Source organism: Trachurus japonicus, chromosome 1 (genome assembly GCF_045865225.1).
Source record: "Trachurus japonicus isolate A0001 chromosome 1, Traja_1.0".
NCBI lineage: Eukaryota > Metazoa > Chordata > Actinopteri > Carangiformes > Carangidae > Trachurus > Trachurus japonicus.
In genome coordinates this window covers 17,788,079-17,904,425 of record NC_140907.1, presented here as the reverse complement: position 1 = coordinate 17,904,425, position 116,347 = coordinate 17,788,079, and the positions used below count along the sequence as shown (strand labels likewise).

The 116,347-nt window shown below is 41.7% G+C and overlaps 9 protein-coding genes across 14 annotated transcripts; 5 read left to right on the top strand and 4 right to left on the bottom strand.

Moving 5' to 3' along the window:
* Positions 1–645: 645 nt before the first annotated feature.
* On the bottom strand, positions 646–5,200 carry ube2kb (ubiquitin-conjugating enzyme E2Kb (UBC1 homolog, yeast)). The gene is made up of 7 exons (XM_085777766.1): positions 5,089–5,200; positions 4,116–4,209; positions 3,961–4,019; positions 3,465–3,547; positions 3,277–3,376; positions 2,936–3,064; positions 646–2,408 (listed from the first exon to the last, which is right to left on the bottom strand). Exons 1-7 carry the CDS (start codon positions 5,149–5,151, stop codon positions 2,334–2,336), a joined length of 603 nt encoding a protein of 200 aa, XP_085633892.1. The 5' UTR covers positions 5,152–5,200; the 3' UTR covers positions 646–2,333.
* On the top strand, positions 4,894–12,061 carry smim14 (small integral membrane protein 14). 4 transcript variants are annotated; one of them, XM_085777806.1, is made up of 5 exons: positions 4,894–4,970; positions 9,416–9,514; positions 10,927–10,975; positions 11,113–11,267; positions 11,685–11,970. In XM_085777806.1, the coding sequence occupies exons 2-5, from the start codon at positions 9,440–9,442 to the stop codon at positions 11,721–11,723; spliced, it is 318 nt and encodes a 105-aa protein (XP_085633932.1). In that variant the 5' UTR covers positions 4,894–4,970; positions 9,416–9,439; the 3' UTR covers positions 11,724–11,970. The 4 variants fall into 4 exon arrangements, with proteins under 4 accessions (XP_085633932.1, XP_085633914.1, XP_085633922.1 ...); XM_085777788.1 differs by lacking the exon at positions 4,894–4,970 and adding an exon at positions 7,087–7,276 and having other exon boundaries at positions 11,685–12,061; XM_085777796.1 differs by lacking the exon at positions 4,894–4,970 and adding an exon at positions 7,088–7,272.
* A 3,331-nt stretch (positions 12,062–15,392) lies between these two features.
* On the top strand, positions 15,393–21,532 carry map9 (microtubule-associated protein 9). The gene is made up of 13 exons (XM_085777665.1): positions 15,393–15,744; positions 15,871–15,961; positions 17,312–17,827; positions 17,926–18,119; positions 18,216–18,324; positions 18,414–18,481; positions 18,589–18,662; positions 18,764–18,926; positions 19,632–19,718; positions 19,839–20,000; positions 20,099–20,244; positions 20,595–20,730; positions 20,953–21,532. The coding sequence occupies exons 1-13, from the start codon at positions 15,670–15,672 to the stop codon at positions 21,076–21,078; spliced, it is 1,947 nt and encodes a 648-aa protein (XP_085633791.1). The 5' UTR covers positions 15,393–15,669; the 3' UTR covers positions 21,079–21,532.
* Positions 21,533–23,116: 1,584 nt separating this feature from the next.
* Positions 23,117–30,621, top strand: ugdh (UDP-glucose 6-dehydrogenase). Its single transcript, XM_085777614.1, has 12 exons — positions 23,117–23,327; positions 24,453–24,614; positions 26,571–26,672; positions 26,789–26,989; positions 27,067–27,264; positions 27,634–27,781; positions 27,885–27,979; positions 28,077–28,207; positions 28,511–28,650; positions 29,805–29,896; positions 29,998–30,108; positions 30,208–30,621. Exons 2-12 carry the CDS (start codon positions 24,453–24,455, stop codon positions 30,316–30,318), a joined length of 1,491 nt encoding a protein of 496 aa, XP_085633740.1. The 5' UTR covers positions 23,117–23,327; the 3' UTR covers positions 30,319–30,621.
* Positions 30,622–30,699: 78 nt separating this feature from the next.
* lias (lipoic acid synthetase) lies at positions 30,700–36,671 on the bottom strand. Its single transcript, XM_085777630.1, has 11 exons — positions 36,548–36,671; positions 36,085–36,281; positions 34,960–35,053; positions 34,701–34,781; positions 34,174–34,330; positions 33,886–33,943; positions 33,652–33,780; positions 32,745–32,890; positions 32,572–32,642; positions 32,366–32,477; positions 30,700–31,645 (listed from the first exon to the last, which is right to left on the bottom strand). The coding sequence occupies exons 1-11, from the start codon at positions 36,629–36,631 to the stop codon at positions 31,584–31,586; spliced, it is 1,191 nt and encodes a 396-aa protein (XP_085633756.1). The 5' UTR covers positions 36,632–36,671; the 3' UTR covers positions 30,700–31,583.
* A 1,459-nt stretch (positions 36,672–38,130) lies between these two features.
* On the top strand, positions 38,131–41,935 carry rpl9 (ribosomal protein L9). 2 transcript variants are annotated; one of them, XM_085777653.1, is made up of 7 exons: positions 38,131–38,179; positions 38,310–38,425; positions 38,833–38,928; positions 39,164–39,296; positions 39,854–39,934; positions 41,052–41,181; positions 41,777–41,935. In XM_085777653.1, the coding sequence occupies exons 1-6, from the start codon at positions 38,134–38,136 to the stop codon at positions 41,156–41,158; spliced, it is 579 nt and encodes a 192-aa protein (XP_085633779.1). In that variant the 5' UTR covers positions 38,131–38,133; the 3' UTR covers positions 41,159–41,181; positions 41,777–41,935. The 2 variants fall into 2 exon arrangements, with proteins under 2 accessions (XP_085633779.1, XP_085633770.1); XM_085777644.1 differs by lacking the exon at positions 41,052–41,181.
* A 1,420-nt stretch (positions 41,936–43,355) lies between these two features.
* Positions 43,356–55,081, top strand: rfc1 (replication factor C (activator 1) 1). Its single transcript, XM_085777602.1, has 23 exons — positions 43,356–43,460; positions 43,801–43,941; positions 44,523–44,598; positions 44,928–45,041; positions 45,456–45,742; positions 45,865–45,939; positions 46,475–46,552; positions 46,995–47,357; positions 47,497–47,610; positions 47,740–47,919; positions 48,242–48,346; positions 48,958–49,366; positions 49,521–49,633; positions 49,878–49,992; positions 50,516–50,604; positions 50,757–50,894; positions 50,990–51,085; positions 51,178–51,431; positions 51,535–51,652; positions 52,145–52,290; positions 52,379–52,592; positions 53,013–53,198; positions 54,479–55,081. Exons 1-23 carry the CDS (start codon positions 43,458–43,460, stop codon positions 54,584–54,586), a joined length of 3,522 nt encoding a protein of 1,173 aa, XP_085633728.1. The 5' UTR covers positions 43,356–43,457; the 3' UTR covers positions 54,587–55,081.
* A 773-nt stretch (positions 55,082–55,854) lies between these two features.
* Positions 55,855–69,414, bottom strand: wdr19 (WD repeat domain 19). Of its 2 annotated transcripts, none has more exons than XM_085777578.1 (36): positions 69,309–69,414; positions 68,211–68,302; positions 68,038–68,103; positions 67,778–67,903; positions 67,468–67,583; positions 67,259–67,374; positions 67,035–67,115; positions 66,505–66,617; positions 66,230–66,403; positions 66,072–66,142; positions 65,810–65,982; positions 65,289–65,409; positions 65,089–65,195; positions 64,869–64,985; positions 64,501–64,656; positions 64,242–64,389; positions 63,727–63,937; positions 61,995–62,154; positions 61,746–61,856; positions 61,370–61,479; positions 61,236–61,293; positions 60,750–60,896; positions 60,582–60,664; positions 60,407–60,490; positions 60,168–60,314; positions 59,224–59,348; positions 58,936–59,045; positions 58,760–58,828; positions 58,569–58,646; positions 57,632–57,728; positions 57,406–57,530; positions 57,172–57,253; positions 56,906–57,056; positions 56,692–56,815; positions 56,488–56,564; positions 55,855–56,257 (listed from the first exon to the last, which is right to left on the bottom strand). In XM_085777578.1, exons 1-36 carry the CDS (start codon positions 69,315–69,317, stop codon positions 56,143–56,145), a joined length of 4,050 nt encoding a protein of 1,349 aa, XP_085633704.1. In that variant the 5' UTR covers positions 69,318–69,414; the 3' UTR covers positions 55,855–56,142. The 2 variants fall into 2 exon arrangements, with proteins under 2 accessions (XP_085633704.1, XP_085633714.1); XM_085777588.1 differs by having other exon boundaries at positions 60,750–60,890.
* A 5,379-nt stretch (positions 69,415–74,793) lies between these two features.
* klhl5 (kelch-like family member 5) lies at positions 74,794–101,086 on the bottom strand. The gene is made up of 13 exons (XM_085777521.1): positions 100,344–101,086; positions 95,860–96,048; positions 89,843–89,979; positions 89,149–89,345; positions 87,335–87,547; positions 83,879–84,065; positions 83,310–83,534; positions 82,565–82,640; positions 82,100–82,186; positions 79,611–79,685; positions 79,118–79,255; positions 78,776–78,947; positions 74,794–76,433 (listed from the first exon to the last, which is right to left on the bottom strand). Exons 1-13 carry the CDS (start codon positions 100,946–100,948, stop codon positions 76,377–76,379), a joined length of 2,358 nt encoding a protein of 785 aa, XP_085633647.1. The 5' UTR covers positions 100,949–101,086; the 3' UTR covers positions 74,794–76,376.
* Between the last annotated feature and the right edge of the window lie 15,261 nt (positions 101,087–116,347).

Here is a 116,347-nt window from a genome sequence, read left to right as displayed (position 1 = left end):
ACAATAAATAACCATGCTTTTTATACTGCTGATGCTTCCAAGGAAACAAAAAGAGGAAAATAAGTCTCAATCCAAATGGAGAAACTGAGATGCAACAGCCCCGTTTTTTTTTTTCTTCGTCATCGTGCAATATTGTACATAGTGAGAACACCAGGAGGAGGGGGGGGGGCTCTTCCTTTTTTTGTCCTTTATTTTTCTTACAAAATATAGATCCAGCCATCAATGGTGCACTCTGTGATAACGAGACATCTCATTACCAAGGACCCAACTATTTACAAGTAAAGGAGATAGTGTGTGTGCATCCTATCCCCTGACTATGAACTTTTCTTTTTGGCTCTGGCTGGAAACTGGTTCAACGTCAGCAGAGATGGGTGCGTGATAACTCCATGTAGTACTGTAAATATGTCACTGTGTTGGTAGGGACTGAGCTCAAGGGCAAGCAAAAGGAAGATTTTCTTTTTTTTTAAAAGAAAACAAAAGGCCATGTGTGAGGATGCACCAACACCCCACTTCTCTATATACTAAGCATTTCTTTACAGTCCATGTACCTCAAATCAAAATGTGTGAAAACACTGTACAGGCCTGCAGTCTGCTTCATAGAGCAACAGAGGAGTTCCAGCCTCTTTAACGACTCAGAAGACATCATTCAAGCACAACCTCAATGAGCACTTTATTTGGCTGTATAGTAAAGCATGTCTGGGAATATAGGTCACCACCTATATAACCTGTAAATATGGCCAACGTTTTTGATTGAGTACTGCTGCACTACTTCAGTGAGTGATAAATGATACACCCCCGTCCCCCAGGACTGAGAGGGTGAGTAAATCCTTGATCTGTGCCTATTGTTAAAAATGATTGCTCTGAAATGAGTACAAAAAAATAAATAAAACCACTGCATTGCAAAACTCAAAACCCTTAATAACTTTCAGAAACACTCATTTCTTCTTGAGGTGTGCCAGACAAATCTGTTCAGAGCAGAGGAGATCCCCCCCCCTCCCCCCCAGCGATAACACTCGTAAAATCAACAGAAAAGGCTTTGGTTCCCTACTGATTTCACGCCAAACTGGGTGTGCTTGAGTGGTTTGCCGAGCAATAGTTCCAGGTGTCTCTTTCTACGGATTAGAAAGAGTCTCACAAGCTCCACAAATCTGAAGGGAGGTTGAATCAAACAGACACCCCCCCCCTCCCTATCACCACATCATTTAGCCAAACAAAATATAAAAGGCAGCGTAGAACATGCAAGGACAATAAGAAGACACATGAAAAGGTTGGATTGTGGTGTAGCAGAAAAAGGTGGCATGTAATGACCTTCAAGAGGCCAGAGCTGGCTGTCACCTCCTGTGCCGTTAAGGCCGGGACGTTGGCTGTGCCACCTCTAAACAACAATCTTCAAGAGAAAACACAACAGCACATTCAGAGGGAGTTTCTCATGGGTCACAGACGCATAAAAAGATATCTCGTCCATATTGTTGTAAACTAGGCATAGTTTATATTTAAAAGAATTTGTTTTACAATGCCATGTAAGAAAAAAAGTATATCCCCATTGTATTTTCAAATTTACACGCATCTATTTACAGATAATCTTTTTCTTCTGTGCATGTGTGCAGACGTCTGACGATGTCTGCGTGGTCTTCTCTACTTCTACAGACAGAAAAGAAAAACGTTTGTACATCCAAACATCTGCTGATGATTGAAGCATCTCTGACTAAACAGTTCAGGATAAATCCGCCACACTGCCCGTACAGAACGTCATCCAGTCAAGTAAACGTAAATCCAGCCGGACCTTTACGGTATTAAATGTCCATACGACAGGGGGTAATCTAACACGAGGGTCCAACTTGCTGCTGAAAGAGTAAATGGTGATGTGCTGTGAGAGCAGTGTGCAGGATTTCCTTTCAAATTTGACCCTGGAAAAATCCACCTGGCCTTGGCAGTTACATTTGATTCTTTGCAATAATAATTAAGGAACAGGAATTTGTGAGGAACGTTTCAGGGCCAATATGATTAAAGGGCATGGAAGACAAGATGCATGACTGAAGTTTTCTGGGCCTGTTACAAGGATACACTTTTTTTTGATTTTGTGAGACTTGGCATAATGGACAGATGAGATCAATCAGGCAACCGTGTTGTGTGCATATTGGCGGTGGTGGTGCTACCAGTGTTGAGTTGAGTAGCAAATTAACATTGTTATGATAAAAAAAAAGATTATTCGGACAGCTGTGGTGAGTGGGGTGTTGTCTGTGTAACGAAAAGGCAAAAAGGCAGAATGTGCCGGGGAGGAGCTGATGCTGTGATGAAGGGAGTCGGTTTGGATCCTCACACCTGGCTGGCTCTCAGTTACTGAGGAGCAGCTCTGTCGCCGTTTCCACATCCCAGGATTTTGAAGACAGTGCCGCTATTACTGCATTCTGTATGTGAGGAAAGAGGAAATTGAAAAATCTTTGTAATCTTTGTGTCATGTGCAAATGTCAAGCTCATAAAGACGGAAATAAGTTGCATGCTTTCAATGACCAACAACCGTGTGAATCTGTGATACAAGTGAAGGAAATGATTTCCGTGGTGACTAGATTCGAGTAAATTGAGCATCATTTTGAGTAAATCCTTTGATATTTACTGCAGTGAGCCTATACAAAGCCTTGTTTTCTCTGATTAGATGACAAGTATTGTGGCAACCAACTCTTCATTTTAGCAGTTTAGTCAATAAAATCCAAAGTGACCCCCTCAAAACCCTAAAATATTCAAGTTAACCATCACAAAAGGTAACACATACCGATATATTCTTCAAATGCTTCAAAATTATGATTCAGATATTGAATCATTTAATCTCTAATGCCAAACTATCATCAAATCTCTCCTCTATTCTACATCATGGTCAATATGTCAATGTTACAGTCCAACAATAAAAAATAAGATCGCGAGAGAAAGTACTTCTGACCTTATCGAAGCCCATGGCACAGAGTTTGTCTATTTTACGTGTGTAGTCAGGACTGGAGACCGGAGCGCCAGCATAGACGTGAGACCACAGCCTCGCGGTCTGTTTGAACATTTCTGGGTTCTGCTTATACTGAGGATACAGAGAGAGAAGTGAAGGTTCAGAGACAGATTTTTAGACGCCTTCTACTGTCCACAGAACACTAGTAAAAAAAAATGACAGCACCAGACATCAATACAGAAATATGAACCCTTTAAAAAACTCCCTGAGGTGTAACTGGGGTGTCTTGTGCTTGGCAGTAATTCAATATTAACAATAACAACATCACCAAATGTCTCGCTCACCTGGTTGGCTACTACTGCATCCTGTGGATCATCTGGTTCTGCTGCAGCAAGGAGGGCCTGTAGTGACAATAGCACTGTCCGCAGTGTCATAGCAGCTGCCCTGGGTGGCACAGATCACAAGCTGCGTAAATGCTGAAAATCACTGAGCGCTACATGCAGGTCAGAAGGTTCAAACACATCAGACTCACCACTGGTCTTTTAAAATGTCCAGACATATTGCTCCTGTCACAGAACTGATATTAGGGTGCCAGATCTTAGTGATGAAACGCACCTAAGAAAAACAAGATGTGACAGGTTATCTAGATAATAGGGGAGGGGATGGTTAGTGTTACTTGCATTGGGTACATATACATGCACTGCAGTACAGAACATTACTTGTTCTGTGTGAGCTCTACAGCGTGGAATGAATCAGCCTCATTGCTGAGACTCTGGTTGATTTGGTTTCTCCATTTGATCACCAGTAATTCCCAAGGAATGGCATGTTATTCCCAATAACATATTCACAGGCCAGAGTATCATACTTCCTATGAGAATTTCTACTAGTGTATCTACGTTTTCTCAAAAGCCGATTAAGAAACCAAGCACAACATGATGTTTTGTCCCAGACCACAATGCTGCATGGAAAGGCAGGAGTAACAGAGCAAATACTTGATATTACCACATTGAAAATATTGAAGCATATACCTTTGGTGGGTTAAATGGATAGGTTTCTGGGATTTTGATTTCAAGCTGATACCTGCCACCTGAATAAAGAAAGGTAAACAGTAGAACATGTTGTAACTTTATAATTAATTGATTACAGAAAAGCAAATTATGTGTCATGGGGCATGTGACAATACCTTCGTATGGTGTGTCTGGAGGACCTGCTATCTCCCCCCTCAGCTCTGTGAAGTTCTCATCCACCAAATCTACTTTAATCTGGTTTTTACTCGTCTGAAAGTTGGGACAGACAGGAGGGACACAATGAAAACACCCTGACATCTCTGGTCTCAGACCTGACATGTCTCTGTCATGTATGAAATCACACAGACATGTAGAGCTACATGTGACATGTTGGCCGCTCAGGATACAGTAGTTGCCATTTTCTGTATCAACGAACAAAAACAAAGTTGAGTTTCACAGCAAAGCGTTAAGACGCTTATGTTAGCAACACAGGTAGCCTGCTACTAGAGCCAAGCTAGCAAAAGTTAACTACAAACCCACAATAACGACACACAAAGCACACAATATACACACGAAACCCCATGTACATTAAAAGTAACAGCTGATAAACGTTTAATAAGTTTGTAAAGTTGGTCAACAACATCAACAGCACAACACCACAAGCTAATGCTAACTCTGGAGGAGGTGTCAAAATAACGTTAGCAGGCTAAAGGCTGCTGCTCCTCCACGCTGACAGTGACTATATTGGCATTAATACACAGCTACCGTGTCGTGGGTGAGCTGTGTGCTGTGTCCCGTACCAGCCAGGTTTATTTTTGTCAGATACTTAGCCAAAGGTGTGCGGTATTGTTTGTTAGGAACAGACGAGGCCTGTCAGGCTGGCTGGATCCCCGGTGTTTCCTGAACGCACCCACCTGATACGAGCAGAGGGCAGCGGCCAGACTCTGGTAATGAAGCTAAAGCTAAGTTGTCCTGCTGCTGAGGCCTGACCTGCCGCTACAACACAGGACCGGGACCCGACATTAGCAAAGGTAATTCAGGTCTGCCGACACTTTACATTGGCATGGAGTTGAAACACTGACAAAGAAGGAGCAGTAGTGGTGAAAAAAGGAAACAAAACAAAACAAAAAGCTAGTAACGTTGCCGCACCTCTTCGCTTTTGAGAACTTCTTTGAACTCCCGCTTGATCCTTTGAACCGCGATGTTAGCCATGACTGTGTCCGCTGAGCTGCTGCTGCTGCCGCCGCTGCTGCCTCGAAGCGATAGACCCGGGGCCTCTCTCCCTGTGTTGTCTGTCTGTGTGCGGGGACTGCGTGTCGGGTGCTTTCCGCAGTTATGGAGCACTCCTTTCACTTTCACCGTGCACCGCTTGTTTTCACTTCAGAGGCGGCTCACCGTTAAAGTCGGACTACCTGCCTGCCTGGCTGCCTGCGGACGGCCTCAGTCAGTCAGTCAGTCAGTCCAGAACATGCACACACAGTGCGGCTAAATACAGTACAAGCTGGAACTTTCATTAGTGAGCTCCGGGGGTCGAGTAACATGGGTTTATATGGTCTTTTCAAACTTGCCTTCAGGACATTTCTCATCATCATGTGCTGAACACATGTGATTTCTAGCATTGGTATCAGGCAGCAGTTTAAATCGAGTGAGATTTTGTGTGGGGAATTTTATTTATGATATCATGAATTAGATTTTTTTTGTTTTGTTGAGAAAATAAAGATGAACAAACCACTAACTCATAATATTAACATAACATATAAATCAAACAAATTGCTACGTTTGTAACAGTCAGACATAGAAAATAAGAATGAACAAAAAGCAATAATAAATGATAAATGATTGATCTCTCATCAAAACATATTTGCATACCATAGCCTACTTATTTGAATATGTCACAATGATGGGGGCAGTAGGTAATTTACCTAAATAAAAAGAATAATAATAAACAAGAACAGATAGGCTACTACAGTTAACATTAACATAATATTACCACTTAAATTCAGTGATCTCCCTGCTCAGCTCCCATCATGATGTCATTCTTGAATATGATGCCGAAAGACACCATCTGTGAGGTTATTATAAGGATGAAGTCAACAACAATAACAAACCCCTCTCTTGATTCAGGCCTTTTCTCCCCACTGGTTCTAAAATAACAATGGTCAAACCAATCCTCAAGAAAATCTAATCTGAACTACTCTGATGGGTGCAGACCTATTTCTAATCTTTATTTTTTATAGCAAGACATAACACAACAACAGACACACAGCACAGACAATTTCTTGATTTTTGAGGAAGTTATGTTTGTCATCTTTGAAATACTGCCGTGACAGAAAGTCAAAGCCAAAGTTCCTGCTTTTACCACTAGCTGTTCAGACTTTTGTAATTGCTTTTCACCAGATTACCTAAGAGTCTTGAGTGAAACAGTGGCACCTGTGCCCTTTATAAATGATTTTAAATTTCTTTTACATCTCTATGAAGCATTTAATGGCCTCACTCATCCGGGAGATCTTTTTTGAATGTATGTTCCTACTAGATCACCAAAGTCCCCCTCTGTATTATCAAAAAGAAATAGAGGAACTGTCTTTTTAACATTGCTTTTAATTTTTTAATTTGGAGAGTAACTTCTGTTTCTATTGTTAACTCCCATCCTTGAGTTTATTTTTGGCTATTTATTATTCTACTTTTTGAATGGTAGTACATTTTTAATCTTTCATTCGTTTTTATTGCACTTGTTATAATCCTGCTCTGTGAAGTACTTTGGGGTATCGGTTTCTACAACAATTGTTGTTAAAATTGGGTCCCTGCAATGGACTTTGAACACTTCTGGAAAAGGGAAGCATGACAGGACTTAAGTCTATTTATCAATACCCCAATAACAATTATAACAACAGATTTAATTTGGTTTAACAGTTTATTAATCTGTATACATAGATTTGACTGATCTGGTCTGTTGATATATTGAAATTCCATCACAGCTACACAGCTGGAAGTCTTCCTCTGCCTCTGTATGGCGACAGACAGCTGTACTGTTTGTTTACTATGCCGACGTTACAACCGTTCCTCCCTGTGATTGGTTCAAACGCCCGTTCGTCAAAACTCTCACCCAATCAGAAACAGTTATCCTTACCCATCAGATAAAGTCCCCGGATGTGCGTCGTGAAGAATAGACTAGCTGGCTGGCTGGTTCACGTGTATTCAACAAAAACACACAAAACGTCGGTTGACATGTCCACGGTTTGACGGTGTCGGTGGAGACCAACAGTGCAGCAACGGCAGCACCTCCACAACGGGTCCCTTCAACGACAGGAGACGTTTCCCGTGAACATCGACGGAGTAAGTAAGTGGTTTGTGTTGCCGTTGCCGTTACCGTTGCAGTTGCTCGCTGTCACATCTGTCTCTGATCATATGTCGATGAAAGGGACATGACTGTGAGTGAGTTTCAGTTTCCCCATACTAGCTCGGTTAGCTCGCAGCTAGTCCAACGTCGGCTGAACTAGTCCGTGGGAAAGATAAAAAGAAAACCTCACGGGTTGGTTCAGAGGTGACGGTAGGCTAGCTTTGGGTTTGTGCAGGGTCGACTGCTTATTAAACTGCCTCTCTGTTTGTTCGTCACTCTCGAAATATGCAGGCGGCTACCCACGGAAAATATAACGTGTGAGTGTTTATGTAGCAGCCACAATTGAGTCAGAATGTGTGTTTTTTTTAATTGGACAAACGCGTTATTATACCGTTTACAGTTAACGTTACAGCGTACAAACACTGACCATAGAAATGTATACGGAAGTAATTGTGTACACGTTTGACATTTTTGCTTTATCGTTTCATTTTGGGTGTAGTCCTGGGTCAGAAAGTAACAAGAGGCTGCAGAACAGAAATGCTGAATATAATGTTTAATACCGTGGTCCTGAGAGCTTAACAACAATGTAACTTAAGAAAACACACGGAAGAAGAAACAAATGCGTTGCAAAAACCCACAACACAACGGAAGTGTTTCTGCGACACAAAAAATGACGGACTGTGGGACACGCTTCAGTTTAATGCCTCTTGACTTTAAGATGTTGTGAAAACACCAACCTGTTAGTGGTGTCCTTGCTATTGTAAGTCAATATCACATGATTCAGATGATATTGTGAATATGTGCTGTTGTGATCTGAGCATCAGTCTTTAGCTGGGTCTGGGTCCGTCACTTTTTTCTGCCATGTTCATGTCTTCACATGTTTTCTTAAGTTTGTTTCTTAACCTTTTTTTAGTGTGTTGAGCCCTCAGGGCTGCCATAATTTAAGGTTAGGCAGGGTTTCTGCAGGTCATTAAAAAGCATTAAAAGTCATTAAATATATTTTGCTAAAATTAAGGCCTTAAATGGCATTAAAAGGCATTAAACCCGATTCTAAAAGGCATTAAAAAATTGATAGATTCATACAGTGAGATTTTGATATCATTACATCCCTATAGAGCACAAAGAGCAGAAAAATATGGGGATTATCCACTTAATCTACAGTAAAATTAAACGTGGGTGAAAAAATGGAGAATTTTCTAAATTCATATTTTTAGGTGGTGGCAGGCTACTGTTGACTTTTTTAAAATTTTTTTATCGCTATCAGTAAAAATTGGAATCGGTGGGTCAGGCTTTTTAAAAATCGGTGATCGGCCAGAAAATTGCAGTCGGTGCAGCACCTCTATTGGTGTGATAAACATGCAGAACCAAGTAATTGGGTGTGTGTATGTGTATATAGGTAAGTGTATGTACGCACATGTATAGTGTTTGCAGTCACGGGCATTAAAAATGTTTGAAATGGCATTAAAAAGGGCATTAAAATGCATTAAATTAGATTTGCTGGTACCTGCAGAAACCCTGGTTAGGCCACACATAGACAGACCTGTACTTGAGTTTTAGGCACTTAAGTGAATGTTCTCAAAGCAGTAACGACAACAATAATGGCATTACAAGTTAGCTTCATTCAAAGTGGCGTTGACAAGAAAACCTAAACTAAAGTGAGGGCAATGTTTGGTGGGATCACCTTTCCTATAAGACAGCATAACTGCTCTTTAACACTAGGTAGGCAGGTAGGTTGTCATCATGACTGACACCACGGTGTTGAGATCAAGGCTCTGTGGGGCCCAGACCATCTGTTGTGGGGCTCCTTGTTCCTCTTGTCTCTGAAGTTAATTCTTTGTAACCCCGTCTGGCTGTATGTTTAGGGCCCCTGGCTCTGATTGACCTGTGGATAAGACTGCACAGTACTGTACATTAGCCAGTAAACAACAGGGAACCGCAGAAGATAAATGATAAATATATGTTCAAAGAAATGTACAAGCAGTCAGTGAATTAATACTTAAGACGGTTTTATTGTAAGTGCATCAATAATCAAAGTGAGATGAAAAGTGAAGAAAAGCAACTACAGGCAGCATTAGGTTTCTTTTACTTGTTCATGTGCCTTCAAGGTCAATACATTATATAGTATTGTTTTGTTCCAAGGTGGACGACCCTGTCTGGTGAGAAATGGCAGAGGGAGGGTTTGACCCGTGTGAGTGCATCTGCACCCAGGAGTATGCTATGAGGCGCCTGATCAACCTGGTAAGTAATAATTAAGCTGTCATTTGACATCTAAATGACAGACATCATTGTGACATAGTGAAGGAGCAGTGACAGCTAAAAGTATTTCCAAGTTAGGAGTGTAAAGTGATCAAATCTCCTCTGAAGTCGAGAGAACGAACAAAGCCATGAGAGAACAACCTGCCGGGTAAATAAACCTCTCTAGGGAAGCAGGGGAAAAAAAGAAAGGCCACTGAGTAACAAGAGGCAACGTATCCTGGTTCCTGGTCGGTGTTTATCTTGAACACATCAGCTCTGCCACACAGATGCTTTCACTCTGTTCACTGTCTGTTGTCTGGGTTTGCATTGCACTTGTAAATATCCTCTGGCTCTTCTCTGTTAGGGAGATTTTCTTATGCTTTGGCAAAGGATCAGTGTGAAGAACAACATTCAATATCCTGATGTTGAAAAGGATTTATTGAAATACACTCTTAAGTAGAACAGAGGATTCATCAAGTGTGATGCTCCTTTAACTCTGCTGGACTACTTCCTGGGTCTGGTATGCAGATGTGCATGTCACCTATAATTATTCTAGTGTAGCCACAATTCACACATAAGGCGCCAACATTAAGTAAAGCCTAAAGGTCTTTACCCTCCCTTCCTCGGCTTGTCTCAATCTGGAAGGCACAGGCTCCTCGCGCAGCCTGTGACAACAGGAAGAGAGAGCAGATCCCGCGGATCTAAGATCAGAATATATTCTTTACTTATGCATGCAAATTATATTCCTGTAACACAGACAATATTCTTATCTGATCATCTGGTATCAAAGTTAAAGTATCAAGGCTAAGTGCAGTGGGAGACAGCCACAACAGGTGTAGATAAGTTACACAACTCTCTAGTTGAGGTAACATTGAGGTAAAAATTGTTGAGCTAAAATGAGTTTCTGACGGTATTTGATTTCACAGCTTGTTGTTATGCGGTGTCTTTTTACTGGTGACCCAATTTGCTCTTTGTGGACAGGTGTAACTTGCTTGGTGAACTGCCATTGGCAGACAGATTACAGTCACCCTGGAGGTTTTCCTGATTTGCTTACAGCAGGGAAGGGTGTTGTCCAAACAGCAAAAATAATTTGCACAGTATTTTCCAGCGAGAAAGCTGCAAAAAAATCGAAATCAGGCAAAACTGCTGGTTTCTTTGCAGCATTCACATGTGAATGTGTCCTGTTGGTAACATACAGCTGTGAGGGGATCATCTGTTTGCATACCTGATGTGATAAGGAACACAAAGTTTTATTTGCAGTGACTCTAGCAGTGTTTTTCTCTTCCCGGACGAGGGCAGTGGTAACAGAGTAAATAATGGTGTCATTAAAGTCACAGACTGAATTCATGATCTTATTTTTCCTACTCTTCTCCTCCTTTACATCCACTTTATTTCCTCTGTAATTTCTCTTTCAGTTGAGGCAATCTCAGTCCTACTGCACAGACACAGAGTGCCCTCAGGAATGTATGTATGACCACTTCTTCCCATAGTTCATTACAGACCTTGTGTGTTTCATAATTTTCTATAGCCTATTGAAGCATGGCATGACAGTGTGGATTATGCAGGACGTGTGTGACTTATGAAGATGTGTTTGTGTTCAGTGCCAGGTCCCAGTGGGCAAGTAGGTGGAGGAGGAGACCTGACCCTCCCCATGGTAATGATGGGCTGGGTGGTGGTTGCTCTGGTCCTGTTCTTGCTGCGCCCCTCAAGTCTCAGGGGCCCCCGACCGACAGGCAAACCCTCTGGACCCCATAATGTCAGTATCTACTGCTATTATTTCATATCACAAACATTGTTTGCTCACATCTAGTCACTGCCCCACCTTAGTTTGCATGGAAGCTAAAGACAACGAGTCATGGTGTGGGAGGGAACGAAACTCTTAAGGACGAAGAAGCCGTTAGGAGTTCAAATACAAAAGCAAGTTTTAATTTGAAAGTATGAACACTAGAGTAAAAAAAAAAGAAAATATACATTGAAAGAAGGAACTAAGGTGAATAATAGCAAAGTCGGTTTGTTAGTTAAATTGTTGTATTGACTGCCTTGTTTCCAAGCTGAAGCACTGAGTGATTCAAAAAGAAGTGCATTCATATGCCTAAATGTAAAGCTACGTATTGTGTATATACAGTCTATAACATTTGTATAAAAGATAATATCTTCTTGTCTTGGGTTACAGAGCGAGCGAAGAGAGCCCCCAGCACCTCCTGTTGACTAGCAGTGGAGCCAGACGACCAGCACTCCTCCACCTGCTCTGACTGGAGCTGCACAGTTAGCTAGTAACTATGGCCAAGACAGCGTCATCTCCCTGTCAAACCTTTATACAATTATCTTTTGCTTTTTTTTCTTCTCCTTTCTCTAATAGAACAGCTTTGTTGGGTAGATCTGTCTTTGATTCGTGTTACTAGAGCCCAACTGATAATGGATCGATGAGGCCAATGGAGATGTGATAACTTGAGTGTTTAAAAACATTTGTAATGATCAATATTCATTTTTTTGAACAACATAAACAACAGTGGCAGTTATTCTGATTTTACTTCAGCTTTGGTCATTTTTTTAAATGCCATAGGGAAATTTTCATATTGACAAAAAAAAAAGAGAAAGAAAAACTTTGTGGTTGTGCATCTGCCAGCATATGTGCGGATGTGATGTACCTCTGATAAACCACTTCTGACTGATAACATTGGCCGACAATATCAGTGTGTAGATGTTGGGTTGGGTTCTGTGTCTTATTTCATCACATCTTAAATCTGGAGGTGTGGCATCGCTCTGAGTCAGTTCCTTCTCTCAGCTGTGGTGCAAACTCAGACAGGAGCTCAAAATGAAGGAACGTGTCACATGGGTAAGAGGAGAGGGGCAGTTAGATATTTGTTATGGTTTTTGCTGAGTAACGAAGGGTGGCAGGTTCTTCTGACTCTTTGAAACATTCCTCTTTTTCCACTTTAAAGTTACAACTCTTAACAGTGCCAGTAATGATGTCATATCACATGTAATCGCACGTTCAAACCAGTGACAAACTTCAGTATATTTATTTGTCTAAATTGAAGTCTGAGTCTGAGTATTTCATGCAAACAAAGTAAAATAGTCTTATGTGTTTATATCCAGATTACAAGTTCTTCTGAGCAAGCAAATAATCAGGCCAACTCAACATAATTTGTGAATATTATATTTACAATGTTTATATGGCAACAAGTTGCTTATCCAGCAGTCACAGAGCAATATTAGTATTCATTAAGTGTTGTGTTTGTATCCACTTGATGAATAGAAGTCCAGTAATAACTTTTCTTTTGGTCTCTACCAGCTCCTTAGAGAAATTTAAGAACCATTAGCTGCTAAATGCTCCACTTGTCTGTGCCATTTGGTGCTGAGCAGGTAGTATACAGTGGGTTTTTTAGAGCTTTTCTCTGAAATCATCCGCCCACTATAGAACAGTGAGAGTGAACCAAAACGATAGATTATGTTTTGAGCACTACAACTCTGAAAATTTGAGCACAGCTGCTGATTTCAGGTGATAATTCTGTGTATGCTCATCATCACCAGCAGACTTATTCACCTCGTCTTCACGTTGTTTTCACTTTGCCGTTTGATACATTTTTTATCATTTTATTGAAGTAAATGGTTTACTCACTACAGGTGTTGAAGAGGGCAATGCATTTCCCATAAATCATGGCTCACTGTATAAAATGTGAATAAAATGTTTTGGGCACAAAACAGATATAACTAATCTTTCCCTTAGTTGAGAGTCTTTTTAAAAGATTCAAATTGAAAAAAAAAAAAAAAATTGCTGGCAGACAGGGTTAAATTGGTCTGGTCATTGTAAAAAGAGACCCAAAATAAGTTTTGATCATATTGAGGTAATTGTGTGTATAGTCAATTTTGTGGTTAAAAGAAGAAAATGGTTATTGTATACTGAGCTGTTAGTAGTTGAGAATCATATTTTATTAGCACTTTAGTTGTGGTATGTTGATTCATTTTGAAACTGTGTTGTACTGGTTTAAGCCGTCTCAAAATGGTGGCCTTGTGGGGACAGTGGCCTGTTCTTCTCTTACTGAGAATCACAGCAGTCTGTGATTAATGGGAACAATCCAAAGTTTATACTTCACACAACTAATACTGTATGTTAAACCAATGAAATGGAAAGAAATTAAAAGATGCATTTTCACACAGTGCCAGTGTAGGTTGTTCTGGTCTCATTACTAATAGAGGACATTTTTTTGTGTATGTGAAAGAACAGCAATATCTGAGTTCATTTGTATTTCGGATTTATGTTTGTTAATGGACAATAGAATCATCTGCAGTAGAAATTTTGTGATGTTGCGTTATTAGCATGGTTTACACCACCGTGCTATTTTCTTACATTTGTTAACTCAGTTCAGAGCTCTGCTCAGCAATTTATAGGTGGTTTCAGTTAGATTAATGGTCAAAATGTGGTTAGTGAACAGAAAAATAGGAACCTCAGTGGTGAAAGATGTTAGCATGGACATTCATGATGCAGCAGCAACATGTACTCCAGAGTCAGCATTATCAAGGGGTATCAACTCTCCTCAAGACAGGTTTTCTGTTTTTCTAGTCACTGACTGTGTTTTAATAAAGATTTCTGACATTGCCCCTGTGAAGGAAACATGGTTATTAAAGTGTATATCAGTCTTGTGTTACTTTCCAAGCTATCTGTGATTTCAGAAATTACTTGGATTAGTTTTACAGTAACTTATCATCTGTAACAACTGTTGGCTGAGTTCATACCAACTGTCTTCAGTGGCTACCTACTCTTCATTCTCATATTGGCAAATGTCCTCTCTGTTTCTTGATAGACTTGCCTCAGGTATGGCAGGGAGAAGATATAAGAAGGAAAATATTTTGCAAACATTAAGTAGTTGTAAATAATGAAGAGGAAGCCATGCCAGATGGTTGAGGTGAACAGCTGGACTACGTGGTACCACAGGAGACCTTGATTTACACTGTCATTGTTTAAGAGTAAAAGGGCTTCAACTATGCACTTTTCCTATAACAAAATAAAAAATAAAAATAATTCTGTCTCACTGCCTGACTCTTTTTTGTTTGAAGCCTACACACCCCTAAGCATATATACACACACCTGTAATAACTTTAATTTAATGCCCATTGGTGAAATGTATGAAATAATGTTTCCTCATGTTGTTAGTGTACTCCCCCTCCCCCATTTTAAGCCAATTTATATTTCATTAAATTTTTTGGAAAATATGTTCCCCTTTATTCCACTACAGTATACCATGTCCACTACATTACACCATTTTTGAAACATTTCAAAATATGTATTTACTACATAGCTGCTGATTTCTTGTTTGTTACCAATTTAAGAGACTAAAAATTATATTTAGTAACAGGAACAGCTCAGGGCACCTTATTCAAATGAATTTTCTCCAGTAAAATAAAGAAGTTAATACCATTGCAAAAATTGTTCAAAACAAGTGAAAATATTTTTTTTTTTTCTTTTTTTCCTTTATTAGGATCCCCATTAGCACCTGCCACAGCATCGGCTATTCTTCCTGGGGTCCGATTTCTGAACTATTTTAATTACACTACCACTACAACATTTTAAATGGATTTTTTCTTATTTTATTTTAATGTTATTGCTTCTTTTTGCTATTGTGTCTGCACCTGACACCACTAGTGCTGCTGTAAAGCGACCTTCACTGGTCTTGGCAATAAAAACATTTATGATTTTTTTAATGACACGTGTTGCTTTTGCATGTAACTTTAAATGGGCAGCTAACTTTCACAACACATTATTCTGAAATGGGCCACTCTGCTTAGTGTCTTTTATATACAGTCTATGATAGTGTGTCATCTATCTGAAACCCAAGCTGTTTTTGTTTTGGTTGACTTTGCGCATGCGCAGTGTTGAAGCGGGTTTCCCTGGGTTACCGTCAACAAGTTAGCAGCTAGCTCGCTGTTAGCTATCAGAGTGTAACTTACCTTTAGATAACTCCTCTTTTTGTCGCTGTATGGTCGGTAATTGGGTAGACAACCATCATATGGTGGTCAAACACTGCACAATGACACTATAGCCTCAATGGTGGCACGGAAACATCGAGGAGTAACTACCTACGGTGAAGTTAACGGGCAGTAGCTAGCATGCTAATGTAGGTGAGTGCAGCCAGAGGAGCCTGTTCATAGTTTTGAGGATGTCTAAGAAGCAGCACCACGGCACACTGGCTTACACGAAAAGCCCGAAAACATCGAAAAGAACGACGTTTCAGGTAAGAAAATGACTCTATGCAGTGTGCATATCCCCCCCACCCAAGGGAAAGGTGGAGAGGTGGGTGCAGTAGAGAAACCGAGAACCCCCCTGGAGGTAATGTCAACCTGAAGTGTTGTTTTTGTAGGATGAGCTTCAGGCTGCTGTCTCTGCCAGAGCCAGCAAAAAGAAAACAGATTACAACTCCTACCCCGATGACTTCAATGACGATGACGATGGTGAGCATCAAAATGTCTCTTCACGACACTGGACTGTATATAATACCAAAATTAAGGGTTGTTTGATGTCCTCTCAACTTGCCTGAGTCTTGTATCTTTTCACATACTGACTCCACGAGGTTGAGATCAGGGCTCTGTTGGGGCGACCGTCTGTTGCAGGACTACTTGTTCCTCAAGTATTCAAGGAATCAGACCCTTCCCTGATGAAAGTGTGTGATGGACAAGAGTGTGGCAGCAAACAGTGAAGTCTTGATGTAGCCTTTTTTTTTTTATCTGACCAACAGTCTAAAACTCAACAATATCCAATTTAGTATTATGAATGACAAAGAAAAGCATCAGATTTCCCCATTTGTGTCCCTTGAAAAATATTAATAGGTTATTTTTCCGTCTCTGGGGTAATTGTTGCAGCTGTAAAACAGTTGGTTAAAACATTTAGTTCGGACAGTCCATCTTAGCCAGTGTTAATAGGATGAACGAGTGTAACTGCTCTTCAAGGGAAAATGACAGATGGCAATAAGGAGGATAGCAGCAGACCATCAACAGAACAGACCATATGCCCAAAACAGCCACAGTTACTGTTTTCCATCTAGCATCTGATGCCATGGTTTATATAATATTCAACAGTCAGACACCATCAGCTTAGATCAATGTATTAGAGGAGGAAATTAGAAACAGTGAGTTGACTAAGAAATCTCAACTCACTGTTAGTCCACTACTCATACACATCTGTAGTTTTCAACCACATTGCAGTAGTGCTCAGTGGAAGGAGTTTTCTTAGTTGAACAGCTCAAGAAATAAGTTAGTAAGAGGATTTGAGTTGAGCTGTTTTTCCACCTTCCTGTAAATACACATATTTAATAGTTACGACTAACAAAATCAGCTAATATAATAATTATTTTCTCTATCAAAATGTCTAAAAAACAGGCAATTACATTTGTTAAAAATTACAGGGGCTAGGGTGATGTATTTCAGTATCTTTCTGCAAATATTACATTTTTATTCATGTGTTTAGTAATTTCGTTATTTAGTAATAAAGAAAAACATAAAATGTTCACATGGTCACCTCATGTGCTATATGTCCTATGTGGTCCCTATGTCTTCTGCCTGTGACTTGTTATTTGTATGACTGCCTGGCTGACTGACTGATGTCTGCTGCAATTTGCAAATCAAATTGCCCTTCAAGGGACATTCAATAAAGATGATGATGATGATGATGATGACATCTGAGAAGCTGTACACACAAAATGTGGAAAGATAATAGTATTATTAAAATAGGTGCCAGTCAATAAATTGACCAATTGTTGTAGCTCTATCTGTTTTTGTCATTCACAAAATGTCTTTATTTCACAGATTTCTTTAACAAACTCCTCAAATCAAGAAAAAAGAAGAGTGATGCATTGAAGGCTGGCAAGAGTAAAGCCAAAATCAATGACTTCCAGTTTTCAGATGATGAAGAAAAACATGGTAGAACAAAGAAAGTTTCATTCTTGAAAACCCAAAGACTCCATTCGCCCTCAGAGGACACAACAGCACCAGAGCCATGTGAAAACGATCCACCAGACTCCTCCGTCAGTGGACACAACGACTACAACAACTCAGTCTCCTCACAGCACTCCGCAAATGTCAGTGAAGATGACACACAACTTAGAAACAGTGTTGTGGACGATCCCCAAATCACAAAAGACCGTTCAAGTAAATCTCTGTCGTACCAAACGTCAGACGACACCCTTTTGGACACGTCTCTGCCTTTACCATCGGACAGCAGTGCCACAGAAACTCCAGGTCCTGAGGAGAAGAGCAACGCTGTGATGGAAGAAAGCTCCCAGACTCTATCAGAGCCTGACCTCAGTCATGTACCAGCAGCAGGTATGTGAACACTGTTTACAACTGATACCTGCTATCAATGCTAATTTTGAATGGACTGTATGTATTTTGTCATGTTATTATGTCATGTTATTATTCAGACAACGGTACCGAGAAGGAGCCACCCAGACCCAAACCAAGACAACGCTCTATGGGACTGAGCCTCCACACTACAGAGAAGCCAGCTGAAGAAACAGAGTCTCTGGATCTCAGCAGGCCCGAGACTTCCTCTGCATCCATTCCTCTCTCCAGTGACACATCTGGAAACACCGCCGTGAGGAGCAGCAGTCCACAGGTGTGTATCACTGCTTGATTATTCTGCATTTTTTAAGTTTCAGGACAGTTTCAGTTTATTTTATGAGAGCATGCTTGCTGTGTTGTGTCATTGTAGTGGACAGATGGGGATCACACACGTTCATATAGCCTCAGCAAATCCTCCACGTATAGGAGTGAGCAGTCACAGGTTTTCACCAAGTCCACGGTTGATTCTGGATCCAGAGGTAAAAAAAAAAATTGGCACAATAACCTTGTTCTTTCTAATTGGATTTTTAGGCCATTGATCATCCTGTTATTACATTTTTCATTCTAGATGACATTATTTCTGATGACAGCAAAGAGCATGGGAGAAAGTACTCTACATCATTTGAAGAATTTCATGTAAGACATTCTTCATGCTAACATTTGCCTTTTTAAAAGCTTAAAAGTTACATATACTCTGCCTCTTATTATTTTCAGTTTTGTATCTGTTCATTGTTGTCTTTCAGGAAGAATCAGGAGATCATTCAGATCATTCTGCTGCTCAACTCTCTCAAATCCAAGAAACCTCATTTGACACCAGGTGGGTAATTCTCCTCAAGCTGCTAGACCAACAGCCACACAGATCCTCATGGATAAAACATGATAACTTTAACAACCATCATTTTATTTTATCTGAATTAGGACTTCAAGCTCTCACTCAAAGATGACCCACAGATCTCAGAGTGCATGCTCCAGAAACGTGGAGTCAAAGTATTTAGGGGCGCTAAAAGTTCTGGACCGTAAAGTGTCACTGCAGGAGTCTCAGCAGCAAGCAGCGGATTCACTCAGAGCTGCTGTTTACCAGGTCAGTGTGATCACGAGCCAGAGTTTTCCTTTCCAGCAGTATGTTGAATGCGAACAATGTAGAGCAGGGAAGCACCAGTAGTAGTCTACACTGTTGTGATTGAAAATGTAGACCATTTTTTCTGTGTGCTTTGCTTATGGTGAAGAATAGGTAAAAGGTTGAACCTTGCACAATCAGTGCTGTTTTCCTTATACCCTCATATTATTAGTATATAGGAAATACAGGGTATATTGTATATTTGCGACTAGACTAAGATTTCTGCTATCCAAAGAAGGACTTGATCTTGTTATCCAACTTCCATCCACTTCATAATTTGTGTCTTATCACATAGCCTACTATATTTAGGTAATATAGGTTTTATTACATTTGTCAAAGGTTGTATTTAATACTCCCTGAGGGCTCAATACACTGCAACTCAAGAAAACACGTACAAAGACACACATGTGCTACAAATTCAAAAAACCACTTAATCAAAACTTTTTTGTGTCTATAGAAACTCTCCTGATGCATTTGTTAACAATCTGATGAAGGCTTTTTCTGAATTTGTAGCAGGTTAATGTCAAAAATGACAGTTACAGTCTTTTTGGACTTCTGGACAAGAAAGGTGTCTTGTTTTGCTCTGCATTGTATTTATATACTGTAAGTAGAAGGCATCCTAATATCCAGCTTGAATTCTCAGTCAACATCTGTCTTCACTCTTACCAGGAATGGCTCAAAAAGAAAAAGGAAAAGTCAAGAGAGAACATGAAACTGAAGAAGAAAGAGGAAATCCTCAAAGAAAAAAAGAAAAGGGTGAATAATCCATTTTGTGCACAGGAATTACAGTAAACATGCCATATCCAAAGATTACAAGAATCATGTGTTTGGTAAAGATTTGAGCATGCTCTTCACCATCTCTCTGAAAATAAACAGGAAGAAGAAGCTCATAAGGGAGATGCTGTTGCATCATATGAGGCTTGGAAAGAAAGGAAAACAGAGAGTCTCAAAGCAAAAGCCAAAGAAAAGGAAGATAAGATCAGAAAAGAACAGAGAGCAAGGGAGGAGAAGGAAGAGAAAAAGCAGTCTGCTCAACAGGTATGTTTCTGTTCTGCTGTGCATTACCCTGGAAGATATAACAAGCCTTCCTGTGTTTAGGGATACAGTTACTAATTATCGTTTGATAATCATTACAGGTGTTTGAAAAATGGAAACATGACCATGACCATCTACTCAAAGACAAGTACAAAAAACAGAAGCAAGCTGAAGATAAACTCAAGATAAAAAAGCAAGAAAAGGAGGAGGAAAGAAAGACAGAGAGCACATCAGCTTTTTCTAGCTGGTGAGTGTAAAACCTGGATTTTTTCCATTTATTTATTACTCTCATTGAAAGAGTGGTGACATATTCAACTCTAATTAATGAAAGATAGTGCTTTTTCTTGTTAAATTACATTATGTCATGTCACTTTATTTCTATTGATTTCAAGACATTTTATTGAACTCTGAAAGAAACCAGAGGGTGAAAATAGTGTGCTTCCATTTCACACAAATCTGTTTGGGTGTGTCTGCCACTAGATGGCAGTCAAAGCCTGTTGGTAATGATGCACCACCAAATCTCTATTAAAAAAAGATAACAACAGTGAGGTAACTGTCTTCTAAAACTATTGCCAACTTTTTCTTAAAATGATCAAGGTGCGAAAAGAAGAAAGATGATATCCAAGAAAAAGTCATGAAGGAGCGCAAAGAAGTCAAAAATAAGGCAGAGGAGGAACAATACATGAAGGAAGAGAGAGATAAAATGGCCTTAGAGATGTATGAAAACTGGCTGGTAAGTGCAATTACATGGTATACCAATGATTGACAGCACCCACTGTGTTCCTGTTTGCTTATTTATTTTTGGACAGATGGTTTTCATTAGCAGTCTCCCCCTGGCCTGCAGCGTGGGCTCTTGAGAATGACTTCTTACATGATGCTGACTGTTTTCTTAGATCTGGTGGTGATGACTGGAAATGTCTCTAGTACTTGTTATTGATTGTCTTTTTCCCAACAGTCAAGAAAAGATCTGGAACAGAGGCGACAGCGAGAAGAAAGACGGATAAAAGCGATTCTCAGAGACAGTCCGCCTCCTCCGTGGAGCCCCCCAAATAAAACAATACCATCTCGAAAACAACATTAGAAACATAACATAGCATCTCTGTTGCTCATGTGTTACAGACTACCGTAGTTTAAATTATTACATTTTGTACCATGTTGTCTCTGAAATATGTATTTAAACATAGTTGATGACAACTACATTTTTTAAAATATTTTTGTCAAGGCTTTGTATTAGCCAGCTGATCTAGTGCAGGTTTACAATCTATATTTTTTGATAAAATGTTATGTATATGTGATAGGGTGACATCTATGAAAGGAAACCTAACATGATTATTTGCATTAACACATATCTTTGCACTAAGGTGTTGGTCAGTTATTACCATGTTAAACATGAGAATGTGAAGCAGCATTAACAAAACATTGATGTAAATGGTCCACTGACTTCTTTGGCAATGCTAATTGTTGACCTGCTGAACATTTAGTTTTGAATAATGTTTTAGGTGAAGATGAAAACACAATAAACAAAATTCTCCCTCTGCGTTGTGGTGACAGTTTAAACACAATTCACAAAACAGTTTGGATTTTACAACTTAAACACTTTGAATCCTAATAGTCTGGAGGAATGAGGGCTGTTAAGGTTTTTGTTTATGACCTGCTATTAGGACTGCTCCTACTCTATTACCCTGTAAAAGATACCCACAAAGCTTGGACATGTTCACATCAGTGCCAGTGCAGATGGACTCTAAGGAAAACAAGGCTGAAATGTAATACACATTTATTTTAATAAAAACAACCAAAAGGTATACACAGCCATCTGAATATTACAGTTCTGTTTCATTTATATGGGCATTCATGTGGAGTTGACCCTCAGGTGCTATGAGGATGATGGACGATAAGATTTGGCCCACAGCAGGCTCTTCATTTCATCCCAAAGATGTTGTCCCAGCACAGTTGCTCTATACTTAAAACATTCTTCAGTGACCTTCCAGTGGTCCCTATAAGCGGTCTTTGCTGTAAAGTTGCTCTTGTTCATACTGGCCATTTAACAATCCCCTCCTGAAACACTTCCATAATGAGTTATGGAGACAGAAGTAATGTATTTAGGAAGTTTATCTAAGGCCAATGTAAAAGCTTCAACCATCCGAGTTAGTTTAATCATATGGATATCTTTCAACATTTAGCCTTTCCTGTATAAAATGTTCTCTTTTTCATGAAATTCTAATCCTGGTGAAGGTAAGAGTTATCACATGGCTTGATTTAGCTAGATGTACCAAATAAAGCAAATTAGTGTCTAAAATGCTCAACTCACACCATTGCATACAAAGAGATAGACAGCCATGATACTACTTCAGAAAGTAAATTAATCAATTTGACAGGGCATGCACTGCAAAAACTTTGCCAGTTCTGAATCTGTAGCCCCTGTGCTGCAGAGCAATGAGCCCTTAGGGCCACCATACATTTTAAAGTGGCATGCAAAAATTTGGGCACCCCCGGCACTTTTCAACATTTCTGTTAATGTGAACAGTTAAGCAAGTGGAAGATGAAATTATCTCCAAAAGGCATAAAGTTACAGAAGACACATTCCCTTTCCCATTTGATATAGGCTATAGGCCTATTAAAAAGATTTCCCATTCTTTTGCAGGGTTCTGCTTTCCCTTTTTCACTCTAAAATTGTATAGAACAAAAATAATACACTGACATTGCTTAAAATATTGAAGAAGAGTGTTTCATGTTTAAATTAGATCATTTCATCTTCCACTTGCTTAACTGTTCACATTAACTTAAATTTTGACCTGGGGTGCCCAAACTTTTGTATGTCTTTATAATTCATATAAAGTCTAACCTTCAGGGGAGTAGAAATGCATCATGTGGCTAGATTTAGACAAATCTTCCCTAATAATAATAATACATTTTATATAGATCAATTATACACAGAATGAAACATTTAATGTCCTTATTTATTTTTATTGTAATGATTATGGCTTACATTTAATGAAGACCTAATATAAACTGATGCACAAATATTCCTCGCCTTTACTTTGAAAACCCCCCACCGGAAGCAGCGCCGCAGTTCCTCTGTGTTATGGAGAGTGTCGGTCCGCGGCTGCTGACAGAAGTAGCTCAGCGCAGGGGGAAGGTGGTGCTTTAAAGTTGTAAGAGGAGTTGGTTGTTCGTCGGGTGGTGGCTGACCTCGGGTTTAAAGTCTCCACGGTGTAAAAAGACGAACAGCACGAACACCGGACTCCGCGTTTTTGCGTCTCGACAGGGCCCCGTGAAGAGAGAGGAGAGCAGATCATCACCAGAAGTTGCAGCTTGTCGAGTTGGTCCGAGGTAAAGCAGCGTTAGCTCACGTAACGGTCGCTGGCCCAACACTGGCGTCCATTCATTTGTTTCTTGTGACGTGTTCGCGTTCTCTTCATTAAGAAAAACAAGAGAGAGGTTTACTATCTTTACTATGATCTTGTACGTGTGTAATGTGACCGTGTAGGCGATGTCACTGTCTCTGTAGCGCAGCTAACGGAGAACTAGCTGAAAGGTAAATGGGATAAAAGGTGTTTTTTTCTTCACACCAGTGCAAGACGTGGCTGAGTGGCTGCTATGAAAGGCTCTTTATCTTCTAGCAGGCTGTAACGGGGCGACTGGTACTAACTGTATGAGACACCGCTTTATACCTGGACAGGACGTGAGCAGAGACACCAAGCTCAACTTTTATCCTACAGCTTCATGTAGCTTACATTCATGAAGTTGAGATTTTTATTAGCAAGGTAAAAGATGCTCTCAGTTGGTATTTTATCAGTCGCACCCAGCTAATGCAGTCTAAAACATCAGCTCTGTAACAAATCCCATCATCAGTATAGTTTAGGAATGTAAGAAAAATATCTTTGAGCTGTACTGATATTTCATCAATAGTTTACATGGGAACTAGTGGCTTTGTGTTGTATTTGAGCTTCATACCAATGTTAATTTGTGATGTTCAGATTACACAGCACATTATTTTTTCTATGATTTCGGATGTTATTGGAGCTGTGAAATATAATGAAATATAAATGCAGGTACAACTGTTCTGAGTCTGAATGCATAAAAATAAACTGTGGGTTCTTTATGTTATTAGAGTTTTTCTAAAAAATTAACTGTTGGGTAAAGATTGAAATATATCACCTTACTTTCACTACTCCATTATTTTGCAGTATCATCATCATACCCCTGCGGATTCCTGCTGGTACACAGGCTTTAGTTGTGATGATAAGAAAAGCGAAAGAGAAAGAGGTGTAATAATTAATTAATAATAATGATATATATTGGAGGCTGAGAGTAATCGTGAGTTGCAGTTCTTGCAAAATGTAATGCCTAGGGGAGTATGTTCAGGAATAAATTTGAGTTGGGTTGAGGAATAAAATGAAAAGTTAATTTTGGTTCTTATACTTTGTTTTTTTAATCTTGACTTTACATTTCCAGATGTTTCAGATAAAAAGGATCTGTTGCATTGGTGCTGGGTACGTAGGAGGTCCAACATGCAGTGTGATCGCCCATATGTGTCCAGAGATCACAGTGACCGTTGTGGATGTCAATGAGTCCCGCATCAAAGCCTGGAACTCAGACACTCTGCCTATATACGAGGTAGGTATTGGTAAATAAATGTTAGGTAAAAGTATTCTGGCAGGATTAAGTGTGTAATTAAACTTTATCAAGGTGTGAGTCATTAAAAAAATCAGGAGCATTGATATGTCATGTGTGTTTCCCCTATATTCTTATCTCACCTTTGTGATCTTTTAGAGAAGTGCTGAGTCATTGTTTGAACTTGTTAGAAAATTAGATGTTGCTAGGCAAAGCTGGTTTTTCTACAATATTACTCCATCGTGGGCTGAAATGAAACATAAATCAGTTCCAGATAGGGATGCAAATTATCGAGTAATTCATTAATCGATAGTTGATAGACCTTATCGATCGATGATCGATTAATTGATAAGCGGCGATTTTCCTGAGAACCTAAATTTAAGGGGAAAATTCCTTATGGACTTTACACTAGTATTTGTTAATTTATTTTAAGAGCACAGCACAATGAAAATGTTTAAGTAGCACGTTATTTGGGACAGAGAGCTCTGAGGTTGAAGTCCTATCATAATGAGATGAGATGAGGTGAGAGAGCTGCGTTTCCATTACAGATTTTCGCAAAATAAAAGCGATATTTCTGAAACTTCGAAAAAGTGCAATTGCCATTTGCGGGTGTTTCCATTGAAAGGTATTTTGCGAATGAGCCGTAATGCGTCTTGCGTTTCTATGGTGACGGCACAGCAATCTCAGCTGCCGACAGCTGTTGCTGTTATTGTTATTAACAAAGACGAAAACAGCGCTTGATTGCTGAAAGGCAAAGCCCGTGTGGCGCTGCAGCGGCCACAAATAAGGACGCACTCACACGGGCCAGTTGTTCCGTACCGTGCTGAAGCCCGAATCCCCCCCCCCCCCCCTGTCCCCGCTGGCCCGCACTCACACCACCAACCCAACCCAAGCTGCTCAAGCACCGTTGATATAGAGGGATTATTTGTTTACCAACACAGCGGATGTGCGCTTTAACCTGACTGCAGAAAGAACGGAGCCTTTTAACACCAGCGTGTGAGAGGCGCTGTCGCGCTGACAACAATATTGTGTCCACACACCCGTACTGGTTTATGTGACTTAAGGTGACATGTCGGCGCAGGAGGGAGTGGGAGCGTGGATGCGAGCCAGTCTCCTTCAACCATGCAGGGAAAAGGGGAATGATAGGAAAGGGTTTTCTAATTTATTGAGAAACAATGCCCAGGTCAGCAATGCATGACAATAAACATGTGGTTCATTTGTCCCCTCAAGTTACATAAACCAACACAGCTTGGACACACGCGCTGTTCTCCGCGGCACCGCAACGAGCGCTTTTTTTTTCTTTTCTTTTTTTTTTTTTTTAAATTAAGCTCCGGTAGCGACCGGCTAAACTACGGTAGGATACTGTAAACCAGCGCGGATCCGGTGTGTTTATCAAAGCTTGTCCGCCGTGCTGAGGCACCGGGTCGGTTTGAGCTGCGTTCAGGCTGCATTACAACTCCTCAGGCAGCTCCGTGTCGGCGGCTTTTTGACTCGTTACTCACCGGTCGTCTGTGTGTTAGCGATGGTACAGCCTGAGTCCCGTATAGCTACAACAGGTAACAGTGTTGTCTCTTTTCACCTCCTCTCCCTCTCTCCCTTGTGTGCTGCAGTGCGCAGCGCTGCACACGTTTACACAGAGATCTGCTACATTATGTCGGCTTTGCTTGTTTACATTTCACAGTAAAACTCCCATTGAAAAGGAACGATTAATTGCAAGTAATTTAATTTAATCGATTAAATTCTTATCGACAATTAATCGATAGTCGATTAATTGTTTGCATCCCTAGTTCCAGACTGTTGCGTAATTTCTCTACGTCAACCACAACCACAAGGAATTGGATAACTGGAAAAATATGAACGGGTGAACTAGTGTAAAGGGCGAGTCATTGTGAACTTGAAATACTTACACATCCATTGACGCCACCCCTCCCTGACCAATTTTCCCACTTCCTCCTAAAGCCGGGTCTTAAAGAGGTGGTTGAATCATGCAGAGGCCGAAATCTGTTTTTCTCTACGGACATTGACTCAGCCATCAGGGACGCTGACCTCGTCTTCATCTCTGTGAGTTCATCGGTTCCCCCTAACAACACACATCAACACTGTTTTTCTGCTGTTTGGATATCTAAACAAGTAAATCTGACATGTCTTAACTCACAACGCTTGCACCCCATCCACAGGTGAACACCCCCACAAAGACCTATGGGATGGGGAAGGGTCGAGCAGCCGACCTCAAGTTCATTGAGGCGTGTGCTCGGCGGATTGTCGAAGTGTCTGATGGCTACAAGATCGTCACAGAGAAGAGCACCGTCCCCGTTCGAGCTGCCGAAAGCATACGGCGAATTTTCGACGCCAACACGAAGCCCAGCCTCAACCTACAGGTACGTATTATCATCACCCATACAAAACTCCCTCAGATCTATTATGGCATGTTTCTAAAGTCTTGTCGTCGCTTCAGGTGTTGTCCAACCCTGAGTTCCTCGCAGAGGGAACAGCGGTGCGGGATCTGAAGGAGCCAGACCGTGTCCTGATTGGTGGAGATGAGACAGCCGAGGGTCAAAGAGCGATCAGAGCTCTGTGTGCCGTCTATGAACACTGGGTTCCCAAAGCGCGCATCATCACCACCAACACGTGGTCATCTGAGCTGTCCAAACTGGTGAGTGTGATGACTATTTTGTCTTACATCTGGAAATATGGGTCCATTAAGTATTTTATATATTTATTTTTTCTTTTAAATTCAATTGTCAAAATAACTTGTGGGTTATTTTCTTTGTAACAACCAATACATTTACTCTTGCAGCTGTAAAATGTCTTACTGTCACTTTTTAGCTTGAAGAGGCATTGAAACAATTGGTTGTCTTAATAGATGCCTGTTTATATTACCATTTACCTTTTTTCTCTTTTGTGTCGATTGCTCATCTTATCATCGCAGTTCATTCCTTTGAATGAATTCTTGTATTTTGTCCTTGAACAATCTTTTTTTTTTTTTTTTTTAAACCTGCTGTATGTGCTTCTGTGCATGTAGGCAGCCAACGCGTTCCTGGCACAGCGAATCAGCAGCATCAATAGTATCAGCGCTTTGTGTGAAGCCACCGGAGCTGATGTGGAGGAAGTTGCCAAGGCGATAGGAATGGACCAGAGAATAGGCAGCAAGTTTCTCAAAGCCAGCGTTGGTAAGAGATGCGGGCGCACAGCGTGTAAAAGTTTCAACCTTTATGTCAAGAGATGGGTACATCTTAATCCTTCATCTCCGTGCCTCTGTAACACCCCGACCAGGTTTTGGTGGCAGCTGTTTCCAGAAGGATGTGTTGAACCTGGTCTATCTGTGCGAGGCCCTCAACCTCCCTGAGGTCGCCTCCTACTGGCAGCAGGTGAGAGCTACACAGGATTACACATGATTTTGACTCTTTGGAGGTGTTTTCTCTCCGAGTTTACCTTATATTCAGTGCCTGTTTGCGTTTGTCTTAGGTTATAGACATGAACGAGTACCAGAGGCGGCGGTTCGCCTGCAGGATTATCGACTGCCTCTTTAACACTGTCACTGGGAAAAAGATCGCTCTGCTCGGCTTCTCTTTCAAAAAAGACACAGGTGACACAAGGTGAGCCTCCTTTCAACTTGTTTTGTACATTTCCATGTCGTGTGCTTGCAGATGTTTGTTATCTGTGAGTTATTAGATTTTCTGTGATATTTTTTTTCCTATCAGCTCTGTCGGTGTAATCATTAACTTTGCATTGTTTATATGAAAAGCCTCCTGCACCCTGTCCTCCCTTGCCTTTGTACATACAAAAACATGCAGAGTCACTGTTGTTGAACACATTTTAATCCGCCGGTATACCATGGTGAACTCTGGCCCTGGTCAGGTCAACACTCACCTCACTTTGTGTTTGTGTCGCAACTCCAGGGAGTCGTCCAGTATCTACATCTCCAAGTACCTGATGGACGAGGGAGCCAAGCTGTTCATCTACGACCCCAAAGTCCTCAAAGAACAAATCATTCACGACCTCTCCCAGCCCCACATCTCAGAGGACAATCCAGAACGAGGTGTGTGTTGCTTACAAAGGTTCAACACAGCCCTGAAAGGCAAAACCTACTTGTGGGAAATTTATTACAGGAGGAGAGAGAGCAGAAGGTGAATGGATGGCATGCAGCAGGGGCTGAACCTCAAAGCTGTGATTACACGCTCAGGGTTGTGAATCCCAAGGCCACTTCTAGCACCACCCCCTCCACTAGCTTGTAACACATGGTTACCAATTATCTTGTTATGTCTTGTTATTTATAGAATAAATTTCAGCGATTGGAATCAGCAAAACCCAAGTAGTTGCCAATTTTCCCTAATACATTTGAACTACCTTTGTAAAATCAATCTTCATCTTACAGATGGTCTACTCAACTTGCTGGTTGCGTCATTTATTTTATTTAGGGCTGCAACTAATGATTATTTTCATTATCGATTAATCTGTTGATTATTTAAATGATTAATCGATTGTTGTTTGGTCAATAAAATGTTAAAAATTTTTGAAAAATGTCAAATCAGTGTTTCCCAAACAACAAGATGACATCCTCAAATGTCTTGTTTTGTCCACAAACCAAAGAGATACTCAGTATATTGTCATAAATGAACAAAGAAACCACAAATATTCACATTTAAGAAGCTGAAATCAGAGAATTTGGACTTTTTTTCTTTAAAAAAAACAGCTCAAACCGATTTTTTTGATTATCAATATAGTTAAAGGGACAACGAGGAGTTTCTATTTGGTTATAGAAAAGTCTCACGTTAATGTGGATGAATCTATGCTACCCACACTAACCCTAACCCTAACCATATAAATATATCGTTTTGTCTCTATCGTTATTTTGTTATTTTAATTAATGGTGGAAATGCTGGGCAAGCCGACCAGGGTTTCCTTACTTTCGGTTTCGCGGACGCTCATGAGAATAACGCCGCCGTATTGCCATTTATGGTCGGGACTACAACGGTAACTGAGCCTCTTTGAACCTCTGACTTTAATTCTTGATGAATGAAAAGTCCGTCTTGCACCGGTCGAAGAATTCTACGGTGCGCGCGGAGGCTCATAAATGTAGTGTGAAAACGCTTCGCTTTTCCAAAACTCCTCGTTGTCCCTTTAATTTAAATTAGATTATTGTTCGATTAAGTGTTGCGACTCTAATTTTATTTGTACATGTTATTTCCCTAGTGTCAGAGCTGGTGACTGTGACCACAGACCCTTATGAAGCTTGCCAGAGTGCACATGCACTGGTCATCTGCACTGAATGGGACATGTTTAAGGTCAGAATAACTTATTTATTCATCTTATAAAACCGTTTCATGTTGCAGGAATGTGTGAGGATGGTTTTTTCAAAGTCATATATCCTTTATTTCCACCGTAGGAACTGGACTATGAGAAGATCTACAAGAAAATGCTAAAGCCAGCCTTTATATTTGATGGCCGCAGAGTGCTGGACCACCTCCACCCCCACCTCCAGAACATCGGCTTCCAGGTAAGCAGACAGGAAACACACACCTCTCTCTCACACACTCTGCCAAAAGTGACATCTGCCGCTCAGCGTCTGTTATTTTGCTGCTTTATCTCTCCACAGATCGAGACCATCGGGAAGAAGGTGACAGCCACAAGAATCCCTTACACCCCGGCAGCTGTTTGTCCTCGCATCACTGCCACTGAACCTCCCACCAAGAAAGCCAAAGTCTAAACCTCATTTCACCTCACCAGTCTCACACACACACATTCCTCTCTCAGCCTTTTGATTGTTGGTGAATGTCAGTGCACGCCTACGCTCGGAGCAGAGCTAGGGTGCTAGGGGGGGCTAGTATGAGTCTACTTTCTTACAGTATGTACTAGTATAATCAAGTATTATTGCTAAATTGCAAATTTTTATACTCTATTTTAAAAATATTTTTTATAAATCATCTTACTGTATGTTAATCAACATGTGTCCTCTATATCAGTGTTTATTAAAAGGGCCAATGCAATAAAAAGAGATGTGTGTCTGTAATTTGTGTCTGTTTATCCAAAACTTATGTCGAGGTGAAAAAAAAAAAGATGAATGGACTCAGAAATGAAAACCAGCAGATTTAGACAGTTTTATTGGTTTAAATATAAATGTACATTTTAAGATTCATTTTGTCTAAACAGTCCAGTGTGCAAAATAAACATCTTTTTTGTCCAAGTGTCACATTTAAATTTTAGTACATTAGAGAAAAGACAGTCTGAGCTCTTCTTTACATACAGACACATTAAGTGTCACTCTTTTGATATTATCTACCTCACAAGAGGCCAATTCAGACTCGGTTCTTTTTCTAGTGTAAAAAAAAATAGAAATTTGAATAGTAGTCCTTAGCAGATGTATGATAGTACATGTCTTTTTACTTCTGAGTTCTGCACAAACCATCAGACCAACAACAAAAAACCTTCTTGCTTGATCAAATCATTGGTCCTGAAACTGCAGACATCAAAGCACTCACACCGAGTGCTCGCTGTGAAAGGTCAGTGACTCTTTACCTGACATCAAGAGCCCCTGAGGGGAGGGAGTCGATGCTGGGTGTAATTTAGGGGCCCCTGAGGTGCAGACATGGCAAATTACAGCTACTGCTCACACCAGGCTGTTTCCTCGTGGCAGGATCATGTGGAATCAGTCTGCACCCTGGTTATCTACATATCTTCAGGCCTCTGTCTGCTCTTTGCTCACTTTGATCTCCTCCACCGCAAATGTACTGTAGACCTCAGGGCGGACGGTGAGTCCTGTTAATAAAGCCTCATTTACTGCCCCCTGAACTTCTCTGTTTTAAAATGCACAGGTTGGTACTACTCGTGGTGATAAATGTGTTTCCTGTGCTATGGTTCACAATAACGCATTGCGACAGTGCTGCAAGAGTGAAGCTCTTCTGCCTCTGCAAGTGTGTATTTTGAGTATATGAATAGGTTATATGCAGGGCAGACTGGAGGAGCTGCTGCTTTTCATTCTGCTAGAGTAGCTTCTGCTTTTCTCTTCTCCAGTAGATTCTTCAGGAAGAACTCGCCTGTAAGGAAAAAACAGTTAAACGGATGTACTCTCTCCTTATCAACTCTTATTCTCTTAGGTTAACATGATAGTTTATTTATCTAAAAAGCACCTAAAGAGAAGACATTATCCTCATGTCTTTTCATTATGACCACTTAACTCTGTGATCTATTTAATAGTTATTCAGTGCAATAATTACTTTCCAAAGAAATCACAGGCAATCCCTATGTCTATGCCTCCTACTCCCATTCCCTCTCCATACCCCTGCATCACCTTTCAAAATAAAACACATTATTAAATAGGAAATGACATAGGCTTGCTTTAGAAAATGTACACATTTCCTGTTTTGCAACCTCTTCTACAGTTAACAAATTATAGTCTATATTATTAAGCCTCAGTGTGTACTCCTACTTCTCTGTAATGACTATGTCATTAAAACCCCATCTTAATACTACTGAATTAACTTAACTCCTAATCTAACGGTTGGTTTCAGTCATTTGTCTGCCACAGTATAATGAGCATAAGTGAAATTTTATTTCAAGTGTTAAAAGAAAATCCTAAAGTATCCCATGTCTACACACCCCTGAGGGGATTAAGTAAAACAATCACTTTTTTTCAGTTTGGGTGATTAAAAAAGGTAATAGCATATGAGATGAGGTGGTCCTATATGTGCCTGCACTGGTCTGGGCTCTTCATAACGTGTGTATGTATGTTATATGTGCTGTGCAGAGTTTCTCACCTGCTTTGTAGGAGGATCGTACAAGTGGCCCACTGGCTGTATAAACAAAGCCCATCTCGTTACCGACTTTCTCCCAGTGGGCGAACCTCTCAGGAGTGACGTATTCGTCCACCTAAACCGAAACACATGTTGTCATTTTAGCACAAGAGCTTTTTTTCCCTGCTGCCGTAATGAATCCAGAATCCCACAGAGAAGAAGCCGCTTACCTTCAGGTGGCGCTTAGTGGGCTGCATGTACTGTCCCAGCGTCAGACAGTCCACTCCGGCCTCTCGCAGCTCTGCAACATCATCATCAACACAACAGCGTGTTTAGGAGAAATCATATCGGAATTTACATTTGAACGTGTGTCTGTGTGTGCGCAACTAGTGGAAGTACACACCAGTCAAGGTTTTGAGTATCTCTTGGTCAGTCTCCCCCAGTCCCAGCATGATGGAGGTCTTGGTGAGCAGAGTGGGTTTGACTTTCTTAGCGTGCTTCAGGACACTCAGAGACTGGTCAAAGTTCGCTCTGGGGTCACGCACATGCCTGGAAACAGATGGCAAAGAAAGTCATTAAGAGTCAATGAAAAGATCAAAATACATTAAAAAGTAACTACATGTATATAACCTATACAAAGATTACCAAACCACTATGATGTGTCTTCCCTGTGTTTCTGTTTCTGCAGTTAATCTAGTATTTACACTAACAATAAGGAAATGGCTCCTGTGTGCCACCTGCTGGTTACACTTTGTATCACCATCTTCCTCTGTGACTGACCTCCCTCTTGTGGCAGAGCTGTAACCATGACTATAAGCTTTTATTTATATACACATTGACTAAAATAGCCATATTAAAGACTATCTTAAAAATATAAACTGTATTTTATACCAGCAGAACATCACCACAAATTCAGCGCCAGTTGTGCTCAAGATGCAAAATAAACAATTGCAATGTGGAGCCTTCCAGCTGACAGACACTGAGGATGCAATGAGGACATATCATCTCCCTCCAGCAGTCAAACTTTTGAAATGAACAATATTGGCATATTCATTCATTCTATATATGAAGGAAAAAGAACAATAAGGATTTGTCCCCAATAGATTTTTTTGGAGAAAAAGACAGAGACAAGTTATTATGAGTATTTTCTTTTTTTCTTGAAATATCTAAGGAGGACACCAAACACAATTTGCTCAAATAAACTGAAGAGCTGATTAAAACTTCCCACAGGAATTGAATAATCGTGTGCATTTATAATCATGTAAGAATAACTGGTAACATACAGAAACAGCATGTGAAGTGTTAAGTACCTCTGCAGCTCACGCACTGTCTCCACGTTGTGAGCATAAACATCTAACCCTGACAGAGCGATCTTCTCCACCGCCGCCAGGTCACCACGAAAATCTGGGGTCAGACACTCAACCAGGATCCGAGAATTTCTGGATGAAGATAACAAAAGATGCTCATCGATTCATTTTGCGCATTTGACCAGATATTAAAATACAAACGCACAATAAATCCAAAAGGAATGAGAGATTTTTTACCTCTCCTTCAGGTTAGAAACAGTCTTTGCAAAGTGCTCTGCCCCTCCGTCAGCAATATCTACACAAAAAGGAAAGTGTGGCATTAGAACAGGCCTTTTTGTGAATTTATGATGAACATAGTGCTGCATATTGTTGACATAAAGCCTGGTAGGTTGGTAAAGAGTGTGGAAAGTAATGGGGACATCAGTTTATCCTCAAGCTTTTGCTGAGGGTTTAATTGCACCCTGTGATGTAAAGTAGCTGTAACAGCATGGAGGGGTTGGAAATACTGTTGGAGGAGGTTGTTACCGTCTCTGTCCACTGAGGTGAGAACCACGTAGTCCAGCCCCCAGGCGGCGATGGCCTTGGCTGTATTGTAGGGCTCGTCTGGGTCCAGAGGTGGTGGTTTACGGGCCGTCTTCACCGAGCAGAACCTGCATCCACGGGTACACGTGTCTCCCATCAGCTACATACAAACAGAGAGAGAGAGAGAGAGAGAGAGAATATAGAAAACAATATAAGAGTGGCACCATAAAGTTGAAAATCAGAAGTAGTAAATTCAGGAGCACATTTCAGCACACTATGAACTTGTATTATAAGTAGTTTATTCTATTTATTGCACCCGCACTTTCTTTCTTTCTCTTCCCTTGGATATGTTTGCCTTTGTTACTGTTTTATTGTATATTATGTACTGTGTATGGATGTTTTACATGTACATGGCAGCTGTTACAACTCCCTTGCCCAAGACAATTTTCCCCTGGTGGGACAAATCAAGTTTATTTGATTTGATTTGATTTGATTTGACATCAAGAGTCACAGTTTTCCAGGAGACTGACCATGATGGTGGCTGTGGCTGTAGCGTACTCTCCTCCTCCCCAACACTCCCCAATGTTTGGACACCTGGCCTCCTCACACACCTGGGGAAAGAGACAAGGAGACGGACGTCTTCAAATGCCAAAGAAACGACAACAAAAGTCACACAAAACAACCATGAATCCACATGTTAAGGCCCTCAGATGTCCTGTGGAGCTCAGTCCTCGGTGTCAGAAGAAACTATCAGTCTATGAGGTGAGCACTCACACCCATGAAACTTACAGTGTGCAGGTTGAGGTCTCTTAGTGTGTTCTTCAGTCTGTTGTAGTTCTTTCCAATGGGGATCTCCGTCTTGAGCCACGGAGGAAGCCGCAGCCTGACATGACACAATAACACATTCAGTCGCTAAATGTGCAAGTGTCTCAGTGTAGGTGTGGACAACATCTGTTAGCATTTGTCACTACACATTGTGATATAGCAACATAATCAAGGATAAAATAATCAAGTGGGAAAGTAACCTGAAAAATCATCATGTAAACCAATGAGGATTTTTAAATATTGATTCAAAACTCTTGTGTATTCATCTCTACTGCCATAAAGCAGCCCTACTGAATAATAAAAAATAATAACAATGCTGCTCTAGACAACTAGACAACATCAATAGACAACTATCTAATGTATCCCAGGGGAAAAAAACAAAAACTACATTTTTACAGACTAACCAGTGAGACTCTGTGCAGTGCAGATCAACTACATGACTTGCAATGTATTGCATCATCCTAATACACAACACATCCACTAGTTGGAGAGCCTTCCTCAAGTCCATTTAAAATCAACTTTATTCTCAAAAGTGTTAACGCTTCACTTTACTTATATTGTAAATCTGGTATAAATAATACAGGACAAACTACACCTAGTGTTCGTAGGCACATTTGCATATGTAAATCACTGTATCATGTCTTGTACAGTATAGTGGTGTCCTGTATGATTTATCTCTTATCTTTATATTCTAATTCTGCTTGTTTATACGTGATTGCATTGATTTAATGTTATACTCTGTTTTAGGGCGACCATGACATCTGCTCCTATGATCTAACTCATATACTGTATGCCTATCAATGTGTCCAGTCTCTGTTAAATTAACCAATAAGTAAATCAACGGCGATCTGTGTTGCCATAACCTATTCCTCTTCAAACTGTGACACTTCAAGGACACTTGTTACACCTTAATGTTGACTCAGCTCAACACAGTCTGGGACCAGGATTAGATCTGCCCTTTCAACCCGTCTGATAACAAACATCACAATTCACAGACAGTTCTGTCTTTAACCTACAGAAGCTGAAAATCTCCGTTTTCTCTCTCCTGTTCACCACAGCTGCGGTGCATGTCTCTGCTGTCCTACCCACCTCTCCCCCTTCTGCCTCTTCAGGGTGCCTCTGTACTCTGCCCATTTGTCTTTCTCAGACAGATCCCCCGAGATAAAGTCCTGCAGGTCGGGCCCGTCGTCATCCAGCAGCTCCTTCTTCCTGACAGTCCGGTCAGGAGAGGACTTGGCCGCCGTGGACAAGCTGCTGCTGCTGGTGGTGGTGGTGGTGGTGTAAACCTGGGGAGGGTGGTGGACCAGGAGGGGTTAGTTCAGGTGCATCTGCTCTACTGAGTCCTTGCATACAATCACACACTGCCGTGACGTCCACAGCCACTTATTTTGTTGTCAACAGCTGAGGTTGTGTTTTCAGGCCTGTGGCACCATGTCTATGTGTGGCACAGCCAGGCTAATATTTCTTCTACTGACAGCCGACGGTCCCGTAAACACATCACCCACAGCATCGCTGCACGTCGTCTGCACAATGTCCGAGTGTAAATACTCACATGTGGGATACACCTGGGGGTCAACCACAGGTGGCTCGTGGAGAAACGGCCAGCAACGCAGCAGCTTTGTTTGAGCAGCGCCATGACTTTAGTTAGCAGACGACGACTGTCATTAGCGACGCACTTTCAGCAAGCGACTGCTTTGGTCTGATGCGGTATTCACGTGATATGGGCTCAGTGGGAAGATACGGAATCCTCCTAGTTAATCAATATCTGTCTGTGTTATAAAGGTTGTAGACAATGTTTGGGTGACAGCTCAACTAAATACCAAATTAACATGGGGGATTCGCATCAAACGGCGTATTACTAGTTTTTTTCTTCTTCTATTTATTCGAATTATATTGATTGAATTTCATTTTAATGTAACTGCCAGCGAGGGAGGCTTTAAAGCTATATCTCAAACATTTTATTTACAACACTGGTGGTGGTTTATTTTGTAGACACAGCAGCGACATTGTCAGGATATCTCTCACGACTAAAGATAGTATTTCGTACTTAGGTGCCGTTTTTCCCGATACGGCCTGAACGCAGCACAGTGAGGGTGAAGGAGAAAATGCAGGTAATAACTTGACGTTGATAAGCAACATATCAGTGTTTAATCGATATTGTCTCCTAGTTCAAGCTATTAAATGTTTGTTTACATCTTTGACATGGCCATCCTGCATCCTTAGGTCGATAATTTGTGATCATCGATGCGATCGTCTGCTAATGCCTGGTGACGTCACGTACGTGCTCTACAACAGCGTCGTGACGTCCTTCCTTCTTCCTTTCCTCTGCTACCGGCGAGGTGAGGATATCAGAAAAATGGTTCCCGTGGTTTTATCCAACTCCATCTGTGGCATTTAAACATGTTTTAGTCTTAATTTCAAATCGTCAGACACTGAGAGCTTTGTATTTCACAACATCGGCTGTATTTTGGTCTTTATTTAGGTTTTATGGTGTGATATATTAGTAGATTCCCGCTGTCTGTTTCCCAGGCCTGACGCTGCTAATGGCCGCAGCGGGTTGAACAGTGTTATTTATTAAAGATCACCTTCGGGTGGCTCCAGTTGTCACTTAACCTTACATTTACGTGTTTGAGAAGTTTAATTTTTTGGTAAAAACACGTGAATACCGCTCTGAATACGTCCGCTAACTCCACGTTAGCATTAGCGCTAGTTGATGTATCGCATTGTGGCTCTGTCCGGTTTGACACCGAGCACACTTCAGTTAAATCTGTGTACATGAGACACATTTATGTATTCTGCCTGTTGTGTGTATGTATAGCAAGACACGAGAAATAACATGTGCATTACCTGCCTGCACACAGTGACCTGACCATAGCACATTGTAACTTGTACCAGTTGCTATGGTTGTTTTGTATAATCATATATAAGGTGTTTTCTTATTCTAATTAACTTATTATCTTGTTTTTAACATGTTAGTTTTTTGTGTGACAGTATGTCTGCTATGGCACTATGTAAATGCAGCTTTTTATTCAGTTTTTAACTGAGCATGAATCAATGAACTCAACTCTCAGCTACAGAAGAGGTGAGGTATCTAGATATCAGAGCATTAAACACATTGTATTTGTCTCTTCTTACAGAATGAAGACCATTCTCAGCAGTCAGACTGTCGACATCCCCGACAATGGTGAGACACTGCTCATTTCCACAGACAAGTGTGATTAATGTTTAAACTGGGGAGTTGCTTCTTACCTATTGTGTTTGTGTGTTTTTTTTTTTTATCTTCTATTATTTGTTGCTCCTGTGTGTCGGTGCAGTCGAGATCAGGTTGAAGGGGCGGACAGTAATTGTCAAAGGGCCCCGTGGCAAACTCGTCAGGGAGTTCAACCACATCAACCTGGAGCTCAGCCTGCTGGGCAAGAAACAGAAGAAGGTAAGGAAAAGCAAGATGACAGATTTTATTCGCAAAGATAAAATACACTTGGATAAATATAGCGCTTAATATTCAAAATGATAATCCTACCTAGTCATAGTGATGGTTATAGCTGGTTCAGCAATCGCCTGAATCAGCAGCTCGTCTCAGCTTTACAGAGCTCTTTGCTGACTTACAGATCATTGTTTAGTTGTTGGGCTGCAACTTACCTGCTTTGTTTCGTGCTCTTGGCCTGAACAGTGGCAATAATTTATTAAATATCCATGGTAACATCACAGATTTCCCTGTTGGTGAATGAGTTATTAAATTAACTGACAAGTACTTGTTTGTATTGAGTCACAGATCAATTGTATCAGAACTGTTCCTGTTAAATGAAATTGATGTGAGTTGCCGCATTGTCTCCTCAGCTTCGTGTGGACAAATGGTGGGGAAACAGGAAGGAGCTGGCCACCGTGCGCACCATCTGCAGCCACGTCCAGAACATGATTAAGGGAGTCACTTTGGTGAGAAACACTTCAACATGTGAAGTCTGAGCTTGTTACTGTGACCAGCATCAATCTCCTCTCATAAGCTCTGAGCTCCGGCTCGATGGTAGAGTGGGTGTAATGTTGTAGTTATGATTTCTGCTGTGTAGCCGTAACGCCATGTGTTCGGCTTTTGTTGCCGGACCATTTATTTTGTCAGCCTTCGCAGTCCAGCTCAGTGACTAACCGCCCTTCTCCTCTCCTCTGACCGCAGGGTTTCCGGTACAAAATGCGTTCTGTGTACGCCCATTTCCCCATCAACGTTGTTATTCAGGAGAACGGCACTCTGGTGGAGATCAGGAACTTCCTGGGAGAGAAGTACATCCGCCGTGTCCGAATGAGGACCGGTGAGTCTGCAAGTTATGGTCTTACTGTAGCTCTGATAAGTGCCCATTTTCTGTTGTGTCTGATTTTCCATGAAGTGGGGGTGTAATTCTTTACATTTTTAAAAGATATTTTTGGGGGGTGTTTTTCGCCTTAATTTGATAGGACATTGTAGTGAGACAGGAAAGCAAGGAGAGAGACTGGGGGGGATGACATGTGCTAAGGATCTTCTCTGTCGGGAGTTGAACCACTCGAACACGGAGCACCCCGTGGGGCCATACATTCAATCTAGTCTTTGTGTTGACCAATAGCTCAATAACCTTATAACTCTCTGTATTTGGGTTGGGGCGGCAAACAGAGTCTAGAGGACAATATTTGGGTTGTTTCACTGGAAAAACATTACTGACCAGGATTTAGTATACTGTAAATTCTGTTTACGTCGTCCACAACTGGAGTTAAGTGGTAAATCACAATGAGCTTGTGTGAAATGGCTGTAGCTCAGATTTGAGGGTTTTTAGCCAAGTCTTTGAGTGACTTTTTGTGTGTAGTGTGCTGATCATGTCTCCTTTTTTTTTCTCAGGTGTGGTCTGCACAGTCTCCGCTGCCCAGAAGGACGAGCTGGTGCTGGAGGGCAACGACGTCGAGCTGGTGTCAAACTCATGTACGTAGTTCACCGTTTTACTCAAAGGCCGTTCTACATGCTTTAGTAATTCCTCTGCACACATGAACAAGACTGACTTGCAGCACTACGCCTGAGTAAAATTACTATTTACTCCAGTAAAATGCTACAGATGAATTATCACAATTGTTCAAGCAGGTTTTATGATATGTCTCAGTTCAGGCAGCTTGATGTCAAGTAACACTTTTTTTATTGATTGATTTACAAATAATGAACTTGGTGGCAGGTGATGGCAGAGAGTGGTGCCCTGTTGTGTAGTAATTGATCCTGTCAGATACAGTTTTCATGTATAGCCTTCCCTCCCCATGATCTACAGAACAGATTATTCCCTTAACAATTGATGTTCCTGAAGTCAGCGGCTCCCAAAGTTTTCTGGTGACAGTTTACACTGAAGTTAAAATCAACCTGTTACCCTCTGTCAAAGATCATACATGTGCCGAGTTGTTACCACTTCGCACAAGAGTGGTTTGAACAATGTATTGGAGCCGTGAACAAAAAAAATTAATTTGTTTCACCATGAAAATTGAGAGACAAACAGCATCCTGAGTCCCTGGTTGAGCTACTGACTTCAGTCATCAACGTTTCTTATGCTCTGTATTAGATCTTGTGTAAAAAACCATCAGTGAACCTCAGTTCATTTTTTAGTAAGACTTCACTGTAAGAATCAACACTGATTCTGACCCCTGATTGGACAGATTTTAAAGTGAGCCCACCCTCAGCCCCTCTCCCCACATGTCCACTGTTAGTTCAGTATTGTTTTCTAACCAGGATGAGACATCTGTGTGTTGTTGGCTCTGTGCTCCATCACTTTGGACTTGACATGAAATGGTTGTTTTGTGATTTAACTTTGAGCTGTTTAGATGCTGTAGCTCTACTACTCCACTACAACCAACTATAAAATATTAAACTTATTACATTTCTTCCTGTAAAACAGCCTAACATTAAAGCTGAAAGTTAAGCTTTATAGTCATTTCATTTCAAATGGCACCATGTATCACAGAGCCTTAACAACAGAACCTCATAGCCACCTAGTACCTGTATCTCTCCTCTGTGATTGTTGTGATGTGCTGCTCATTACCCCAACCTCTCTCTGTTCCAGCTGCTCTGATCCAACAGGCAACCACAGTCAAAAATAAGGATATCAGAAAGTTCTTGGACGGTATTTACGTGTCTGAGAAGGGAACAGTAGTGGAAGGGGATCAGTAAAAGTTCCATCTGCAGTCGTAGAGGTTAGACGATGCCGCCGAACCCTCCTCTGTGGCGAACAAGGGAGCCGCCCTCTGTTTGTTTGTCTGCATGTTTCTTACACTGTCTCTTTGTGTGTTCTCTTTCTGTTCCAGCAATGTCTGCAACTTTTTGTTTTTGTAGAGTGTTTTTATTTATGTTGGAAGGCCAATATGATTGAAAACATCATTTTTCTTTTCTTTTCTTTTCTTTCTTTCTTTTTTTCTTTTCTTTTTTTTTTTTTTACATCCATCTGAAAAGTAGTTCTCATCAGATCAGATGCATCTATTCTTTCATTTCTGCTACAACATGGCAGCTGTAGGCAAAGAAATCAATCTTTCTTTTGCGGTCTGCATGTACTGAACTATTGCTGAGCCCTGTGTTGCATCAGGTGTTTAGCTCAGTATCCACTGCATGCAAAGACGTACTGTATTTAGACTTTTTTGAAGAATCTCCTCAATAGTGCATGATGATGATGATAATATCATACAGGCTGTCAAAGCCTTGGTAAATTCAGCATGTTCTGGTAACACCTCATTAAACCACCTGCCTGATTGCTGCACGTGACTGGTTTTCACACTTTGCCCTTGTGTTTTTCAGCGGCCTTGATCCAACAGGCCACCACGGTCAGAAAGAAGGACATCAGGAAGTTCCTGGATGGCATCTACATCAGCGAGAAGACCACTGTGGTGGAGCTAGAAGCCGAATAAATGTGCACCATGTTCCCTAATGACCAATAAATTACCATCTTTTCCATTTCATCTCTGTTCTGGTTGTTTCCTGTTTTATTTAACTTGGTCGCCTGCAGGACAGAGTGGTTTTAGTTCAAATGACTTGACAAATTTTACTAAGGAAGTGGAGAATGGCTACAAATGCAAAAATTGATAAATGATTATAATATTGTAGTAGTATAGTAACTGTAGTTCAGTGTAGATGTTCACACTGAAAGTCACTTCACTCACTGGCAGTAATGTGATTTCCTCTGAAAGTTTAAATCCGTGTGTTTTCAGAGTTACAGTTTGAACTGGACAGGCTTTTACTGGGAGTTCAGTGGAGTGTTTCCCAGGGAAATTGATAGACATTTGTGACCCCTGGACAATGTATTGTAATTACTTTAATCTACTCTGTCTTTAAATCTTCATAACGTTGAAATCGCCCAGAGGGACTGGTGTGGCCGCGGTCACATGTTGAAGGATAGAAAGATGACGTCCTTGTAGCCTTTTTGGTCTTTACACTTTTAATTTAGTGGTCATACTGATTGATTTCAACTGTAAAATGATATTTTTTTTTTAGCCATTTAGATTTGCATGAATTATGAGTAATGGTCTTTTGCAATCAACTTATATAAAAAAGAAAGATCTGTATACGGTACACAAAAATGTAGTGATAATATAATATATTTGATAGATAGAAAGACTATGGTCACCGTAGTGGAAATTTGTCTTCGGCCTCTCCAAGACAACAAAGCATAAAACAATCAAAGCACTTCACAGCATACACATAAAAGACATAGAAACAAGAAGCAAACTGAAATGTTGTGCAAAACAGGCATAGACAACAACAACAGCAGATACAACAGCCCTCTAAGGGGTTGCCAGGTGCAGTCAAACAATCATAATGTAACAATAATAGTACAGTAACCACAAGACACAACATTACATCCAATCTATACAAGCTACACTTTAATTGCAGTTGTCTTATAATTGTTAGTATGAGTTTAAAATGAATGACGACGTTTATTGGTATAATCTGTCATTTCACATTTTTTTTAATGCAGTATTAATTTTAATACAACATGTAGGCCTACTGCAAATCCACCAGATATAGCTAAATCAGAATATAGGACACTATTTTTTCTCCAGGAAATGTAACTTAGTTAAACTCGTTTATTTGCCTGTCACTGCGCTGTTTCTTCAAAATATCAACACATCAATACAGTTAGAATATGAACATATATGAAATTTTTCAAGCAACTGCAATATAAACATTGCAATTGCTTGGTCGTCCGGGGGATGCCGAGAGATTTCTTTTTTTTCTCCTATGGGTAAACTTGGTGATTCCTTTTTTATTTTTTATTTTATCAAAAACAAAAACACACGCTGAGTGACGCACACGACGCACGCCGCCGCTGCCGCCGCGCGCGCCGACCCGACCGACTCCCGGTTGTTCGTCATCTCCTGGCGACCGCAGAGTCCCGCTTCGCGCCAAGCGGCTGCAAACAGCTCTGTGACTTTTCTGATAAATAACTAGAAATTTAAACTACCAGAAAAACGTCTTCATAATGGTAGGTTACTGATTTCAATACTGTGTCACTGCTCGGACGGTGAAACCGAGCGAGCGTGTGACGACGGTTGATTAAAGCTAAAGCGACGCTGCGTAGTGTTAGTGTTAGCTGCAGCTAAAGAGGATAAACTTAACTTAATCAACTTGTTATTTTTAAGTTCAGCCAGGATACTCAGTGTGATCGTCCTCGTTGGTGTTAATATCAACCTGCTGCTTTGTATTTTACGTCTTCCTCCACATCTCGCGCCATAAAGTGTAACAGCAGTGATACGTGTTGTCTGTGTGTTTGATATCATGGTGAACTCATCATACATGTTGTCTGTCTGTGTCTGTGCACCCAGGACATCAGGCGGTTCTTTGCCCCGGCTGCAGGTAAAGCTGCGGGGCAGAAACCAGCCCCCAATGGAAACCTCAGAGTAGAGGAGAAGAAGGGCAACAAGCCAGTGGAGGGGGCCAAACAGAAGAAGAAAGAGGCCAACAAGGCAAGGAGATAAAACTGACATGTGACATTTACACAGAGCTGTGTTATAATAAGCCAGGTGTATTTCCAATAGTCTTTACTCTCCATAACAGTCTAACAGTGTAAAATGTAGTGGGGTTTGATCCAGACATGGGCAGGTGTCAGGAAAGTCGGTGAAATCTCTTGTTCTTGTGTTGTTATCTTCTCTGGGATAATCTATATGGAGGCTTTGAATCTCACGTGATTTACATACTTGAATAATAGTTGAATCAATTTAAAACTGTTCAGGTCCAGGTCTGATAGCTATAATGTTTACGGTATGTATTATTGTTGAGGTCTGTTGTTATCTCTCTGTATGGAAAAATTAAAATATGTTTACCTTCAATAAAATAAAGGTTTTACAAATCTAACAGTGTCAAGGCTTAGACTAGGTGGCTGGAAATATCAGAATCCAAAGTTCAGTGCTGTCATTAAAGTATCCTAACGTTCTGTTTATCTACTGGATTATGTGACAACTTCATCTGCATCACTGTCATACTCAGCCTCTCTTATCTCTGTTTCATTGTTGTATTGATCGGGGTTAACTCTGGTTTGTGATTTTAGATCAAAAGCCCCAAAAGTGATGAGAAACGTAAGGATACAGAGAAAAAACGAAAGAAGCATGCAGTCATCGAGTCAGGTAAGTGTGACCTGGACGCTTATCAACCAGTCAGTTCATCCACTAGTCATTGTACCTCGACTGCCCCCATCATGATTTAGTCATCCAGTTAGAGGCAGTTTGCTCCTCTTGTTAGTAGTATTCTTTCATTCAGTCTTTTGAATAGTCTTAGATGATACTAGAAAAACCTAAAAACAAATTGGAAGTAAAACAAACTTTGTTTTTTTGTTTGTTTGTTTTAAATATCACGAGCAACCTTTTAAGAAAGAAGCTTCAAATGTAGAGTGGACTATTTTTTCATCAGCTTGAGCATGTCTTTTCTTCACAACACATCTTTCTCTTCTGTCCAGACTCTGATGAGGAGCCGGTGAGGAAGACAAAGAAATCCCCCAAAGAGAAACAAAAGACTAGCAAGTTGTCACCGCCTCCAAAAAAAGATCCTGTGCAGTATGTCTCTGAAACAGGTGAAGGTTTATCATCATACTTCAGTCATAGTTTACACTCCGGACCTGTAATAAATTCACATACGTATTTTCTTAACAATAAAGGAAATGTTTCTTCTTAGATACATTTTCCTGCTCCTCATCACTACTAACTTTGTTGTCAAATCTACCATCTTATTTCTAGAGCACAAATTAGGCTGATAGTGTTGATCACAACAGTGAGATTTAAAACAGCTTATTAGTGAAAATAAATAAAAAACTCAACTAAACGAAATGAGTAATATTATTGTATTCAAACAGTCATACTACAAACTGAGGGGACTTGAGTGTTTTTAAATATGTGGATCCAGCTGTAAGTTGAGGAATGACAGATGATTGGTGATTGATTTAGTAAAAGTTCTGCTCTAATAGGATATTTTTATTTTTTGATTGTAGACTCGGACAGTGATAACTTTCAGTCCCTGAAGAAGACCAAGCAGAATGACACGTCCAAACCAACAAAGACAGATGCAACGAGTCCTCTTTCAGGGTCCAAACCTCTGGTCAAGTCTTCCTCCACACAGGAAAAACCAGGGGTGAGGTCTCCTCCCAAACCTGTCACCCCTAAATCAGCGCCGGCCCCTCAGCCCAAAAAAACCCCCACCTCAGTATTCGACTACTTTGGTAGTGGGTCTATCCAGCGCTCAGACAAGAAGCTGGTCGCCAGCACCAAACGAAAGACTGTGAGTACCGACAGATTGATCAAGTACTTCTTCTGTGTCCAAACCATCAAGGCCCAGACTCTGTCTTTTGTTACAGTTTTAAACAAATAATCTTTTTACAAATGAACTCATCTCCTCGACAGGTGACTCAGGAAACAGACGATCTGATCAGTGATGAGGAAATCGCTAGACACCTGCAGATGGAGGAAGACATGGAGGTAGGCTGATCGACATCATCGTTCACTGAACCAATAATCAGATCTGGAACAGTTGACTGTTCTTCACCTGCAGGGTGGTTATAAAAGCCGTTTGTTTAAACCACTTTAGACTTGTAACACATTTTGAACATTTTATAGACACGTTTTCATGTATCATTTAGTGATATAATGGTGAATACTTCAACAATTCATATCACATCAGCATCCATATTTGCACAGTAAACATTTATTGCACGACACATAGATACTTTTTATCATACTCTTCATATGTAAATGTGTGTGGCTCATATTTTCGTATATTTTTATATTATATTTATTTTATCCTATTTAAATGGCACAGTGGACAGAGAGAAACACACATTTCAATCGTTATATATCATGTAAATCATGTATATTGCATTGACAAACAAAGTTGACTTTGACTTGGAAGAAAAAGATCTCAAGAAAGTGACTGTTCAGATAAAAAGTGTCACTGCTGCTGCAACTCGTTACTGAACTTACTCTTCTTTTCCTTTCCTCTCCTGACTTCACTCAGGTGGAAAAGCAGGTCCATGAGGACGAGGAGTTTGCCAGAACCCTGGCCATGCTGGACGAGGAGCCACAGGCGAAGAAGGTAAAGACCACGATGATGTCAATCAATCAATCAATTTGTTTATTTCGGGCATGTCAATTTAAATCATCATCATCACACTTCATCATCAAATAATACAATACATGGCCGAAAGGGAAAAGCGGGAGAAGCAAAAGCTTATCTAGTCCCGCCCCCATTACCCACAGAATAAGAATATTTGTCATACATACATATCTTTTTGCTTTTTTCTTCTTTTCTTATTATTATATATATATATATATATACATACATACACACACACTACATTTTGATGTAACATTCTTTTACTTATGACATTTTGACATAACATGTTACGGTAGTAGATAGTATACAGATCATAACATAATTTTTTATTTATTTATTTTTTTTACATAATGTGTGAAGTCGCACTCGCTGCTAATGCTGGTGGCTGTTAACATTTACATGTGTGCGTGTTCTCATCCAGGCTCGTAAAGGCTCAGATGAAAAACAAACACCTGCCACAGTTTCCAAAAAGAGCAGCACAGACTCTTCTGCCGGCAGCACAAAGAGCCCGACAAAGACCAACCGCAGCATGTCGGAGGACGTGGTCAGTCCCACTCCTAAGAAGAACCCTGCTCCTGCCAAAGCCAGCTCCAAATTGGCCATAATGAAGAAAAAAGAGGAAGACAAAGACATAGGGACAAAGAGCAAAACCCCCATTTCACCCTCAAAAATTAAAACCTCTCCTAGAAAGGCGCCCATCACTTCATCGAACTCAGACATGAAGTTCACCCCCAAAACAGGAACGACACCCACTGCACTTAAAACATCTCCCAAGAAACCAGAGGTGAGAATCGCAAGTGTTACATGTATCGTATCTTAACCTATTAATTAATCATTTTATTTGTCCTGAAAGACAAATTAGTTTTGCAGCACAGTGAAACAAGTAAAACAACAAGTTGAATGTCCTCTCTGTCTTTGATCAGAGTACAAGCACAAGTCCTGATGATGCTGAGAAGAAGAAAGGCAACTCTGTAGCTTTCAGGAACTTCCTCAACAGAGACGGCCCACGAGCTCTGGGCTCCAAGGAAATCCCACAGGTGACAACACACACACACACACACACACACACACACACACACACACACACATCAGCCTCCAGGAAATCTGCCGACCACCGTCTTTGTATCGTTCTGAACCTCTGACCGTCCTCCATGTGTGTTCTCCAGGGAGCAGAGAACTGTTTGGAGGGCTGTGTGTTTGTGTTGACGGGGGTCCTGGAGTCCATGGAGAGAGATGACGCCAAATCCCTCGTTGAACGCTACGGAGGCAAAGTGACGGGCAACATCAGCAAAAAGACCACCTACCTGGTGCAGGGCAGGGACAGCGGGGTGTCGAAGCTGGAGAAGGTGACCAACAAGGCTAGAACACACAAACATTAGTTCCATAAGGAAATTTGCATGATTTCATTAAGCACTGACGTTGAGTGGCATGATATTTTTTATGCCTCTACATCAGTGATGGAGGCATCAATATTCACAGATGGATAGATAGATAGATAGATAGATAGATAGATAGATAGATAGATAGATAGATAGATAGATAGATTCTTTATTGTCTGTCTTTTTTAATTTTAATGTCCTGTCTCTTTCCTGTACTGTGTCCATGTATCTGTCCTTCAGAGACACTGTTGAATCTTGACTTAATAGTGTTTTGTCCTGCTCTGCTCAGGCCGAGAGTCTTGGTACAAAGATCATTGATGAGGACGGTCTGTTGGAGTTAATCAGAACCAAACCAGGAAAGAAGTCCAAGTATGAGATTGCTGCAGAGGCAGAGGTCGGTACTTAAAGTTTCTTCTGAAATATATTTACAGTATGTATTTATCATGCTTTTTACCCTCCAAAGCTAACGGGGGGCCTAAACTTCCAGACATAAGCCTCTATATACAAATTAATAGATAAAATTTTCTGAGATGAAAAAATCCTTTATTATGGTTTACAGCTTTAATCTATGACAGGGAAAATGGTCAGTTTTTATTTTTGATTTATGGGATATTAACCCCTATTATGTTGTACAGGAGTCTTTATTGATTGGCATACATAGTTTGCTGAGGTGCTGATTCTGAATTTGTGCAACATTTACAAATCTGATGAAAATCTTCAAAATGATAAGTTTATTAGGAAAACCAGTAAGTTAGAAAAAACAACACAAAAAACTGTGATTGAGGGCCTCAGAGGGATTTAGTGCCAAATTCTGAGCCCAAAAGACCGAGGTTAAAATAGAAATGAGTAAATGTTTGAACTTTTTGTTTGAAAAATGTTTTTACTGATTAAAAAACGTTGGGTTGATTATGTCATCCTTTTTTGTGATTTGATTGATCAACCAATTACTTTAACTCTACATGTAAAGGTGCATTTTATTCAGACATTTTCTTGTTTCTCTCTTAGGGCAAAGCCTCAAAGACCAGGACTCCCCCCTCAAAGAGCACCCCCAAGACCCAGAAGATCTCCCCCTCCAAGGGAAACTCCAGGTCCCCTCACACCCCGAGCCCGTCGAAGACCGGCCTGGCTCAGGGCCGTGGCAGCAGGTCTGGAGCTGGAGGCACTCCGCCTGGGAGAGGCTCGGGTCACACCGCCAGGAGGGAGCTGGGCCTCTCGTCCTCCTCCACCGGTTCTTCATCCTCCCCATCCTCGTCGACTGCGGAAGACAGCAGTCTGCTGTGGGTGGACAAGTACCGACCACGCTCTCTGAAGACGGTGATTGGGCAGCAGGGCGACCAGAGCTGTGCCAACAAGCTGCTGCGCTGGCTGCAGAACTGGTACAAAAACCAGAGCGGCCCTGCCTCCAAACCAGCAGGTAGTAGATCAGCAGTTTATCTTTGTCAGTAATACAAACTAAAAGTAAAATATTAAAGTTATTCGTATGTATTCATAAAAACAAGACATCACTTTGTTTCAGCGAATCTCAGCCATGGATATTCATCACTGTTTTGTTTTTTCATGCACATTAGCGAGGTTTGGTAAGTTTGGAGGAGGGAAGGATGATGGATCAGGATTTAAAGCTGCTCTGCTCTCTGGGCCTCCGGGGGTCGGGAAGACCACCACTGCTGCCCTGGTGTGCGAGGTCAGTCTGACAACATCCATGTGTATTTCTACAACCATGAATTCAAGCTCAAATAATGTTTGACCCTGGACGTCTTAACTGTGTGTGTGTGTGTGTGTGTGTGTGTGTGTGTGTGTGTGTGTGTGTGTGTGTGTGTGTGTGTGTGTGTGTGTGTGTGTGTGTGTGTGTGTGTGTGTGTGTGTGTGTGTGTGTGTGTGTGTGTGTGTGTGTGTGTGTGTGTGTGTGTGTGTGTGTGTGTGTGTAGGAGTTGGGCTTCAGCTATGTGGAGATGAACGCCAGCAGTACTCGCAGCAAAAACAGCCTGAAGGAGGTCGTCGCAGAATCACTAAACAACACGAGCATCGAAGGCTTTTACAAAGGTTTGTCCCTCTCTCTGTGATTAAGCTTTTATAGATCCATAAATATGACGAGCTGTGGCCTGGATGCATAACTGAACATGTACTTTTGAATTCAAAATTTCAAAATTTGACAGATTTAAACTATTGTACTCCACTGACAGTTTGTGCTTATTTGACAAGGAAATTATTATTATTATTATTTTTAAATTTTGTGAAGCAGCTTCATGTCATCTTTTAGAATTTAGGCTGCTAAATTTAGTTTATTAAGCAAAAGTAAACAGGTGTGTTTATACTTACAGGTGTTTTCTGTGTCAAAGATAAAGTGCAACTAAGAATATTTCTGCAATGTTAAGTCTTCAAAAAGAGTGTGATATAATGGCTTGCCTCAGTAAATAAGAGGAGGAGGTGTTACTTAACACAGATAGAGCCCTAACTAAGTGTAAACATTTGTGGAAATTCACCCTGTCATTGTAATGTAACATGTAATTCATCCAAAAGTGAAGTGGTGTATGTGACTTTCGGTGTGTGTGTGTGTGTTTTGCAGGCACGTCCCAAACGGTGAGCAGTAAACACGTCCTGATCATGGATGAGGTTGACGGCATGGCCGGCAACGAGGACCGTGGAGGAATCCAGGTGAGTGAATACGACAGCTTCACATTAGCGCAGTGTCAGACTGAATAATGAAGTGAGTCTAATAATTTCAGTCTGATGACCAGTGAATGGTTTCAAGAGAGCCACGTGTGTTTGATGCCGACCTCTGACCTCTGACCTCCTTCCTCTCGTAGGAGATGATCGCCCTGATCAAAGGTTCAAAGATTCCCATCATCTGCATGTGCAACGATCGTAACCACCAGAAGATCAGGTCACTGGCCAACTACTGCTTTGATCTGCGCTTCCAGAGGCCGCGAGTGGAACAGATCAAGGTACACACACACACACACACACACACACACTTTTGGTCCAACGTCTAATAATGTCTGTCAAAATTTAAATAAAATGTCTTCATCTTTTCAACCAGGGAGCCATGATGTCCATCGCTTTCAAAGAGGGAATCAAGATCCCACCCCCAGCTCTTAACGAAATCATCCTGGCCTCCAATCAGGACGTCCGACAGGTAAAGGAGACAAAGTCCATTCATACTGAGGTGACGTCTTCACTCCTCCGTCCGCCCTCTCAACCTGTTGGCTCTTTTATTTTTCTCTCCAGGTGATCCACAACCTGAGCATGTGGTCGGCCAAAGACAAGGTGATGACGTACGACCAGTGCAAGTCCGACGCCGCCAGCGCTCGCAAGGACATGAAAATGGGGCCGTTTGACGTTTGCAGGAAGGTTTTCGCCAAAGGAGAGGAGACGGCCCACATGAGCCTCATAGACAAGTCCGACCTCTTCTTTCACGACTACTCGCTCGCGCCGCTGTTTGTCCAGGAGAACTACCTGCATGTTCGTCCAGCGGCTGCAGGGTGAGAGAGTACCGCCGCTTCAAAACACACGACCACGTTTTAACTAAAATGATGAACTGTTCTTTTAACGATCCTGTATTTTCTCATCCGTCTCCGCCGACAGTGGAGATCTGAAGTCCCACCTGGTGTTGCTCAGCAAGACGGCGGACTCCATCTCTGACGGAGACCTGGTGGACAGACGGATCCGCTCTGGGCAGAACTGGTCTCTGCTGCCCACACAGGTAACACACACACACACACACACATGAATTTTAGAGGTTTAGGTGAAATGATTTCATATATTATTTTCTAATAATGTTGTGTGAGGCTGAAATTATCTTAAATTGCTTTAATTTTGTAAAAGCCAGTTGTCTGAAACGCAGCTGCTTACTCTCATTTTGGGGAAAAAAAACAAAAACAAAAAGACACCCCTAAAGCGACACATTTCCTCATGAAATCTTGACCAAACTGACATTTACTGGGTCGTCAGTGCTAACTCTGATACTTTACAGTGACACTACAGAAGAGAAACACAGTTTTTATAGCAGCGGTTTGACACAGTGGACTGGTGAATCGGCTTGTGCTTTTTAAAAAACAAACAAACATTGAAAGTAATTCAAACACAAACTTTCACAATCACAAGCTTTTTCTCGCAGTAGCTTTATACAGACAGGAGCTCATGTGTTGCGACACCAGAGCTTCATCGTTGTGCTGCTCTGTGTGTGTGTTCGCAGGCCATCTATGCCAGTGTGTTACCAGGCGAGCTCATGAAAGGCTACATGAGTCAGTTCCCCACGTTCCCCAGCTGGCTCGGCAAGTTCTCCTCCACCAATAAACACTCCCGCATCGTCCAGGAGCTGGCCTCACACATGAGCTTAAAGTGAGTGGAACCTGTTCATTCATTTTATTTACAGGCGGTCACAGGATCACGGTGTGTGAGCGTCGTTGTACCTGTTTGTCTCGTGCAGGACGTTCAGCAGCCGACAGGCCGTCAACCTGGACTACCTTCACTACCTGCGGCAGACGCTGCTCAGCCCACTTCAGAGGCTCGGAGCAGAGGGCGCCGGTCAAGCCGTGCAGCTGCTGGACGACTACCAGCTGGTCAGGGAGGATGTGGACAGCATCATGGAGATCAGTATCTGGGGTGGACAGCCTGACCCCTACTCCAAGCTGGACTCTAAGGTGAGGGAGGGTGCGGGTTCAGTCTGGTCTGCTGGAATAAAGTGTTGAGGAGTGACGTCATGTTTAATTCAGGCCCTTTTGTTTAGTTGTTTCAATTTTTATAGAACAAAACTCTTTGGCGTTTGCTGGTCAAGTTTGAGGATTTTGTACGATATCATTATTTGTTATTACTTTATTATAATTATTATAAATCAAGAAGTAAACTGAATATTTGTACTGTTCAGACGTTCATCGGCTAATATAAGAAATAAGTCAATCTGTAATGAAAATAATCATCCATTTCAGACCATGAGAGAGAGATGGAGGAATTTATCTTTGGTACAACAACAAGAAAAAGAAGCGCTCATTCAGATCCAAGTTTATTTTACTTTACGTCCAACACAGTGATTTTTAACGCCTGTGCTGTCGTTGTCGTCCCAGGTGAAGGCAGCTTTTACACGTGCATACAACAAAGAAGTCCACTTGACACCGTACTCCCTGCAAGTTGTGAAGAAAGGCCGCCGCGGTGGAGGTGGGGAGTCGGAGCTGGGAGGAGAAGACGTGGACAACGGAGTTCAGGAGTCGGAGGATGAAGGAGACGGCCTCAAAGCCGATGCTATGATCAAAGTAAGGGCAGTCAAATGATATACGATATGATATGATAAACATCTGGGCCCGTATTCCTAAAGATTCTAAGAATCCTCTCAGAGAGCTCCTAACTTAACCTAAAAATTCCTAGCAAGGAGTTTTAGCTTAGGAGTGATTCCACAACACTCTCAGAGAACTCTGAGCAAGGAGTGGACAGAAACTCCTATCTTAGTGAGGAGGTGTGGTTGACCCCCGTTGCTAGGTATGAGTCATCATTTCAAACGCTGTGATTGGTTGATCCTAAAAGTTAGATAAAGAGCACCCGCCCCATGTGTTGAGGCTATAGTCCTCACTGCAGGTGGCCCCGGTTCGAATCCCTTGTGGAGCAGTCCTATCCTGCATGTCTTTCTGCCTCCCATTTCCTGTCTCTCTCTCAACTGTTCTGTCAATTAAAGGCCAAAATGCCCAAAAAATAAAAAAAGCTAGATAAAAAAAATATACTTTTGGTGATAATGGGCAAAGGATGGACCCTCAAATCGATAAATTTAACCATAAAATCCAATCTTATGAAGACTGTGTAATTGTAAAAATTATTTCACATAAAAGAAAATATCTGTTAAATGAATAGTAAGATATACTTTAAAATTATCCTACAAAATGTGTGAAAACTTGCACAGTATTCACATAGTGAAACTTAGATTTATTTGCTTATATTAATTACCATGCTGGTCATTTTTGCACTTTCAACTTTCCAACTCAATTTGGTATTAACAAGGGTAAAATGGCTCAGCTTTAATCAGTGTCTGTGATTGCTGACCGGCCTATAAGAAGCAGTGTTGGTTGGCTTTGAAATCTACCACAAACCAGTGAACAGCAATGGAGAAGAAAAGAACAAGGAAACCCAACTGGACAGAGGAACAGGAACAATCTGTAGCATTTCATTAATTCACTGACATCCAGTGTTTGGAGAATATCTCTCCTGCCTCTTCTGTCCACCATTTTGTCCTCTGCTTAGGGAACTCCTAAGCCACTTAAAAGTCCTCTTCCCTACTCTTAACAGATCCCACCTTAGGAGCTCTCTTAAGAGCTAGGATTCTTTAGGAATAGCTTTTATCTTTACTAGGATCTACTCTTAACTTTTAGGAGAAATTCTAAGAAAACATCATGATTCTAAGAATTTTCTTAGAATTTGGCCACTAGGAGCAACTCTTTGCACTAAGAATCTTTAGGAATACGGCCCCTGAGCTGAAGGCAATGTTGTCTTTTAAAAAAAAAATGTATCTGTTTATTTCTCACGTGTCTCTTGTTGCTCCCTGCAGCAGAAGAAAGCGAAGGCCACCAAGGAGTCAAAGACAGAGAAGAAAGACGACGCTGGGAAAGGAAAAGGCAAGGGAAAGGGCAAAGGCAAAGGGAAGGCTACGAAATGACCAGAGGAGCGGCGCTAGCTGTCGTCGTCCTCCACCTGCCCCCACAGACTCTTAACACTTTACTCTGCACTTACAGCGATCTTGTAATGAGCATCAGAATGTAGTGAAACTGGCCTTAAACTCTGCAGGTAACTCACCTGTCCCTCAGACAAACACCTGACTCGTTCCACACTGGCTGAGAATTGCCTTTTCCAGTTTTTAGCAACTCCCTGTCAACTTCCATCAGTGTCTTCATGACGAAATGATGCATACTGTCTCTGTGTTGGACCCACTATCATGTCTGTACATCTCTGTTGTAACGTGTCGCATCAGGAGCGTCGCCATCTGTTTGTGATCCAGGTGTCGAGGTTGTAAATAATGGTGTAGAAGACTGTTACTTTTTGCTACGACTTCAGTACAGTACGATACTTTAGCTTTTGCTCTGTGGTTAGCACTGATGACCCTGTAAATGTCGATTTTGTAAAGATTTCATGAGGATTAATGGAGAAATGTGTCTGTGTTTTATTTCTCTAAATGAGGGAAAGCAGCCATGTTTCAGAAAGTTTTGATAAAATGGTTTCAGGTTTGTTTTTAGATTTATATTTTTTAACACATTTATTCAGAGAAATCCAGCCGCTCAATATAACAAAGTAAATTTAGGCAAAATAACTTAATATGAGATTATCAGGTAAAATGTAGGCTGAAAACACTGAGTAGTTTAATCACCAATTCATCTACCCATTATTTATTTATTTTTGGGATTGTTTTGCTTCTTTTTTTTTTATAAAATGGTTAAAAAAAATGTCCTAAATGATTATTTGATCAAAATCAAAAACAATGAACAAGTTAAATAACATACAATCTCACAATTTTCAGAGTGAAGGGTCTCTCATAACTGTTCACTCCACTATATGTCACTACTGTGTGAGCGCAAAAATGTGAGACTGGTCCCTAAAATACAAAAAACATACAACTGTTAATGAGTTTCGAAGCATCAGACTGCTGGAGGCACATGTACTAAAAAAAACTCAACTGAAGAACCCATGAGGTTGTGAGAGGAAAAACTGCAAGAACCTGAAATGAAATGAGCTTTAACCCTAACCCAGATTCACTCAGAGTTTTGTATTTTCGGTTGGCTAAAGATATTTCATGTTACTGCTTAATTGAGAAAATAGGACAAATGTTTTGTTAGTTAGAACTAACAAAACATTTGTTAGTAGTAGAAGTTAGTAGAACTGACTAACAAGGTTAAAACTGAAAAAGTTAATCATACTATTCAAAACATTCACTGAATCAGAAAAATATCTTTATTATTTACGCATTCTCAGGCGATCAGTTTACAATGGTTACTGAAAATCCACAAACTAAAAAAATCTTAATTTTTACAAATATGAATAGAGAATGATGTAAAAAGACTAACAGGTAACAAAAAAGGTTTTATTATACAGAATTTCACCTAAATAGACATTAGATCTTTTTTTATCTGCTTTGTCTTTTGGTTGATATCAGTTGTGTCATACAAAATATTGATAAATTCCATTCAAACTATATAATTTATATATTGAAACATGTTTTAGTTATTGATCCAGTTCATTAGACTGCAGGTATTTGCTACAGTCAGAGACCTTCTTCAGCTGGTTGACACTCAGAGTCTCAGAGCACATGGGACACACCGTCTCCGTCTCCAACAACCTGGAAAACAAACAACTAATTGAGTGGAGAACGTGACTGAAGAAGAGACTCACCAGTGGACCAGACTATTGTGATATTATAATATACAGTAACCCTACTAAAGGACTAATCTGACACTTGCTGAAGTCATCAAAATGTATTTTCTTTTAGATAAACATTCATGTGTTATAAGATGCTTTAACTACCTGAAAATGACAACAGCTGGATGTTTATGTTTGTGTGTCACTTACAGAATGAACTGTGAGTAGAGAGCAGGAAATTCACAGTGAGGACACACAGACCAGTCTTCCTTCAGCATGTGACGACCCTGAAGAGGAACAAAGTGAACAAAGATCAGATGATAACAATAAAGTGTAGCACTGTTTTTTCCCCCCACATTTAAACACATAAAAAAACAAAACACATTTGAGTCTTTAAATGTCTGGTGTTTGTACCGTGGCAATGCAGTAGGGCAGGTTGTTCTTGCAGGAAATACACAGCAGTTCATTCTGTGGCAGCTGGAAGCCGCAGAAAGGACACGGAGTCGTTTCCTCCTCCAGCTCTGACGTGTCTGGACGTCTGCGATGTGGACACACACAGAGGGTTCAGAGACTCAGAGTGGAGCAGGTACAGTAGGTGAGGTAGGTGTGGTGGACACTGGTCACTCACCGAACCATAGCCTCAATCTTCTTCCTGTACTTCGAGTCAATCTCATTTCTGTACTCTGGTCTCATCAACATGGCGGCAAAGCTGAAGGCCGAGTTCTTCAACCCGGCACGATGACACTCGATGACCGCCGACGTCAGGATGGGAACAACATCTACACACAAACACACACATACATACACAATGATGAGACATGTAGATGATAAAGATTCACAAACTTTCTTAAAATATAAGCATTGTGAAACAGCGATGTATCTGTGTTGACTTACGTGCCGGAAACTTGCTGATATTGTTGCTGACACGAATGAGCATGCGCGCCCCTTTGAGATGGTCTCCTCTCTTCACATGGACCTACGTACATAGAAACACAACATTCACAACACCAAGGACGATACTCTCACATTTGTTATTTCAAAATAGAAAAGCTGTGCGGTTAAACATTCATACTAATATACCCAGAATGCCATAAAAACCATTTATACGTGATGGTTTCATGTTCTGACCTTCACCAGTAGGTAGGAGTGGAGGATCATCAGGTTTGTTGCCATCTCAGCAGGGATCTTAATCTTCTGGGCCTGAAGCTCCGTGTACATGCTGAACAGCACGTCATGGGCGTTACGGTAGTTCCCTGTTAGAGTAACAGACGCAAGACAGTTGTATCATATAGGATATGTTCTTGTGACTGACTAAGACGTTCTGCATTAGTGTTGGTGTGAATTATATTGGGACCTGCACACTGCTCCTCCCTGGCGATGATGATGGCGGTGCGAGCGGCCTCCCTGTACTGCTGCAGCGCCATGTAGAGACGGAAGAGGTACTTGGCATCCTGGGAAGAGGATAAATGAACCACCGGCATTTTAGACAAACGTTTAAAACAAGGCTGCACCTTTTGGTCTGATGATCTATTTGTAATTAATGTCTGATTTTTAAGGCAACAGCTAAGGACACAATCTGGAGCTAGTGATCCCTAAAACCTATGGAGGTAATGGAGAGTGAAAGCTGCAGGTCGGAAAAATCTAAATCTCTTCTAACTCTGGCAGAAAAATGTTGGACGTTCTTTTCTCATTAAGCATGAAACAGAGAGAAAACTGGTGTTCTGGGCGTATTAGCAGATAGCAGGGAAACGGTGCCTCTGCACAGAAATAACAGGCGGACACTGTTCCTTATGAGCAAGCTGGAGGAATAAAGGTGTAACTCATGTCCTACTGACATGTCCATGTACATATGGCCTATGACAAGCAAACTGAGCACCTACAGACACATGAGTGATGGTGCACCTGCCTTTCATACTGACAACTGCTACATGAATGCAGCTGACCTCTATTAGCCAGAATGTCAGATGTACATGATTTGTTGACAGTGTCTTACTGGCGTTGACGCCTTGAACTGAAATGATGCTCTCTAAGTTGTTTTTTTTTGGAAGTGAAAGGTTGTGTTCATGTCAGTCTCACACCTCTGGTTCCTACCTTAATTGTCAGAAGCTATTAAATTTAAGGAGGAGAGACAGTGAGAGTGAGAACGAGTGATAAATACACACAAAAATAAATAAATAAATAGATGTGTACAATCATAACTTGATTCTGGAAATGTCACAACAAAATCATGTAGGTGGGAAAGTGAGCTGCTTGAATGTGTGAGGGCTTGTGTGTTCCTGTATGTTGATTACCTTGGGCATCCCGTCGCTCTCCCCCATCAGGTAATCTATCAGCTGACCAGTCAAAGAGCTGTCTTTGGCTTGGCCCACCTGGAGTGCACACACACACGCACACACACAAACACACCAAAAACACTCGACTAAATGCTCACTCAATTTTGTATATGCACAGTCCCTGTTACAGTTTGACAGGCAGCTCTCACCGTCTCAATGGCCATCTCCACTGCCAAGTTGTCGTCTGTGTTGGGACACTTCAGGAAGTGTTTCAAAGCCTTATAGATGGAAAGAAAGAAAGAAAATCTTATATCAGATAAATTATAAAAGTCACAAAAATGGCTGTTGAGTAAATATAGATGAACAAGTAGCAGGGAGCTCCTACTCTGCTGTATTGCCCACACTTCTGGAAGAACTTTCCAGCCTGCAGGTGTTTCTTCTCTCCCTCAAAGTAGAGAGCGATGCTCTGATAATCCTCCTGCGTCGCCTCAGGACCTGGAGCATTTACACAATCAATATTCAACTTATAGACCTTTTATTTGGATTTACAACGGTAGAAAACAGCCTGGACCTCTAGCAAAATAGTATAACAGCAAATAATGCACATGGTACATGTGTATCGACCTGTAAATGCCAATATGATCTATACAAATACATTCCCACACAGACTGACCAATGATGTCTGCGTAGACCTCCATCTGTCCGTGCTGCTGAGCCAGCTGGAAAGCTTCATCATTGCACTGAGACAGAACCAGGAAGTGGATGGCTGAGCCATAGTCGTTCAGCCGCAAGAAGAATCTGAGGCACACAGACATGTGTTAAAGGCCGAGGCAAAGAAATACAGAAAGTAGAGCAGAAAGAGAGCTACAGCTGAAACAAATTGTTAATGAATCCTTTTGTCAATTGAGCAGAATTTGATTGTTGATAACTTGTTTAACTCATATACTTATACTCATATTTGATATTATTGTGAATTTAAAGGGACAACGAGGAGTTTTGGAAAAGCGAAGCGTTTTCACACTACATTTATGAGCCTCCGCGTGCACCGTAAAATTCTTTTGACCGGCGCAAGACGGACTCATGTTTTCATTCATCAATAATTAAAGTCAGAGGTTCAAAGAGGTTCACATACCACCGTAGTTCCGACCATAAACGGCGATTCAGTTACGTTATTCTCATAACTCGTTGCGAAACTGAAAGTAAAGAAATGCTGGTCGGCTCGACCAGCATTTCCGCCACCACTAATAATAACAAAATAACGATAGAGACAGAACGATATATTTATCGAAAATGGGCCCATTAACAAGTGTGGGTAGCGGAGATTCATCCACATTAACGTGAGACTTTTTTATAACCGATTAGAAACTCCTCGTTGTCCCTTTAATATATTTGAATGGAATGTCAATTTAAGCTGTTATCTTAAAGTTGCCTTTACTATTTTGTGACATTTTATAGATAAAATAGTCAAAGAATAACAGTAACAATTGACAGCACAGAACACATGAGTGCAACCTTTGAATGGATTAGTTGTGATAAAAACACTAAAAAAACAATAGTAGATGGTACTAAAATCAATAATGATAGCATGGTTATGTGCACAAATCCCTTCTGTCCTACCTAGCCACCATCTTTGCTCCATCAATGCTCTGCGTCTCCCTGACGATGCGAACGGCATCCTCTGGGTTGTTCAGGTGGTCCAGCAGCACACGGATCACGTTGTCCCAGTCTTTGGCGCTCTCATAGGCCTGTGCTGCGTCCTTATACCTAGTGCACACAGCACACGACCTCACATCAGCTTCTATTTCAATGATTTGAACCGTCCTCGATGGTGAACCATTCAAAGGAGAATAACCTACTTGCCATCGGCCTCCTTGGCCTTGGCATACTGCAGATGGATCCTGGGAGAGGAAACGTGTGGGAGCAGCTCTCCCACCTTTGTCCTGAGTATGGAGTACAATAACATAGATAAAATAACATATAGGAGAGAAACTTCCAACTCTGTATGTTGGTGTATGTTAGTGTTTGCCTCACCAGTTCTTACAGCGAATATAAACAGATGCAGCCTTGTCATAGTACTGGCCTTTCTCATAGAGCTGAGCAGCTTCAGAGAATTGCTGTAAGAAAATAACGTATGATATGGAAAAACACCAAAATATGTAATTTATCAGAAGAAAGAAAAGAGGTTGTCTCTTTCTTTACCTTCATGCTCTCCAGTATGGCTCCACATTCCTTCTTAAGGACTCTGCTCGGGTGCTGAATAGCCTGGGCAGCTCCTCTCCTGATGTCCCCCATCCTGATGGACATCCTGGCTACGCCTGCTTGACACGCCTCATCGTGATCCTGGAACTGCGCAGCGAAGGAAAGAAAATCAGAGTAATTCAAGGTTGTTCAATTTTTTCATCACCTTTGATCTGACTGCTTTCCACAAATCCACAAATCATATGAAAGGATCTAACCTTATATACAGAAAATCTAGGCTCTCGATAAGATTAGCCTTCTTTGTCCTACAGCTGCAGGGTGTGTGTAAACTGAACCATGTTAGCACAAATAATTGGCTGCTGAAATATTCAACAAGTATAACTATCATAGTGTCAGACATCTGTAGTAATCATGGTCCAAAATGATCCTTCATTAACTTGTTATTATTGCCAAAAGATTTGTTCAAACACAGTACAATACACTTACTTTATTATTGTGGGTCATGCCTTTTTCATAATGTGCCAATGCGTTCACATAGTCCCCACTACAAAAAGAAAGAAAGGTTTAGATGGGCCAAGTCTGCTGAATGGTGTGTATGTGTGTTGTGTTTACACACTTACATGAACTCCAAGTGAACGGCATATTCTTTGGATATGAAAGGAATCTGGTCTTCAGCTAGCCTCTTCGCTAACATCAGAGCGCTATCCCAGTGCAACAGGTCTCTTCTCATCTAAAACACATACACACACACACACACACACACACAAACCTTTTGGACCACTTGAAAAGCTCGAAATGTGAGGAAGCATGAGGAACATGTAGGAACCTATTTTTTTGTTTTCATTTTGAGGAGAGGTGACATTTAAAAACATCTGTTTTCATCAAAACTGTGCATGTGGTTTTTCGTCCCACTTGTGATACCTTAATTTGGAACCACTGACCCATTTTATTCCAAGGATAAACCTAAATAAAGCAAAAGCAATCAGCAAAACAAACCTCCAGAGCGGTGATTGGGCTGTTGGAGGACAGGTAGAGGTCCTGAGCCAGGTTGTATTCACCTAGGAACATGGCAAAATGTCCTGCCAGTAAATTCATGTCCTCTATACCCTGGAGAGAGAGAGACACAGAAACCAAGAGAGACAGATCAGGGGAGAGGAAGAATGTCGTGTTAAGAGAGACAGAAACATTGTTGTGTTGTGTTGTGTTGTTGAGTGTGAGATATTTAACCCACTCTGTGTTTTGTACCTGGATGCTCTGCAGTGAAAGCACCATGCCCACATTGCCACTCATGCGGTAGACCTGGATGGCCAGATCCACCTCCATGTGGACCAGACAGGCTTTGCCGAGCTCTGCCCAGTCGGCCTCAGTGCCTGCAGACTTGCACAGAGCCAAAGCCTCCTGGAACCTGGGCGCGGGAAACACACACACACACACACACACACAAATAATTTGTCTCTAGTCTCAATGACTTGACCCAGAGTGAAAACTGGAATGTGTTATGTGATAATGACATTTACCGGCAGTGTATGTATGCACAGGCAAACATCCTGGCACAGAAATTCAGCATGTGTTGTGAAGGTGTAAAGCTGACTCTATTTAGATATTATTGCACATCACTCTACACTGCTAAATAGTGGGCAAGGTATAAAAAAGCGAGCCTACAGAAACTTCAAGTGGCATATAATGATGCCATGCGAATACTACTTAAAAGGCCTAGATGGTGCAGTGCAAGTGAGATGTTTGTGGCTGCCAGAGTCAACACCTTTCAGGTAGTGCTGAGAAATCTAGTTTCCAAATTATGGAATCTAGGCCATTACTAGACGAGTCAGAGAACAGCGTCATCATGGCTCTAACCAATCAGAGGAAGAGCTGTACTCGCTACACATCAAGCCTCAGGGAGCACTGGTATATAACCTGTATAATAATTAGTTTTACTTAAAGGGATAGTTCACCCAAAATTCAAATTTCACTCATTATCTACTCACCCTCATGTCGACTAAGGGCTGGGAGAAGTTTCAGAGTCCTCCGTGCCTTCCCTGAGTTACAGGGGGTCTCGGCGTAGCAGTGCATGTCCATATGACGGTTGCGAACGGAGCTCACTTTTCTCCGTCCAAAAAGACACACCAAAAAACATCCAAATACCTCCATAGTGCTCGTCTGTAATGTCCCTCTTGTATTGAAGCCCCAACATGAGAAATTGTTCAGAAAAAAATTAAATAAGTCTATGTTTTAAGCTTGTTTGTAGCGGAAGCTCCCAGTGTTGCTCTGCCGGAATCTCGCGCGATTTGCGGAGCCGTGAACTGGGTGTCAATGCAAATCGCGCGAGATTTGGACGGACCAGGAAGAGCAGTGCTAGGAGCTTCCGCTACAAACAAGCTTAAAACATAGACTTATTTAATTTTTTCTGAACAATTTCTCATGTTGGGGCTTCAATACAAGAGGGACATTACATACGAGCAGTATGGAGGTATTTGGATGTTTTTTGGTGTGTCTTTTTGGACGAAGAAAAGTGAGCTCCGTTCGCAACCGTCATATGGACATGCAGTGCTGCACGGAGCCCCGCTTTAACTCCGAGAAGGCACGGAGGAAATTTGAATTTTGGGTGAACTATCCCTTTAATCTGTGTCTTTTTGTTTTGTGTTGTACTTTCCTTCTAATGGACCATGACTCTGCAATAAAGATGTGAGTGTTGTTAGGGAGAAACAGACAATGCACATACTGTACTTTACTGTACTCGGTCCAGTCTTATCTTTCCACAATTTCAAAGATTATTTTTATATTTTCAAAAGCTTGAAAGCAGATTTGAACATATCCTTCTCAACACAGCTGTAGTTTTTTTTGGATCATTAAGTAATTGGAAGTGATTGGAGAATTGACAATACACAACAATCAACACAAGCAACATTATTGGCATTTTGACTAATAACAAGAGTATTTGAAAATTCTTCTTTAACAGCAACGTTTAATAAAAACTGACCTCTTTAGCATGAGTGCCTGGGTGAGATGCTTTGTGAGGTCTGGGGGTGAATCTGTCGATGTGCTGTCTGAGTGCTGGAGGAAGGAGTGTGTGCTCAGAAACACTTCGTTGGTCTTGCCACTCGCCCTCTGACAGGTCAGCTCCCCATTGTACAGGAGCAAAGGCTTCTGGGAATAGATCGCGGTGCTGCCCACCAACACCACCTGGGGGCCTGGGCAGACAGAGTGAGAGACATTAATTCAGTGTAAAAGATCCTTCCTGTTATCTCTCTCCAGTCACATCACAGGATTAGAAGAGGATGAGTGTTTTAAGGAAACTAGAATGCAGATTTTTCCATGTATTGTTAGAAAATCATATCTAGTTTTAGATATATATTAGATTATGAAATGTGTGACGGCGCACTAATTGAAAACCAGCGGGATGTTGGAGGAAAGAAACATTAGACAGAGCTGTACTCTCTGTGTAATTAGCTAGAGGTAAACATTACAGAATGAAATGTGAGTGTGTCTTATTACCATATATTGTGGTTTTATGCAGGGCATAGGTGTAAACCTTGTCGTTGTCATAAGCGACAAACACTCCTCTGTCAGCATGCCAGTTGTCCCACAGCACTCCTGTGATGGTGGGAGAGAAGTTGGGGAGCTCGAAGGAGGAGTCTGTTGTCTGGATTGGATGGACACACAGACACACACACACATAAGATTAATTGTTTTCAAATGTAGTAAGTTGGTCTCAGGCTTCAGGCTTGTGTGTTCAGTAACCACATGTACTGACATTTGCAGGGGAGAGCAGGAAGCCGCTGTTCTTGTCATCGATGAAGACCAGTCGTGTGCCATTTAGGTCAGGGAATACTCTCCTCACGCCGACTGGGTGGCTGTAGCTGCTCACAGTCTCCCAGTCCTCCACAAAGACACATACCACATTACCTGACTGAGAAAAAAAGAGAGGGAAATAAAAGCATCCATTAGAAATAGAGATACTTAAAAAAAATACACAACCATTGCTAGGTAGGGATAAAGGGAGACAGAGAAGGTTAGGAAAAGAGCGCAAATTAATTCTTTAATTATAGGTTGCGATGACCTTGAACTCTGACCACATGACAATGATGTAAACTTGTGGGGTGAGCATGTGCTGAGTCTTACATCAGTGCCGTAGTACAGGAAGTCAGGGGTGAGAGCGTGGCAAAGGATGCGACCTTTTCTGTCATCGTCTGGAAACAACTTCATCTGTTTCTTCTCCTCATGGTCTTTGCCTTCAATCTAAAATACACACACATATATACACTTGTAGTATATCCATCCTAAACAACAAGACTGATAAAGCCTTCATTGAAAAGTAAAGCACTGACACCAGACGACTCACCATGTGCAGCTGCACTTTTCCCTCAAAGAGCGCTGCTGCATAGTCAGAGTTAAGACACATGCTGGCTATCGTCCCCAAATACTCAACATCCTTTAGTTTGTGAAAACCTGAGTGACACACACACACAGTTCAGCAAATGTGCAGATATTTACATGAGCAAATTCATTCCTAGACATACACACACACACAAACACACACACCAGGTTCTTGGTCTACCAGTGCATAGAACCAGGCTCTGTTGTTCATCCCCACAGCTACATGGTACGGCCCCACAGCAATGTAAGTGGGCTCTACGTCCAACTCTATGGTCACAGGGGTTTCCTAAAAAAAAAAAAAAACACACATCAGGGAGAGATTAAATATTGAATCTGCTCAGTCAGCAGTATCCACCCCAGAAGTATAGCTCAGCCCTACATACTGTATCTTACTCTTTTTAATCATGTCTTATTTATCTGTTCTCCAGTCAGCCTTGACTCTTACTCACTTATTATAATCCAAATACTTTACATTTCATGGTTCAATGATACAACTACCGTATACATTGTATTTGCACATGCACAATAACATAGGAACGACACGTTTCCACCACCCCTCCATCAAATGTTTTTACAGGATGTACATGACATATTTGCATGACAACCTAAAATGTAATGCATTTGTCTGTTACGTTACATGTTCTCCATATTGTTGATAACATGTGTGTATTTGTGTCTGTCCTCACCCCCTCCACTTGGTTGGAGACGGTGACCTCCAGCAGGGAGGTGAGGTAGGCCAGCCGGGTACCAAAGCTGTCACAGAGGAGGGGCAGCTTGGTCAGGAAGACATGAAGGGTCCCTTTCTGTGTGGACACAGCCAACAGCTGGCCGTCATCTGTCCAGCTCAGCTGGTCCAGCCCTGGTCCAGGGGGAGAGAGTTTGGGAGGTCAGATGAGAGATAAGTAGATGACCCAGTGACAGTTTGGCTGTAAAAGATGACTCTCTCACCTTTGGTTTCATCCTCCAAACTAAATATATTGCTGATGTCTTTAAGCTCAGACAGCTCGTGGATCTTTATGCTGTGACAAGAAACATGTAGCTTTAGGTTTTCATGCAAACAAAGACAGAGACTGAAGATGCCGTCTCATTTGAAAGCCTGATCGTACCTGTTGTCCCCACAGGAGGCGGCCTTGTTCAGCGCTGGTGAGATGGCCACACTGTTCAGACAGTCTTTGTGGTTGTGAGCCTGGTAGAGCTCCTCTCCGATCTCCCTGATGTGAGTGGAAATAACCACAAAGTATCCGTGGGAGAAGCCGATGAGTATGTACCCATCACCGTACCTGGAAGTGACAAGCAGGGAGACAGAACTAACTCTTCTACCAATATCTCACAGACATAATTCAATATCTAAGCTTGGTGATGTGCCTGAGTGTGTGAGTACCAGCGATAGGACACAATATTTCCGTAGCGGCGCTGGAAGGTCAGTTCTATCCGGTTTTCTGGGTCATTGACATTGAAAAGCATCAGTATCTTCTTGTCCACAGACACGCTCGCCTGAAGGGTCAAAAGTTGCAAGAAGGTAAACATTTGCAAAGACATGACATCCTAAATCTCTGCTCTTAACTTTTATCTTTCACTTACAGTCTAAACTCATAGTGTGTATGCTGAATTACTTCTCTGTTTTACCCAAATAGTTACTGCCCTATCTGCCCTGGGAATCCTCTCTGCACACGGTACAGATGAAGGCACATAGACAGCAGAGAGTACTTTGACCTGGTTTGACAAATGTAAACTTCCTCAACATCAGACACTAGAATGTGAACATATTGTAAAAAATAAAAATAAAAATAAAAATAAAAGATATACATGTATATATATATATATATTTATATATTGTTTGATATAAAACTACACTCTGTACACATAAGAAGAATGTGGTTAATAGTTAGTGAAAAAAAGCAGAAATCTTACAGTGCTCTCTCCCTGAGCAGACCTTTCATCCGTCTTCATCACTGAAAAGCAAATCTCGGCAGGCTCACCACGAAGCGTTATCTAAAAGGATAAGGATATTAGAAAGACAAACTGGATCCATTTTACATCCCCTCTCTTACTCTCCATCCTCTATTTGATGATTCTGTGCATTCCGATATCAACAGTGACACGGCCATTATGCTATGTGAATGCTTCAGTTGCACCTGTCTGATGGTGTCCCCCTCGTGGTTGCTGATGCTCAGTGTGCTGTCGTCGCTGCCCAGAGCCAGCAGGTTCTGAGCACTCCAGCAGCCACACGTGATCTTTTTGGTGTGTTTACCTATCACGCAAGGAGAGAGAGGAACATGAGATTAGAGACAAATAAAAACATAAACAAGTATCGATGTAGTTTTGTTGTGTGTGTGTGTATTACCTAGTACAGGGATCTTGCGTGACGTCTGTTGATTGTAGATCAACAGGTTTCCTTTGACTGTCCCGACTGCCAATAGCGGGCCAGTCTTTGACCACAAGACAAAGGACATTTGATCTCTGTTGTAACAAACCAAGAGTATCAGAAATAATTAGCAGTCATTTCTCAATTTCGGTAGTTTAACAAAAACACAGATAGTTGCTCTGTTTGAGCGTCATGTGCTGAAATTATGAATGCACCAACTCTGACGTTAGATATTAAGCATGAAGCAGTGTAGGTGAATTTTCGCAATTCTTCCTCTTTGGAAATGTACCTCATGCCGCTGTCAATCTGGGACGTTTTATTGACACTAGCATCCCAGAGGTAGATGGAGCTGGATTTTGCTGCTATCACAGCCAGAATGTCTCCATCCTTATCCCAGTCCATACCCACACAACGTCTGGGGGGAAGAAGTAGAAAGGAAAACAAGTGGAAAGGAACTATGGTAAAATACTTTTGAACAAAAAGAGGTCGTCATCTCAAGGTATTTCGATTAGACAAAGTCAGAGCCAATAAAGATCTTGCCACACATACCCTGGAAGGGTAAATTCAGTCCACTTGTGTCCATGTCGATCAAAGATTTTCACAGAGTTGTCCTGTCTGTATCAGAAATATAATGCATCACACCATCGCACTTATAATGCTTTTAACATTTTTACATTTTCATACATATTTCGATCGATTCTCTGCCACAACAGTTTACTCACCCTGCAACAGCGATATAGTTACCAAGGGTTTTCTGCCACCTATACAGCAGGGTAGAACCCGCCCAAGCTTTGTCGGCAAGAACGAAAACACTCTGTGGATGCAAAGATTATTTTTTAACATTTACTCTATTTGTTAAAAGAGATTTTTTTCCTATATTTATTAGACCCTCGATCCCACTATACTCCTTTGTATTTTACACTGTTTTATTCTATTTTATTGTTATGGTATTCTTTTTATTGTATGTAGCCTATCAGTTGCTCGAACTAATTACCCCTGGTGGGATTAATAAAGTTATATTGATTGATTGAGAGATGCAAGTGAGTGGAAATTAAGTGACATTCATTGTTTTCCCAGGAGAAATATAAATAGCATAGGTTTCATACCCAATAACAGTCTTCTTCTATCCTATGTCTGCTCTTGATCATACAATTCAGAACTTTTGAACACCATTTTTTAGTATTAAACCTAAAGCAATGTTACATTTCTATTCCAAAAATAAAAAAAAGTGGTAAAGTTAGGAATTACTGTGAGTGAAAACATATTATTTAAGTGAAATTGTAAACTGAGGTTAATTGTTGGAATTGTAGGCTAAATACCCCTCGAACTAAAGGTATGCTGACTCTGTCTGATTAAGTAGTTGAAATTAGTTACAAAGGCCGATATTTGACCTACAACGTGTAAAAAAATGAAGCTGTTTAAAACAGTAGTACCCTACATGGAGACAACGCCATCTCAGCTGTGTCAATAACGCAGACTAACATTTTGACGAACTGTGTTGTGATATTTGTGGCCATAAGCAAACAAACACCGTCGTGAAGGAAGACTTGCCCTCACATTTGGGGAGAAAAAGAACTGTCTTCGATAAATACACCTTCAAAAGCAGTTTATCTGTTGACTTTAACGCTATAACTGTTAGCCAATAAAATATTAGATGTAACTAACAGGAGTCACCCAATGTAAAACGACACATTAGCTTTTAGCTTCAGAGAGTTTCCCAGGCTAATCAATGCTAGCTACGTTCATGCATCAAACTCTACGTCGAAATCATAAACAACGAAGTAATGCTGTTATTTGCTTTTTCTCCCGCTTGTACTAACCTTCATCATCGTGATATTTAGTTCATCTTTTAAACTTTAAATCGATCTTTTCTGTTCAGAGCATCTTCGACATCTCTGTTGTGCGTATCCCAGAATGCATCGCTCTGAAGCGTCCGCAGAAGCGATGTCATAGCAACAGTGATCAGCCAATGAGGAGCGTGTAGTCAAATTAACCCTTAGTGGTCAGTAATGCTGAGTTCAGGATGGTTTTCATTCAGTTAGATTAAAATAATAAAATAGGTTATGATGCATTTAATTGCAGCTGTGGGTATTTTATGTTTGAGAAATGCAACAAAACTTTTGCTTTGATTCGATACCACCAATATCAATATCAATACCAACAACAGGCTTAACATGTCAGGAAGAGAAATATGTCTTAATTACATTTTCACATATATTTTAGGGGTGAATAACAAATGTTCAGTATCTGAAGACCTTGTATCAGTTCTATCAGTAGTTTGGGTATAGCCTATTGGTCTGCCCAAAAAAATATTACAGCCTTGGGTTTCACAGAGTCAGTCAGTCACATCTGTTTTTTAATATTGTCAATTAACTGCTGATAGTATTTCATACATATCAACAGCTTGGTAGAGTCACATGAGAAAAAACAATAAACAAAGAATATAGAAATAAACAAATAAATGTACATATAAAGATAGACTGTTTACGAGCAGCAAATTTGTAGGCTTCTATACAATCAGTCTTATTGATTCATTTTCATTGTCTTTCTTTCCTGGTTTGTGTTACTTCTGCAATTGATCACATTTACTCTGTTTACTGTTGGGTTGGGCCTGTTTTGATGTACGACGCACCAAGCCAAATTTCCCATGTAGACCAATAAAAACCATTGACGATGAGATGCTGATTGATATTCCCATTTTCTGAACAGGGAAGAAAGTGAAGGCGTGAATGACAAAACAAATGACGGGTGAACTCCATTCAGCTGCTTCAGTCTCAGGGTCCTGGTGTTGTGAATACTGGCTCACTGTCACATAAAAAAAAAAACCTGTTACTGACTCACAATCCTGTCAGAACATCATGTAGATTTAAGATTTACAGGCACAGAGTCCTTCCATCTGAATTAAGATAAACAGATTGTGAAGCTGGAGCAACAGATGCTGGAAAGTCTCAGTGTTTCCTTTGCAGCATACACTATAAAGTTAGCCTGGAGGTATTACACTGTGTACATAATGTCTGAGTGTGCAAGCAGCTGTGTTTGTTGATGAGTTATGTTGCTTTATGCACACAGCATAACAGCCCAAGCACTGATTTGAGATCTGCATCTGGTCCCTCTGCTTGTGTCTGTACAGTAAACAGTCAACTGAGCAATAAACTGAGGAAGCAGGATGTTACAGTGCAGACATTTATCAGATGTTTTATGGAGGCCAACACAGAAAGTAATGGGACTGATATTTTCTATTGTCAAGGCCTATATGAATTCCTTCTGGTCCAGTGGTGCACGTGCAACTTTTTAACATCCCCAGGCTGCAGAACTGACACTCTCTAGATAAATGCTGTAACTGTATGAACTCCTAGCGGCCGTTTCTCATGGCCAGCAGTGACACGGATCGGAAAACACAGTTACTGGTATATTAGTTTCATTAAATATCATGCTGCTGTGTGTTATTTATAGGCAAAGACCATAAAACAAAAGAGATTGGACCCCCGACAAGTGCAGAACAAACAGGAGCAGTGGCCACATGTCACCTGTTTGAGATTATGATTTGCTGTATGGAGTTGTTCATTAAACCTACAGAAGATATGTCTCACATGGGAGGGCGTACAAAACACACAGCACCGCACACAGTAAAAAAAACCTCCAAAATCATCACATGTACTCCAGAATTTATATATATATATATAGTATATATATATATAGTTATTTTGTTTACCTGCTTGTTTGGAAAATAAATCATGAAGAAAATGTAGTGACATTGTTTGGACACTTGCCTGCATAAACAACATACAGGGTGCAAAAGTGGCCTTTTGATTGATTTTTGTTTGTTTGAGGACAAACAGCCACTACAATAATATCCATCCAAAGTTTAGTGTTACTAAAGTTTTCCTGAAAGCTGTTATTAGACTTTATCACATGGTGATGAATTCAGTTTAGTTTTTTCCCAGTGACAATTATGGGTTTTCACTCGTTTTCACATCTGAAAAACATGTACAAATCATGTAAAAGTGTGACAAGGACTGAATGGCAGCCAATGAAGACAAATTGGAAAGCTACTACACTACAACATAACAACATACCCATAACATAATATAGTTGTGCTTCCACCTTAGATCCAGTTGGTGGCAGCCTTGTACAAACGTCTGGTTGTCACTTTCTTTTTCCATGGTCACAGTTTTCCCCCAACATCTGCCCTGTCCCCTCTGTCCTATAAACAACCAATGATGCTCTTTTAAACAACACAAACAGCGTTTTTCAGAGTTTGTGCGTCAACAGTGAAGCTGTTCATCTGAAATAAATCAAGGTCAGCTGCTCCATCTCTTGTGTGTGTTTTCATTATTGACGAAGCGCAGGAGCACAGAGTGACACAGCACCTTCTGTTGTATTGATGGGTGGATGACAGCTTATTTTTCCTGTATAAACCTGGGAGCTGGGATGAAGTGCTGGCTGTGTGACACGGATATTCCTCACTGTGCTCTGGCATGCCTTAGCAGAATACACCCTGCTGACTCAGACCTCATTAAGATGCACTGAAGGGAGCAGCTGTATGATTTCCAAGCAAAATGGTAAAATTAGAGCAGAGATGAAAAAAGAAAAGCAATGAAAAATGAATGTTGTGAAATGTTTTTTTTGCCATTGAGATAATAAAGCCCAGATGAGTAGTGTGGCTGAATGCTTTTGCAGCGGTACATTTTGAAATATAGTGCTACCTTCCTTCATCAATTTAATACAGTGATGTTGTTTTACTGCAATGACTTGTGGAAAGTCTGTGATTTACTGTATGTGCACATATTTTTCTGCCCCTGTAAACTGTGTTGAGGTCAAACCTCATGTGCCAGGGGAAATTAGCTTCAGATGTTTTTCCGCTTGATTTTTATTCCCTTATATATATAAAAAAAAATCAAACAGAAAAATATTCCTGTCCCACAGAGGATTATGGAGGTTGCAGGTGTTACAAAGAGTCCTGATGGACATTTTTCATGACAGGCGTTCACATGTGCAGGATCTTTACTCTCTGACCTCTGCCAAGGAGGTTATGGTTTCACCCATGTCTGTTTGTTTGTCAGCAGGATTACGTAGTAAGTAAGGAGAGGGCAGACCTCCATCGAGGCCAAAGTCAAACAACACACACTGGACTTATAAAATAAATCAAATTCTACCCCCAAATTCAATTGGTTTTCCCCTTGCCCATGTTCCTAACCTCCACCAGTAGGTACAACTCCCCGTAAGATTCAAACGTTCTGGAGCTTTCCACTATTTCACAAAATCTTCCTCAGCAGATGGAGATAGCACAGCTGACAGTGAACTGTAGATACTGAGATTTAATCTGCAGAGGAAGATCGTGTGAAGTGATCAAGAGCTCTGTCTCAGCGATACATGGAAGTAATGGTGAGATTGTTTTGTCAGCTACCATCTCTGAGACTTTAAAATCAACAGATATTCTCAGGCGTGTTAATACGACAAAGTGGAATCATGTATTTTCTCTCTCAGCGGTGAGATAGACTTAGAAAGAACAAAATAAAACTCTTGAAAAGACAGTCTGTCTTCATTTCCCCCGAAGCTACAAGGTGGAAAAAATTCTTATAATTTTATTCCGCTCACTCAGTCCTGACAGCACCACATACTATATTCTCTACCATCACCCTCAGGCTCTTCATTGAAGCAATATGATGTTTATACTGTGTGACATATTGAAACTCAAGGCTCCATATGGAAGCAGCATCCTCAAAATGTCATTTCCCCAGAAAGGTCCAGCTGTTTGTCTGTTTTTGCAGGTTATTTCTACATTTCGCTGTCGAGCATTCGGAGTCAAGACAGTGCAGCACTTTCCCAGTGTCCCTCTTGTTCCTGTCAAGTGAAATGCACTCAGGTGCTGTTAAGGCGGCAAGACAAGGTCGCAGGCATCATTTCTCAGCGCCACCGGGGGCTGGTTTTGATTTAAAGCTTCCCCCGCAATAAATAACAGAATGAATCAGTCGGCTACTGGCTGCTGTCCCGGGGTTAAAGTATCCGCAAATTATGTGCATTCCTCTTCCTCACACACTTGTTCCATTCGACGAACACTTCAACTTGCTGCAGTGTCTCTGGCTCAGGCTGCAGCTTTAAACTTAGAGTATCCACACTCAAAAGTAATGAGGATTCATATTAACCTCCAGGCCTAGAAAATGGATTCAGAACAGAAACCTTTGCACTGCAATAGCCACTACTGGGGCTGCACTGATGGGGGACGCTGTTAGAAATAAGAGCCACATATAAACATACAAATTTATACCATAATGGCGTTTATAGCGACTGTGACAAACGTAAGCGGCCTGCAAAAACATCTGCTCCATAAACATGATTTAACTCTTATTGTTAAACTGTCACGCATTAGTACTTAACACAGGAACCGAAACAAAAGTTAAATCACATCTTGACTTTAATGTATAAAAGACCAATAACAGAATTTTACAGCAGCATATATTTGTACATATATAATTTATACTGTAAAAGAGGAGGTGAAATATTTTGGTACAAAAAGAGGAGATGAGCAGCTGTACCGTTTCTCACCGACCCTCTTCTTTATCTGAATTCATGGTACAAAAAGAAACACAGTTACACATGGTATACTATTTAGTGGCCATTGTATAATATACAACATAACATACAGATTTTACATGTATTTATGTACATAATATACTTGAGTATATACTTTGATTTGGAATGTCTTTATTTTTAACCTCTCCGACAACAGCTACACAGCGGAGGTGACACACTTCTTCTGCTGTGATCTTAAGAGAATTACTCTAAATAAACAGCGGGCAGGTCTGAAGGGGGAGAAAATAGAATAATGCAGCGCTGCATTAGGCTTGAATAAACATCAGCTCAGCTGTGGGGGATTGCTAGCCTGCCCGTCTCTGCTTTTTAGATGTCATGCTGGCAAATTTGGGAGGCTTTTCAATTTTCACTGACTCCTGGGGCACTTGGCTTTCAGCTGTATGGTGCAAGTGTGTGTGTGTGTGTGTGAGAGAGAGAGAGAAGTGCATCCTGGGGGCTACATTAGCTCTAGATCTGTCAGTTCAGACAGGATGCCTGCTTTGCCTCTCAGTGTCCAGAGTTAGCTTTCTGTACACTACACAGACACACACAGACACACAGACACACACACACACACACACACACACACACACACACACAGAGACACACACACACGGAGCTGCAGCAGATTGAGCTTAATGGTCGACATGAATAACATGTACAGCATGAACTTGCAGTCAGAAGCTCTGTATCAAAGACATTAAGTGTCATGTAAGTTCACTTAAAGTCCACAAATATGAGCACATGAGGTCGCTCCACAGGATTCATTTTCTGCTCGCGTCTCCTGCTTTGTTTGCAGCTGCGTCAAATCTAATAACACTTTGAACTCGACATCAAACAAAACGTCGGCAGCGGCTGAATCAACGTTATTAAATTCATGCTCTCATTATATCGTCTGTTGTTCATTTTGTCAGGGTATCCAGTTCTGCTCTAAAATGTAGTGATGCATGTATTTGTTTGCGCTTGAGTGCATGTGTGTGTGTGTGTGTGTGTGTGTGTGTGTGTGTGTGTGTGTGTAGTGATGAAATGGGAAAATGGGGATGAGGAGAAAGCAGCAGGGAATTGAGGATGTGGAGCGGGGAAGGGGGAAGATTCTCATTTGAGATAAAAATATACCCCTTGCAATCTCTGCACACCCAAACACGCACACACACACACACACACACACACACACACACTGAAGAAACATCCACAGTGGAGAGAAAGTAGGTAGCTGGCAGACACAAAAGCTCAAATGACCCTGTGTATAATCAAGTCTGTAGATAGCTGACCCTGTGCTCGGCTGGAAATTGAAAACAAAATTTCCACACAGGGATCAGGAAGAAGCCACAGTGTTATTATCATGGTCGTCATCACCAAGACTACAATCCCAATAACTGACCTTAATGGACCTCAATTCTGTGAAAATTGCAGAATTACAGTAAATAAAAACAAAATAAAAAGTTGCCAGTATAGCTTATTAAGAAAAAGCCTCAATAAGATGCATATCAAAGTTTACTGTATGCCTCAGATGTAAGCTGATGCAATATGGAAGACATAAACACAGAGTTATTACATAAAGCATAATGATATGTTTTTGACTCAACAGACTGAGGAGGCTCACAGTTCCTTACAGTATAGCTGTTCATAAGGTTGTGCTGATTATGTCAAAAGTCTCTCTTTTATCTGTCAGCTGAGAAGAGAGGGACCGAAAAAAGAGGAGAGTACTCGCCAAGTGCAGCGTAAAAATAATAGGGAATATATTAAAATAGCATCAATACACAAAATCAGATATTGTTAGGAAAACCAAGAGCGTAAAACGATGAGGCATCTCAACATGTCTTGACAGGCGCTCTGCCTCTCTCACCGTTCTGTCAGCAGAAATGGAAGCTGAAAGCCAGCACAGAGGTTTGTGTGTGTGTGTGTGTGTGTGCACGTGTGTGTGTCCCACCTTGTCTACAGGAACAAAATAATAGGCAAGAAAAAAAAAGCTGCCAGACAGCTGTTGTGCTGTGCTCAGATAAACACTGCAGATTCCTCTTCATTATGTGTGTCTGTGGCGGTTCACCTCCGTGGCAGACGTTATCAGGCTGATCAGATATAAAACCAGGACCTCACCCTGACCCTTAACATTAAAGTAAACGATTGGCAGTCTTTAAGGAGAGTAAAACTTTACATCGCCGAAGTGTGAAACCTGAAGAGTGTTGGATGATCCAGTCTTTATATATTTTCCCTCCTGGTGTAGGCCGATGGATCTCCCACCGGTGTAAATAGGAGCGACTCATCAGCCACATCAGATACAGTCCAGCAAACATCAGCTGTTTGCGTTTATGTTTTCACAGTCTGACGGCCACCACACACGCTCCTGCCCTGCCCAGACACAGAGGTGCTACCTGAAAGACAAAGAAAAGAAAACACGCAAATCTGAGTGGAAGCTGGTGGATCTTAGCAGGTGAAGATATGGAAACTGTCTTTGCATTGAAGGATTACACTGGAAATATCTACAAAGCTTGTGGGGTGATATCTTTTATATTAGATACTGTCAAGTTGGAAGTGGTTCTCAACTTGCTTAACCAGATTAAAATCCAGAGGTATCAAATCCAGACAGGATTAAAAGAAACTAACCCGTCATTTCGATAGGTTAGATTACTGTAATTGTTTTCTCAGACCGCGCACGTCACTTGATAACTAATTAAGAAAGCCGCTGCCAGAGAACAACAAAGAAAAATTCCAGCTTGTCAGGAAAACAGGGATCAAACTGCAAAATGTTTATGATTTTTACATGTTTTTAATGCCTCATGAGAAGCACTGTGTCAATTGTCTTTGTGTGTGACCTGGTACAGTATACAAGTACATGTGCTTCGAGTTGTGAGGGCTGGAGGCGTGATGATATTCTGACAGCTGTGAGTTACTGTAACTTGTTCTGCTAATTTGGGTTGATTTCAAAACAGTTGGCAGCTGCAGCGGCGGCGGCGGCTGGGACAGCGACACGGCTTGTGGGGGAAACTGAGACACTTGAAGTTGCAACATGAGGTGATGTCAACAGCCCTGCCGCCTGAAATGATAGGAGCTACACCAAATGTTAGAAAATTGGACCTCAAGCTTTTTTACTTGATCTTAAGTGACTCTATGTGGGTGTAGTGTGTTGTTTTAATTACAATGCACTGAGAGTGGTGGAGGGGTTTACGCATGTGAAGTCCTCTTGGGCTCTGTGGTATAAAAATGTAATAATATTATATAATATAATAAGTATGGGGTGTCGAGTGGCGCAGTAGGTTGAGCAGGCGTCCCGTATGTAGAATGTCGAATCCTGCATCAGGCATCCCTTTCCTGCATGTCATTCCCTCTCTCCGTGCCTCCCCATTTCCTGTCTCTCTCAACTGAACTATCTAATAAAAAAAAAGGCATGAAAAGCCAAAAAATATACATGATGATAGGTGTGGAGGTCAGTGGTTATTCAAGTGAAAGTTCAGTTCAGTTTAGTTCTTCCACAACGCCACCACTTCTTGTTGGTGCCACTTCATGGTGTGGCCCCACAGACTGAACACAGCTGTGTTCGTGGATTGTGAGCAGCTCTACTTCAGAGTAAAACAGTGACTCTTCTTCCACAGAGTGTTTCATTTGAATTTCTTTTCGAGGCCCAAATCTGTCAAATTATTCAGATATTCACAAGAAAGTGTAGCAGAAATATGCTGTTTTCCTTCTTTGCATCATGATGTGACCACTCAGATTTATCTCACCACATCTTGAAGGGGGGTTGAAAAAAAAACCCACTAGTCTGTGAGACTTAATTATGTGTAATCTTGTCAAATCGACAACATTGTGCATGTTTCCAGAGGCACCAGTGTGAACTAGAATATTATTCATAGAGGAGGCACCAAGTTCTTCTCCGCTCTAAGTGACGCTCTCGTTTCTTTTGAGGTTGTTTTCCCCATTTCGTTTTGCATCTTCAGCTTCTACACAGACAGTTTGAGCTGCCAGTCACCTAATTTTAAACACAAACTCACTACCCATGTTATGAGTGTTGGAAGCAAAAAAAGACTGACAGATTTGTGCTGAAGCGAGCAGGCAGAGTGATGCCACTTGGACAGGGTAGACGTTGCATCTGTTTGTTTGTTTGTTTGAGTTTCTGACAATGAACAAAGGACACGTTTAATGGTCCCAACATGTCCCCTCACATCTCAGTTTGTCCTCATCCCTCAGAGCGCTCTCTCTTTTCTGTATCCGCCCACCTACCCCCCTCTTGTTCTCAGCATGGTGCATTTCTGTGAAATGGCAGATTTCCGGTGACTTTGCTAGGAAATCCTCGGAGGCTGAGCAGAAGATGGGATATAAACTGAAGTGTGATAGACTTCAGCTGAACGGGATGGTTCAACTTTCAAACAGTCTCCTCTATTTCCTACAGCTGCAGCGACAAGGACAACATAAGCGCGGGGAAAAACACACATTTGCATAACAATGGAAACATGCAAGGTCAAACTGTGACTGTGTGTTTATATAACAATTTTATTGGGGCACATCATGATTTATTATTTGTTTTTACTGACCTAAAGAGTCACGTTATATATGAGTGCGTACATATAAATCAGCCTATATGACAATAAAGCTTATTGCACAAACTGCCCAGGCTCTGTGCTTCTACATGTATCAATTGTGTGAGTGTGCACGTGTGTGTGTGTGTGTGTGTGTGTGTTTGTGTGTGCGCCTCAGTGCTTATTTGTGTTTGGGTGTTTACCTGTGTCCACTCATTTGTCTGAGGGTCGTAAGCTTCTACAGTGTTCAGATACACCTGACCGTCATAACCGCCCACAGCATAGAGACGGTCTCCAAGGAGACAAACACCGACGGCGTCTCTGCTGATGCTCATAGGGGCCACTGCCGTCCACACATCTGTCTGAGGGTCATACCTGTACACAAACAGACCATGCACGCAGACATTTAAAATGCAACACACAGCGTGTTAATGAGTGAGCTTTAGTGCTCTCAGATCTAATGAACTACTAACTATGGATAACAACCTCAACTATCCCTTAAATCCAATGTTAATAAACACATGCATACACAAACATCGACTCACCTCTCCACGCAGTCACTAAGCCGAGATGACAGGGATGAGGCCGGAGCATCGTGACCTCCGATGGCGTACAGGAAGCCGTGCCATGTGGCCACACCCACCCCTCCACGTCTTTTGGCCATGGGAGCACAACTGCTCCATCTGCAAACGGAGGTTGCAAACATCAGAGAGAAGTTTCATGCTGAGGAAAATCTGACAAACTCGACCCAAGGCCGACTCAAAGTGCTCTAAAAGTTGCTCCTTTTTTAAAAGCTATTTTCCAAGGACCAATGAGGAGCCCCCCTCTCCCCATCTGCTCCAGTCGAGCCCATAATGAGTGCACTCTATAAACAGTGTGTGGTCTATTCTAATGTCCTAAGAGGGTTACCTGTCTCCTTTGATCTGTGGGTAAATAACCTTAACAGCACAGAGGCGGTTCTCCAGAAAGAACGCCAGACAGGAAATAAAGTAGGAGCCGACAATTAATTCTGGTCAAATGAAGTCCCTCGTCTCTGACCTGTTAGTGTGGGGGTCGAAACACTCGACTGAACGCAGGCAGGATGAGCCATCACGACCTCCTACTGCATACAACCTGAGAAAGACAGGAGATGGCGTTATCTCTGTGGACACACACACATACACACTAAACACCTGCCACACAGAACACCTCACACATTTTTAGACTCCCTTTTCAATTTAGTGACACGTACACAGATGGCACAAGCGTGTGTTCGTGCATTTTATTTGTGTATTATCCAGGTTTTTGTGTGATAAAGTGAGGTGAGCAAAATCAATCAGGAAACACTCTTGGGGCATCACAACTCCAAGCAGTCACTCAGTGTGTGTGTGTGTGTGTCTGCGTGCTGCGCACATGAACATCCATGGATATGGAGTTGGGAGGGTGAGGGGGAAAAATGTGCACCAGAACCAGCCGAGCAAGTAATGAGCTCCATCAGGCAAAGCGCCCAGAGAATACACAACACATACATGCACACCCACAAACACACGCAGGAATGCACACACACGACTGCTGGGCATGGATAACACAAACCAGTTGTTTCTGTATTAATTAGCATCTATAAAGCATTTCTCTGTAGCGTCTCTCTGAGGCACTAAAATAATAAAAACAACGGCACAATATTGCGATTTTAATAAGTACTGCCGGCTGCAGGAGGATTCTGGGGCAAATGAGGAGATTTGAGCCATGAATGTATCAAATACCACTATTAATTGTATATTCAGCAGTTTATTAGGTACAGCTGGCTGAAGTCCTGTAATAAATCCTCTGTCATGAAGGTTATCTTTTTTTTTTTTTTTAGAAAGGTTTTGATCCAACTGTATAATGATTGTGGAGGCTGTAGTCGTGCATTATTACATTATTCAAAGGTGTTTTTTTGTTTTGTTTTGTTATTTAACCTAACCTCATTGATATACTGTAAATTATAAAGAAAAACAAAACTGCAAACTGCAGCCTGCAAAATGACCATACAGTTGAATCACCACCTACCTCCCTAAAACAGTTTGAGCACATACTGAACATTATCATGTAACGTTTACAAAGAAGGGAGGTTTTTAGATCAGGACTGAAATACTAGACTGCATGTTTTAGCTAGATTTCCCAGAATTTTCCTATTGACTTGCTATTTTTATGGCAAACAGTGGTAATGTACTGTAATGACACAGAATCAATGCTAGTACAGTTACACAGTAAAAATGATTCTCTGTCTTTAGGCTACAGTACAGTCATCCGTACGTAATTTATGGTAAAATATACCTGTAATATTAAATGACGTTAATTTGGCAGCTTTTGCCCAGATTGGCTCATAGTAAATGGATTTAACATCCACAGGAACAATAAATAAAAGAGAAAAAAAAGGATGCATGTTTGATGATACAGGACCAGTGTTGTGCAAGTTAGTGAAAAATAGTAACTAGTTACAGTTACTAGTTACTTCATTTAAAAATGAACTCAGTTAGTAACTGAGTTACTTAAACCAAAAAGTAATGCGTTACTGAGAAAGTAACTTTTTCGTTACTTTAAAACGTTTTTTTTTTCCAATGCTCCCACTAAATAAAGGTTGACTAGGCTTTATGCACAGCTCCCCTACTTCCTGAACTTAAACCAGCTTCTTTATTTCCTGTCTTGCATTATTGGACAAACTGATTAAGGTGTGTCTGTGACTCTGACCTCAGTAGTCACAACAATGGTCAGACACACTTGGATTCAGGAGCAGTGGAGCAGTGCATAAAGCCTTTCCCCCTCTATCCGTCATTTCTACTGATGCTGATGAAAAAACGCTTGTCTTTATCTGTGAATTTTACCATCATCATCATCATCATCATCATCATCATCATCATCATGTTGCATGATGTCAGCAGCACTGCAAAAAAAATCTTGAGGATACGTCTTGACCGAGTTACATTCAAGAACCTGTTTCAGTGACGGAAAGTAAATTCACTCCAGCGGTAATTTTTTATTTCGATCGATCAGCTGTGTTTACCCAGAGCGATTGCTCTGTGTTTAGCGTTTCAGGTGTCATAATTGGAGTCCGTCTGTCGGACTCAGACCGCTGCTGCTCGGGTGGAGTGGGTAGGCCTACTGGTGTGTGCTGGCTGTGACTCTCGAGCTGTGTCCCAGGGGCTACACTGGCACACAGCTGATCGGTCTGGGATGCTGCTTTACCTTAGCTCGCCGACATGCAGCTGTCCTGAGGTAGCTGACGTGTGGCCCGAAACCACCTTGCGTTTCATTCAACCGAACTGTAGTAACGCGCCACTTCACATTCTCAGTAACGGCAACGGCGTTGTAACGATGGGGAAAGTAATTAATTAGATTACTCGTTACTGAAAAATATAACGCCGTTAGTAACGCCGTTATACTCTAATGCCGTTATTACCAACACTGTACAGGACACGTATTAATAATTCACCTTTTACTTGGATGTAGTGAAGATTTATGAAGCAGTGTGTGTGTGTGTGTGTGTGTGTGTGTGTGTCCTTACTTACTTGCCATTGAGTACAGCCACTCCCACAGTGCTTCTGGGTGTAGCCATACTTGCGACAAAGCTCCACTGTCGGGCCTGGGGGTCCCACCTGGTTGAAAGAGAAGAAAACAATTTGTCTTGCTGTGCAGCAGAATAGGAACAACGGATCCATTAATCCATCAGTAAATCAACTAAAAATAAGTTGCAATCAGTTATTCATGTGTGTCTTTAGTTTTCTGCAACAAGAAGCTGAATATCTTGGATCTTTTGTCCGCTGGATGGACACAGCAAGACATGATGAAGGCATCACCTTGAACTCTTTGCGGACATTATGTAAAGCAACTGATGCACTGAGAAAGCCATAACTAATCAATAAAGAAAATAACCATTAGCTGTCAAGCAAGTCCAGTGCATAAAGGTGATTGCATTTGAGCTGCAGCTGCACCATCTCTTTGTAAAAACAGTTTCTCCTGAAACTTCCTCTCACCTCTCCACAGTGCTGAGGTAGCTCCAGCCGTCGTGCCCTCCGACTGCGTACATGGGCCCTTCCAGCACAGCTACACCTGCAATCCGTAAAACACGTGTGCATGATTAACTCATGGCAGCTTACCAAAACAATATCAGCTTGGGCACGATTAGGACAAGGGGTGTGAGTTTTTAGTCTGTGTTGCAGCCACACTCAGGGCATTAAGCATGCAGTGTTAGTGTTAGCAGCATGTTGACACTTCCATGCCCCAGGGATTTATTTGCCAGAACATCTGTGCTGCCAGATGTGTGTTTGAATCCCTGCCTCACATGCACATGTTAGAAAAAACAAAACAATGAAGCACCAGCGCTGCATGCCTCATCAAATGTTGTCATTGGAATAGAGGGCAATGTGTGTGTGTGGTTATCTGCAGGTTAAACCCACTCTGCTGAAGTGTCCTTGAGCAGGACACTGAATTACTTATTATCTGCTGCTCTCTGAATTCATTGTGGAAAAAATTCTGTCAAGCAGAGATCTACAAAATATCAGAAAACCTCAAATAACTGTGTAATTTTCTCTAAAATTGTACATGTATAAAGCATTGCTCTGAACTCAAGTGCGTAAATAAATCCTCTTACAAAACGCTTCCCTATTATCAACCAGTATCGACACTAAGATTAATTGAATACATTTGTAGCTGGCCTTGCCAAGCCAGTTTCAATCTGTATGTAAATCACAACATTTGTGTTATACCCCAGGTGCTCACCTAAGCCGTGCCTGTGTGTGGACATGGGAGGCATGACGCTCCAGGTTTTGCTGTGTGGGTTGTAACACTCCACAGTGTTGAGGGTCTTGAGTCCGTCTCGGCCTCCGACCACGTAGAGACGCCCGTCGAGCACGGCCACGCCAAACTGAAGTCTCCGCCCGCTCATGGTGGCGACCTGCCTCCAGGTGTCCCGGCGCAGACAGTACTGCTCAATACTCGTGGCACCTGGAAAACATGTAATAATAGAAAAGAGAGAAGGGTTTTGACATCTCGATTGAACTGTGTAGTAATCAGCATTTGGCAACTGCAATTATTGTCATTTAAATGGGCTCCTTACTCCTTAGTTTATGTAAACATAGATAACAGATAGATGACATTCAGGTTTGAGTTTACTGTGGTAAAAATGCAAACATTATGTTCCCTCCTCGACATAAAGGGCGAGAATAAAATAATTCAATTACTTCTTCAAAGAACTATTGACTGTGAATTTTCCCTGACCTGCCTAAGTGTGACACATTGTATTAAACTGCATTAGTCTGTGGGTGTGTAGAGTTTAGTGACTGTGATACCTTTCGTAGCGTCCATGCCACCCACAGCGAACATGGCTCCTACGGTGGCTTTGCGAGGACGGGTGCGAGGGCTCTGGAGGAGAGGCCGGCGCTGGGGCAAGAGGTGATACTTCATCCCTTCCATCAGCAGCCGCTGGCACTCCACGCTGTCCCGGAGCAGGGAGTTGGACTCTAGGTCCGCCAAGAACTACACACACACACACACACACACACACACACACATACAAAGAAATGTACACATGAACGCACTGGGACACGTGATGACTGCTGTCAACAAGCGGCTGAAACAAACACAGTAGGGCCAATGTGGGTTACGACGTTATCACTGAGGGTCGAAAGAAAGCTGTTCTCCCATTGATTGAGAGATTAGATCAGATCAGACCAGCAACCATTAGTGCACACAAGCGCGTGCGCGCACGCGCACACACACACACACACACACGCACGTAAACACACGTATACATGGTGACAGCTATGAAGCACTTTAATCCACCAGTCTGTTCCTTAAAAATATATCCACAGGAAATCAGTGCCTGTGAGAGAGGCAGGGTGAGTTTTCCCTCAGGGTAAGAAAGCAAGAATTGCATGATTTACATTTAGATAGATGTGTGTTTGCGTACGTGTGTGTGTTAATAGATGAGAAGTAGGTCCTGAAAATCGTTGGAAGTTTCCCAACCGTGTGTGTTCACCTGCATCTATGTGTGTGATTAAGTCAGCAGGGATGCTCAGAATTGGCTTCTCAAATTTAGCTACAGAAAACAAGTATTATAAGGATATATGGTAATGAGGAGGAAAAAAAGCAGTTATTTTTACACTCTCATTTTCGTCTGTGCTGCGCCCCATAATTCCCACCCCACCACAAAAAAAGAAAGATTTGGCCCAAATAATTCAACTTGGTCACTGAATGTAAAATCAATTTTCTCAGGCAGACGTGGAGAGCGTAAAGCAAGCGTGCTAAATGGATAAGCAGCTTACACGCCAGGGTGAACCCACACTTCCATTGCATACAATCACTGAGGGACAAATTAGGGTGAACCCTATTTCAGCAATGGTGTGTGTGTGTGTATGCGTGCGTGTGTGATAAAGGCGGACGGAGATACACAACTGTGTATGTCCTCTCCCGTGCTATTTATCCATCACGCTGTGATGATTGAATGTGGAGGGTGAGATAAGATTGAGTCCTGCGGGCATCCCATCTTCTCCTCTCTGTCCTCTCTACAGCTCACAGTGGATGCAGGGACAGTTGTGCCACCCCGTCTGTTTCAGCTCACACTTGACAAGAAGCAGACGCGGCCTTTGTCCACTTATAACATCCACTCACTCACATACACACACACAGAAACATACCTTACTACTCTCTGATTTCTCTCACATGACGTCTGTCTGTCTGTCTGAGCAGGGTTTGACCTTCTCTCTCTATTTATCAGCTGTTCCTGTGTGTATGCTTGATTTCAGTTAAACAATATGTTGCACCAACTACTTTTTTCTAGCAGATCTCCAGTCTTACTACGATGTGTGTGTATTATATACACAATCGCACAGCTATTTGGTCCGATGCTCTTCTGAGAGGATTAGACCAAGTGTGTGTCACTGTTTGTGAGTGTGTGTGTGTGTGTGTGTGTGTGTGTGTGTGTGTGTGTGTGTGTGTGTGACAGTGGTAATGATGGGGAGCAGGGATTAAAGGTATTAATCTGGTGAATAGACATCTTCTTGATGAGTAATCACACGGCGCCCTGGATAGAGAAGTAAGTAATTGTTTGATGACTATTGATCGCTTGTCTTTGTGAGGTTTCAGTGTTGTTGTCTTGGCATGTCTCAGCTCATGAGGTTGCTGAGCGTTACTTTATTTGTCAGTTAAGCATTGTGGCGGAGGGGTAGATGTGATGTATTGTTAAGAAAGATGAATAAACCCTGAGCTCTATTCTCTCTCTCTCTCTGTTGTTCTTCCACTGCTTTACCTCTCCACCATCCATCTTCTCCCTGATTACATGTTACAGGCAGTTGTGATTTCAGCTGACCAGGGCAAAGTCATATATCTGAGGACTTCACGCTGTATATCGCACGAGTATAAAAACAAGATGTATAGGTGCAGGCAGAGGAGATGGAGAGAGGAGGAGAGGACCACAAAGGGAGTTTTATCTCTACACTTTCTTTATACGTATATAGTGAGGGAAATGACTGATGAGGGAGATGAGGAGAACAGATAATTTAGCTGCAGTTAAGAGACATATCACACTTAATTAAGGTTTGCGTGAATGTGTGTTTGTGCAAGTGTTTGTGCAAGTGTGTGTGCGTGAATCTTAAGCTCCAGGCAGTAACCGAGGTTCTGCCGAGCATATAAACGTCTCTGCATCACATTACCAGTTGGATACTTTGCTACACTTGCTAGAAAGAGGAGAGAGGGATAGAGAGAGAAGGAGGAAGGGTGTGGAGAAACATGCACATACACTCAAATACACACATGTACACACAGAACAAACACAAGCACACACCTGATAGAGTAATGGTTGTGATCTACAGTTAGCGTAATGGCTGTGGTCCCTGCTAATTGCCTTAAGAGTATAGTGAGACAGATTGGAGCCAGGGTGAGGGAGTGAAGAAGAGGGAGGGAGAGAAGGAGAGAAGGAGAGAGACAAATTTGACCATGACTCATATCCAACAGATCATCAGGAAGAAAACTGACTCTTAATTGGTGCTTCGCTGTGACAGATGTGAAAATTTAGACAAAGCTCTGACAACAACAGTTTCTGTGTGGTTAAGTTCTAGTTCCGAAATGTGTTGAATGATGGCACACAGCAAGAGGAATGGATGACACCCTTATGAACAGAGCAGACCAATAATGTGCTCTTGGGAATGTAATTAATCTTTTCACCGTTCACAGCAGTTTGAAGAATTATTATTAGTCAGACAGGAGGAAAACTGAGCCCAATATTTTTAGATTGTATCTCCTTTTCAATGGCTTTGATATTTAAAGGTCCCATATTATGCTGTTTTTCAACCATTTCACATGGGTCTAAGTTGTCCAACCATATTGTATTCGTAGTGTATTGTCCCCAAATCAATCTGCAGCTCTACATCTCAGCAATCTAAAAGTGTCTCTCCAGAGCTCTCCTGAGAACGAGCTGTTTCTGTGTCTGCACCTTGAAATGCAAATAAGATGTGTAAACCACGTCCACTCCACAGCCGTCATGGGGAGAGGGTGTGGTTTTCACTACAGGTACATGTGCCAATGCTGACATTGGGAATAGGGATGAGGTCCAGCATTGATTTCCGACTGATCAAATAGACGCTCAGTTAGAAAGAAAAAAAGTTTTTGAAACTCTCATCTTGTCTGAAAAAATGTAAATGTTATATCAGAATCTGCCTTTATTGTCACTATACAAGTTCCCTTTTTATACAAGTTTCTATTTATCATTATTATTAGTTTGTAACATGTTATGTGGGATCAGTTCTCACCTGTGGCTGCAGCAGTGGCAGGCGGATGTGAGCCAGCAGCAAAGGAAGGTGGCGTTGCCGGGTGGCGGTGTCGTGGCGGACCCACGTTAGCAAAGAGGTTACCACGGTTTCTTCATCTGGCACATTGATGTCATCAGAAGTGAGCAGCCTCTCCATTTCTTCCACCGGGAGCAGTAGGAACTCCTGACCTCCCACCACCTCCAAAAAGTGATCCTGGTGGAGAGAGAGAGTTGAAAGAGAGCCATGGATGAAATCACTGTAAGAGTAGAGAAGTAAGGACAGGGTTTTGTTTTAAAGAGTAAGGATGAATGAATAATGTATTGCACAAGACAGCGGGGAATGAGAAGTGGAAAAAAAAAACAATGGGGAGGTGGAGAATGGAAGAAGAGATCAAGGGTTGGAAGGAGGCAAGGAAGGAGGAAAGAATGAGGGAAATGGGGGATTGGGAAAGGTCAGAGAAGGATGGATGAGAAAATCTGGAGAAAAAAAGGTTGAGATGAGTCAGAAATATAAGATGAGGAGGTTGTTTGAAAGGCAGAGAAGGGGGCTGTGACAAATAATCATGTCATTATTGCTTTATCTGCTGATAATTATAATAATCAATGAAAAAAAAACATCCTAAAGCAAAATGTGACGTCTTCAAAACGTTTGTCTGACAAACAGTCTAATCAGAGCCACACAGAGACGAGCATAGCTGTCACAAAAGACAGGAAGAAGGTGAATTTAGTATCATTGTTAACTGATGAATTAATTATTAAAATGGCTGCATGTTCATTTTCTGTTGGTGAGGTAATTGTTGAATTAGGAATTCAAGGGTAGAAACATATGCTACTAAATACTTGGTGTTTCTACACAAACCACTCTAGAAACACCAGGTGTGGTACATGTCCTCAGTGATAACCTACACTGTGATTTGTAATTGGTTGTAACTGTGTCAGCAATGACAATAAACAGGGTGATGACAATGGCATTGATGGTTGTTGCCATTGTACTGTAACCACAGCTATTACAGACATCATGTCTTATTGGTGTGTGGGGTGTTTTTATTCTGTTTATTTATTTTGAGGGAAGTCTTCTTTGTGGGAAAGTTAGCAAAAGGGAATGAAATGTGTAAATATGACCCGCTTCCCACATACAGAAAACCTTTAGAATGAAAAAAGAGAATTGAAAATACAACACTTCTCTTTCGCGAGTCAGCCTCCTGTGTAGCTCTGTAATAATCCTGAGCGTGGGAATGTGTGTGTGTAAATGACTTACAGACACAGGCAGACAGTCACACCCAGATAAAGCCACCTCTATGACATAATTACCCAAGATTAAAGTTTAACAATAATCCACTTAGAGGGAAAGAAAGCGAGGAGCAGTGACAGACGCACAGAGGGAGGCTGGCTGAAGAAACAGGCATGTAAAGACAGGGGAGAACAAGGAACGAAAAAGAATAATCAAGTCGAAGGAGCTATTTCATCGTCACCATAGCAACCCCTTTGCTGAAAAAACAGCCATCGTGGCGGCGATGGTGTGTGGTGCGTTGAGAACGAGGAGCCAATTTGTTACCAAAAATAACATCAAAGTGGAAAATGGGCGAAATCTTATGGAGACGGCTGTATAGAGCTGGAGAATGATAATGAAAGAAAACAGAGACTGATCCTTGATTTGGCTCCTTGCTCTTGAGCCCAAATATCAACTGCAGTGCATCTGGATCTACAGCACATGATCATTTTCAGATCTATGTTTCCCCGAAGCTGCTCTTTCATTCATCTTCTTGTGGTGGCTCTATAAGCACCCGACGTATAGATATAAACCGGTGTACCCACCATGGTGTAGGCGTGAGCAGCCCTCTGCAGGTCATGGCAGCCCTGAGCGTCGGCGTAGGAGCGGATGCCCAGACAGTTGGAGGGGTGGAGCTGCTTCATGAGGAAGGAGCAGCAGGCCTGAACCACAGACGACAGCTGCAGCAGGCAAGAGGCTGACAGCAGAGACTCAATGGTGTCCTCCCTCAACTCGAGACGGCCTGGACGAGAGAGAGAGAGAGAGGGAGGGAGGGAGGGAGAGAGGGAGAGAGAGAGAGAGAGAGAGAGAGAGAGGATGGAGGAGAAGATAGATAAAGAGAAACAAGACACCACAAAGGGGCTGTGTATTTAAAATTCCTATGATCTATAATTTAAGAGATTTTGAGATCAATAGTAACAGTAGGTGTTGGCCATCAATAAATCTCAAAACAAAATGTACTCACTAATAACTACTCTTCAGGTTTTTTCCAGTTTTTCTTTTTTTTTTTTTTTTACAAGATTCAAGATTTAAATCACTTTATTTGCCCCCAAGGAGCAATTTACAGTCTGTGGTACCAATGGGTTTATCTTCAATCAGAAACATGAAAACACCCATTGTTGTTTTTTGTCCTCTCTTGAGTTGATAGCAATCAGAACTACATGTCTTCATAAAAGCCAAAATCTTCTAAAATAATTAACAATATGCAATAACTAGCAGTGACATCACAGTATAATGTACCTGTATATGCATACTGCACCAGCACCCACAATGCATCTGGGTCTACTCCCTCCATCTTCACCTCGTCCTGCTTGGCCTCCCGCACGTCACTGGTGAACATGGCTGCAAAGTAGTCCGATACGGATGAGAGTACTAGCCTGTGAAGAGAGAGAGGGGTGGGGGGGTGTCAGGCATCAGTTAGAGAGGATGGACAGCAGTAATGGAAGAACAGAGTGCTCTGACCTTGCTGACAGGATGAGTCTGGACTGTCAGGGAAAAGACGCAGAACAGAGACGGAGAGGTTCAGCCTGGACATGATAACACCACCAGACAATACACAACACTCATCCAACATCATCCTGTTTGTCTGTTGGTCAGATAACCGTGGTAACTCCCTGCTAACTCACCATTTCTGTCATTTTCTCAAAATGTCCATCAGATTGGTAACCTTTCTCGCTAGGTCCTTTTTGTTACTATAGGGCGGCATAATGAATCAAAACATAATCAAGCAACCCTATTTTTCACACAACGGCTTGTGCACCATGAATGTCTTCCTGGAAACATTTGACATGTATGTGTTTCCCCTCAGAGCTCATCACTCCACCTATGTGTGAACATCCGTGTGTGTGTGTGACTGAAGGTCACAGCAGGTGTGTATTATCTGCAAGAGCGGAAAGTCAGCACCACCAACATGAGCAGGTGCTCCTTTAATAGAACAGGCTTACGGAGTAGGAGTGCAGCAACACGAGACAAGTGAGGTGGGCTGGAAAGTATGTGATAGGTGTCAAAAGAAACCACAGCAGTTTTTTCCTGACTGTTCTATATTATTGTATTAAGCCTTAAGCCCTTAAAGAACTTTTAACAGTAAAGCAATTAAAATCTGCAGCACGGGGCAAGTGAGAATTAAATGCTGTCAGACGTAGAAGATGCCAAACAAAACAACAAAATAAAACACTGCTGGGAGAAAGGAATGTGCCTTATAATGGCACTACCCTCTGTGTCTCCATCCAGCACCACGAGGGCTGAAAAACAATAAGCAAATGGACTGCCATTATCACAATGGTAGAGGTTAAAAAACCCTGCATACATGCATATGCACAGCAAGCAAACATGATTAAATTGCTCATGAAGTGATATGTCGGTCGCCAGATTTCTCTTATAGAAGTACGGGACTCTAACCATCTCCCTCTCTCTGAAGAGATGTCATTAGAGGCAGGGGGAAGCTGCTGTGCAAACAAAAGCTTCGCATGAGCTTTAGGCATCTCCAGATGTTTGTACACACTGAACATATTGAGGATAAAGTGCCTGATGTCCTCAGACGTTTAGCTGCTCGACAGTCAAACTGCAGTGGATCGTGTTTCCTCTCAAAAGTACTGAGAATGAGAAACTGACACGAGCTTACTTGTTTGTTTTGTGCCACATTGGAGGGTTACTAAATTATGTGATATAAGATATTTGGAAAAGATGTCGGAAGACGCCTATTCCATAACACACTAACATCGTAATGATACATCCTCTGACTTCTTATAACACTGTTATCTGAAGCAAATGTCCATCTCAACTACGACCATAAGCATGATTAGATATTTCTTACTTCCCACATTCAAAAGATTCTGTATTCAGGTTGCCAGACTTACATGACAAACAGTCCAAAGCCTAAATATAATCAGTCAATTGGTATGACAAAGAAAAGCATAAAGTGCTCACTGTGAAGAAACTGCAACCAACAATGTCTGGGGTTTCTGCTTGAAAATTGGACTGGAGAATTTGCACTCTAAACTTGACAAGGTGATTTTATCCCATAAGTCATACCTTACAACAAGAGGTAAAATTAAAAACAAAACAAAAAAAAAGTGACTATATACTGTAGTACTTAAGTCTTCATAAGTCTTTAAACTATGCTCTTTATTTCATTCCCTAACTCTGTGAATGAGCTGGAGATGTTATTTTAAACATGCTTTTACTAAGCTGTACTTTTTCCATGCCCTTTTTGACACTGAGCTTGATATTTTGAATTCACAGAAATTTCCACACAAAACTATATAAAGAGAAAAACACAGCCCCAGTCAGATGGAGTCCTGGCATGCACTATAAAAGACCAAGAGTCAGTCCCTGCAGTCAGACGGGAGATTATTCAATTTGCATGTGTCAGTCACAGCAGCTGAGCTCATGGAGAACTGACAAAAAAGAGAGGGGGAGAGAGAGAGAGAGAGAGAGAGAGAGAGAGAGAGAGAGAGAGAGAGAGAGAGAGAGAGAGAGAGAGAGATATGTTTAATGTGAGGTCAATGTAAAATTTAGAAGTGACTGAGAGTGAGGCAGATGGAGAACAGGGAGGTTTTATCTTAAGGTCACTTGTTACTTAATTTCCCACCACAACAATCCATTAACCTCGCATGTCACCATGAAGTACATCACACACACGCGCGCGCACAAACACACACAAATGTCAAGGTATTAAAAAGCCAGAGCAAGTTATTTAATATTTCATGTCCAGTGTTTTTCCTGTACAGTATGTCTTTGAGGAGGATGCACACCGGAGCCCTTCACATGACCGCAGGGTTCAGTCATTTTGATGTCCTGTCCTAAATATAATCCATTAAAATATCACATTAAAGCTCTGTGCTCATATTAACCGATTTTAAATGTTTAAATGTTCTTTCTGCTTCAACTGTTTGTTTGTTGACATCAATGTGTGTGTGGATGTTTGTAATGAATATGTATGAATTATGTACTTATGTATCATTTCATTATTGAGTGAGACATCAGGACCTTGACAGATAGCCTGAAGCAGGGATGAGCAATGTGCGAATATATGTGTGTGTGTTTGCAGAGAAAGATGTCAAAGATGTGTTGCTGCAAGGAAGTCATACAGCACACAGCAGTGGGTTAGTTGCACACAAACACAAATGCAGTGTGCTGAAGCCAGAGACATGGCAGACAGTGTGTCACAGTATAATGGAAAGAGCTGAGAGTAGACAAAATGCCAGAGTGAGGAAACAGATGAGTTGGACTCAGGAAAGGAGGGCGAGAGCTGGAAACTGAACACTGTGTCTGTTTGAGAGTGGAAGTGCTGCTTGGTACAGAGACACAATGGTGGGAAAACAGAGAGGGGAAAAACAACATGAGGGCTGGTAGGAGAGACTTTCTTCACTGCTTGGACACACATGATCAGGAGACGTACATTTCTAGTCATGCTAATGATGCGACTGCAACCTGTTGTTCTGCTCTTGTTCTGCTACGGTGGCCCTGAGGGCTCAGTGCACCGTGACTAAAGAAAACACGTGTGAACACAAATTCATCAATTTGACAACAAGTGACAACAAATAAGTATTTGAGTTTGCTCCCCCACAAAGAAACGCACAGTCTATAGTTTTTATGGTAAGGTTATTTTAACAGAAAGAGACAGAATATCAACAAAAAGAAATAATATCATTATATAAAGGTTAATTTACCTTTGATCAAGTGAAATAAACAACACAACATAAACTGAAACACCTCAGGGGACATAATGAAGTTGTTTTCTGTAATTATTGTGTGTCTTTGCGTGTGTTTTTCTTAAGTCGCAGCGTGTTAAGCCCTCAGGGCCGCCGTATTCCACCCCTTCGGTCCAGACTCAAATATCTCAACAAACAAACAAACATCTGTTGGGTGGATTGCCGGAGGATGAATCTAACAAGTTTCGTAATCCGCCAACTATTCAACTACCAACACCAGTGGGTCACTCACACTCGCAATCAAAAAACACCAATTACAACTGCACCAACTGTCACATGCTAGTGGGTGGGCTGCAATAACAACCTCATTATGGTTTGGTGCATCACAGAAAAGCAAAAAAGTCACAGTGAAAGTGACAGAAAGGTGATATTTATGCCCCGTCAGTACTTTTTAAACAATATTTTTTAGTTTTCGAGAACAAAGGGTTCAAGGATGAAGAGTAACTCATTGATTGGTGCGTCTGGTGAACTGCTCCACCTCCGCTAAAGAGCAGCACTCAGTCGTTTCCTTGAACATTTCTATGGGACCCTCAGGGATTGACTATCATGGAGTGGATTAGACTGTCCAGAACAGGTCTAGAGAGGCTGTAGATGCTTTGTCTTGTACTAAAATGAACCTTGGTCTGCACTTAATGGGCCCCAGAAGCATATCTATTGATCTACAATAATGGTACACAGAAGTTTCTAAATGAATATTTACTGAAATTATCGAAGGTGGCAGACTTACACAGGGGTCCAGATGGGGCTACAAAAATAGATCTTCAAGATAATGTATTTTTATAGGGTACAGCCCCAGAGACAAAATGATAAAATTGTGCTCTACTTTTTAAATGTACTGTACACACGTAAGCCGGATTTGCTCACAGTGAGCTGCTTGCAACAAACTCTGCAAGAAAGAAGCAGCTACACTACACACACACACACAATACAAGTGGCTTATTCACCACGTATGGTGTATTTGTTTGTGTTACGGAGAGAGACGGAGAGTAAGAAGGTGTATGTTTTGTTCCCAGAAAAGCACTTTTATCCTACACGTACAATAAATCAATTGCAAACAAAACAAGCACTTTCAGGCGAAGATGTCTTACTGCCGCCCTCTTGCTGGCACACACTAACACGCGCACATCCACGCAACTTTAGGCATCGACACACTCTTTCACGTACACCATTAGGATTCTCGTGCGGCAGCTTCTTTTGTTTGCCACCATCTGTGCCTGGAGGACTAAATCAAATGAGGCAGAAGAGGAAGGCAGCGAGAGAAAAGGAGTCTTTCTGCTGGTGGAGGGCCGCTCTTCTGTCTCATCCCTGTGCAGATGGAGCCTGCTGCTGCTGCACCGGTGGCCTCATGCCCAGAGAGCAACAGGGACAGAGCAGGGTGTAGAGTAGAGTAGGGGTATGAGGTGGTGGATGACAGACATGTGTGAGTGTGTGAGTGTGTGTGTGATGCATGATTCAGAGGCTCACTTGACTATGTGTGATACAGAGAGACTACAAAAATAAAAGGGGACTTTTATGAGCGTGACTGTTGGTCCGTTGCACTTTTTCAAACAGCGTGCTGTGTGCTCACTAAGTGTCACTGCATGTGTGTCTGCGTATGGAAAATGGGATATTTGGCACGTTTGTAAGCACTTCATGCAAGAATTACAGATAATACCTCTGTGTGTGTGTGGTTAAACAAAAAGAAAAAAAGTTGGCTTTAAGGCCACCAATCACAATTACTTTCATTATCTATTAATCTGCTTATTTTTTATTGACTAAGTACTTGTAAAATATCTTGCCTATCCACAGGTGATGGTTTCATTTTGCTGAATTTGTGTTCACACACTGATACAATTTGAAAGAGACAAAGGCTGCAAATGAGAAATTAACTTTTGTTCAACATTAATAATTACAAAGTGATTGAAATGATCAATTAGCAAAACAAAAAAAAGTTGCAAATTAACTTTATCTTTATCTATAATTTTGCTAATCGATTGATTGTCTAATTAAATTGTTACTGTTGTAGTAGGATTTATATTTATGCATGTTTGTCAGTAGCCTCTGTGTATGTATGTGCATATTTACAGTGTGTGTGTTTCATACAGTGCTGGGAAAGTTTGGTAAGTCAGCAACATGGAGGAAGAGGCCTCAATCTGCTCCAAAGCCACACATTGTTACTTTATATGATATACTTAAAACAGATTTTTGAAAACTGTGACTTCAAATTAAATTTCAGCACAGGAACTTCACAGGTTTCTCACACTGGTGAATTTTATAAATGTAGAGAAAATGCAAGAACAACTATTTTTTCTGTCTGAAATAATTTCTCATCTAAAAAAACTTTGGTTTTAGACTGTCAGATGTACAAAACAAGTAACATTGTGTCCATGGAGACTGGGGCTAAGAGATTTTTTTTGCCATTTTTAACCAAAACAATGGTCAATTAATCTAAAACCTAACAAAGATTATTCTGTTATAGAAGCACCAGTCGTTGTCATGTGCATCTATTCAAGGTCACAGTCTTTGCTGCGCATGTGTTACACATCAGCATGTCTTTCCTCCTACCTGTGTGCTGGTATCCGCCTTTCTCCAGCCACCAGTATGACGTCGCACAGCTGTCGGCTCCTCAGGTAGCCCTCCATCTTGCGAAAGGTGACATCGGCGTGGGACAGAGCGGTGAACATACACTCCTCGGGACAAGCGCACGGCTCCATCGACACGCATGAGGACAACGTGGCGCTGCTGTTGGACGTCCTGCGTGCACATAAAAAACACACAAAAAGACAGGATTCACACGCAGTCGCATGTACATGGACAAACGGAGGAATAAAGACGAGGAGACAGAAGCTTTGAGTGCATGTGTTGATGCTGATTCACTTTTGTTCGTGACAAAGAGACAGATGTGTGGAGAGAGCTGCACCAGCTGCTCCACGTCTTCCATGTGCCATCATTTTCTTTGTACCAGTCCCTCACACATATTCGCTTTCTCCTTCACTTTTTAAACACGGTTACAGTATGTCGCCAGGAGCAGACAAAAGCTCTTTAATGGTCCAATTACTAGGAGTAAATGGCCAGATAAATTTAGCCCACTTAAAAGAGAAGCTGCCAATTAAATAGCTGTGGGAGCTCAGCCCATAGGATATGCAGTAATTTACTCTGCTCCCTAATGGCAACCAGTTTCCTTGTATCTATACCAACAACGGAAAATGAAGCAGGATTTTGAGCCAGGATGGCTTCAACATTCGTTATTCATCGGTGGAAGTGTTGAAGCCCAGGGCTGTTATGTCTTATTCTTCCACTCAGAGCTGATGAGGAGTGTGCGTGTGTGTGCGCGAGAGAGAAGGATAGAGAGTTGGTGTGTGTGCGTTAGTCAAAGTATACCTACCCTGTGAATCATCAGCCATCATAGCTCCCAAACCAGCTTTTAATTTGTGAGAGCCAGAGCTGTTGCTTCCATTTTTTTAATTTCACAGCCGAAGTGGCAGGACCGGCCCTCCAGCACAGAGAGATAAGAAAACACTGTGATACTCTGAGGAAGATATCACTTCAACTCTACAGTTACAGAGGAAAAACCTCTTTTCTGATTTGGACTTTTTACTTTTTCCATTCCTTTACTCCTTACTGTTGTAATTATACTGTCTTCTCTTTTATTGTGTTGGAATAGGACAGGATCTATTATCTTGGGTTTTTCTGTGGATTTTCCCTTTGCTATGAAGAATTGTTTTGGATAGAGAACGTGACTACATGAAAATTTGTAGTGACAATTATCATCCAGCTCTGTGGAGTTTTATGGCACCTTTCAGATTTTCCCACCCACAGTTTTATGATATTGGTTCACACTCTACTACACTCATCAACATTGTTTAAAAAAAAACATCGAGGCAGACAGGTAGAGACTGGTTGGCCTAATGGAACACTAAGCAATCTGAAGATGTTTCCCCCAGGTGTTGGTGGAGACCAAACACAGAGCTAAAAGAGGAATGAAACCTATACTATTTTTTACAATATATAATTTGCCTGGTGGCCATAAAAAATGATTTCAAATGAATCATAATGTTGCTCTGTGACTATTTGCAGTATCCACCTGGGTGAAAGGTGATGTCAGAGCTGTTTGCAGCTTCTTTCTGCTACACATGTGTCCCAAAAAATGATTTAATGCTTCAAGTCAGTTGAATTTTTAAGTAATCTCAGACACTAGGTTGCAAGAAAGTATCATACACACAAATTGGCTGTGTGCCGCTGCTGATCTGCAACAGCAGGACTCATCTTCACTCTGCTCCTCTACATCTGTCTCCTGTCCTCACATTTATATCTCCCACTAATCTCATCCATCACTCACTTGATTCCACCTCATCCCATCATCCCAACATCCATCTTTGCCTCGGCTTTCTCTCTTTGCCTATTCCGCTCTTACCCTCCAAGGAGGCTTTTTGGCTGGCTTTCCCGTCCTCTTGTATGTGTGTGTGTGTATGTAGACGAATGGTGTGGCTAAATACTGCCAGAGGAGATGGCTTTGAAGTGGGGGGAACGCTGCCTTCCAGTCCCCTTAATTGAGCCTGGCAGGCACTCAACGTGGTCAGAGAGGGAGAAACAGAGAGAGGGAGAGAGAGGAGAAAGAAAGAGTGTGTCTGGGGTGAATCAACACCATGCAGCCAGATTTTTTAAACCCCTGCACCAGGCAAGGACACTCACACAACTGTCATTGAGAGTCTCTCTTCCTGCCTCTCTCACACACACACACACACACACACGCACACACATCTTCCCTCGTGATTAACAATCTGCCCTGATTAGCCTGTAGGCTAACCAGCGATGCAAATGAAACTTAGTTCTGTGAGCTGATAGACGACGTGATCATACGGCCACGTTGGCTGCCTGGTCACATGTTACACCCTCCGTGACACACATACAAATGCTTTTGTTCCCCCTCCACACATTAGCAGGGAAAGAGGAGAGAGCAGATGAATGGTGGAGATGAACATGGGACAGAAGGAGAGAGAGAATGAGAGAGGGCAAGTACTAGAGGCACACACCAGGATTAAAGGGGGCGAGGAGGGGAGCTGGGTGGGGTGAGAAAGTAAAAAAAAAAAAAAAGAGGAGGAGGAGGAGGAGGAAATGAGCGGAGCTGAATCGAGCCTTCAGCCACTCTAGGATTCAGTATGCGTCCCCGCCTGTGATCCCATTTGGGATTCTGCCACCCGTGTTCTTGGAGTATCACACTGTACACATGAGCCTTCAGAGGGAGATGATGAATAGCAACACACACATGATGCACATCACAAAAACTTGCATGCACACGGCTGCACATGTATATATGCTGCAGAAACTAATCTCAGTGTTGGTATGGCAACCATAACATGTGCAAAGACATGGCTATATCCACGCACATGCACAATACATATATTGTTTCTTTGCTTATGCTAAGGAGGAAGGTGTGTGTGTGTGTGTGTGTGTGTGTGTGTGTGTTACTATGAAGCAGAAGTAATTTTCTGTTTAAGTGGTGTGACATCCAGCCTTGCATAACAATTTATATTTTCTAAAATCATTTCTCTTCCTGTCGTTTTCTCACAAATGCACACAACTGTGATGAAAACGAATGGGGTGTAGAATAAAAATTAAAGCCTCAGACATTTATCCATTTAAAAAAAATGTCTGTGTTTGTGACTGGTGAAAGCTCTTTTAATGTGTGAGTGTGCATGTGTGCAAGCCCTATGAATCATTTATATTTTCTGATGCGTGTCTTGGGAACACAGAGAATGATAGGAGGTTTTCAGATGCGTCATTATGCCAGGATAGTAAACACACACACACACACACACACACACACACACACACACACACACAGACACACGTACCTAACACACTGGCTGTATTTCTTCCTTTACGTCCTCACATTCACTGCTGCATCATAATAAAAACATAAATCGGTGATCCTTACAGATGCACTTTAACAGGAGTTACAATGCCCCTAATTGCTCTGTTTTGCTGTCTCCATAGCAACTATTAATTTAAAGCCTTTTCACAGCACTATGGCTGGATGGCCGCTACACACCAACACACGCCCTCGTCATGCATGTGTACACAAACAGGCAGAGCACCAAGGGCTGTGAGCAAAAAGCTGGGGAATCAGTCAAGCCAAAACAAAACAATATAAATGTCAAGTGCACCGTATAGCAACATGCAGACTAGAGCTCAGGCCCGAAGTCATGTTGTTAATTTGACTCTGAAAATCCCATATTCACAAGAGTGCACCATTTGTGTCATGTGTCTGTGTGTACTCAACAGAAACTGGTTGGTGAAGCCTCATTAGGAGGTTGGACCACATGCTGTCCCAAAGGTACTCAGCCATCATCTTCTCCCTGTCTATAGATACAGTATGTAATGTGTGGCCCTCCACTACTGCATACTCACTCGCCTCTGGCTTGGTAAATCACTTTCCCCCCCTTTACAGTGAGAAGGAGCACCAGTAATTTCATTTTCGATTAATGATTAAACATATTATTTTGTCTATTACGGGTTGTTTTCACTTTAATGGAATTAATGACACCAAATTAAATGTATTGCAATTGCTTGATTTATTTGACCAACAGCCCAAAAGCCACACCATCTCCAGTGTAGGACCAGATATGACAAAGAAAAGCATCCGACAGGCTTCAGACAGCACATGTTTGGGGAATCCTGCTTGAAAAATTACTAAGTGATTAATGACTTATCAAGATAGCTAATTATTGATTGATTTAGGTCGACTGGCTAACTGATTAATCAACTTATTGTTGTAGCTCTAATGAGGATGAAAATGGGAGAAGTGACAAATTAAATGGCATGATAATGTGCCAGGAGGAGGATGATTATTACTTTTTTCCCCACAATAACTAGCAAGAAGTTCTTCACTTGCACAAACATTGAAGGGCGTGTGTGTTTTGTGAATCTCAACACCAAAGTGACTTTTAATGCTCTGTGCAAGTCGCACCCTGGAAGTTTTGACCAAAAAGTCTCAAATCCATCCGATATTTCATTGCCCCAGCCTCAGCCTGAGCCTCACATCCTACCTGCAGGAGCTGGAGTCGGTTTCCGGGTGGTTGCTCTCCTCCGTGCCCACCGCTGCCGCTACTGTCGCCGCCGCCGCCTCCTCTTCCTCTCCCCCGGCATGAGCAGAGGGCTCGGGCAGCAGCGGGGGCACCGGGGCCTCGCCGGGGGGCTCCATGCTCGTCAAGGGGCGAGAGCGGCGATGAGGCGGCGGGGAGACCCAGGACAGCGCCGCGGCGGAGCTTCGGCACTCAGGCTGGCTGAGGGAGCGGGGGCAGGAGCTCCCCGTCGCCCCGACCGGACCGCCCCGACTCCCCGGCGGATCAGCAAACTTTCTCTGGCTGCCGTTAACGTTACACAGGTTAGACCCGGCGCTGCCGCTGGCCACCAGACCGCCCTGACCCCCCGCGCTGGGGGTTACACCGGTTGAAGTCGAGTTGCTGGAGCCGCTAACTGACGGTCCGTCTCCGGAGCTGCCGCCCGCTCTCCTCCCGGCGAAGTAGTCTCCCAGCGGCGGGGAGTGCGGCGGAGGCACCGCGGGGTGACCGAACCACCTCCATCGAATCCTGAGGATCTGCTTCACGTCGAACTCCTTCCGCGAGGAAGAGCTCGAGCCGCTGCTCGACATTCCAGGGCTCGGCGGCACGAGGAAATGGCGGGGGGAGAGCCCGTGCCGCTCTGCCGTTAACGCTCCTCACCGAACTGTTGGCGCGTCTCTACTGGCAACCGCACGCCCGTTACCGCGACTGGAGGGAGTGTGTGGACCATAGCGTAGTATATGAAGACAGAGAAAGAGAGAGAGAGGAGGAGGAGAGAGAGAGAAGGAGGAGAGGGAGGAGGAGAAGGAGGGGGGAGGTCTACACAGAGTTTTAACATCGGTGCCAAAGCTTTTTCATAACACAAACCGAACCTCAAACATTTGCCACAAGGACAAATAGATGTCACTGCAAAATGAAGCAGGCGGTTGGTAACAGAAAGGACAGAGTGATCAATAATATCGTTGTTCTCATCATCATTATTAAACAGCAGGCAGACAATCATTCAGTCCTACTTAAAACAGATGTGTGTGAGTCTGCACCTGTGTGTGACTGTTATTTGGAGCTGATATGAGTCAATTAGCCTAGTAGAAAAAGATCAGCAGAAAATGAATGGCTGGATTAAGCAAAGTGGGAAAAACAGACCACCGACAGCCCTTTATGTTCACTCTTTGGTGCATTATCGTAAATTAAGTTGTGTCAAATGATCAAGGTAGAGCTATTTGGTTTCTGTTGAAAACCTGGGCCTTTTGTGACACTGTGTTCAATAGTGCCACCTGCACTCCTATTGACACTTAAAAGAAACGAGAGCCTGACAACACATTTTGACCCAAGGCCCTGAATCTCTAGGCAACCATCCAGCCATGGCTGCAGCCTGCAACCAGCAAATGTTCATAATCGATTAATTGGTGTAAATAACTGATTGTTTATTCTCAGTAGCCTACTCATTTTTAGGATAAAGCCTAGGCTACATTAACTCACACAATAGCCTAACATGTCTAGGTAAACCATTCAACTTTAGAGTTCAGAAATCATGATGCAGATCAGGTATGCCATACCTGACACTGTATTGACTTGTGATAGCTACTCTATCTTAGGGTAGCTATCACAAGTCAATGCAGTGTCCTCCTAAAGGACATACACTTTTGTGTGTGTGTGTGTATGCATGAGCGCTAGAGTGAGTGAACAATGGGGTGTATGTGAAGGGACAGCAATCATTGCATGTTCAACAACGGCTCTGAAATGTAATGAGGCGATGGACACATCCTCTTTATCATCTTCATTTCCCCCCTGTCTGTTCACTGTCTCCTGTCTGTGAGCATCGCCCTCTCCCTCTTATTGCCTCCAAACAGCCACACTTTGTTTATATAGCCTGGCTGCAGTAATCAGATGTGTGGATTTGTTATTTGAATCACCACAGCGAGGGACCTGAGTGTCCTTGAAAATGAAATTTCTCATGTCCCTCCCACCACCACGTATTCATCCTCACACAAACACACAAATACGTACTCACTCAAACCTCCATAACAGGCTCTTTTGTGCCACCATATCCTTCTTTCCATTTCTACAATTGTTTCCTTCCCATATACATATTCCCCTCTTCCATCCATCTGCAATGCACCAGCTATTCATAGACAATAATGATCCGTGGGAGTGGGTCCTGTGGGAGCCATCCCATCCACATGCCTGGGGCACCCAGCAGACCAGCGGCAGCAGACCTTCCGCTGTAACCCCAGGATGACCACAGGATGTGCCAGAGCCACGGAGCCAGAGCACGGTGTGTTCTGGATGGAGACCCACCAACAAGAGGGGAAGGATGCTTTAGGATCCCCACTCCAGCAAAAATCAATACGTCAAACAGCCGAGGTCAGTTTATGAATTACACAGATGGGAGATGTGTTACTCATGAATTGGCTCTGCGGAGCAGCAGCCAGGCTCCCAGACTAATTTTTTCCATAAATAAATGACTGAACAGAGCAGACGAATATGGCATGATTTAACTTCTGCCACTTTTTGTTTGCCAAAGTCCTAAAAACCAGAGGGGTTTTTCTACAGTTTCAGGGTGTAGCCTACTGATGGTTGAGTGCAAGACCACCCCGCTGCTCTATCTGATCAATACTACAAAGTCAATACACACACACACATACACACACACACACCCGCCAGCTGATGCAGAGAGTAGGCAGGAAAACAAGCAGCAGCATTATTAAGGCAAAGAAGAAACAAAGGATCAAAGCAGAGGAGTCAGGAACACAATTATACACTGGACCTGATTAGACACACATCCAGCAGTGTTTAATGATCTGGATTTTAAAAAATCAAAACTCCAACTAATTAAAATGAATAAACTTGTTAGAGCTAACATGCAACAGACTTTGTTACAACCTGTGTGGCAACTGTGCAGAGTAACACTACATGACGCATGCTATTTTCAGTCCTGAAGCATCATCAGTATGTTGTATGTTGAAATCTGTGTGATAAAGGAAAATCCAACAGAAATATTTTGGATCAACCATCTAAAAATACCTCAGTGCTCAGACTTGAATGAGGAGTTTGCCTTGAGTTTTACACTCTAATCTGAGGGCTCAACGCAGACACATGCAAGAAACAAACACACAAACTCAGAAAACAACTTCATCAACAGGACAACAAATGTGCTGTAAAAATTCACAATGAAAAGTGATGGATCCAAGTAAAGACTAATGCTAAGAGTCCAGATTTACTGTGATGTCTGAATCATCTGATATTGACTTTATAGCAAGCAAACTCTCTTCATTTTCAAACACCACTAACAGGGAGCCTTCTTCAAAACCTTTAAGTCAAAAACGTATTGTGTGCCCCACATTGTGTTATGAATAGCACGTTTGTGTATTTGCAGTTATCGCATGTTTTTGCGGTCCACGTCAAAGTTGTTCCCTGAAGTTGTGGCATTTTTGTGTCTTTGCTGTGTTTTCTTAAATTGTGTAGTGTCCTAATCTGATATATTAGTTATAGTGTGGAGAGTATCTGCCACACTACACAGGACTACAAAATACTTCAGAGTGCGTTTGTGTATGAGAAGCACGGATGTTTTGCACTGGGGATAATTACCTAAATGTACATACACCCAAGTGTTGTTGCATTGTGTTGTTAGACCCTCGTGTAGAGATAACTGTAATGGTCTCCGAACTGCGATAAATCACTGAACAATTCACAGACTCCTGTACAAAATGCAGCAGCCAGACTAACAGAAACTAAGAAAAGAGCTCATATTACTCTCCTCTTAATGTCTTTACATTGGCTACCAGTTTATGATAGAATCAGTTTTAAGATTTTACTCATTACTTTTAAAGCACTTCATGGCCTAGTTCCAGACTATATCTCTGAATTACTGCGTCTGTATCAAAACACAGTCTGAGATTCTCAGAGAACCTTTCGCCGATTTCCATGTGGAGATATAAAACCGAAGGAGGAACAGGTTTTGTTGAACACCTGCAAAATCAGTATCTTCTTTGAGATGTCTCTGAAAACATGTTTTTATGGAAAGGTTTATTTAAAAACTATTTTCCCCTTTTTTATTGCATTCATTCATTCATTCATTCATTCATTCATTCATTCATTCATTCATTCATTCATCTCCTCCACTGCTTATCCCCACCAAGTCTATCTTAGGGCAAGACGCAGGGTTCACCAGTCAGTGACAGGGCTAACATATTACAATCCCATTCACACCTACATGCAGTTTAGAGTTGCCAGTTAACCTAACTTGCATGTCTTTGGTCTGTGGGAGGAAACCAGAGAGAACCCACACATGCATGTGGAGAACATGCAAACTCCACACAGAAGGACCCCAGCCGGCCAGTGGGTTTGAACCCTCCTGCTGCTGGGCAACAGTGTTTACCACTGGATCACTGTGGTGGCGGTTTTACCACAATTGGTATTATTACCTTATTCAATTTTGGTAAATTTGCGCACACAGGCATGAAGGTTTATGTGTGAAAGTATGCTTTATGCTTTTTGTTTTTCATATTGTCCAGCACTTTATTATATATGTACTATATTAGAAGAAAGTCTGTGATCAGACCTTTGAAAACAGAAATATTCACTTGTGTTCCTGTCTTTCATAGTGATCCTTCCCTGTAATCCTTCTCTGTGTATTAAGTCTGCATCAACTTGGCCACATTCCCTATTAATGGTGGGTCCCTATTAACTGCGGTTGTGTGTTCACATCTGCCTGCCTCATGTGGAAAGAGAATGGATTTAACATTTCACTCATGTGCTGTTTCAATCAAACTGCCCCTGTTTTAAAGGGTCATCTGGATCATTTAATAATCCTACTTTTAAAGTTTCCGCACAGAAAAGTTCTCCCTCCTACACAACCCTGCCCACAGCTTTAACAAAACAAAAGGCCCAGAGAGTAAACCAATGCATTTCTGCACCACTCAAGGACGGAAATGCCGCCTTGTTACTGGGGGAGGCTACGAATGGGGCTCTGAGGGGGAATGAAGCTGAGGAATGGCGGGCCATTCAGCTCTGGTCTCCTCCAGTTGGATCTAATCATTGGTCACTTGGCAGGAGCCTCCTTGAGCCGCCTACTGTTATTGGTCTCCTGGCTGTGGTAGTCCAAGGCTATCACTCAAAACTCTCTGGCACCACTTTATGGCTCTGCGGCATTCTGGACACACACACACACACACACACACGCACAAACAGAGATGCACACCCAAGAAAATGACACCATCAAATCCCATTCGCACACACTTCACACTCGATAATCAGCCCGTTTACGTGCATTCACACATGCAGGCATGCGTGCACACAAGCATACAAACGCACACATCTTCCAATCCCATTTACTCACACTTTGTACCCTATAAGCATTCAGCTACACACACACAAATACAAATACAGAGCCAAATAAAAACAGGTAGCAGTCATCTAGGAAGAGCTGTCGTAAAATACTTTATGGGGCTAGAAAGTGAAACATTATCTGTCTGGCCTGGCTGTGATGATCAGCTCATCTCTCATGACTTATGTTCATCCTCCAATGGCCTTCTTCCAATTTCTGTCTTTTCCCCTCTCTCTCTCCCTGTCTAAATCTTTCTTTTATTTCTTTCCCTTCTCTATTTCCTTTCTATGCTGACTTTTGAAAACCTCCTCTTCCCTTGCTTTCCTCCCCATCCTTGTTCTCCCCAACCTCCTTCCCTGCCTCAATTTCCTTCTTCCCATCCGTGCTATTACACTTTGGCACACAAGGAATTTGTGTGTGTGTCTCTCAGTGTGTAATAGTGGGTCTGTGGCAGTGATTCCCAGAGGTGGAGACCTGCAGGGACGACATTGCAAGAACCATTGTTCTACACAGGCTGACGGGCATACACACATGATGACTTGCGCGTAAATGCCCACATGTGCCTGCACACATTCACCTTCACCACACACACACAGTCCAGAAAAGTGTGAACCATATAGCACATTATACATTCTGCATGCATACACATAAAAACACAAACACCAGGACACACTTTTATTCAAGTCACGGTCAAGGCACGACACACACACAAAGAGAAAACACACACACACACACACACACACACACACACACACACACAATTTGTTGTGTAATCTGAGTGCTGGTTGGTATTGTAGCTGCAGGCAAGTCCGTCCTTGAGACTCAGAGCAGGCTCAGACTGGCCAAGCAAATAATTACCTCTCCACATTGACACGCCAGCTCTGCTCGTCACATGACTGAGAAGAAGGAAACGCGTGTGTGTGTGGCTTCATGATTGCAATCAAATTGATCTGGAGGCACAATATTCAATACTACTCAACAGAAAATTAATTTTACAATGCCAACAAGGCTTGACAGGAGGAGGGAGACCTGAGATTTGAATGTGTGTGTGATCACTTTTGTGAGGACTAGTTTGAGTTGTAAACAGTGAAGACATTTTTGCTAAGTGGGGACATTTCCATCTGTCCTCTCTTTGAAACTAACCAGGGAATTTGTTCTATCAACGAGGGTCCCCACAAATATACATATACAAACATATGTGCGTGTGTCCAATCTGAATAACATGCAGACCACCTTCAGCTGGTAATTTCCGTGTTATCCTCCATCACATCAGTCAATAGCAGAACCACACAGATCAAGGATACTATTCTCTGTGGTCTATGTGTGTGTGTGTATCTGCATTCTGTGTGTGTTCTAGCTCCAGACGGACTATGCTGTCCCAGTTTTCCAAGAGGTAACTGAAATGAGAGATGAAAGAATGAAAGAAACTCAACATCAGTCCATCAGCAAATTTAAATTTCTCACTTTGCTGCTCCTCCCCCACCTTGTACTTTTATATTCTTTCATCGCGTGCGTGTGTTATCGGACAGAATGCACCTCGTAAAGTTCATGAGCGGGGATTCAATCCTGCAACAATCAGAGCAAATAGCACCTCAGCAGCACACTGATCAGTGGAGCGGCTCGTCCCTTTCTGTAATGTCTCCTTTCTTCTCTATTCATCTTTTGATCACCTCCTGTAATAACCTCCACCATTCATTTATTAATTTCCTCCTGCACCCTCTCCTCCATCCATTACCCTTGTTCTTTCATTTCTTTTCTATCCTCCCCCCATAAGAGATGGATCTGCTCCATGAGGAAAGGTCGACATTAATTATGTGTGTCTTGTGTGTGCAGAGAATAGTTTTGAGTGCAGATCCAGTTGATTGTAATGAGTGGGAGGAAGAGAAAGACAGACAGAGGCAGACAGAAGGAGAAATAAAGCCTGTGATGTGGAAGCAGGGAGCACAACGGGCGAGGATCATAACATCCAAACTGCCCACATCTGTGTGTAGCTACCTTGCACTGGCAGAGGGAGCCGTACAGTATACATATGCACACACACGTATAGATAGACACAGACACACACACAATCTGATCTTATACTAGAGCAGAAACCTTCCATCCTGCTTCCTCTTTACTTAGCAAGACTGTGACACACTTTTACTGCCATGTTTTATTCAACACAAGAAAGAAAGATGATGATATTGAGTGTGTGTGTGTATGTGTGTGTGTGTGTGTGTGTGTGTGTGTGTGTGTGTGTGTGTGTGTGTGTGTGTGTGTGTGTGTGTGTATGTGTGTGTGTGTGTGTGTATGTGTGTGTGTGTGTGTATTATGTGGAAATATTTTGCTACTAGGTCTGAGGCAGAAAATACACACACTCGACTGGTATGCACACAAGGCTTTGGACTGCCCAAGTGTGAACCAAACTGTCCAATTACTTTGATCCATGCCTGTTGCTGTGGGAAGAGAAAATAGTTTCTCTGCTTTTGCCTTAAAGCACATCACCTGGGTATACACACACACACACACACACACACACACACACACACACACACACACACACACCATAATGGCTATGTGTTGACATGCCAACTCTGGTTCCTCTAATTGCTAATGAGGATGGAGAGAGGAAACAAACAACAAGGCACGGAGAGAAAATGAAAACTGCCAATTTAACCACATTTGTCGAACTGTGCATCTGTTTTACAGCACCAGAGCGTGAGGAGGAGGAGGAGGAGGAGTTTGATGATGATGATGATGATGGGAACAGCCACAGCTCTGGTTTCTGGCTCTCGTCCAGTCTAATCAACCTCTTTGTTAAATCGGCGCCTGCCCAACCACTCACAAACCCACATATACGTCTCTTCCAGAGGCAGCCATTGATCTGGCGTGGCGTGACATCTGGCCTTGGTGTGTATACCTGTTCATCTCTGACATAAAATCATACTGCTGCAGGACAAACAGAAGTTTATGAGCAGATGGTATAAGATTATACGGCCCCGACATATCACCCCGTGCCCTCCAGCAACAGCAAACAGAACAATGACAACCTATAATATCCATGCAGCATAAAAACCCTGTTCAATCGCCTACTAATTCCCGAAATATAAAGTATGGCACTGAATTAGGATGTTAATTATACATATCCTCTTTGTCTCAGATGATATCTCTCCTTCACTTGCCTCCCTTCAATATCTGAAATACCAGATTCTTTCTACAAAGCAGTACATGGATTTGCACCAGCTTACAGTATCGTTGCTGCTTCTGGACTATGAAACAGTTTTCCGTCACTGTCAGCTACTCTCTCCACCTTCAGACAGTTTTCTTTGACAACTGCTTTTGTTTTTGGGGTAACGTTGTATAGCTTTTACACCATTTTTTCATTCGACTTTGAAATCTAAATGCATTTTTAATTTTCCTTTTAAGCCCTTGTGCAACATTTGCCATTTTCTAATGTGCTTGATGTGACCGACCATTAAAAGACATTAAATTGTTTTTTTGGTCACATTAATGCCATGCCATAAGACAAGGAGTTTCCTGGCCTCAAGGCTAATATGTTTTATTACATCTGTTACAGTGTTTCTTCCTAATCACAGGTCTAGAGCTATGGGATTTGTACTGATTTAGGGCCCTCTGAGGCTCTTTTGTGGGCTTAAATATTCACTTCCCCTTTCCTCTAACTCCTAATAAAAAAAATTCTGGCTGTATCTTGGAAACGATTCGATATATTGACGTATATCAATGGAAACAGGTTCTCTTGCGCTTCAGCCGGGTCTCATTCACTGATCGGTGCTCACAGCCCAGGACGAGATACTAGCAGTAAAGATATCAAATGGGCCGCTTCAAAGTGACTGTACCCAAATGAAGGGAGGCTGGAGCACTCAGATGAAGACCCGCTTCAGGGTCGAAACGTTAGTTTTTGCACAATAAACTTGTCATCGCATGGAGTGCTCCAGCCTCCCTTCATTTGGGTACAGTCACTTTGAAGTGGCCCATTTGATATCTTCACTGCTAATATTGACATATGTCTACCCCATGTATATTTGTCTTAATGTAATGCTCTGTTTGCTTATATTGTGGACATGTGTTACATACTGTAAACATATCAATTTCAAAGCCTGTCAATATATGTTGATATTCCAAAAAAAATTGAATCAAAAGTCTGAGACCAGTTTTCCCAGTCTGTAAATATTTGTCAACATTACTGAATATAAATGTAGAAATTAAGAAGACAAACATGTTTTTTGTAGGCTATATGTTACAGTCTTATAACTTCATTTATCCAGAGGATGATACAGCTGAGAGGAGCAGCAGATCTGGGTTATAATTCTCAGTGGGTTTGTCACTACAAGTGATATCATTCACATGACAAACAATCCATTTCATCCACTGTTGATATAAAATAGTGGGTTGAGCAACTTTAAAGATCAAAGTCACACACTGGAGGAGAAGAGAAATTAAACTAGCCTCCATTAGCATAAAAGATGGCAGAGCAGCATTTTGTGAAACAGTAGTGCAGAGGTGCTGCTTGATGGATTCAAAAGACTCATAAATACAGACAAACAAAGCGCACTAATAATCAACCCACTGCTTTTCTGTAGTCAGTATTTCTCACAGCGAGAATCCCATATTTACATAAATTATATGTCTGCCTGCAAAATGACACAAACGATCACTAATCCTCCTGTCTGTGGGTGTGGGTGTGTTTGTGTGCGCACACTCACACGTGGTTGTCTGCCTCTGTTCAAATCGCTGAGGCATGAAGTTTGCAGCTGCACACAACAGGAGATAATACACGTCCTGCATTATTGATGGGACTGAAAACAACTCTATTTTTTTCTTTCTACTCTCTTTCTCTGTCAGTATTTGTCTCTCTTCCTCTCTCTCTCTCTCTGCTGCACCCATTTGGCAGTTTAACAGCTCTCTAATGACAGCAATACTAAAGGTCCCTCATGCTGCACACACTCACACACACACACACACACACACACACACACACATACGGATGCACACACTGCAAAAATAACCTCTATTCTTAGATATAAGGCAGGTGTGGGTTTGCTCTGGCACGATGCACTCAGGTCTCGGGCAGGTGGCAGGTGCAAAATGCTTGCCATGCAATTCATCGTCCTTCTCCTCTGTCACTACCAGACACAGCCCCCCCCCCCCCTTTTTTTTCTGTAATGCTCCACAGCTCTTTCCCCCAATATCCCTACTGATATTCCTTCTCCATTTCTATCCATGATTACAAACCACATTTGTCTGTGTTATCCCCCGCCCCCCACCCCTGCTGCAGTGCCTTCTTCTCTTCCTGTTCGCCCTCCTCCTAAATGGGCAGGGTGTTGAGCGAGGAGAGGAAGCAGAAAACACGAGGGAGAGAGATGGAAAGAGAGCGAGCGAGCATTTACGGCCAAAGAAAGAGCAGGCCTTAATAATTTACTCTGCCCTGCAGCCACAAGCCAATCACAGCCCATCGCTCCCATAGAAATGAGAGAGAGAGTGTCACAAGTAGTGAGAGGGAGAGGCTGCTATGTCGGTACTGACGGTCCCTCGGTACCATGATAAATTATTTGAGGTGACACATTGGCCTAAAAGCTTTGAAACATTCTCATCAAATGTCAAAAAAACTGAGACATCCATTAAAGCAAAGTAGAAATGAATAAGAATTTCATACATTAATTGACACACATCAGACCTCTGTGGCAAAAACCAGTGAGTGACTCTGGGATGTTCCCTGCTACAAAGAGTCTCTCTGAATAAAGGGAAACATTCATATTTAGGATGATGGACAACTTGATTGGGATGTCAGAGACACTGTAAATCTCTTGTTCAGGAAGCAATTTCATTCAGTGGGAGAGAGGGCTCAGCAGTGACCAACTTCAGGATTTGTTTTTTGTTGGCCATCCAAATGTGTTTCTTGGCAACCGATCATTGAGTTGAAGCTGCTTTTTGTTTTTATGGCCCTAAACTATGAAACACTCTCCCTTTAGATCTGAGAATGGCAGATCCTTAGCAATTTTTAAAAAGAAATTGAAAACCTATTATTATTATTATTATTATTATTATCATCATTATTATTATGATTATTCTTATTCTTATTATTGTGCATTATATACTCCTTTTAGCACTGTTATGGTCTCCACCAGCTCCTGAGGAACACACATGGGCTGTTTAGCTGCCAAAGGTTTCACCAACTGTAAAAACAGTGTTTACAACTCCAGGACTCCCAGTGGCTTTACTTCCTCTGACTGCACAGCCTCAGCTACAATGCTATTAGAATAGTATTCTGTATTTTGAGTCTGGAATATATATTATATCCGTGTATTTCAGACTCATAATACAGTTTTTGCTGTCTCTCACCAAATAGTTTTGTCTTGATATGTGGCCAAATTTTGTTGTCCAACACTTAAGTTTCAGAAACAGTCAGTTTCTCATCTGTCTTTCAGTTCATGTAAGGGTCAACAGTGACTGGCTGTGCCCACAAAGGTAAGCACAGCTTGGGTCAAAATCCAATGCACCTCTGCTCAGCACGCTGCAGACATCAACACAGAACAGCAGAAAAAACTGGTCCTTCACAATAATGTGGATACAACAACAGGAAATTTGCCATTATATATGTGACAGTTGACGGCTTCCACATATATATTATATATTATATGATATATTATAGTTGAGCACTGGGCGATTTCAATGAGTTTCAGCCACTGATCTCACCACCTCAGTGCCTGACACATTGTATTGTTGGTGATTAGATCACCATTGTATTATTTTATTTACTTACACTAGGCTGTAAGTCTCCTAAATGACCATTTGTTCCCATTCTGTAACATAAGGGATCATATGAGCATTTCCTGAAATAGCTCCCCTTTCAGGAGACAGATAAACTGTTGAAAAATAAATAACAGACCCTTCTGTGATAACGCCATATAAACATTAGGTTAGGTTTGGACATAAAACACAAAAAAACATAGTTACAATAATTAACATGTGGTTAAAGTTACAGAACATGCCAGTTTCATTGTGGTTAATTTCATAATTTGTCAAAATTATTATGACCGCTATGTCACTTCAACATGAACATTTTTGCTGAAAAAAGTGATGCTGCTTCAGATGACTGACTGCTGGAGGTCACTTAATAATAAAACATAACTATGGGCAGTAAAAATCTTTCTGTTCCAACGACCTCTGGAGTTTTTTATTTAATGGAAGGACAGTCTGAGCTATGCACATTGTTAGAAACAGAATTACATCCACTTAACTTCTGTTAGTTTATGTCTTGCCTTGTTTTTCAGTAGGAGGCTACTGCAGTGGAACCACTGTGTTTGTTTACATTCATTCAAGGGACTGAGTGCAGTCATTGTGCAGGAGGTTTGCAGTGAGCAGAGGTGGATTACTGAGCCTTTGTCTTCACTATCAACAAAAAACCCCACAGTAAGTCAGTCATAGTTCATGCAGTCCAGATGTGGCACACATGTTGCCACCACTTTCGCTGAGAGTTCTGTGGTCATCTACAGCCTATCTTATGTGATAAGATTAGATATACGTATATCTATGTTATATGATAAATCAAGCCAAAATCCTGAGCTGTCAAACCAAAACAATGAGCTGAAAGACATTACAAAGCTCTATAGGGTATAATGGTTAAACTACAACTTTAGCTTGCCTTGAGTTCTCTTTGCCGTGTTGAACACCTCTCTCTGGTCAGCAGATGTTCGCAGTGGTTGGTGCGGTTTTTCTGTTTATTTACAATCATTGCCTGGATGCTTGCACAAGCCTTAACCATAATGGATACATGCTTCAGCCCAAACTTTAACCTAACATTTATTTGGTTTGAAATGGAGACAGAAACCTAATTTGTGCTGAAGGCGGTTGCAGTGAAAACAATTGAGGAGACCAGTTTTTCCCCCCCTAATTAGACAAACCATCTGCAATCAACTCCAAAATTTCCTCCAGTGCTCCCTGGTCCAATGCGCTCTCACATGGTGTGAAAGAAATAGATAGTGCATGTGAAGCATTTTTAGCCTTTGGATGAGACAGGGCTCTATCCAGGAAGCTCTGGGATTGGTTGGCTGAAGGAAGGTCACCTTAGCACCCACCTCCCACCTCCCCCCGCCACTGGCCACTGATCCATAAACCTATGAGACAACAGTCTCACAGGGAGGAAATGTGTTGGACAGACACAGGAATCAAATGAGAGAGGTGAAGGAATAGAATTAAAAGGTCATCAAATGAATATAATTATCATGCTTAAAGACAGAGTGCAATTCTGTCTGCACCTGAATGTCAACTCAGTCACAGCCCATGAGTCACAATCTCCAAGTAATTAGTCCGACAGTCGGCACCTGATCAATTCCAGATCAATTCTTCACTTAGGGCTGGTGGTTGAAAGTGATGCCTCTGTGTTTCATTTTTGCTACAGAGATTTAAAAAAAAAAAAAAAAAAAAAAGACAGAAGCAGCAAGGGGAGATTGCCCTTCCCTGCACTTTCAGCATCTCTTATGAGAGCATCTTTGATTACTTCCAGTTACTTTCACTGCTGTCACCTGCAAAACCAGGGAGGCTGGGATTTTTGCTATCAGACCCCAGAAAAGCTATCTATATGAAAATGTAAAATAGTGTCTCAAACAGACCTTCAGACATTTCAGATACAAAGCTTCTGTCTAGGTGATTTTTTCCATTGATAATCTGTATATGGAGGGGAAAATTCTCAGTAGAGCAAAACGACTAAATGTAGGAAATCACTGACTCGAATAGAAACTGAAAGCAGCAGAAGAGCAGTAGAAAAGACAGGCTGAGAAGAAAGTAGACACACAAACAAATGAAATGAAACTGCTGGAATTTCACTGGCAATCAAAACACTCGGAGGAAAATTGTGGTGTTTTTTTCAAACTGGGTCTGATTTTGCACTTGGCAGACGAGCAGTGTGAGCCTCAAAAAGACTTTCCAGTAAACTTGAGTTACATGCATAATTTCAGACGCTTGTCTCCGGGCCTGACTGGAAGAAAACACTGAGAGTGGACTCCTGAATTAACTGTTGTAAATGAATGTAGGGATCTTCTACTTACAGGGTCAGCTGCACATTGATCTGCACACGCTAGTTTGTTTACATGTGTGGGTGAAGACATAGCAAACAAAACGAGGTTTGTCTAAGACTCTAAGTTGTTGTGAAGTGATGCTGTAGTGTCCTGTGAGCCTCTGTGGACAAGTGTGAATTATTCCACTTCAGAAGATAGACAAATGCTCTCAGTAAACTTACACTCTTTTCTGAGGCCCAATAGAGGAAGAGGGGTCATTCCTATGTTCCCACATTTCTAACTTTTGTTGTCACTGGAAATTAGGCCCTATGTTCCCACAGCCCTTTGGTCCCACAATTGGTTAGGTTTAGGCAATGAAGAAAAGATTTGGTTAAGTTTAGTAAAAAGACCCGGTAGAGGCTAGACAGGCCAGATAGATAGAGTCCAGATAGGTAGAGAGAGTCCAGTGGGAACATAGGGCCTAATTTTGAGAAAAACCTTAGAACTGTGGGAACATAAGGCTGTGGGAACATAGGGCTGTGGGAACATAGGCATGGACCAGAGGAAGATATGCAGTTAAAAAACCAGACAACCGAGCTGAACAAAGATAGAACAAAATATACAGTATACTGTATAGTACACAATTACATTCATAAAACCAACAATGAACAACAATGTCAAGTCACGTCAAATGTAAAGAATATAACAGTGCAGAGTCCTGGAAAGAATCAATAATGAAATCAATACTGAATGAATTATTTACTTATATAACAATATGATTCATAATTTGTAGTACAGTAGTAGATGTTTTGGTGTTAGAGAGGTCATACTCTGACACTACATGACTGATCTCACTCTTCAAACTCAGGGCATGCTGTAAGACAAGACAAGAAAGTTTACCCTGCTTGCTCTGTTACACGTGAACCGTGCCTGTGAATTGTGAATTTGCACTCGAATCTCTGCAGCAGCAATGACGGCGACTACAGAGTCAGAACGCCTCATGGCCAAAATGGTGTGTTTGAGTGCGGTTTCTTAAATGTACTTTGAATCAATTCCCCCGTGTAGGTCACTTTCTTTTAAAAGCTTTTAAACCGTGGACGGTGGTCCATCTGCATTCAAACAGGCAAAAGAAGGTTCGTGGTTAATTGCAGGATAAAAGGAACGAGGCAGGATGAAACAGGTTTAGAATAAGAATGAGTGGATGGAGGTTGTGCTAATGATGAGCAGCAGAGGAGTAACAGGCAGGAGGCCTTGTTGGACAGAGTAACTAAGCATTAATCAGCAGTAGGTGGGATAATTACTGGAGGGGGGGCATTTAGAGGACGCTGACACTGCAGCTTATCAACTGGTAACTGGCCCTTAGTACTTCATATTTTAGCACGGGGGAGCTTTTAGCATTCATGGGGGTTACTGAGAGGGTGAAAGAGTGAATGAAATAGAGGGATGACAGAGGAGAGCATTTAGGATACGTGTGTGTGCGCGCACGTCTGGAGATTGGTGATAAAATGTTAATCAAACTGTAATGGCTTGAATGTTCTCACTGATGTATGATAATGATTATCAATGACAAAAACTATTAAATTAACAGTGTAGAATTAACCTGCCTCAGCTGAATAGAGGATATTTCTTTTATCTGAAGCACAAGGCTAAACATCACAGAAAAATCAACA

Excerpts from the sequence above, each read along its gene's own strand:
- smim14 (XM_085777788.1), top strand. The coding sequence starts at position 9,440 with ATGGCAGAGGGAGGGTTTGACCCGTGTGAGTGCATCTGCACCCAGGAG. Across the intron at positions 9,515-10,926 it reads TGAGGCGCCTGATCAACCTG|TTGAGGCAATCTCAGTCCTA; the intron begins GTAAGTAATAAT and ends TTTCTCTTTCAG. Across the intron at positions 11,268-11,684 it reads AACCCTCTGGACCCCATAAT|AGCGAGCGAAGAGAGCCCCC; the intron begins GTCAGTATCTAC and ends CTTGGGTTACAG.
- rpl9 (XM_085777644.1), top strand. The coding sequence starts at position 38,134 with ATGAAGACCATTCTCAGCAGTCAGACTGTCGACATCCCCGACAATG. Across the intron at positions 38,426-38,832 it reads TGGGCAAGAAACAGAAGAAG|CTTCGTGTGGACAAATGGTG; the intron begins GTAAGGAAAAGC and ends TTGTCTCCTCAG. Across the intron at positions 39,297-39,853 it reads CCGTGTCCGAATGAGGACCG|GTGTGGTCTGCACAGTCTCC; the intron begins GTGAGTCTGCAA and ends TTTTTTTCTCAG.
- rfc1 (XM_085777602.1), top strand. Across the intron at positions 45,042-45,455 it reads GCAGTATGTCTCTGAAACAG|ACTCGGACAGTGATAACTTT; the intron begins GTGAAGGTTTAT and ends TTTTGATTGTAG. Across the intron at positions 45,743-45,864 it reads CCAGCACCAAACGAAAGACT|GTGACTCAGGAAACAGACGA; the intron begins GTGAGTACCGAC and ends TCTCCTCGACAG.
- klhl5 (XM_085777521.1), bottom strand. The coding sequence starts at position 100,948 with ATGTCGAGCAGCGGCTCGAGCTCTTCCTCGCGGAAGGAGTTCGACGTG. Across the intron at positions 96,049-100,343 it reads ACCGACTCCAGCTCCTGCAG|GACGTCCAACAGCAGCGCCA; the intron begins GTAGGATGTGAG and ends ATGTGCACGCAG. Across the intron at positions 82,187-82,564 it reads TACCTCAGCACTGTGGAGAG|GTGGGACCCCCAGGCCCGAC; the intron begins GTGAGAGGAAGT and ends TCTTTCAACCAG.
- wdr19 (XM_085777578.1), bottom strand. Across the intron at positions 66,143-66,229 it reads GCCTCCTGTGGGGACAACAG|CATAAAGATCCACGAGCTGT; the intron begins GTACGATCAGGC and ends TTCTTGTCACAG. Across the intron at positions 60,897-61,235 it reads GCATGACCCACAATAATAAA|TTCCAGGATCACGATGAGGC; the intron begins GTAAGTGTATTG and ends TTCGCTGCGCAG.
- ugdh (XM_085777614.1), top strand. The coding sequence starts at position 24,453 with ATGTTTCAGATAAAAAGGATCTGTTGCATTGGTGCTGGGTACGTAGGA. Across the intron at positions 27,782-27,884 it reads GTTTCTCAAAGCCAGCGTTG|GTTTTGGTGGCAGCTGTTTC; the intron begins GTAAGAGATGCG and ends CACCCCGACCAG. Across the intron at positions 27,980-28,076 it reads TCGCCTCCTACTGGCAGCAG|GTTATAGACATGAACGAGTA; the intron begins GTGAGAGCTACA and ends CGTTTGTCTTAG.
- lias (XM_085777630.1), bottom strand. The coding sequence starts at position 36,631 with ATGGCGCTGCTCAAACAAAGCTGCTGCGTTGCTGGCCGTTTCTCCACG. Across the intron at positions 34,331-34,700 it reads CAGCCACAGCCACCATCATG|CTGATGGGAGACACGTGTAC; the intron begins GTCAGTCTCCTG and ends GTTTGTATGTAG. Across the intron at positions 33,781-33,885 it reads GTTTCTAACCTGAAGGAGAG|AAATTCTCGGATCCTGGTTG; the intron begins GTAAAAAATCTC and ends ATCTTCATCCAG.
- ube2kb (XM_085777766.1), bottom strand. The coding sequence starts at position 5,151 with ATGGCTAACATCGCGGTTCAAAGGATCAAGCGGGAGTTCAAAGAAGTT. Across the intron at positions 4,020-4,115 it reads TCCAGACACACCATACGAAG|GTGGCAGGTATCAGCTTGAA; the intron begins GTATTGTCACAT and ends TTCTTTATTCAG. Across the intron at positions 3,377-3,464 it reads GACATTTTAAAAGACCAGTG|GGCAGCTGCTATGACACTGC; the intron begins GTGAGTCTGATG and ends TGTGCCACCCAG.
- map9 (XM_085777665.1), top strand. The coding sequence starts at position 15,670 with ATGTCTAAGAAGCAGCACCACGGCACACTGGCTTACACGAAAAGCCCG. Across the intron at positions 15,745-15,870 it reads CGAAAAGAACGACGTTTCAG|GATGAGCTTCAGGCTGCTGT; the intron begins GTAAGAAAATGA and ends TTGTTTTTGTAG. Across the intron at positions 20,245-20,594 it reads ACATCAGCTTTTTCTAGCTG|GTGCGAAAAGAAGAAAGATG; the intron begins GTGAGTGTAAAA and ends AAAATGATCAAG.